Genomic DNA, 143776 nt, shown 5'->3' with positions numbered 1-143776 from the left:
CTACTTAAATAATTGATTAATTCTTTGTCTTCTGTCATTTTAAACTGAGTATTTGTTTTGTTTTGGACTGTTTTTTTCCCAGTTTTCTCATGTTACAGTAATAAATAACTGGCAGATTAATTAATATGTAAATCATTATTAGTTGCAGCCTCAAAATCACTTGTGCGAGCCAAACCCACAGGAGCAGCAACACAATGCAGCTTCACTCTGCTGATCTTGTCGATTCCAGACTTTAGTTTGGAGCCAGATGTTTGCGCCCACGAAAAAAACCTGATCTCCTCATGGAGCACGCCCAAATCTCCGGAAAATGATTCAGCTGGCAGCCGCCGTCTCCTTTTTTCCTCCTTACTGTTTGCTTTTCGGATGAAAGATGTACATCCTGTGTGACCTCACGGATTAAAATTCCTCCTCTCCCTTTCTGTCCATCAGGAGATTCATCACAGTGGAGACTGTCCAAACTGGCCTCCTCACCAGTCACTTCAATTACACTCTTTCATTTTGTTTCAGATAGAGACTATTGAAAGGATGTTACTGGAGTGACAGCTACGCTCGCTCCTCTCTTATCGCCCCAGTTTCACTTCATACACTTTTTTTTTTTTTTTTTACATTTCTGCTACTAAATAAGAGCCAGAAGCAGAACCTCCTCCTCAAATGCAGGTTCCTTGGATAAATCCAGTAAGTTTTTACAGCCCAAGGACATGAAGAAAAATCCAATCCCTGGCCAAAAATAGTGATGCTCTTCTTTTTTTTTTTTTTGCTTCCCATACAGCCTTGTAAAACAGCTCCTCTCTGTTTCTGCTGAAGTTGAATTTGATTTCTCCTGTGTTTGTTGCCCCAATTTACATTTCCTGTTCTATTTTTTGACTCAGATAGCTGAAACTTGTCTTTTAATAAAATGCAAATATATGTAAAACTAACATAGGTCTACACTGTGCAGGTTCGGTGCTCAGGGGGCATGGCACACAACAGGTAGGTTGCATATACTATTAATAGATTTAACTACACTTAGACACACTATATGCAGACTAATTTGCGCTTTTCTGCCCACAATTCAACACTCTGAGAAGATTCAGTGCAGAAAAACTCAGTGTAAAGCAGGTTTTGCTGAGATTCTCCTAAATCTAAGTACAGTTTAAATTTTCAACATGATCAGTCACTTAGTTCTTTCATGAAAAAAAATTATAAAAGCAGCTTCCTCTGGTAGTGTTGAAAAAGAAATGAAGAATGAAGGTGGTTAAAAATGATTTGGGCTTAAAGCTCCGTACCTGTCTGCGGGCTGATCCAATGTCTCAGAGCAGGAAAGTCGCCGTCCTCGGCTTCCTCATCACACTGATGCTGTTGCTGCTGATGCTGCTGCTGCTGCTGGTGATGATGATGCTGATGGTGATGGTGATGATGATGATGATGATGAAGATGCGGGCTGTTGTGGGCGACAGGCGGAGGGGCGCTCAAGGCTCTCCGGTGAACTTACTGCTTGCGTTTAAGTGTTCGGAGCCTGCGCAGTGGAGCAGGACTTGTGCTGCGTTCAAAGACTATCGTAGTGTTGTAGTTTAGTGGATATTTTGTCATTTTTGTGGATTGGGCCAGGGTCGCTCTCTGTTGTGGAGTATTTTAAGACCCCAGCAGTTCATACAAGTGAAGGAAGACCAGGAAGCTCCTACAGCAGGACATTAATGCTCCTGGTTTAAGACAGAATTTCAGCAAACACATATGAGTGCAACTGTTTATCCAGGGATCCACATACTTTTGGCTCATCCTTTATCTTACAATTTGCCAAATTTTTGTTTTTACTGTCAAGTAAAATAGTTTTATATATTAACAACTTAAAACACAAATTAAAACATTTTGAACTTCACAAACATTGTCCTATTTGATGCCTCAGGAGTGCCACCAGGTTATATAATTTGTTTTGAATTATGGTTTAACAACTCTTAGTTTACCTTTGGATCACAAATCGTGACTTTGCTGGAGAAGAAAATCTCTGTCCAGTTCTCACAAGTGACCTTGAAAACTAAACTGTGATGTAATTTTGGTGTTGTGTGGACACATTATGCTCAGCAAATGATTAATCACTGAATTTTATACCTGGCGAGCAGTGATCATGTTCCTTTCTCTATGTCGTTCCTTGGTGAAACACAGGTCACGAGAAAACATGCACCATTATCCATTTAAATTTGATATCGCAGATAAAGTTAGAAATTACGAGGCACACATGAAGGTAACACTTTAGCAGCAGTTCGTTGATGTTTTAAAATGACTAACGCTGGCATCATTTAGCAGGAGTTAGTAGGATTTTCCAAGGTAAATTACCATATTTTATACTGTAAAACCTGAACTTAAAGACTCGACTAGGTGTTCCCCCCTTAGATTTTGTGTTTCAGCGTTTTAGTAAAGTTTATCAAGTCTTCCAAATTGCAGCAAAACGACGTCAAAGCCTGTAGCGAGGGAATATGAGCGCAAAGAGGCATTACTGTCCTTTATACAAATATTTAACTTTTTCTAAGTGTTCATTTTATTCCAGGAACACGGTGTTGGTAAGAATATTCTTCTGAGCTGTGTCTCCCTCTAGTGTGCAAATTCATAGGCTCTGTATTAATGCTCCCTATGTTGTGTTGACAGCAATGATAATGTTACGTTTAATAACCCCTCTGCTTAAATTTTAAGACCACTGACCTGAAGTGCAGACCTGTCATCATCAGCCCCAGACACAGTTTTGCGTATAATAGTATTTATTTATTGTGTATAAGTTTGCAAACACGTTGAGATAAAGCCTATCAGAATACAAACAGGAGCAGTAATCAAGTAAAACTTCAAAGGTCATTAAAAGCTATGTACACAGCCAGTTCAATATTCCCCACTTTGTACAGAAATATTGAAAAGAAAAACATTTTCTTCATAGATTTATATCGTAGCAAATAAAGTAGCAAAGTATTATTAAAAATATAGTTGCAGCAGTACACTTGCTGTGTTTGATTGTGAGCATTATATTTCAGCTTTGCATTTGCTATTATCTCTTTACATTTTTAGCTACAGCGACAACAATATCTTGGTGATACATGTACATATTGAGTATTATCTCATATACTGCATTACTGTGATTTAGGTGTTCTTTACTGTCAGCGTTGCAGTGAAATGACTGTAAACATATTTTGGAATGTCAGTAACTCTGATTGATTTTTGAAACTCTCGGATTTTTCAATCGAAAGCACGGGTGATTATCATCTTCGAAAGAACACAGGTAGCTCGGGCCAATATTGTACATTTAAAAACTACAAAATGACAAAGAGATTTATATGTTTTTGTAAGCAAAAAAAAAAAAAAAATAAGCTCTGTACCACAAGCAAGGATATCACTTTTGGTCTCTTAAAACTTGATGACATCGTCAGTGTAAATTACATGAATCCATTTCTTTCCAGGTCAACAACATGCAGCCAGACATCGACATCATCATGTCAACACCTGCACTCTGACATGTTATTTCCTTACTTAATAGTAAGTTAAACCTAAAAAAATAACCTTTCTTACTTTCCTGTCAAAGTACTTTGACCAGTGAAATTCAGAGCCCACCAGCTACTATCTTTATACACAAATTAAGTCAATGCATTTCACTTCTTAGCTCCGTCAAAGAACCTCATTTTGTCAGAGTGCACAGAGTCTCTGAGTCGTTGTATGGATGACGCTGTCTCACCTGAGATGGGCTCAGAAGAGTCAAATACATGTGTAATTTGTTTAGTTATAACAACTGTTTCTTTGCTCTCGCGTCTTTCCGTCGATGCTTCCCTGACCAAGTGCCTCTCAAACATCGCTCTCATGCCGCTTTGTGAGTCTTCGACAGTCCACAACGCAGCTTCGTTAGCCTCTGATTTTAGAGGAAGGCCTTCGGCTGATTTTATTTGGAAGTCAGTTAGAAGCCTGGCATGCTGTGATTCTGGGGTTGCTTGTATATTTGATGTAATGACGTGTATTTTTCCAGATTCCAGTCTGAGCGTGTCCTCCGATGAAGATGAAACTCCAGATGACAGGATGGTGATTTTCTCAGGCAAGTTGGGTTCAACTGAAATTAGCTCAGTCCTTGTGGTGGAAGTAATGATGCTGCTGTGCATCTCTTCAAGCCCAGTAGCCGCATTCGGATCAGAGTATTTGACAGTTACCTTGGTTGGGGAGGATAAGGACAGGCCAACAGGCTCACTGGTGACCGTAGAGCTAATATCAGCAAAAGCGTCTGATGACTGGACAGAGGAGGTGGGGCTTATGTCCTCATCCCCAGTTTCACTAGCTGGGCTCTTTTCATCCTTCTGCTCGCCTTTTTCAGGAATCTTGGGTGGTTCGGATGGGGAGGACAGGCTGAACCTGGGAAATTTGAACCAACCTGTCCTTTCGGGACTTTTAATAGGTTCTTGCTTGGTGTTTGTTTCTTTTTCCTTTCCAGTGGGTTCATCTGCTTCATGAACTTCCTCTGAGGCTTCAACAGTTTCTTCATCTTTGTCTGTTTTTGGACCATCAAATTCAACATCAGTGCCTTTGAGGATCTCACCAAATGAAGTCAAAGTCAATTTTGGTGATTTACTGTCTCCTTTCAGCTCAACCCCCATTTCCAGTTGATCTTCTTCATATTCAGTGTCAACAGGTACATATTCGTCTACAGGTTTAGGATTTGAGAAACTTAACTTTGGCATTTTAAAGGATGGTAATTTGAATTTACTCGGAGATAAATGTCCCACACCAGCCGTCTCGTCCTTTGGTGTTTCAGATATTGTTGGTTTGGAAACACCTGTTTTGATATCAACACTTGGAACTTTAATGGTGACAGCGACATCCTCCTTAAGTTTAGTTCCCTCAGTTTCAACTACTTTTTTGGCATTTGGTGCTTCTATGGTAACATCATAACTACCACTGCCAAATTTCTGCATTTTCAGTGTTGGCATTTTAAATTTTGAAGGTGAGTCTCCAAAATCTTTTGACTTAGCTTCAGTCTCAGAAGTTTTCATTTCCACAGTAGCTGAAGATTCTTTGACTTCATCTTTAAAGAGTTTGACCTCAGCTTTTACTCCAGGCAGTTTGACATCTACATCTTTCTGTGATGCATTTAAATCAACTTCAGGTCCTTTTCCTTTTTGTTGTACAATGCCAAACTTAGGCAATTTAAATGGGCTGCCATGTCCATCGTGTCCAGCTTCAAGCTCAGGAGCTTTCATTTCCTTCTCAGGATGTTTACCTTTTACTTCTCCCTCAGGAACAGAAACGTCAGCATGTGGAGGCCCACGACCCATTTCAGGCTCTTTAACACTTGACTTTGAAAAAGAAAACCTGGGCATTGAAAATGTTGTCTTTTTCAAGTTTGGATCAAGTTCTGCAACAGGTGGCTCCTCCACTGAAATAGCCCCCGAGGGTCCCTTTACTTCAACATTTGGTAGACCAACTTCTGCTTTGGCCTCCAGTGATGTAACATCAACTTTGGGTGTCTCAAGGTTGACATCAACATCAGGGGCTTTACCACCTGTCCTTGAGAATGAAAATTTTGGAAATGTCCAGTTTGAACGTTTCAACTTGGCATCAACCTCAATTGTAGATGCATCTGATTCTAAAACAGCACCCTCAGCGCCTTTGACTTCAACATTGGGTAATTCGACTTCAGCTTTAGCTTCTGGTAATGTGACATCTATGTCTTTCTTTGAGATGCCAAAACTTGGCATTTTAAACTTGATTTCAGATCCCTTCAATTCACTTCCTTTAGCTTTCACAGCTACATATTCTGCATCAAGTTTAATGTCTTTCTCCACATCAGGTACTTCCACACTGACCTTTGGAGTTGCAGCTCCAAATTTGGGGAATGTGATGGTTGTCATTTTAAGTTTTGATGGTGAGACTTCAACATTTCCTGCTTGAGCTTCAATCTCAGAAGCCTTAATTTCCACTTTGGCAGAGGGTTGTTTTGTTTTAACATCCGGAAGTTTAACTTCAGCTTTGACCTCTGGGAGTGTTATATCTACATCTTTCTTTGATACATTCAAGTCTTTTGCTTTTGGCATTGTGATGCCAAACTTTGGAATTTTAAATTTACTCTCCTGACCATCTAATTCTATTTCTCCTTGCGGTGGCCTGAACTCAATTTCAGGTTGTTTGACCTCCACATTTCCTTCTGGAAAGGAGACATCAAGATTTGGGAGACTAGCATCAACTTCAGGCTCTTTTGTACTTTGCTTTGAAAATGAGAATTTTGGTAATGAAAACCTTGGCTTTTTCAGTTTAGCATCAAAATCTGCAGCAGTTCCTCCTTCTATTGAAATACCTGAGGATTTCTTGATGTCAATGTCTGGAAGATGTACATCTGTTTTGACTTCTGGTAGTGTAAGATCAACTTTAGGGACATCAAGGTTGATTTCAGCCTCAGGTGCCTTACTGCTTGTCTTTGAAAGTGAAAATTTCGGCATTGTCCAGCTTGTGTTTTTCAATTTGGCATCACCCTCTGTCATTGATGCCTGTGGTATTGAAATGGAACCCGCGGGCTCTTTGATTTTAACATCTGGAAGTTTGCCTTCAGCTTTTGTGTCTTTTAATTTTATATCTGCTCCATCCACTTTAATGCCTTTGTCCATGTCAGGTACTTCCACACTGACCTGTGGAGTAGCAGCTCCAAATTTGGGTAATTTGAACGTTGGCATTTTGAACTTTGATGGTGATCCTTCAACATTCCCAGTTTGAAGATCAATGTCAGGAGCTTTAATGTCCACTTCAGCAGAGGGTTTTTCCAGTTTAACGTCGGGGAGTTTGACTTCAGCTTTGGCCTCTGGTAGTGTCACATCTACATCCTTCTTTGATAAGCTGAAATCGATGTTAGGACCTTTGGCTTGAGGCACAGAAATTCCAAGACTTGGTAGTTTAAACTTGCTTTCTTTCCCTTCATGTTCAGTTCCTGTAATTTTCATATCTATTGATGGACGTTCAGTGTCAATGCTGGGTGCTGCAATGTTAACTGTAAGAATCTCCTCAGGAATCTTAATGTCAGCTCCATCTATTTTGACATCTTTGTCCATATCAGGCATGTCTACAGTAGCACTTGGACTACCAAGTCCAAATTTTGGTAATTTGAATGTTGGCATCTTAAATTTGGATGGTGATCCATCTGTGTCCTTTTTTACAACTTTCATCTTCGGGGCTTTTATTTCCATCTCAGCAGAAGATTTTTCCAGTTCAACATCGGGGAGTTTGACTTCAGCTTTGGCCTCCGGTAGTGTCACATCTACATCCTTCTTTGATAAGCTGAAATCAATTTCAGGCCCTTTGGCTTGAGGCACAGAAATTCCAAGACTTGGCAGTTTGAACTTGCTTCCTTTGCCTTCATGTTTAGTGCCTGTAATTGCAATATCTATTGATGGACCTTCAGTGTCAATGCTTGGAGCAACATCAACTTTAGGGACATCAAGGTTGATTTCAGCCTCGGGTGCCTTACTGCTTGTCTTTGAAAATGAAAATTTCGGCATTGTCCAGCTTGTGTTTTTCAATTTGGCATCACCCTCTGTCATTGATGCCTGTGGTATTGAAATGGAACCCGCGGGCTCTTTGATTTTAACATCTGGAAGTTTGACTTCAGCTTTTGCGTCCTTTAATTTTATATCTGCTCCATCCACTTTAATGCCTTTGTCCATGTCAGGTACTTCCACACTGACCTGTGGAGTAGCAGCTCCAAATTTGGGTAATTTGAACGTTGGCATTTTGAACTTTGATGGTGATCCTTCAACATTCCCAATTTGAAGATCAATGTCAGGAGCTTTAATGTCCACTTCCGCAGAGGGTTCTTCCAGTTTAACGTCGGGGAGTTTGACTTCAGCTTTGGCCTCTGGTAGTGTCACATCTACATCCTTCTTTGATAAGCTGAAATCAATGTTAGGACCTTTGGCTTGAGGCACAGAAATTCCAAGACTTGGTAGTTTAAACTTGCTTCCTTTCCCTTCATGTTCAGTTCCTGTAATTTTCATATCTATTGATGGACGTTCAGTGTCAATGCTGGGTGCTGCAATGTTAACTGTAAGAATCTCCTCAGGAATCTTAATGTCAGCTCCATCTATTTTGACATCTTTGTCCATATCAGGCACGTCTACAGTAGCACTTGGACTACCAAGTCCAAATTTTGGTAATTTGAATGTTGGCATCTTAAATTTGGATGGTGATCCATCTGTGTCCTTTTTTACAACTTTGATCTTCGGGGCTTTTATTTCCATCTCAGCAGAAGGTTTTTCCAGTTCAACATCGGGGAGTTTGACTTCAGCTTTGGCCTCTGGTAGCGTCACATCTCCATCCTTCTTTGATAAGCTGAAATCAATTTCAGGCCCTTTGGCTTGAGGCACAGAAATTCCAAGACTTGGTAGTTTAAACTTGCTTTCTTTTCCTTCATGTTCAATTCCTGTAATTTTCATATCTATTGATGGACGTTCAGTGTCAATGCTGGGTGCTGTAATGTTAACTGTAAGAATCTCCTCAGGAATCTTAATGTCAGCTCCATCTATTTTGACATCTTTGTCCATATCAGGCACGTCTACAGTAGCACTTGGACTACCAAGTCCAAATTTTGGTAATTTGAATGTTGGCATCTTAAATTTGGATGGTGATCCATCTGTGTCCTTTTTTACAACTTTGATCTTCGCGGCTTTTATTTCCATCTCAGCAGAAGGTTTTTCCAGTTCAACATCAGGGAGTTTGACTTCAGCTTTGGCCTCCGGTAGTGTCACATCTACATCCTTCTTTGATAAGCTGAAATCAATTTCAGGCCCTTTGGCTTGAGGCACAGAAATTCCTAGACTTGGCAGTTTGAACTTGCTTCCTTTGCCTTCATGTTTAGTGCCTGTAATTGCCATATCTATTGATGGACCTTCAGTGTCAATGCTTGGAGCAACATCAACTTTAGGGACATCAAGGTTGATTTCAGCCTCGGGTGCCTTACTGCTTGTCTTTGAAAATGAAAATTTCGGCATTGTCCAGCTTGTGTTTTTCAATTTGGCATCACCCTCTATCATTGACGCCTGTGGTATTGAAATGGAACCCGCGGGCTCTTTGATTTTAACATCTGGAAGTTTGACTTCAGCTTTTGCGTCCTTTAATTTTATGTCTGCTCCATCCACTTTAATGCCTTTGTCAATGTCAGGTACTTCCACACTGACCTGTGGAGTAGCAGCTCCAAATTTGGGTAATTTGAACGCTGGCATTTTGAACTTTGATGGTGATCCTTCAACATTCCCAGTTTGAAGATCAATGTCAGGAGCTTTAATGTCCACTTCAGCAGAGGGTTTTTCCAGTTTAACGTCGGGGAGTTTGACTTCAGCTTTGGCCTCTGGTAGTGTCACATCTCCATCCTTCTTTGATAAGCTGAAATCAATGTTAGGCCCTTTGGCTTGAGGCACAGAAATTCCAAGACTTGGTAGTTTAAACTTGCTTTCTTTTCCTTCATGTTCAATTCCTGTAATTTTCATATCTATTGATGGACGTTCAGTGTCAATGCTGGGTGCTGTAATGTTAACTGTAAGAATCTCCTCAGGAATCTTAATGTCAGCTCCATCTATTTTGACATCTTTGTCCATATCAGGCACGTCTACAGTAGCACTTGGACTACCAAGTCCAAATTTTGGTAATTTGAATGTTGGCATCTTAAATTTGGATGGTGAGCCATCTGTGTCCTTTTTTACAACTTTGATCTTCGCGGCTTTTATTTCCATCTCAGCAGAAGGTTTTTCCAGTTCAACATCAGGGAGTTTGACTTCAGCTTTGGCCTCTGGTAGTGTCACATCTACATTCTTCTTTGATAAGCTGAAATCAATTTCAGGCCCTTTGGCTTGAGGCACAGAAATTCCAAGACTTGGCAGTTTGAACTTGCTTCCTTTGCCTTCATGTTTAGTGCCTGTAATTGCCATATCTATTGATGGACCTTCAGTGTCAATGCTTGGAGCAACATCAACTTTAGGGACATCAAGGTTGATTTCAGCCTCGGGTGCCTTACTGCTTGTCTTTGAAAATGAAAATTTCGGCATTGTCCAGCTTGTGTTTTTCAATTTGGCATCACCCTCTATCATTGACGCCTGTGGTATTGAAATGGAACCCGCAGGCTCTTTGATTTTAACATCTGGAAGTTTGACTTCAGCTTTTGCGTCCTTTAATTTTATGTCTGCTCCATCCACTTTAATGCCTTTGTCAATGTCAGGTACTTCCACACTGACCTGTGGAGTAGCAGCTCCAAATTTGGGTAATTTGAACGTTGGCATTTTGAACTTTGATGGTGATCCTTCAACATTCCCAATTTGAAGATCAATGTCAGGAGCTTTAATGTCTACTTCAGCAGAGGGTTTTTCCAGTTTAACGTCGGGGAGTTTGACTTCAGCTTTGGCCTCTGGTAGTGTCACATCTCCATCCTTCTTTGATAAGCTGAAATCAATGTTAGGACCTTTGGCTTGAGGCACAGAAATTCCAAGACTTGGTAGTTTAAACTTGCTTCCTTTGCCTTCATGTTCAATTCCTGTAATTTTCATATCTATTGATGGACGTTCAGTGTCATTGCTGGGTGCTGCAATGTTAACTGTAAGAATCTCCTCAGGAATCTTAATGTCAGCTCCATCTATTTTGACATCTTTGTCCATATCAGGCACGTCTACAGTAGCGCTTGGACTACCAAGTCCAAATTTTGGTAATTTTAATGTTGGCATCTTAAATTTGGATGGTGATCCATCTGTGTCCTTTTTTACAACTTTCATCTTCGGGGCTTTTATTTCCATCTCAGCAGAAGGTTTTTCCAGTTCAACATCGGGGAGTTTGACTTCAGCTTTGGCCTCTGGTAGTGTCACATCTACATCCTTCTTTGATAAGCTGAAATCAATTTCAGGCCCTTTGGCTTGAGGCACAGAAATTCCAAGACTTGGCAGTTTGAACTTGCTTCCTTTGCCTTCATGTTTAGTGCCTGTAATTGCCATATCTATTGATGGACCTTCAGTGTCAATGCTTGGAGCAACATCAACTTTAGGGACATCAAGGTTGATTTCAGCCTCGGGGGCCTTACTGCTTGTCTTTGAAAATGAAAATTTCGGCATTGTCCAGCTTGTGTTTTTCAATTTGGCACCACCCTCTGTCATTGATGGCTGTGGTATTGAAATGGAACCTGCGGGCTCTTTGATTTTAACATCTGGAAGTTTGACTTCAGCTTTTGCGTCTTTTAATTTTATATCTGCTCCATCCACTTTAATGCCTTTGTCCATGTCAGGTACTTCCACACTGACCTGTGGAGTAGCAGCTCCAAATTTGGGTAATTTGAATGTTGGCATTTTGAACTTTGATGGTGATCCTTCAACATTCCCAGTTTGAGGATCAATGTCAGGAGCTTTAATGTCTACTTCAGCAGAGGGTTTTTCCAGTTTAACGTCGGGGAGTTTGACTTCAGCTTTGGCCTCCGGTAGTGTCACATCTCCATCCTTCTTTGATAAGCTGAAATCAATGTTAGGACCTTTGGCTTGAGGCACAGAAATTCCAAGACTTGGTAGTTTAAACTTGCTTCCTTTCCCTTCATGTTCAGTTCCTGTAATTTTCATATCTATTGATGGACGTTCAGTGTCAATGCTGGGTGCTGTAATGTTAACTGTAAGAATCTCCTCAGGAATCTTAATGTCAGCTCCATCTATTTTGACATCTTTTTCCATATCAGGCACGTCTATAGTAGCACTTGGACTACCAAGTCCAAATTTTGGTAATTTGAATGTTGGCATCTTAAATTTGGATGGTGATCCATCTGTGTCCTTTTTTACAACTTTCATCTTCGGGGCTTTTATTTCCATCTCAGCAGAAGATTTTTCCAGTTCAACATCGGGGAGTTTGACTTCAGCTTTGGCCTCTGGTAGTGTCACATCTACATCCTTCTTTGATAAGCTGAAATCAATGTTAGGACCTTTGGCTTGAGGCACAGAAATTCCAAGACTTGGTAGTTTAAACTTGCTTCCTTTCCCTTCATGTTCAGTTCCTGTAATTTTCATATCTATTGATGGACGTTCAGTGTCAATGCTGGGTGCTGCAATGTTTACTGTAAGAATCTCCTCAGGAATCTTAATGTCAGCTCCATCTATTTTGACATCCTTGTCCACATTAGGCATTTCTACAGTGCCACTCTGAGTGCTAATTCCAAATTTTGGTAATTTGAGTGGTTGCATCTTAAATTTGGATGGTGATCCATCTGTGTCCTTTGTCACAACTTTGATCTCAGGAGCTTTAATGTCCACTTCAGCAGAGGGTTTTTCCAGTTTAACATTGGGGAGTTTGACTTCAGCTTTGGCCTTTGGTAGTGTCACATCTCCATCCTTCTTTGATAAGCTGAAATCAATGTTAGGACCTTTGGCTTGAGGCACAGAAATTCCAAGACTTGGTAGTTTAAACTTGCTTCCTTTCCCTTCATGTTCAGTTCTTGTAATTTTCATATCTGTTGATGGACGGTCAGTGTCAATGCTGGGTGCTGCAACGTTAACTGTAAGAATCTCCTCAGGAATCTTAATGTCAGCTCCATCTATTTTGACATCTTTGTCCATATCAGGCACGTCTACAGTGCCACTTGGAGTTCCAAGTCCAAATTTTGGTAATTTGATTGTTGGCATGTTAAATTTGGATGGTGAGCCATCTGTGTCTTTTGTCGCAATTTTGATCTCAGGAGCTTTAATGTCCACTTCAGCAGAGGGTTTTTCCAGTTTAACATCGGGGAGTTTGACCTCAACTTTGGCTTCTGGTAATGTTACATCTCCAGCTTTCTTTGATAAACTTAAATCAATTTCAGGCCCTGTTACCTTTGGCATTGTGATTCCAAACTTTGGCATTTTAAATTTGCTTTCTTGCCCATCAACATCCTCTTCACATTCAGGTGGTTTCATTTCCACTTTCCCTCCTTTTACGTCCATCTTGCCCTCTGGAATTGCAACATTCACGTCCTGAAGACTGGCATCAACTTTTGGGGCCTTACCACTTGGTTTTGAAAAAGAAAATTTTGGCAAAGAAAACCTTATTTTTTTCGGTTTTGCATCATCCTCATCACCTGGCTGTTGCTCTATCACAGTACTACCAGAAGGCTCTTTGAGCTCAACCTCTGGCATGTGGACGTCTGCATTAACTTTTGGTATATCCATATCTGTGGGTGTCACAGATATGTGCATATCAGCTCCATCAATTTTTATGTCTTTGTCTGCATCAGGTACTTCAGAACTGATATTTGGTGTGGTGACACCAAATTTGGGAAATTTGAATGTTGGCAATTTAAATTTTGATGGTGATCCCTTCATACTGCCTAATAGAGGTTCAATCTCAGCAGCTTTGATTTCCACTTTAGCAGAAGGATCTTTAATGTCTGGACCAGCGAGACTGACTTCTGCTTTGGTTTCTGGTAGTTTGACATCTACATCTGTCTTTGAAGAACTGAAATCTATGTCAGGTCCTTTAACTTTTGGCATGGAAATTCCAAACTGTGGCATTTTGAACTTGCTTCCTTGTCCATCTTGTCCACCTTCAGATTGTGGGAGTTGAATTTCCAGTTCAGGTCTTTCATTCTCTATCTTTGTTTCTGGAATTGAAACATAGATTTTCCCAAGATTGACATCAATTTTAGGGGCTTCGGGGAGTTTAACATCAGCTTTAGCCTCTGGCAATTTCACATTTACATCTTTCTTTGAGAAGTTTAAATCAATTTCTGGCCCTTTTACTTTTGGCATTGTGATTCCAAACTTTGGCATTTTGAACTTGCCTCCTTGCCCATCGAGTTCAACATCAGTCTGCAAAGGTTTGATTTGCACTTTAGGTTTTTTAACTTCCACTTTTGCCTCTGGTATCAAAACTTCTGCTTTTCCAAGAGTGACATCAATTTTAGAGGCTTCTGGGAATTTTACCTCAGCTTCAGTCTCTGGCAGTGTGCTTTCTGTTTTATTCTTTGGTAAGCTTAAATGCATATCAGGTCCTTTGACCTTGGGCATAGAGAAACTCAAACTTGGCATTTTCAATGCTGAAGATGATCCTTCTCGTTCTCCATCTGCAACTTCAATCTCAGGAGCTTTAATTTTTATTTTTCCAGAAGGACCTTGTGGTTTAACATCAGGGAAGTTGATGTCTGCTTTGTTTTCTGATGTTGTGACATCTACATCTTTCTTTGGGAGCCCAAGATGAAATTCGGGTCCCTTTACTTGTGGCATTGACATTTCAAATTTTGGCAATTTGAATTTTCTATCTTGTTCTTCAAGTTCAACATCTGATTTTCCAAGGCTGAGATCAATCTTTGGAGCATCTAGAAGTTTTGTCTCGATTTCAGTCTGTGGTGCAACATCTACATCTTTCTTTGATAACCTCAAATCAATTTCTGGCCCCTTTACTTTTGGAGTTTTGATTCCAAGCTTTGGCATTTTGAAATTGTCTCCTTGTCCATCAAATTGACCTTCAGTCTGCAGGGCCTGCATTTCCAGTTTAGGTTTTTTAACATCCATTGCAACTTCTGGAATTGAAACATCAGTTTTTCCAAGATCAACCTTTGGAAGTTTGACCTCTACTTTCGCGTCAGGTATTGTAACATCTACGTCTTTCTTTGACAGGCTTAAATCAATTTTAGGTCCTTTCATGTTTGGCATAGAGAAACCTAGATTTGGCATTTTAAACTTGCCTCCTTTTCCCTCATGTTCAGGTCCTGTGTTTTTTATATCCATTGAAGGACTTACAACATCAGCGCTGGGTGCTGCAATGTCAACTGCTGACCCTTCTTCTGGTATATTAATACCAGCTCCCTCAATTTGGACATCTTTGTCCATATCAGGTTTTCCCACAGAAAGGTTTGGAGTACCAATTGCGAGTTTTGGTAGTTTAAATGTTGGCATTTGAAATTTTGATGATGATCCTTCAACATCTTGGTGAACTGCAGTCTCTGGAGCTTTGACCTCGACAGCAGCAAGTTTTCCTTTTGGTCCCGCTTCAGGCAATGTGACGTCTACATCTTTTTTTGATAAGCTTGAATCGATTTCAGGACCTTTTACTCTTGGCATTGATATTCCAAATCTTGGCATTTTGAACTTGCCTCCTTTTCCATCAAATTCACTTGCTAATGTTTTCACATCAGAAGATGAGTCCACAATACCAGCTTCGGGTGTTGTTATGTCAACTGCAATACCTTTTTCAGTGAATTTCAGCTGTGTTTCAGGAACTTGAATGTCTTTGATTTTGTTTGATACTTCAGCACTGATTTGTGGCACAGTAGCTGCAAATTGGGGTAGTTTAAAAGATGGCATTTTAAATTTTAATGCCGATCCTTCTGCATCTTTTTCTGCAATTTTTATTTCAGGAGATCTAACTTCCATTTTAGCGGAGGATTCTTTTAGTTCAACATCAGGGAGTTTGACTTTTCCCTTGGCCTCTGATAGTGTCACATCTTCATCTTTCTTTGATAAACTCAAATCAACTTCAGGGCCCTTTAGTTTTGGCATTGTGATTCCAAACTTTGGCATTTTGAACTTGCTTCCTTGTCCATCAAGTTCAACTTGAGTTTCCAGAGGTTTCATTTCCAGTTCAGGTTTTTCTGTGTCCATCTTTTGCTCTGGAATAAAGAAGTCTGCACTTCCAAGTGTAACATCAGTCTCAGCAGCTTCTGGGAGCGTGACCTCAAATTTACCCTCTGGTAGTTTGACATCTACATCTTTCTTTGACAAGTTTAAATCAAATTCAGGGCCTTTTATTTTTGGCATTTTGATTCCAAACTTTGGCATCTTCAACTTGCCTCCTTGTCCATCAAGTTCACTTTCAGTCTCCTGAGGTTTCTTTTCTCGTTGAGGTTTATCTTCCTCCATCTTTTGCTCTTGAATTGAAACATCTGCGCTGGCAAGTTTAATGCCAGTCTGCGGGGCTTGTGGGAGTTTGACCTCAGGCACATCTTTCTTTGATAGACTTAAATCAATTTTTGGTCCTTTCACCTTTGGCATGGATATGCCAAGATTTGGCATTTTAAACTTGCGACCCTTTCCCTCTTTATCAAGAGTTCCTATCTCAGCCCCGTCAATGTTTATGTCTTTATCTCCATCAGGCACATTTACACTGATGTCTGGGATTACCTCATGTCTGATCTCTGGAAAGGAAATGTCAACCATTGGTTTTGCATCAAGATTAAAATCAAAACCTGTAAGCTCAAAGCCAACATCCGTTTTGGCTGGTGAACCATCTACTGAATCAATGTATTCAATGCCATCGATTTGAGGTATTTTGACATCACAATCAATCTGCCCCTTGCCTTTCATTTCAGTTTTCTTTACTTCTTGGAGGGATGTTGTCTCCGAGATATTTTGCTGTGGCAAGTTAATTCCAATGTCAGGGATTCTCATGTCAGGTTTTGCAATCCCAAAGCTAGCCATTGATATCTTTGCTTTCTTGGATTTCTTATCTGACTCTTTTGTAGCTCCAGACTCACATTGCAATATGATCCTCTCTGTGCGTTGTGTTTTAGCAGTTTCTTGTGCCTGAAGAAGACTTTCTTTTCCAGGTATTGTAATATCTTCTCTTTTAAAGACCCCAGCCTTTATCTCCTTGTTGCTCGGTTTTGGCTCACTTTTGTGTTCCTTTTGAGTTTTTTTCATACCTGCTTTTGTCTCAATTAAAAGTTCCTCTGAAGTGAAATCAGCAGGTGTGATCTTTGGTTGTTTAATTGTAGTTTTAGAGATTTCTGGAGAGGCTGTTATGTCAAACCTCATGAAGTGTGCCTCATGTTTTGTTCTGGTATCTGCAACTTTAGTCGGCGTTTTCACGGATATTCTTTGTGCATTTGCATCTATCACAGTAATTTCTTCGGGGATAGGCACCCCAGATGTATCAACCTTTGGCAGCTTAAATCCAGGCAATTTTGAAACGGCCTCTTTCACACTGTCAACATCGATTGACAGTTGTACAGTTTCAGCTTGAATGTCTTCATATTCTCTGGTAAAAACAGCTTTAGGCTCTTTTCTTCCTTTGGCTGTGGTCCTCATAGACATGTCCTCCATACCTGGAATCTCAATGTCTTCACGTTTGGGAAGTTGTGCTCTGGAAACGCTGCTTTTTGACAGCCTCTCATAAAGATCTTCTTTGACTTCTGCACCCTCAGTGGTGAACTGCTCAATTTTAGTTGTGCGTTCTTCAACAGTAACATTCAGTTTTTGTATAGTTTCCTCAGTAGCAATGTCACCGAAGCCTATTTTAGGCAGTTTAAATGTTGGCTCTTGCTTTTGTTTCTCTTTCTGTTTAATGTTCTTTCCTTTCTTTGTTCTGTCTTCACCTTTCTGTGGAGATTTTTGTAAAAGTGAAACATCAGATATATTAAGTTCCACCTGTGGTACACCCATTTCCACGTGTGTTGTCGTTGATTTGGCTGAGGTTTGTCTTGAACTCTCAATGCTGACAATTTGGGTATTGGCATCAAGTGCAGGTTTTGTGTGTGACTCAAAGCTTGGGATGATGTCAGATTTTTCTGTTTCAGCTTGATCTGCTATTTCAACACTTGCCCCCAGTGTTTTCAACCTTTTTGGTGAAGATTTCGCTTTTCCATCTTTCTTGTGCGATTTATCCTTCCCCAAAATTTTGATTTTTAATTCAGACTTTTCTTTCTTCTTTTTCTTCCCATCAGGGGACTTGGTACCAGAGGGACTTCCCTGATCTGCCAGTGCCATGGTTAGATCTGTTGTTTTCAAAGTGCTAGCTATGCTGATGAGTTCCACTCCGTGTTGAACAGTTTGAGCTTCTGTCAGTGTTTGATTGTTTTGTTCGAGTCCTAAGTTACCCGATACTTTCAGAACCTCTGTCACATAGACTTGTGGTTTTGCTCCTGAAGGGCTTTCAAGGCACTCAGGTGAAAGCAAATCGAATTCTTGTGTCTGTTGAGTGTCACTGCTGATCTGGCCAGTCGGTGCGTCTGTGTCCTGCTCTTCTGATGAACTTATGCGGCCTCTTTTTTTCAGAACAGAGAGCTTTAGTTTATGCTTCTTCTTGCCTTTGAGAGCATCCTGAGATTTTATAGGTGACTCTGTGTCACTTGTTGTCGGGCTAAGCTCAAGCTTTCTCTGCTCATCAGCCTCTGAGGAACTGTGAGACCTTGTAAAACGGGATTTTCGTCCTTTTCCAAAAGAGGGAAACTTGGGCCACGAAATACGGGCATCGCCGCGTCTTTTGGTTTTTCCTTGCTCCCTCATCTGTGGAGTGTAGATCCCTTCCTCCTGTTGAGCAACAGAAATGTTAAAAAGTTAGTTTTAGCCCCCAAGACCGCCTATCTCAAAGAGTCTGAAAAGCTTTGACCACTTGAAAATAGTTACATGAATAACATCGGATTCGATGTTGTGTTCGGTTTCTTCGATGTCTGACTTGCGTTTCAAGCAAAGCTTCAATTTGTAAGCTTGAGCGTGCTCAAGAATCTGAACGGCATCCTCGTATGAGACGTTGTCAAAATACACTGTGGCACTCAGAATCTGATCACCTGCGTGAACGAGAGAAAAGTATTTTAGAAGTATTTAGATGAGATGACCTTCAGTCAATGGAACTGAATTTTATAAGTAATAAAGTAGAAAGAAAACAAACTGCCAGCTTACCTTCTTTCAGTTTCAAACTTTTTGAAGCAGGTGACTCTGGCACCACTTCTTTAATGAAGATCCCCTCTTTCCCTCCTCCACCATAAATGAGACCCTCCGCACATCCATCTTTGGCCGTTTTCACAATGACCTCAGACTCAGGGCTGTGAACTTCCTGCCGACACATCGAAATAGAAAACAAAGTCCGTTTACCTTTAGCACTACTATTCTCTGCTGCAGCACCGCCTGAAGGGATTCACGGACACAGTACAGAGTGGAGAAGGTGGGAATATCTCACCTTCAGTTTACTCATCTTTGAAGTCGAGCGCTTTTCAAACATGGACCCAAGCCCAGACTTTTTCGTTTTCTTTCCACTCCCACTTTTGTGGTGTGGGTCATGCTCTGCTTCACACTAAAAGAAAAATAGAAAATATTTGAAATCTGACTAAGTACGTTCATACAGGGGAGTAGCAGAGTAGCAACATTATGCATCCCAGACCACACTGTTGACAGGAGACAGCAACACAAGCCGGGATAAGCTTACAGCGGGAAATTGCTGATAAACTGTACAATCAAAATCCTAATTTGTGTACTTTTATATATTTATTTATTTTTCCTTGAAGGCGTTTTGTTTCTTTTTTGCTCATAAAAAGTGATTATGATTAAAATCCACTGCTCTGTCTTCAAAGCCAGGAACACACATTTGTCAAGGGATGTCAATATTTACAGCCAGAAACCTATCTCGGTCCAAAATCTAAATAAATTCGTATTGGATCAAGATTGGTTATAGAGAGAGTGTCAAGGGGGAAATAAATGGATGGAGGAGGATAATTTAATAAACTTGGCCTTAATATGAGTGCATCAAGTAAAATGAGGGAACAAATTCCAAAATTTATGGAGCAATTTGTCAAAACAATTCCCCCAAGTATTTAGCAGGCTTTGTACAACAACAACAACAAGCAATAAAATGTTTTATTTCTGTAGCTACTTTGAGGTTGTGAAGAAAGAAAAAGAGACAACAGAACCTCCTATCAAAAACTAATTTCTTTCAAAGTGGCAACCAAACAGAAACACACCCAGCTTTATGACATGTGTTTGTCAACCCCACTGTGTGCTGTGGGGCTGTTCAGTGTCAGCATTTACAACTTACAACAATAAGAGATGATGGTAATTGTCTCCAGTGGGAGAGGCCCATAATAAAGTCACTAATTAAACATCTAATAAAACTCAGCTTTGAGAATTTAAGAGTACATTTTCTCGTTTCAATTCAGTTTTATTTATATAGCGCCAAATCGTTTATATTCATAAACGTCTGTGATCACAGTCCAGTTATAGTCTTCCTCAGTTTCGCTATTTTGTTTCAGTCATTAAAGTGACTCTGCATACTTTCATGTTAGAACATGCACAGCTCTGTGTGGGTATAAATGAACCGAATACACCGGCTCACTTTTCTCGGGCCCACAAGCTTATTTTTTCTAACTTCATTTATCTACAGCCTGAACAAAATACGCTGCTGCATCACACACAGACCATTGAATGACTTGAATGACAGTGTGTACATGCAATGAAGTAACCAGGTTATAATTTGTTCTCCATGGTAACCTGATTTACAAAATGTCCCGTTTAAAAGGTTGAGGTGAGGGATTAAGAGAAAGCCAGTAATTTCTGCTGGAGAATCCTGATTTCTCGTTCATGTTTATATTGAAAGTTCACGTAATCAGGTTTTCTGATTTATTTCCCTAATCTCTCTCTTTTATTTATTTATTTTTTATCCCTGTGGCCTGGTTTGTTGTGTTAGTGTAACGTATTAGCGGTATGTTGGTACCTCTTTGTCACTGTCGGTGTATTTTTCACTTTCAGGATACTCCTCGACGGGGGACGATCCTTGTGGACGTGGTCTCTCTCCCTCCGTGAACTGAGGTGGCTCGTCACATGTCTGCGAGGACACAAGGTCAGTCAGTTCAAGGATATCAAATCAAAATTTCAGTCACTTTCAGTCAGGTAATTTTTCATGCCTGAACGGCATCTCCTCCTCTTCAACCACACAAAAAGAAATTGAAAACTCATGTCGCTGCGCCTGCAGTATGAACAACAAAGGTATGAAGAAAACTGGATCACAAATAGTGTGATAACACCTTGCTAAGCCAAAAGCAGCTCTCACCGGGTGTTTCATAATTGTCACATTAGTGGTGTGTTTCCAGGGATGGTAATGTTGGCGAGTCTGTCAGTCCAACACTTTGGTCGACAGAAAAATATCTAAAAAATAATTCCCTTAATATTCCCATAAACTTTTAACAGCCATTTTTCTGAGAGGATTAATTCCAATAACTCCAGTGATTCACTGAATTTCACTACAGCATGAACGTTTCAGTGCTATGGGGTTAAAACTAAAACAACATATTATACAAGGATATGATTGTATTATGTTAAACGTCAGCATTTTTCTGTAACATCTTTAATCTTGGCATTTTAATGATAACAGTGATAAAAGATAAATATCTATAGGGCATAAAATCCTAAAATTGTTACAAAACTTTGAGAAGCTGCTGCAGAAATCTTTGAAGTGAAACCTTTCAAATTTTAATTTAAAATCTATAATAACTCAAATGTACATTCATTGATCACAAAGGAAATGAAGCTTGTGTGTCAGCAAAGGTCATGAAAAAGGGTAATAAAACACAAACAGACAAACGGAATATAACATTTCTATAAATATTAATATAAACCATCTAATCAGATTCAAACAGTAGTGGAAAAACTACCGCTAACAATAACAACACATGCAGACAGGTGAAATTAAAGCTGAATATGAATACTTAAGATTGAAATAACTAATGCTGGTACACTGTTTTTCTGTCGGTTAAATTTAGACCTTTTAGTGACTGATGAAGAAGTCTAACTGAAAGACTTAAAACAAAACTTTTTGTTGCAGTAAAGTCACTCACTGAATCGTCCTGTGTAGCGGCCTCCGGTCCTCGCAGCCTTCGTCCAGCCCCTGTTCACAAAAAAAACCAAAGGATAACATAAAAACCAAAGTAACATCCGATAGGATGTCTGTGTTTTGAAGTAAAATGTAGAGCTTCTCTCTTCCACGCTCTGCTCCTAAAATGTTTGGCTGTTGACACGTAACTAAGCGGAAAATTTCATTTGGCAGCTGATCAAAGCTGCACATGTACAATTTAATGTTGTTAAAGCGTCTGCCAATTAATCACACTTATACATCCACAATCACAGCAAATAAGATGCATTCGACAAGATGATGTAATTAGTCTATATAATTGAAGCAAATTGCAGTGTAGAAACTACTCTATGTAAAGTTAGCTCAGACTTTTCTTGTCGTATGAACGAAATGAAGGCCGCAGAAACTGCCTGCGCAAAAACAGAAAGATGATGGTGTTTATCTGCGTTTGTATTCTCTCAGCAGTAAGCTGAGACTTCCACCCTGTCAGACTCCTGGCGGTTGTTTTGAGGCTCAGAGAGACACTGGAGCCAAGCGATGAGACTATTTAGAGTTCTTCCTGGCAATAATTCCCCCAGAGACCCGCTTGTCTCCTTCGTCTGTTAAGTGATCCACTGTATTGATCAGGAGATTAGACTTTATATTAGACTAACACGGTTGCCAAAAAGGGAAAATCTGACTCCAAATGAATGTGATGAATCAGATTATTATTATTATTATTATTACTATTATTATTATTATTATTATTATTATTATTATTATTACCTGCTCTGATTTGATTCTGTTTTAAACTACCCTTTTTTTTCAGTCCAATCTGAGACGTCCATTTCATCAGGATTCTTACTAAGGGATGTAGTTCCTTTTGTGTTCATACGTTTTGAATTAAAAAAGCAAACTTATAAATTGATAAATTAGTGTAAAATAAATTCTATAAAGAGGAGAAATAGGATTGCAAAATCCTGAATGATAAACGTTTCAACATTTTGTGTGCTTGAAGAGCCTCATTGGCTAATAAATTAATCTTCTCAGGAAGCCGTTGATCAAAAGATGTCAGTAGAAATTAGTGCTGAATAAATGTGGTCGCACGCTACATGGAGAATAAAATTATTTTCTTTGCAGATAAAATGTTTCTGGTCTTTGAGATAAGTCGTACAACTAAGATAGCAATCTTAGTGAAACTCAAATTAAGAAATTGAAGGGAAATAACACCCCCATTGTATGTTTGTATCACCGTTACATCACGGCCCTAAATTGGGGATGAAGAGGTTTGTTGAGTTCTTTCTCGCGAACAGCTGCCAAAGTATTTAGATTAATCACTGCGCAATTTTTACAACAAAAAAATAAAACACTATTGTGTGTTCTCGTCTTGTCCATAACGGGGAGCCAGTAAATAGCCAGATGTATTAGACAAAAACATGTGTTTGGGATTTAATAGGCATTTTGGGATATAGTAGCTACCTCATGTAGAGCTAAATTGTCTGTGAATTCATTTATAAACAAACTTTCTTCTGGCCATTCAGGCTTCATGCGGCAAAAAATAAAACTGCGGTTTCCTGTAAAACCTTGAAACATCGGTAAATTAGGAATTGGATTATTTAATAGTGCCGCAGTATGCACCATATAGTTTCTCAACTAACCGTCACACCTACACCCACCCACTGCCTTACAGTAATGTATGTCATGTGAAGAGCTCTTACAGCCTGCGTGAGTGCATTAGAGTTAAGGCAAAAGACCTGATGGTTTAAAAACCTCCCCACAGTGGCAGGGTGTGTTACAGCCTTCAAGACAGTTTAAGAACTATCAAATAACATTGCAACATTACAAATATAAAAGACAAAATGCGTCGTCATCATAGATTTACATTTCAAGGTCACAGAACATTTATCTGAAAAGATTTAACCTGTGAACTCAGTGAGAAAAAAACGCACCACAGTCTAGACGTGTTGTGAAACATAATGAACAGAAAAGTCGTCACAGCTACCTGCATTACCTCAACTTGTGAAGTGTAAGAACCCTTATCATGCAGTCATCAGCATCCCTCTCTTTCAGACCAAGTTTGACTCCCAAAAACATGTCAGAATATTAATTTTAATATTAATATTAATTCTGTGGAATCATAACAACCCACCTACCTGCTGCTGCTGCTGTTTGTTTTACTCCTAGAAGTAAACCGATGTGTTAGGAAGAAGTTGTCCAAACTGCCCTCAAGCACTCCTGGTGTGAATGTGTCTGCCAAAGTTGCTAAAGTGATTTATTCAGCCTCAGATGAACAAAGGAGGCGGGACACTTATGAGCTGCAGTCATACCTTTCCTTTCATTCCCAAAGTGAATTAAATGTTTTTCAAAGGTCCCCATGGTGACTTTGGTTTAGATAATTAACTCTTTACAACATACATCTTAAAATAACTTTACATTATACCTCTTATTAATTAATGCCACATCCCCTTCATTTTGGTTAATCCATATTATAAATTTGAGTTAGTACTTTTCGCAACTACTTTTTTTTAACAACAGCCATTAAAGCTATTTTATTCTCAGAACCCCTTAATTCACATGCTTTGGCTTTAAAACAAAACGGTATGTGAATACCTGTAATTTAATTATGTTAATTTACTTTTCAAAAATTAATTAGTAGCCTACTTTTGATTGCCACGTGGAATACAGTTTATAGTAATCAGTGAATTGTGATTTATTAGATTAACGAGGACCTTCCAATTAAAGAGCCATAAGCACGTAACACATTCAAAATCCCTTTAAAGTCCCATATTTTGACGATAAGCACATCTGTGTGCCACACAAATACTGTGAAAGGAAACGCAACAGTGTCATTTGGACATATTTTACCTAAGGAAAGCGTAGAATAGTTCACCTTTAATCACTAAAGCCTCTGTAGACAAATCTGAGTAGCTATGTCATTTTTGTGTCGGTCAGTTTATCTCCTACTTTGGTCAACAATGAAATGTAATTACTCAAATGGATGGATAGCATTGAAATTATTTATAGATACTCACTAATTATATTTTGACTAACAGATTAGATAATAGAAACGTGAAAACAGGAAGTAGTTCAACCTATCTAACCCCTAAAATCTTTTTCCCATATTCTATGCTTGTTTACGGCTGCACGTCTCCGTCTAATTGGAAATGACTGAAATAATTAGTTCTGATAAAGCTGGTATATATCAATATTCTGTTTGAGATGTGGAGTGAAAGTCTTCGGGAAGTCAAGCTGAACAGGAATTAGATAGATTGATTAAATTAGCCGGAGCGCCTGGGATCCCTGGAGGCTGACAAGTGTCACGTGCCATGTAATGGATCGTGGCGTCATTGTGTGCAGCGAGCCGTACGGGGGGTTGAAATGACTGTTTGATGTATTCCTCATGTTATTCATGCAGCCGGATGTCCAGTATTCCTGCCCCAACTACCGGCGCCGCACATGTAGAAAACTTCTTCCTCAAATATTAGTCCTGTGGGTGCTGTGGAGGCCTTGATAACAACTCTCACTTGTGACTAAAAATGTCAAAATAGAAATCACAGCGGAGGACCGTTTACTCGTTTGACTTGATACTGTAAATATTCATAAACCTGCAGCGGTATGTCCTAACGTGACTTTGATTTCTGTATTCGGCAGATATATAAGCACAAGAAGTAGATGCAGAATTTGTTTGCGGTGCAGATCCTGCAATGATTCATATTTCGGTGCAACTGCAGCTCTGGATTTGGGTGCGGCTCATCCCACAGGAAATGTGACAGGAAAGATGTTTCTTTAGAGGCTTATACCGTGTGGCGTGTTTCTGTTTTCAAACAACACTGATGTGGCCACGAAACCTCATTTGTACTAACACCTTGCAGTGACACTCAACATCTCATATGCCCACTTCTGTTGCCTCTACTTCCAATAATAAGATTTTAAAAACACAACTTAGAACAGTTAAAACACTTAGAAAACGAATTTGTACACTTGACTGAAAATCTAACTGTATTGTGTTAGTTACTTGTCCTCAGCTCCTCTCTTACATAATTACCTTCTGCTCAAGTTTGGGTTTTCTGTTTAAAAGCACCTGGAAGGCTCCCTGAAGCTCCCCCTCGTCACTAAACTAATATAAAGTAGTACAGTTCATTATTTGTGCTCTCGGATTCGGATTCTGCTAATTTTTTGCGCAACAGATAGACACGAGGCCCTTTCACTGGAAGGCTGTTTGCTTGGATCCAAATTATAATAGGATTTGAATGAAAGGTGGGAGGAGGGGCGGGGAGCGGGGGTGGGGGGGGAAGCAGAATTAGATTTTCTGCATGGGTTATATTAACATGGGACTGAGAAAAGCGCATGCTTTCAATCTACTCATCTGCTGCAAGCTTGCTGCAGATGTTTCATAATAGCTCTGGAATTTGCATCTTCATCTGCCCGTGTTCCCACAAACATACAATTATTAAAAAAAAAACTCAGACAAGGCACACGTTATATATAAAGTTGGCAACCCTCACCTATGAACTGTTTCCAAACACTTCTTAGTATTTGTTTGGACCCAGTGGCTCAGATTTGAACAGAATCATTTAAGTCGTTACGTGATTGAAGAGTTTATCAGGTCGAGTGCCGTCTTTTACTAAATGTAAGTTATGAAACCGATTAACGAAAGTTGTTTACTGAAAATAGCTTTTATCTCGAAAGCAGCCATATAAATAGATTCTGGGTAAACTGTGTTGTTGTTGTTGTTTTTTAAAACATAGTTCACGTTATGTTTGAGGATATATTTCAAGTAATTGTTATTATTCAAATAAAAATCTATATGCAAAATGATTAAATATGACAATGTAGAATTAATACACAAAACAGGAACCACCCCAGTTACATTTTTGTTGTTATTATCACATTTCTGGAACCAAAATTGGCCAAAACGATTGTCAAATATTGGTCAAACTATTGCCAGTTAATAAGAAACAAAGGAATGTCCCCCGGCTGATGCTCCAAACAACATACACGAATGCGCCTCCTTTCACTGAAGGAGTGACAGCAGCCGCACATACAAACTATTCAAGTGAGGTCAAATTGATTTCAGAGCAGGATTTGTTTCGACTGAGGCTGATGAGCCGTAATGGATCAGGATCCTTGGCTTTAAGGCTCCACAGTCAGATCAGCCTTCCCGTCTGGATCACTGCCCACTGTCTCTCTCGCTCTCTCTCTTTCTCTCTCTCGCTCTCTCTCTTTCTCTCTCTCTCTATCTATCTATCTCTCTCGGTCTCTCTCCCTCGCTTGCTCTCTCTCTGTCTCTCTATGTCTCACTGTCTCTCCCTCTATCTCTCTGTTCTCTGTCTCTCTCACTCTTTCTCTCGCTCTGTCTTTCTCTGTCTCTCTCTCTCTGTCTCTTGCTCTATCTTTCTCTGTCTCTCTCTGTCTCTCTGTGTCTCTCTCTGTGTCTCTCTGTCTCTCTCTGTCTCTCTCTGTCTCTCTCTCTCTCTCTCACACTTTCACATTCTCGTGCTCTCTCACTCTCTGTTTCTGACCTTGAGCATCGCCTGAAGCCTCTCAGAGCAACACAAACTCTCCACTTCTTGAGGCAGATTTAATTAAAAGTAGCAGCAGAGGTAAATGAGGAGATTTGTGGGAAATGTAAAGTGGCAACATAGAAACACTGGCAATCAACCTGAGCTCTCAACTCTTCATCAGCCAGCACAATATACATCAATATGTCTTTAATGTCCACTAATGACAAACAGTGTTATTGTCGAGATTCCTGAAAGATATTCAGCACAATTAAGCTGTTAAATTAGACACAAGCTGAATTCCGGTAATCATTTTCACTACTTTCTCTTGACCCTGAATCTATCATTTGTCATGCCAAGGTACATTATCTTTATTTATAGTGATAATCAATTTGTTGCTCGTGCACCAGGAAACATCCACTCAAAGCAAACAACAGAATGAATCATATATATAAATGTGTAAGATGAGTGAGATTTAAACTAACTACTTCCCACAAAATGATTTAAAACCAGTATTGTCTGAAAAAAAAAAACTTTTCACATGTTTTGCAGTTCGTGCTTTCATCATGAAGCATATCAACATCTCTTTTCTTTCACAGCAAGATAGCACGATTTGCAGCAATTTGCAATTATGTCTTCAATCTAATCAATAGCACACAAACTATATAACCATGAACTATGTACCCGCATACGTCATCAGACACAGATTATTTACATAGCAAGTAGATATGTTAAGGTAATGTAAGCAGATCATCAACATCCATTTTGATATATCCATAAAGAGAGAATTAATTTACCCCTGATAATCTTATTTATGTCTGATGCATTTCAAATTGTGAAAGAATCCGTGAGATGAAAGGGAGTGACCAGTGTGACCAGTTGGGTTGCATAAGTTTACGAGCTTTTCAGCATCTTAAACTGTCACAAATTTAGATCGTTTTTCGGTTGAAAAACTATCGAAAGGTTACAGGTAGTACCTCTTCTTTCTGTCACTTAAGGCCAGAAGCTTTAACGTTTAGATCTGTGTTTTGTTTTTGGGTTTTTTTGCCAGCATAGGTATTGCTAATTTTGGGAATAATTATGTTCCCACACTTCATTTGCATTTTTCATCTTTACCCCGAAGTTATAATGCTATATTTGCAATTCTGATTTCTGCTTTGCTGAATTGCCGCAGTAACCAGGTCTGTTTGCTTTTCAGCCTGCGCTTCAAACACACAGCTGGAAGGAAAGAGGAGCGGAGCGGAGCTGCCCTGACATCCTCCATGATGACGTCTTTAAACACCCCTCTGCAGACACACCCCAGCGCTCACTGCAGGTCAGCACCACAACTCAGCATCAGCACCACCCGCCTCACGCTCGCTCACCGCCTCCCCTCCGCATACCAGGTCTCATACACAACACACAGCCGTACTCTCTCCCACTGCACTACTGAACCCTGCTGCCGAGTTGGTGTATCGCTCAGAGGAAAAACAGCGCAGTCATAGAGAGGAGAAAAAAATAACAGAGCAGGGAGAGTAAAGAAAAGTGATGCCCACCCGTCCCTGAGGCAGCGTGCCAGTTGGGGAAGGCCAGGTGGAAGCAGTCGCACATGATGGCAGCGGTGGTGGAGGCGGCGACAGCAGAGACGAGGTCCCGGGCCGGGCAGGAAGAGGGGAAGGAGGGACGGACGGTGGTGGTGGAAGAGGAGGAGGAGGAGGAGGAGGAAGAGGGGGGTTAGGCAGGTGCTGCTGCTGCTGCTGCTTCTTCTTCCTCCTGCCTGGTCCTGGATCAGCCTGCGTGTGTCGGTCAGCCAGTCGCAGCACAGCGAGGGATGAGTTGCAGAAACAACCAGAGACAGGAGAGAGTCAGAGAGCGTCTCCGCTGCCGTCTCCGCACTAAGAGCTGTCCACCGAGTGAAGGAAACTCCCTCGCCTGCCCCGTAAACATGGACCTCCAGCGCTGCACACTAACTTAATTATGGGAGGAGCTGCCCCCCCTCCCCCCTCCCTCAACAAACGCCTGAGTTCTCGTTCTACTCCTCCTCCCCCTCCTCTTCCTCCTTCTTTCTCCCCTGGTCAGTCTCATTGATTGGCCTAATCTGACAAGGACGATCATGATGTCAGCTACTGGATGCAGCAGTGACCGAAGGGGGTAATAAAGTTTATTGACATGGAGCCATAACTTAATTTGATGCTGTGCACACTTTTTTTTTTTTTTAAAAACTCACTGAGGACAGTAAACTGTGGAAACTAATAACAACACGTTAGAGTGCAGCCGCAGCCCGTCGCGGTGGCCTGCCAGCATGTCGGGCTGATAAACTTTGATTTGGAGGTCAGATGAAGCAGACAGAGCAATCCGTTATTTAAGAGAATAATTTATCAAAGATAAATCCAATTTAGCGCATAAAGTCATATTTTGTTCCGGTAATATTCACTGTAGTCACACTTGAGTCATCTTACATACATTTACCGTGTCTGCAAAAAAAACTAGAAAGAAACTTTTACTTTGCATTCAAACAGCAAAGAACTGAAGTAACACTGGGTCAAAAGTTATAAAGTTGTAGAGGCAAATGCAGGACCACAGAACGAATCAACGCACAGGCAAAGCACCTGCTGAAGTTGTAAAATAAAATACAAAATACACTTGTTGTCTTATGGTTAAATATTGTATGGTTTTATTGTTTACTTTTGTACAGTGCATAGATTCAATTCATTCAGGGCTTGGCCGATTAATTGATTAACTAATCGGTTGATTCACAGAAAAATTATGGATAATAATGGATTAATTAATTAGAAGTCCACTAAACAAAACATTTTCTTATTCCAGCTTCTAAAACATTATTCTAAAATATTATATCAATGTAAATACAATGTATTATTTTGGATCCAGTGAAAGGAAACTTATTAGTGGCCATTTTCAACTTAATTAATACATAAATTAATAGATAAAATAACTGTTACTTGCAACCCAAAGCTTCCTACATTTCCCATATATTCTGTTGAGCCGCCACTAACCTATGTTAACATGGTATTTATGCCTTTTCTGTAATAATTTTTCTCTGTGTAATCTTTGAATTATGGTGGAAAGTATCAGGTCTAAAATAAACTCTGGGTTGTGGCTTCTGAGGGACTGGCGACACGATTTGCGTCGATCGCTGAGATATTTTCAGCTTTCAAACACTTTCAAGTGGACATGTGTGTTCATCTGAGAGGTTATCCAGTTTGGGATTTAACCAAAACCAGCTGCTTGAAAAAAAAAAATCACCTTCACATCTTACATCATTTCGTTTGAAAAAAAAAACATCTGCAGGTTTCTGAATAATAAAAACAATTCTTAGATTCATTTAGAACATATAATGGGGAGAAATCCAAGGTACATCAACACTAGTATTATTTATGGTCGTGTTGCACTGCTAATTATTCCCTTAACAGATTGGGACCAATTAGGAGCACGAGGTTGTTCCCTGAACATGTTAGTTCAAGTGAAAACAAGAATCTCTTCTGTCATTCAGCCATTACATATATATAGGACACAGGTTAAGAGCTTTTCAAAACTGGGCAATTAAGACACGGCGCAATCCGATAAAAAAAAAATTTACCCTTCGGAGGTGATTACTAATGTGACCGTCCTGGATAAATATACACAGGTTGACTTCCTTTAAAATGTTGCACACATCCCCTCCGTCAGCATCAGGTTTTTATTGGAAAATCTATTTACCTACCTGCTGGCCGATATCGCTCAAATATGGGGAAATGATCGCTGCACTCACCCCCTTCCCCTCGATGCTGTTGTGTTTTTGATCGTCAGCGCTAAGTGGCGTTAGGACCTGAGAGAGAAGCTCGCGGTGCATTACCCATATTGGAACAAGCACTCAGATCGATTTATAGCAGAAATGCAAGGCAGCGTTATTGTGTGATAGGCAGCGCAGGTATCAGGTAGATATTCCTGTAAGATGCTTATGAACTCAGCTTTACATGTGCAGGCACAAAGGAACAACTAGACAGGAAGGAAAAACAGGACTGCAGCAATTTTTCCAAATCATACTTTGCTCCTCATGGGTGTGTCTCCGCCAGCGGGGCACAAATAACATTATCAGGTATCAGGACAGATATTTTTAGGTCCATTTTCAAACTCAGCTCAGTTGGTATGCAGTTACTTTCCTCGTATGCAGCAATACAACCTGATGATAAAACAAAATGAGCAATTATTCTAATGTGAAGGAATGATAATGATAATTTATCACACTGTTGATCTAATCAGTGGTCTGTTAAACTAATTCAGCGATAAAGTTTCTTATCTTTCTCCCTTTTCTGCTTATAACAACTTTGCATTTTGTAATTGTACAAATACTGTTTTCTGTATCTGCATCCAAGTCCAGACAGATGAGATAATCTCTTTATATCTTTTCTTTTTCTCTTTTTGGCGATGAGCCGCCAAAGTGACACAGCATTTAGTTTTGGCTCAAGTTCAAAAACCATTTCCAAACCTAAATCAATTTCTTGCTGGAGAGAGGACAAAAAAAATATATTCACCACAAGCTGAACAGCTGCATTCTTTTTTGTCATCCATGTGGAAAAAAACAACCGGACGGCGTCCTGTCACGTTCAGGCTTTTTGTTCTTTATCTGATCATCCAAATTATATTTTGCAGTTTTTATCAACAAGAATGTGAAACTTCTGTAAGACTAAAAGACATGAGTCAGAACAATGTGGACATCAGAAACAATAGATCGTGCTGTTCTGCTTGTAACTGCACATGTCAGGTTGTCTCCTCTACAAATGCCTCCAATTCATATTTATTATGGATGTGAGAATATTATGTGCCATTAAGAATAAAACAAAAAAAAGAAGAGCCTTTTTAAGCACGATGTTTCAACTAAGCTGCATCTTCAACATGTATGAAAGTTGAAATGGCGAACAAACCAAAACAGAAAGATGCTGACACGTTTCATACAGAACTGTAAAATACAAAATATTGTTTGCAGCTGCTTTCAAATGTATGATGATAAAATACTGTAAAAAAGATTTTATAATATGCTAAAACAAATTGAATAAAGAAGTAACTATTTCCTAATTACGTTCCAAATTGAGAAGAGCTTTTCCTATTCATAACAAGGAAAAAGGGTTAATTGCCCATTGAAGTAGTGCTGATGGATTTGTTGCAATTAACATGCCGTGAAAAGTTGCACAACTTTTCACAACATTTGAGTGCATCTCAGTTCCCAGAGAACTGCGACATGATGAGCGTTCGGTTTCACGCAACGCAGTGTGAAATGCGAACCTGACGATGCCAGAGAGACGCGCCAGCATCACATGGCTCCGCGGCTTCACTCTAAATATTCACACACACACACACACACACACACACACACACACACACCGAGTCAAACACATGCAAAAACAAGCAGGAAGGCACATTCCACAAGCTTCATACCGTATGTTCCCAGATATTTCTGTAGAAATGTGCATGAATTAGACTGTAAGTGACCAATACGCCGCGCTGCAGTCACACCGAGCTTAATTCAGACTCTTATCAGCGGACAGTACAGACACACAGTTTAAGTAAAGTTGAGTACATTTCTGCACTTCAGTTGCACAAGTCACTCAGCAAGCAATCGGTCCAATCCGGTTTCCTCGTGTCAAGAAGCCTTTTCATTTCTGATTTTCTTGTTTCGTTTTTTGCCACGTCAGCGGGGTGGCTGCAAATTGTGTTTCTTTGGTTTCTTTGCTGATGACGACACTGTGTCCCACAACATACCACTAAATTTCCCCACCGTAGGATTAATAAAGTCAAATCTAATCTAATCTAACATGATTTCTTCTGAAAACACACACTTGCTGCAAAACAAAATCTTATATTCACTGCTGTCAATTTTGGAAAGTCAATACTAATTAACCTTATGTGTAATAAGTGCTGTTTTCATTCACAGCTTTACATTCAGTCAGACTTTGATTTGGTCGTCTCGGTCATACATTGTGATCATTTTTTTGATTTATTTTGGCGCCTTTTGCTTTTATTTTGCTGACCTGGATCGGTGACAGGAACCGGGGACGTGTACCAAAGGTCTTTAGTTCAGAAGTGGAGAATTCAGTGTGATGCACATCTGCTGCTAAAGGACCTAGTGGCTTTCCAAAGAAAATCACAGCAATACCAGCTAGCAATAGCAACGGTCTCATCAGTTTACGGTGGTGATGTACCCAGGGTATCGTAGTTCATGTGGGATAAGCTGATAGGGGTCATGTTATGTTCTCAGGCTTCCTGTTTTGATTTGTGAGGTTTTGTTTTTCGATTTTTTTTTTTTATCAGCTATGTAAAAATACAAACCGTGCTGAGTTGTGTACGAGGGATACAACTGCACAATACACATCTCAGCTGGTGAATCTGATTATGTTTTCCACTCGGCAGCGTTAGAAATGAATTATGTCGTCATGCACACAGCGTGGCTTCATTCTCCACGGGTATGAAAACTTACCAAAAGTGGACAGAGGCATGCTCACGCTTTAACTCCATATAATTTTAAGTGCATTTATTTGTATAAATAAATGGATTTATATGCCTTTAACTCACGTGTGCTGCATGAATGATGCCATGCCACGTTCAGTTTCATGTGAAGTAGAATATTAGAAAGTTGACAACATAAGGACACTCATAACTCATTCATGTTAAACATTGAATAAATCATATTATTAGTGAATATTAAGTGTGTGATTGATGTGTACCCTTAACCTGCAAGTAAAAATCAACAGTATACTGACTGTTTTTCTGTCATTTTTATTTTATTTTTTTGGCTCAGACAACGATTGCCAAGTTACAAAAGTGGACCTGAGGCTGGAAAGCAAGCTGCTCTGATTTCTGCACATACAGGTAAAGACATGATGAGTTTGTGTGTTGTTGATCAAGCAGCATGGATTGGTGTGATTGGGAAACACGGAGAGGACAAATGAAACGCCTCAAATACAAATATTATTACAGTTGAGGTCTGTTTGGTATTTAGATGTTAAGAGTTGATGCTCGTCTTGCATGTAGAGACCCACATGATCTGTTTCACAACCTGATAATGGGCGTTTAGTTGTTCCAGACTGAATGATTCCCTGAAATCAGTCACTTTTCTGTGTCTGTATGCAATACAAGCGCTGTGCAGAAGCTTTTTACACAGAGCAGTCGTTTCAGGGGAGGCTGGCACTTCATGTACCCACTGCGTTTGAAAAACTCTGAGGTCTTTTGAACTTCCTAATCTACTTACTATTCAATTTATCTTAAAAGATTATACTTTAATAATTCATCACAACGGTTCATTGCTTTCAGATTTGATAGAAATACGCATTTTATTTTCTGTCCAAGAAAATCTGCACAGAGTGTGCTGGAAATTCTCCAACTGATTGGGTCACTAACCTGATTTGTTCAATGACTGCATGTGTGACATTTTAATGTGCACAGTTTGAAAAATGAATATTATTTCAAATAACTGAGATTTTCTCAGTTACATTAAAAAAAAACATTTTACTCAAAAGCAAAGCCATTTTACATCATTTTCAAACAAAGTGCTGTATCTCATCAAATCCTCCAAATAAATTAAATACGAAGAAATTCATAACACTAACAAAATCACAATATCAGTATTTTCCTTGACATTTAACTAATTCTCAGATTCCCTGTGATTGAATTAAATTAATTCAAAGATTTAAGTGTCTGTTCACGCATCAGGCAGCAGTGAAAAGTCAGTGCTATAATTTTGCTCGGCAATTTACGAATTTTACCCATCCTACTAAACCAAGATATTTTTTACTCATTAAGTATTGATTATTGGAAGAGCGTCTACAAAGGCATAGTATCTAAAGTTACCACAACTCTGGGCATGCTGGGTCTTTTTGGCACTTTTTCAGGACAATATGTGGACAGGTATCGGTTGGATTGCTGTGAAAAACTAATACAGTAATTCATAGTTCATGTAATCTGCATCCTAATGACTCTGGTTTAATTTTTTCTGAAGCCATTTATGAAATGTTTCAAAGCCACCACCATAGCTGTGGTCTCTTGTCAGGTTTTTTTCACCTTTCGGTCAACACTCTTTGGTTATTGTGTTTATAAAAACGCTCGTAATGCAACATTTATGCTAAATACTGATGCGGCTGTTGAGTCATGATAAAGTATTTTTTTGACTGGTTTGTAAAAATTGACATTTTTGAAGAAGTCGTCGTCATCAGAGGCACACATTAGTGTTTCAAAACTAAACTGGTGTCCATATTATGAAAATAATCATCCTTATTTTTATGGCACTTTTCACAATCAAAGCAATAATCAAATAATCATAGATCGATAAAATCCAATGAATAAAGGTTAAAATGTGATTACAAAATAATGAAATGTTTTCTCGTGTTGCAAGCCTCAGTGAACTGAGAGGCTTGTACCTATTATCTGCAATCAATGTGATCACTAGTCAGAAATGTGCCTCTCTCGTGCTTTTCACATGACGGACCTCCACGTATGCAGCACATCTGCCACATGCGTGTGTCTCATTTACATGCCACCAGTGGCAGACATGACTAATAGCTTCTACTCTGCTGTTAATTACCCACATTTATAATTAATTTGTAGGAAATTAAATTGAACCATGCATGTAGTACAGTGTCAGTCCTGTTTGAGGACTTAAGTTGGCCTCCAGCCAAGACTTCCCATCATCAGCATCATCACCACCTTCGCCATTGCCATCATAATTGTCACCGCATTGTATTGCTATCATCAGCAACGTCATCATGTGAAAACCATATCATTTAATTTTTCTCATGTTTTAAGTTGGAGAAATCCTGCAATCATCCGGCTAATTAGATTTAAAATGTCATTGGATGAGCTGAAACAATTGATTAGTTGATTGGCAGAATATTAACTGTGAACTGCTTTTAAGTTACAATCTCGAAGATCTCCATTTTGTTCTCTTTGGCCGCAGCTATGGCTTCACTTCCCAGAGGAACAGTATCACCCATGTGACTTCTTCTTCTACTTCATGAAGTACTTGAGTTTCTTGTCACCTCTGGTACTTTTACTAATTTGATCCAAAACAGATCAGCCAGTGAAAAAAACAAAACCTTTGGGAATTTTCGGGGTAATTTTGAAAATCTAATTACTACCATCATGCCTTATTTCTCATCATCATGTTCAAAACAAATGTCAGCCGTACCGATACAGTAATTATTGAACCTAATCACCAAAATGTGATTACTTCCACAATTTGCCATTTTTGTCTGATCCAGTGTGAGGCTTTAAAAAAAAAAAAAAAAACGCACACCAAGTCAGATCCAGAGAAGTTTTGGCAGTGGATATTTGGAAATGACCAGGTCACTGACTTCCACTCATTTCCCCCTTCAATTAGCGAGTCCACGTGGTCCAGGATCTTAACCTTTCCGAGAAGGCCTTCTTTACAAATCACCGCGGCCCCGGCTGTGTCTCCGTCTCACAGTCCGTTGGTGGGGGCGGTGAGGAAAAACAACATACCAGCAACTAATTTGTTTCCCCGTGAAAAATGAATGGGAGCCTCTTTAGTGGGAAGATACCGGTTCAAATCCATTTCTACGTGAACGCGGGAATTGGGGTCACATCTCGGACCTGTACTTAAATCACCACGGTGTCTGGAGGACCTTGTAAATCACTTACGGATAATCAGACGAAAAGGAATTTGTTCCTCAGGGTCACGTAGTTTGTCAGCAACATTCCCACATGTGTGTCTACATCAGGAGAGAAGTTAAAAACTGAAGCTTTACTCAGAGTCACAAGATTTCTGTCATTTTTTTTTTTTTAGTCCTCTGTTGAATACAGATAATCGTTTCATCTCAGACTGATCACCTGATTGTTTTTTATGTTCCTGACTGTTTGACATTCATGGTCGTTAAATGAGTCCCTTTATTCATGTCATCTTTGAACCCTCTTGTACGGGTTTAAATGATTTAAACTTTAACTTTATTTCAATGTCTTTTAAAACATAAAGTACATTAAGCGTGAAATGCACCAAGAATTTTCAGAAAGAAATCAAAGAAAATGAAAAGAGTCCCTCGAAAACGACCTACTTGCTTGTCAAATTAAGTGATTTTCGAGGAAGTCTTTTTAGGAGAAGGAACCTTTTATGAACAAAAGGACTGACAAAGCAAACAAAACGTTTATGTGGCAACCAAACTATTCTTGACAGACTTTGAAAATGTGAACGTGCCCTTTAAGTTTTGATTCTTCCCAGCTTGAAAGCAGAGATTCAAACGATGTAAAAACAAATCTACCGTTTCAACTGCAGCTTTACAACTTGCACGTCACGTGCACGGCTGAAAAAGGTTTTTCTTTACATTAAAAAAAAAAAAAAAAAAAAAAAAAAAAACTGTTTGTTTAACATGAACAACCGGCCAAGTGCTGCCGGGTCTATCTCTCCGTCGGTCCTTCCCATTGTTTTGCAGCAGCAGAGGCTGTTTGTTCTGTGAGCGTGTGCTGAGTCAGCGTGCTAGACTGAGGCTTTCTGAGGCAAAGCCTGGTTTTACTCCACCGCAGCAGACCGATGTCTTCCTGCAGAGGAACATTAAACCCAGACTGATGCACCGCAGCACTCAGATATACCGTCACCAAACCCTGGAGTTTTACTGTTACTAATGTGCGGTGTCATCATAGGTAGGTAGGTGGGTGGGTCTGTGCGTGGCTTTGCAGTCCCACCCGCTCCCCTGACGTGTGTTAAAACGGTAGTATGTTAGCGGTGGTTGTGTGCAGTCGTGCACGTGTTGCTCCTCCTTGTGTGTGGCCACTCCCTGGATTGCAGCAGCAGCAGGCCTCTCGCCCGCAACGCCTACTGTAACTCTGCTTCTGTCTCCTTCTCTGGGGGTAAAATCAAACTCACAAAGTCCTGAGTGTGCTGAGAGATGAAGAAAGTGCAGTAACCTTCGTACATTTTAAACCCAACTCATGACTTGTTTTATCTGTTTGTATGCTGCGCTGTTTTATCTTTCAATTTAGACCCCAACCAGGGTTGTGGGCTACAGTTAAGCTACAGCTCACTGCTATATACTGGTTATATCTGTTCTTTTCCTATGCAAGTACACTTGAGTACGTCACTTATTACCGGGATGTAATCAAGTCCATTTTTGATGAATTGCTTCAATGAGGCTTTTCGGATTCAGTATTTCTATTTTTGCTCCACAGAATTTATCTTCCAGCACAATTGCTCAGTCTAAAGTTAAAGGAGCAGTGTGGAGGATTTGGTAGCATCTAGTGGTGACTTTGCAGATTGCAACCAACTGAACACACTTCACCTCACCTTTGTCGTCCAAGTGTGTAAGGAGGGACACTCGCTTTTCACTTTGGTTTGTTTCTTCTGGGCTGCTGTAGAAACATGGCGGCCTCTGTGGAAGAGGACCTGCTCCCCGTGTAGATTTCTTAGTTTCAGGTGATTTTACACTAATGAAAACAGCCGTGCTTTACGAGTTATGAATATGACATGATAGATCCCCCTTAATCCTACATAGTAGTACTTTTGAAGTGAGTCTGAATGAACTACTAGAGATTTAACTACAAAACAGTGCATAATGCCTCACTTAAACACAGTGTTTAACACGTCAATCATTTGATAATGACTATTGCTAATTCTCGAGTACATTTGATTTTCAATTGAATTTCATGTATATTTCCATCACAATATTGCTGCTTTTAAACATAAGTAGAAAAATTAAGATATTACTTGTATTAATAATGCTGCACATGAATCTGCAGCAGAGGTAAACATAAAACTTTCTTGAGAGCAGTGAGAGCCCAACGGTGCTTATTGTACTGACGAGTGCAGACTCTGGCTGTGAGAGGATCTGGTTGCCTGAAAATAACACCGACTTTTATTGATGAAGCTGCAGAAACAGCAGACTACAGCATCAACAAACACCACTGGACATGTTTTTTTTTTTTTTTTTTTTTTAAATGTGCATTGTCATTCTCACCATCAACAAACATCTGCTTTTCTGTTAAATGGCCACCAGAGGGCAGTGTTGGCTTCCATTTGACTCCCAAGCCCTGCTTGAGGGAAAATAAAGACAAAATGGGGAAATCTTGCCCTTAGCTTTGCCTCCCAGGCTACGATTGCCTTTAAAATACGCTACCATTTACACGCTGTAGGTCATACGTGTGTAAGATTCAGACTGAGGTTAAGTAGTGAGAGGCGGGCAGGAAATCAATGAAGTCTAACGGAGACATTTACCTGGGAGGCAACACTCAGGGCAGACAAATTGAGGGGGTGGCCAAAAAAAACCAGCATGTCCATAAACCGCATGCAGTCAGTCATGTATTGACTAATTCCTCCTTGTGTATGCATGGTTGGTGTGCAGTAAGGCACAATTTTCTTTTACAGAAATGCCTATGTGACTGTTTCATGATCAGGTTTTTGTACACTGGATGAGATGTTTGTGTCTCTGACCCAAAAACAACCCACAAACATGTCTGTGGGATGTTGCGTAATGAGGCCTGGTTTTACAATTAGTCGAAGGAATAAAGACTCACACAAAGCTTTAGGGTATTTTTTATTTTTTTTTTTTACTTTATTATTGGATAAAATCTATAAAATATTCCACCAAAAATACAATACATTACGAATTATCATCTTATTACCCGGCAAACGCACCCTTCAGTTACATTTAGATCATAATCAGCATCGACAACATACAGCTTGTGCTTTTTGCAAACCTCGCTGACACATACAATTATAAATAACACTGCAATTTCCTGCTTATTGTATTCAGTCCTGTCAGATTAAAGAACAACAGAAACGTGGTTGTATTTTTCTACAGGCTGAAATCCAACCGGGTTTGCTCTGTATGTCTGTGCAGAGCCATCAGGAGCAAAAACAAGTTGTTGTTGGAGCAGCAGTGTGCTACTCGTACATCTCATGTGATTGGTCGGTGGTCTGAGTCCGGGCAAAACAAGCTCCAAACCCCTCCTACTTAACAAGTGACGCAAACTGCTTCCTCCCACCCTCCTCATCCTCCTCCTCCATGTTCTCCTCCTCCTCCTCTTATTTTTCCCTTCTGGCCCTCGCTGCCACCTCCTCCCTCAGCTAGTTCACTGTCAGCCTGTCAGGATACATCAAGCTCACATGCCTGTAGTGTTCAGTGAGCACAGAAAAAAAAAAAAAAGGCCAAGAAGGGAGGAAGAAACAATGACAGTTCTGGCTTTTGAGGGCTTTACATAACACCTCAGCTGCAGTTCTTGGGTTGTTGTTTTTTTTTTTATCATTGAAGCTCAAGCTCAGACAGCCACAAGAACGAAGAATTAGATTCAGTAGTAAGGCACGTTGTCAGCATGAGACGAGAGATGGAGATGCGGACGGATTACTTTGGTCTGACGGGAAAGCGTTCCGATTTACTAATCCATGAAATAACCAATGAGAAAAAATGATTTCTATCAGTGATGGTGTAAAAACAGGAGTGTCCAGGTAAACCAGCGAAAGATAGACACCAGGAGGTAGAACAGGAGTAAACCGCGAATAGTGAAGGTCGGGGCATCTGATTCATCGCGACCTTTCACCCTTCGTATCTTCCCTACTGGACAGGAGTTCATAGAAACACATATAAAACTGTTTAAAAAAAAAAAAAAACTTAAATAAAAAGTCATACCATCAAGGCCATAAAAATACATAAGCTTCTGTTGTCATTTACAATTTTGTGGCATGGCAAAGTTGTCCTGATTGTTGACGCGAGGTGATCAGCTCCTCGGTCAGAACCAGACTGGGATTACATTGCTATTTAAAGTACATTGTTTTACGCTGCGTTCACGACATGTTGGATTTACCGTAAAATACGAGCTGCCAAAGGGAGAAAAACTGTCGTTCTTTTGTGCGGCCGCTGACGGCTCGTCCTATTTAGCGTAAAAAATAAAAATGGTACGAGGTCGTCAACGGCAGCCGATCCACCGACAGTCCGAGGTCATAAAGAATCGAAATTATAAATTACACACGAGCGAACAGGCTCTACGTATAAAGAACAAACAATATCCGCTGCAGTTTGTGGTTGATTTTTCATTCATAAATAAGAATACGAATAACAGATAAAGGCGTTCCAACGAGTTAAATATTTTCTCTACAAGAGCAACAAGATGTCGTCTTGCTTCCCCGCTTCTTGCTACGAACAAGGCAGCCTACGTTCTCCTTTCCAATAACCAAATCAATAAATATATAGACAGATAAGATATTCCACGCTCTGACTGAGGTGCGACCGCAGCAGCAAAAAGGCTTTTGGCTTGATGTCGCTTTCTAATTGAAAAGATCCTACGTGGTTCATTCAGTCCGAATACTGAAAGGAAACCCAGGCCTTTGCCCTCCCGGCTGGGCTTAAACACGCCCTCTTAAGTAATTGAAGGGAGTTCAATTAATAATCAACCCGGGTCTGATCCACCAGCCTGAGTGACGCACAAACCACAGCAGCTCAGGTTCCTTCTTCCTGAGTAGTGGATTTTACTCAGAGCTGCTGCTGCTGTTGTTGTTGTTGTTGTTGTTGTTACTAGAACTTACAAAACCAGGAGAGAAAAGTGACGTAAATACTTGAGATCGCAGATTTATGGCTCCATGTGCATTTTACAGTTTTACTGAATTAAGGAATATACACCTCAATCAGCCTGTCAAGTCCAATACGGTCCGTTACAGCACTTCCCTTGCAAGTGTTGCAATATAGTTTTGTACTGTTTTTTTATACTCAACATTTTGTAAAGCAGAGCAGCCACCTGATCTGCTTCCAGAATCAATAAGTACAAAAATTGGTCGTCCTGTGCCTTCGAAAATGTATTTCTGCTTTTGCTTTTGTAAATAATTGATAAGAAAAGTCATAAAAGTCTGCAGTCCATATTTTTGACAGTCCAAAACCCAGTTTAAAACAATGCAACAGAGAAAAGTTTGAGTATCAAGAATATGAATTGCTTAGAGAATTACTTCACTCATGAATCGTTTATCAAAAATTGTTGATTTTTTTTTTTCCAGCTAACTAAACAATTATGAAATTGTTTTTGGACTTGTGACTGTAAAAATAGTGTAAAAGTGTTTAAGATCGAATGTTTTCCAAAGAGCACAAGTTGTTTTAAACTGGATTCTTCACCTGCCATTATAAATATTTAATATAAAATGTTTTTGAGTCACAACCGTCGGTGCAAAACTCAGGATGTTGCCTGGACACCATTTTGTGTTTTATTCTGCGTTAAATGAGCTGAAGCTTCGAGCACGTTGTCAGCCGAACTACCAGATGGAGCCTTAAAAATCCAAGGTCAAGTTAAGAGTTCATGAGCCCTCGTTCGGCCGGAGCAGCTGCTGTAAATGTCCAGAGGTTCGTCCTGGTGATCAGGACTTTACCAGAATCTCCATGATGTGGTCCAGCTCATTCAGGTCCATTAGACACGACTGAAGACTCCCAGCCGACGAATGGCCGGAAGGGCGCAACTTGGCGTCCTCGTCCGGCCATAGCGACACACTGACGGGACACAAGGAGCCCGCCGCCCAGGCGGAAGGCAGATCTGAAGTCTCGTACATCGACGTGTCAATGTCCTCGAAGATATCGTCCAGGGCGAGGTCGCTGAGGTAGCCCATGGCGTTTACTGCATCGCTAAAAGTGTTGACGGTCGCAGCGGGCGAAGGTTTCTGCTGGTCGGGGGAGCTGTCCGCCTCCTGAGAGGGGAAATCTGGGGACGGCGGCGGAGACAGAGACAGGCCGTCCCCGTCCCCGTCCCCCTCCGCACACCCGGGGCACGTAACCGGCAAGTCCTCGCCGAAGTCATCCCTGAGAAGACGGGAGTCGGGGTGGACGCCGTTGAGGAGGACGTCTGACGCGCAGGCTCCCGCCCCGTCGCTGCGCATCTCCTCCTGGATCTGCCTGAGGGTGTTGATGAGCAGCACGGAGCGACGCAGGCTCAGCTCCATCCCGGCCTGGTAGCGCTGGAGCTTCTCCAAGCAGAGGCCGAGCACCAGCTGACGCTGCTGCAGGTGGCTCGCGTCCGATTTGGACGGGCCCACCAGAAGTCCGCCCTCGTCTTCCCTGTCCTCCTCCCCGTGCTGCTGCTTGTCCTGCGTCACAGCAGCGGCGTCGGGGAGCCCCTCGGCCTCCAGCTCCTCCAGGCAGCTCCACTTCCGCTTCACACCGCGACCCAACATTGACCTGGATTAATGGATGAAGAGATCACCACTTAAAATGCTTCGCTAATATGGAAGACGGATAACTGTACTGATGTGTCTGTCGTGGTGCAGCTTATATAACGGAGGAAATTAAGATATTTTAACACCTTTAACGAAGAAATCAACCAAATCAAACTTCACAAAATGAAAAACAAAACTTGCTCTGAGTTAGACAATCGACAAATGATATCTAATTACACATCTACACGTTATTTTCCTCATAATTCCTTTTTTTTTTTCTTTTTTTTTTTTACTTTGCATGTGGTTGTGTGTATTTATGTGCCTGTAAGTATCTGTGAACAGATATTTCTAATTACGTGCATAATATTTTTGACATTTTTACCACGGGATACTTGACGTTTGTTCAGAAAAGATACTGCATCAAAAAATGTTAAAATAACTGATAATCAAAAATTCAAAAAGACATTTCAATCAGATGTTTTAAGTAAATAGTCGAGACTTTTCTGACAATAAATAGATCAAATTTGACAACAGGGGCTGCGACCAGCTGATTATTTTGGGGGACAACACATCTGGCTGTACTGCCATGTAATAAACCTTGCATCCAGTTTATGTAAGAGCACCGACCAAACAACCTTTCACTTTCAACTCACCAGCCCCTGAAATCAGCCAAAAAAAAAGTGAGACAGCTGCAGACGAATACTGGAGTTTACAAGGTGGACGCTGTGAGTTGTCTCCATCTCAGACATTAGAAAAGTGAACATTTGAACTGCTATGACTCACTGGCAGACACCCCTGCAAGCTGACAGACTTTACTCATCATTACACGCCCGTGGATCACCTCCTCTCACGTGTTTCTTTTTCTTTCTTTTTTTTTTTTACGAATAAGAAATGAGTACAAATTAAGCCCCTTTTGGTGACAGTTTGACCCCCATCTGAAGATTCAGAAGCTCCTAAATGTCCTTTAATACGTACACGATAACCTGAGCAAAGTAAAATCTACAATTAAATAAACTTACTCCCAAAGGTTCCTCTTTTTAGACTGATAAATAAGACCATAATTGAACTCGATCCTACTTATTTTTGCCCAGGACCCCTGAGAGCCCCCCGAACCTCTTCCCACTTCATCCGGAAGCCATCAGCTCCGTTTAAAGCAAGTTTGAAAGAGGAACTTCAGGACATTTTAACTGAATCATAAAAAAAAAGAGGCGAATAACCAACCTTACGTGCCCTTGGAAAGCGTCATGAAGTGTGTGAATCCGTCGTGTCTTCGGCTTGTTTCTTTTCGTCGCCGCGATCCTCTGCTGTGGAGACCCGGGGTATGAGGAATGTACAGCAGCGGGGGGAGGAGGCGGAGCTCCGGAGCAGAGCAGGGGGAGGGGAGGAGAGGGGCGGGGGGGCGGGGGCTCACCGCCGCACGGGATTGGTCCGTTCACCCGCTGATCAAGCCTCCGCCTCCGCCACTCACGGGGCAGCGAATGTGCGGCCATTTGTTCCGACGGCAAGCTGCTGCCGGTGCGTTCAGGAGCGGCTCGTAACAAACTAGGAAAACTATTTCGGAGCACACGTGAGCGGCGAAAATGATCAATTTGAGCGGGGAAATTTGTAGTTTATCAAGACATGTACTCATTCTGTCGTACAGCGGGTAAAGTATGAATGGGAAAAAAAAAAGGGGAGCTTAATGTTTAATAGCATAAAAGTTTCGAGTGAAACTCTAAAAGGTGGTCTAAAGAGCCCACAGCTAGTACCAGAAACACTGTTGAGCTCGACAGCAGTGAATGAAGTATTTAGAAGTATTAATACCTCAGCCTAAAAACCTAAACACCGCAGCTGCAACTAAAAGTTCTGCATTTAAAATCGAATCTGAAAAAAAGTGTGCTATTATCTACAAAATGTTCTTGAAGTTTGCATTGTGCATTGTGTCTTCATGAATTAATAATTAGGCCCTTTTTTCTCGTTTTCACTTTTATATTTTTTATTATCTATTTTAGTAACCCCTCTGTTCATAGTAACATGGAAGTCATCTAAGACATGATTTGCACTTGTTAAAGTCAAGGAATGGCCAAACCGTGGTTAAAGTGTGAAGGAGCCAAGGGCTAATACTTCTTGTTTGTTGGATAGAAAGTCAGAGTATCACCAGACATCTCCAGTCTTCAAAAACACTCATTATCACTCAGACCAATGTTGTGCCAGAGAAGCAGATTCATGGAAATAACTAACACAGGGTTTTCTGGTTGTTTAAAAAAAAAAAAAGTTGTCATAAAATTTTTATTGTGATAGAAGAAATAGAGTAGAAATCAAAATGTATTTCAAAAGTCTAATCTATCTCTCTCTCTCTATTATCTGGGAAGCATAGAATGACGCAGTGAGCACCTGAACGCAGCAATTTAAAGGGACAGATGACTCAGAAGGGAAGGGGAAGACGTGACCGGAAAGACGGGGAAGGCAAACGCCATATAAGGAACTCTTGATTCACGTTTTTCCGCTTCTTCCTCATGAAGCGCTCACAGCTACACCACTGCTTCTTTCCTCGTCTTCTCCTTCTGAAGAGAAAGCAAACAAAACATTACGGGTTCTTTGTTATCTGATCTAGGCTGTGCTGTGTTTTTGTGACGAAATACTTAGTTAATATTTAAACCTGAAATGTTTATGAATCCAGTGAGCTCTTTAAATTTCACACTAGACATATTGTCAGTTATAACATTTGTGCATTCAAATTAGGAAAAGTAGCAATATAAACTGGAAAATAATGTTTTAGAGTTTGTTTTTCATTAGTCATCGGTTTTTAGTTGAAAAATAATATTTTGTTTGTCAGATGTTAAAAGATTAAAATCCGTTACGCAAATACTGACCTGACATTTTCCCAAATTTAAAACCAAATGTTTGATGATTTGTTATCAGGTTTACGAAAAGAACCTGAAGGCAGCGTGGGACCTGTTGGCACTTACTAACCTTGAACGCACACGTTTTGAAAGGAAGTACAGCAAACAACGCATGTATGATACATTAAAGGTCAGTCATTGCCTTCAGACATGCTTTCTTCACATCATTTCTCATACAATTTCTAATACACTGCATAGATTTTCTGCTTCAAGCTTCTTTTTTCTTTTGCTCCTTTTTAAGACACTCAAGTCTCTTTCTCCAATGACTCGGGGTTTTTTTCCTCAGGCTTTTTGCTGACTCACAGAGAGGCTATTAATCTTTAACTATAGTCTAACTGAGTGTAGGCAGCAGGCCAGCATGCAAAGTAAGCTCGAATTTTATGAACAAATACTTTTCGACAGTTTCAGACAAGACTTTCATAAAATGTCCTTCAACTACTGCGTGTCTTAAGAGTATGAAAAGTCTCACTTCAAGTGGACTAAGAAGTTAATGGGGTTTGACTGCGAGCAGGTTCGCAGCGAGTCGAGTCCAACAGATAACAGTCCGGTCATGTGAGATCCATTGTAACTGCATATCTAATGCAGAATCTCACGGTCCAACTTCATCATGTGAGAGCATGTGAGGACAAAGGTCCTGCTGGAGCCAAACTGAAACTGCGTCACAGCTAATTCAGTTTGAGCATTTTTGTTTTTTGAGGGAATATCTTATGCACAGTGTGTAAAAACCTGCAGCGGCGCCTTTGATCCAGGCACAGAAGACCTTCAGGATTTGTCTGGTTTAGGCAGATCCCGAACGGAAGTGCGTTCTGCGCTCAGTTTGTGGACACACCACGGATGCGGGTCCAGATGTCTCACCTCTAGATTAAACTATAAATTTCAAATGCTGTCAAGTAGTTAAAGCCTGAAATGAACGCTTGGTCTTCATATATTATTTTTTTGGCTACATATTTGAGTAACAATAACCCTGAACATTGATTCAGTTTGCATTTGGAGGTGGGATTGGCATGTTGCGGCCATCATTTTATTATCGATATTCACAGATTTGTTCTTGACAAACTATCAATACAGCCTAACTTAATGAAGGTTACAATGGCCACTTTTTATTGAGTGTTGATTTGTAGTGTTCCTATTATTTTGTCCATTCAGTTCATGCTGAGGGGAGGCTGAATTAACATCCGTCTGTGCAGCCTCCAAAATGATCACGAACTCTTAGATTCAACAAAAACGGAACATTATAACCTTCAGAGTTTGGAGATTTTGCCAGACTGCTGTATGAGACCGCATCATTTTTACCTGGCTGTACCGAATAAACTGTCCAACCGAGAGCAGTTTTTATGTGTAAAGAACCTGATGAGTTCTACTGGATTAAATATAGAAAACAACAAAGTGAGTAATCGCCGTGAACAAGAAGTATTCCTCACGTTTCCAGTTTTCATCCAGAAAGTATGTTTGAGAAAAAGTATACATAAAAAAAAAACTCACCCAGTACAAGCTGTAAAAAAAAAAAAAAAAGGTTTTAGGAAACAGCTAAAATAAGTGAAACAGCCACATCACCTAATCAATAGTTGCACCTTTTATTATAAAAAAATATTTACAAAGATGCTACAATGTTTTTTCTTAATATAAAAAAATGCATACATTTTACAACGATAATTAGTCTTTGAAGTTCTAGCTCCCATTCAGACCAGAGTGACATCCTTCAGGAGTGTTGTGGTAAGGTATTAAGCGCGTCGTAATACTGTATTTTAGTCAATACATTTTGTTTGCCTGAGTTAATCTCTTCATCACGATGATAAGGAACAATTTCGAAAAATGCATTTGATTTTCCACATATTTAGGAGAAAGGCAACTGTTTGCATAAAGGAATTAAAGGACATTTCAGTTGTGTACAGTCATTTTGAAACGTATGACAGAGCTGCATAGTAATTTGAAAAGGAGCCCGGTTGTTATTATTACTAATAATTAGAACAAAAATTAGGAATAAATAGGTACTGCATTCAAAACGGAGGGCAAAATTTAGAGAATTTCATCGGGCCTCATGGTTGAATTGATAAGTCAATATGGCATGTCTGTACCTAGATACAATAAATACAATAAATAAAACAACAATAAATTAGATGGGTTAACACACAGAATTCTTCATTTGTAAGAACAAATGAGAGAAAGAAATATGGCTTCTTGATGCAGTTATCACCCAGGGGTTTCTCCAAATGCTTCAGGAAAAAGCTGCTTATTACTGTTATTGGATCTGTATTGAAAGCAGAGCAGGAAAATTACTTCAGTTTGTCCACTGGCTAACGTATACTTACCAGAAATCGACAAATCTTAACCTACGTTTGGTTTGTGGCCGGCAGTAATTTCCCTGCCCTGCATAAAGCTTTTGAAAAAAAACTAAAAACTAAAAGAAACAGTGCCTATAAAATATGACAATGCCAGTCCTGACACCTGTTACAGTCGACTTGTTATACCAAACCATGGGAAGACACTGTCTTGAGTCCGGCTACATTAAAATCTTAAAAACCGCTTGGGAGGGAAAAAAAATAATATCAAATGATGCTTGCAAAATTCCCCAGCTGTATAATGCAAAAAATATATTTCTATATACACATACGTACATATACATATATTCCATTCATAATTGCTCAAATCTCTAGGAAAATATGCATTGATTCATAGATTTTGGATTTACAATTTGTTCTGGTTTCTGATGCATGTAGTGTGATGAATTGTTCCTCGGTCCATGTAACAATAAATAGAAATGGACAAAATGGCAGAGAATACGACCAGAAGGAGCTAGTATGACAGAATGTATGACAGACGTAAACATGGAAAGTACGTAAATAAGAATGCATCATGGTATAGGTAATTATCTTTGCCTTCTCACAGATATTGTCGAGTTTTGGATTTCATCAACAAAGTAGGAAACTAACTGCTTTGCCAACAGGCCGAGATGGCTCGTAAAACCCAAAATGCATTAATTTTTGCCATCACCGACATTAAGTGCCAATTCTATATTTTTAAGTAAAAGTTGAAGGTCCCAACTGCAGCTGCCAACTTGCCCACGAGGCTGTTAGAGGAGACTAACTACGTCTCTAACGGCGAGTCCCCAAAAAAATCTACTCGGCTTGCTGTTAATTTCCCATCTCGTTCCAAAACCGCCAACAATCTCTGTTTGTAACAATACCACATACAGAACATGCACATGTACTGTGCATAGTCTGGAAAGAGTCTGTGGGATCAATACAGGCCAGAGGAATGTTCGGAGTTTCAGGATCCCACTATGATCTCCATGATGTGGTCCAGTTCGTTCAGATCTGACCTGCAGCTCGAGCTGGAGCTCAGGGCCGTCGGCCCGTGAGAGGACAGACTCTCCAGCAGATCGTAAGGCCCCATTTTGGGGGTGCTCTGCATGCCTGTCAGCACCGTGTCGAGGTCATAGTAGGACGGGTCCACGTCTGAAAAGAGCTCCTCGAGTGCAGGGTCAGGGGGCGGCGCTGGGTGCTTGATCTCAAAAGTCCCAAAAACCTGCTCCCCTGTCCTGGATTCTGCACTTAGTTGGTCCCGGTCTCCTTCCTCTCCCTCCGACACACACTCCTCGCTGTCCTCCTCTTCATCCTCCTCGCAATCACCGTCTTCCTCTTCCTCCTCCCAGCAGGGCCCCATGCCAAAGGGGCCGGCCAGGTACGAAGCAGAGGACAGCTGCGGGGAGACTGGTGACAAAGTGGACATGGTGACCTCTGTCTCCACGTCGCCCTCCATCACCACCTCTTCCGAGTGGTAGCCTTCCTCCAGGCCGACCACGGAGAAGGGCTTCGGGCTCTGCCCGGCCTGCGCGGCCGCGTCAGTCTGCCTGCACAGCACCTCGGTGGCCACCAGGCGGTCGGCGGGACACTGGGCAGCCGCCAGGGCCTGGGTCATTATCTGCCAGGTGCCGTCCTGGGTCATCTCCTCCTGGATCTGCCGCACCGTGTTGGCGATGAGCACCGAACGGCACAGGTTCGGCTCCACCAGCATGTGGCAAAGCTGCAGCTTGATCAGCGACATGTCAAGCAGCGACTGCCGCTGCAGACTGTAAGAGGACGTCAGCGTCCGAGCCACCGCCGATGAAACTGCCGGGACCTGGTCACCACTGGAGGCCGGCTCCTCCCCGGAGTCTGAGAACTTGCGCTTGGTGCCCTTCGGGAACATGTTGTCTCTCTGTTGTGATGGCGGGGAGACAGAAACAGGGTAAGACACATGATGGCAACGGCATCGACAAATTTATCACACTGACAAACACAAAATGTCTACTGTTCTGAATTTCACTAGCTAGTATAGTGAAAATAAGTGCCATGTAATTAATTATGTAAATGTGATGTAATGAGGCTATGTGGTGTAATATTTGTGTGGACATGAGGGAGCTAGGGCTACAATCTGCCGAACAGCAGCTGTGACTTTATAAGTAAACTACAGGTTTATGAACTACAGAAAACAGTAAATTGTTTGTTGTAGTTGTTTTTTTCTTAAAGTTTGCTATACCTTTCCTGTTGAGAGGCACAGGCAATAGCAATGCAGCTTGGTCCCGGCTGCAACGCTTCAAGTACTTTTGTACGAGCGACAAGCAGCTTTTGTTCAGCACCATTTCTGCCCATTTTAGGCCAGTCTGAGGCAAGACTCCTGCTGGGCGGAACAACCACACTTTTAACAGACCACTGAGCCACCGAAAATAGCATGGTTACCAACTAAATGCGGACGCTGCATCAAAGTAAGCACAGACTACAGAGACCTTTGTCAGAAAACAGAAACAGCACTCAAGTTACATGATCAGTGCACTTATATTTTTCCCCACTGCCACCTGTGATCAAGAAAATCAAAAAGATATCCTCATCAATAAGGTGTTTTAGGGGGTAAAAGTGATCCAAAAAAAAATAAAAATGTATGAAAAAGTAATTGCATTTACAATTCACAGTACAATATACCACCATGAACCACTAAATATTTACAAGGGATGTCAGGTTTCTAGGTCTACACACGCAGCGCTTCAAAAACTAGTTGAACAAGATTTTCACTTTCTCTTCACTGAGGAGGGGAAGAAAAGTAGAGTCAACTTCCTTATTAAAACACCACTTCAACACACACATGTCTTACAGGAACAAAACAACACTCCTGCCAACATTAAAGGCCGTCCGACTCCCCAAAATAAACGGGATGCAAGTAAATAGGAGACTGAGCTCTGAACAGCAGCCTGTGGCATTTAATTTTCCATCAGACAGAAAAAAAAAAGCAGTGCGCAGCGTCCGGCTGTGTCTCCTCTGTGTACAACCTGTGGGCAGGGCATTTGGGTGAAGGATTCCACTTGCTTCAAATCTCTATTTGTGATACATTTTCTTTAAAAAAAGAATAATCACAAAAGTTAAATCAATGGCGATACAATGAAAATAATACTGGTACATGTTTTACTGCACAGCATTGGGGTTTACAGAACAGAAATCAAACAGCAATGACACCAAAATGACACTAAATGCAGTAAACACTGCTGTTATTGTCACAATTAATCTCCGCACCAACAAAGCTTGTTTTTTCGTTAAAAAAAATTCATTTTAGGACACCAGGCCAAGTTAAGGCCCTTTAATCTCTACAAATTACACACCATCTTACACTTATCACATGGTGCACTCAGGGGTGGAGGGGGTTGCGCAATATCATGCATTCAAAAACACCTCACACTTTAACATTTAATCAAACATGACATCAAAATTATGAATTGATTGTCAACTTTTACTTTACCACCATTTAACAGAGGGAGTAACTGTGGTTCTGTTCACACAAAAAAATCCCAACATAGTGAGAGTCAAAGTCTTCCCCTGATCGACCAGATGTAGTGAACTAAATCAGCACCACATTTTAATGAGTTACAATCCATACCAAAGAAAGAAGCAGCTCTAATGTACACTGAACGGCTCGGCAGCCTGGAGGTCTCTGAGTCCTCGCTTGCATAGTATAACATTTCCTGACAGTGGACAGAATAGGGGGGGGAAAAAAGTCATTTATGAAGGTGCCCGGAGATCTAAAATACAAAGGGTGAGAAAACAATTATGGACATGTGTAGTCTTCTCGTGTTGTGCATTTGTGCAGGCCCCTGTTAAACAAGAGACACTAGAGAGCACTATCTCCTTAAAGGAAAAACAACAGTGATGTGTAAAAACAAATACAACCAGGAAGTCCTACAAACCTGAGAGAAAGTACACTGCACACAGAAGAGAAAACAGTTTTGGACATGACAATTTTCTTTTACATGTATCTTGATACATGTTTTTGAACACCCTATAGTTTAGCATTTTGGGGCTAAATCTCAGATTCAACTAAAGTTAAGTCTGACTGTAAGAAATCTAAAGAGTATTGGTCAATATTTGTTTCATATACTTTGTTGTAGTGTATGAAAAAAAGAAACCGGGCTTAAATTTTGATCACTCCAACCAGGCACCTGTAGCAGACATATTCTGCATAAGTGATGCAACACACACCATGTTTTTCGCAAACTGTGGCACACAAATATTAAGAATATGGTAAAATATACATATATACATATATATATATATATATATATATATATATATATATATATATATATATATATATATAAATACTAAATGTGCTATGTTTATTCTATCTTAACCACTTAATCATTTAGACACAATTGCATGAACACCCTCCTGGACAAAAAAATATGTAAAACTTCCAAACAATAACATGAAATGCATCTACACCAAAAAAAACAAAAACAAAAACAAAACTACAACCCAAAGGTGATTAAACACCTGTCATTTTTAAGCATTGTAACTTTATCGTGCAGGATTATTGTGATATATTCTGCACCCATCATTGTCATTGCTGCCAGCATCATTTTTAATAATAATATTGATCTTAAAACCCATTTTGTCTGCTACAGATGCTAATTGTAGTGACTGACATCTAGATCGTTTCCAATAAAGTAAAATATCAAAGTCTTTCTTTATTCACACCTACGCATTAGAATATTTGTATTTTAGGGCTTTAATAGTGACGTTAATCGCAGTGTTATACTTATAACCGGATTTAACAAGAAAATGCTGACCTATGTGGTGTTCAAAAACTTCTGTCTAACAGATGCAAAAAAACCCACCTCGTTTAAATTAATGTAAAAAGCACTAGAGTCGGACACTAACATTACACAGTTGTAAAAAAAAATAATAATAATAAAAAATGCCTTATGTAGGTCAGCCAGTGCTGCTAAACACAGTATTAGACAGGTTGAAATGTAAATAGTAAACGGGAGTGCTCGTCTCGCTCGCTGCGAGGAACCAGAAGCCAAAGCGAAGGCAGCCTCCTCCGCCCGACCCATCCCCCACCGCACACCGACAACCCACCACTTCCACAGCCCGCCGGACGAACCGAAGAAATAAACTTACAACACGGCACCTTATATCTTTTCTTTTCTCTTTTTATTTTCTCCTCCTCCCCCCCCCCCCTACATCCACACCCTCAACCCTAAAACACCCCCACCACCACCACCACTGTTTTCCCCTATCTGCTACATAGTGAAACCGCTGCCAGCGGTTGAAATCAGAGCCGCCGGAGCCGCTGCGAGGAGCGGCTGCGAGCCGCCGGCCGTGACTGCCGCATGCTTTGTCTTTCCAGCATCACAGCCGCCGAGCGACAATGAGGCCATTTTGCGCTAGTAGCTAACAGCTAGCCGGCTAGCTATGCTACGGATCTGAATTCACGCTCGCGTGCTGCCGCTAGCTAGCTAGCTAGCTTCCCCCCCCCTCCCTCCCTCCCTCCATAAGATGATCGGTGAAATGGATGTTTTTTTTTCTTTAAAAAAAAAACAAAAAAAAAACCCGATGCCTCCGCGGAGCTACTTAAACGCTTTGGTATTCGTCTGGCCCCATTTGGCAACTTCCTCTTACAAAAGAAACGAATGCTAGCGAGCGTGAAGCTAATTAGCTTTACCAAAAAAAAAAAAAAAAAAAAAAAGAAAAAGCGCCCACCCACCCACCCATCCTCCCTCCGCGGTCCTTCCTCCTTTCTAAGCCCCAAAAAAAACAAGAGTTTTCGCCGCGGTCGGGCTGTTAAGTTCCCCCCCTCAAAAAAAAACAACAACAACCGGCCGCCCGGGCGCCCGCTCGAGGAGGCTATCGCCGGGCGGTTGGGGAGCCGCACTCACCTCGTGTTTGTGTTATTTTATTCCCGTCTCGGTCATAGGATCGACGGCGGAGAAAAGCGGAGATCAGGTTCAGATGAGATCATTCATGCCACGGCTTCAAAAACTGAACTACCTCTGTCCTGCTGCTGCTGCGGAGCGGACGGCAGGAGGGGAGGGAGGGAGGGAGGGGGGAGGGGAGCCGACAAAAGCCAGCCATATGCCTGGGATTCCTCTCTAATGATTTCTCCCTGCTTCTCTCTCTCTCTCTCTCTCTCCGACTAATGCTTTGACAAACAAGCGAAATCTCCGCGGTTGGCTTCAAAACAATAAATAAAATTATAATTAAAAAAAAAAAAAAAAAAATTAAAAAAAAAAAAAAAAAAAAAAAGATCCGAGGTTATTTTCGGGTGTCGTTTTGTGCGTTTAGCATTCACACTACATTTACAGCTACTTTACCGTTTGTCGAAGAAAAACAAAGAGTTTGAGGCTGAAAGTAACTAAATGGACTTAAACTAAGTGCTGTACTTAAGTACAAATGTGAAATAATTGCACTTTACGTGAGTATTTTTTGATTTATGTCACTTTATACTCCACAACATCTCACAATATTTTTTTTTTTACTTTTGACTCCCTACACTTATCTGAAGGCGATAGTTAAGCTGTTTCTTAACAACAACAAAAAAATGCTATGAAAGATTAAACCAGTGGTTGTAAACCATTTTGCTTTTGGCCTCTTGTCACATTTCAGGTGTCTGTGAGTTGTAAACTGTTTCACAAACACATTTCCTCCATTAACTTATCAGATGGTTTCATTCAAACAACTGTCTGATGCCCGAAGACATGAAGTTATCTCATATTCCATGAAAAAAACAAAGATTTAAAGCAAACGAAAACAAAAATAATTCAATTTTGTTTTGCAGAACTGTTTTTTTTCTTTATTTCTACATCATGAATAACCTCACGACCCTTTAGATATATCTTGCACCCCCTAGCAAAAGGCCTTCAGCCTCTAAAATTAGTCTAAACCACCTAACTGTAAACACCACAGCCACCGATAGTATTAATTCTGTGTATCAGTACACTCTACATAGTCACTGGGGACATTTTCTCCATAACAAGGACTGTTTCTTTCAATACATTTTGCTAATAATATTTTATATGCCTGTCAAAATATGTATATACAAAATAAAGCCAAAGATTTAAATGATAGTTACCTTTTAGCTTCCACGCTATTAAAGGGGGTGCTTTGCTCGTAATCATATTCACCTAAGACATTAATAAATCTTTTAAGTGCTTGATGATTTCAGGTAGTTTCAGTAATTGTTGGAGTTGCATTTAACAGATGGTAAAAAGCTCTCTAAGACAAATCTGTGTCTCCGAGGGGCGTTTAAACGTTTCTTTATTTTCACCTTATTCTACCTTGTTTATACTCCGAAATATCTCTGGTAATAATTTTCAGATATATGATCTGTGAATGCTCCCTTCATCTGATTCAAATCCACACAAATTGCAGAAAATTAGACCTCATAATTAACACCAAGTGCAAATGTGACATGGTGTTATTTTGCATTTTAATACAGATCACATTTTTAATGCCGGCTGTGATCAGGATCTTCAGGAAATTCAATGTTTTGCCTCCTGCAAGTCGGTTTAAAAAAGGATTTCAAACGGTTTATCTCATTCTGAATTTCCTCTTTAGAGACCAACTCGTGTCTGACATCAGTAGCAGCCACCTTCAGAGGTTTTCCAGTAACACCCTCTGAATGCGATTGGTGTAATTATCAGTAATTATCATTGCTAATGATGCTTATTACCACTGCCACTGGAGGTTTTTGTTTTAATTCTTTGTTAATTAGTCAAATTTGCCTTTCTTTTAACAATTTATCCCAGAAACCTGACAATTGACTTCTTTTTTTCTTCTTTTTTTTAGCTATTAAACAATTTCTCTCGTGATCTGAGAGCTCTTAGAAGCAGTAATTATACTTGACACAAATCCTGGGGAGGGTGTTGTTTAGTGTCAAACAGTAAATTTAACTTAAGTGGTAAGAATGATGTAAAACAAATCTTTCCTCAGTGACACACAGAATCAACAGCTATTTATTTTCCCCTCACAGCAAGTAGATTTAAAAAGAGCACGCAGAAAAAATGAAGTTCATGCTGTCGTTCATGCTGTCGTTTCCTCTCCCCCCCCCCCCCCCCCCCCCCCAAAAAAAAAAAAAAAAAAGATCCTACCACCTTTTATACACAGGAACTGTCAACAATAGGAGGAGTTTATGCAGTGACATGATCCAATACAGCAAAATGTTTTCTCCCATTTCAGCGTGGAGTAAACAATAGCTGCAGTCCGAGGGGAAGCGGTCATCTGAGTCTGGGCAGACTAAAACAGTGCAGTCCCTTCATTTTCCTGCTTACTGTCCAATATGTAAATTCTGCTCATTGTGAGAGTGTGTTCACAGGGAAGCATGTAAATGTTTAGGGCAGGTCATTAGAGGTGTAACTCAAGATTGTTGTGCTTTTCTGATCTCTTGTTTTGCCTGCTAACTGTTCAAAACTCAAATTTGTTCAATGACTCATGAAAACATTACAATTACAGTACAATTTAGAGGCACTTGTACTTTACTTGAGTTTTTCCATTTTCTGCTACTTTATATTTCATCTAATGTCAGCAAAAAATGTTGTACTTCGTACTCCGCTGCATTTATTCAACGATTGAAGTTACCTTTAAGGTCAAAATGTTATGCGTACAATAAGTTAATTGAATATGCATTTTTAGTACTGAAATAATGATGCATTAAAAACATAGTAAAATAGCAAAGCACACTACTGGACTATGCACACACTATAATGAACCGGAAACTGTTAAACATAGATTACAACAAGTGTGATGAACAAAGATGTGAATTAAATTCAAGTTCGCTTATATTGTCAATTATCCAAATACAAGTTCACAGCTGAATGAAAAGTCATTCCTCGCAGACCGAAGGTGACACCACACAAAAAGGGAAAGAAACAAAATAGAAAAAAAAACTAACATATAACACAACTGTAGGCATAAAAAAAAAACCAGATAACACTGCGTCTATGGCATGGTTTGACTGGTGGCTGAAAAGGTCAAATATAAATACTATAAAAATATGCCAGTTCAAATTGTACATAGTACAGATAGAAGGCAAAGTGGTGATGATGGCCTGAATGAAAATGTATGCAGTTCAATATAAATGGTACAAAAGTGATGCCTAACTATATTATTATTGTTGTTGCATATTTATGCTTTTTTGTTTGTTTTGTCTATTTATTCTGCACATGCTGGGATTGTGAGAAACAGTTTTTTGATCCATCTGTATGTCTGCATGTCATATGGTGGATTGACTTGAAAGAAGTTGAATTCACAGTGGTAATTGGATTGCAATTGTATAGTGTATAACATCTGTTCTGAAGAAGGGAAAAAAAACAAAACACAATATCACATTGGGGATGAATCTGCCTGGAAAGACATATTTAATGGGACACAGTGTTTATTAAGCTCGGGGAATAATTGGGAGAATTCAGGGGTTTTCTTTGGTTTTCTTTCCTGCCAGTCACACTCCAGCCCGCTAGGTGGCGGTAATGCGCCCTGGCCGCTGGTCTTCCGACAGCCATTAAGAAGAACCAGCAGCAGCCAGAGGCTTCTAGAAACAGCGTGTTAGCGCCACAGTCGCCGGCAGACGAACCCGCTCCCTGCATATAACGTTACACTTTAAAAGACTTTTATAATTACCCGGCAGCCCAGATGGCTAAATGGGGAGAAGGCGACCCTCGTTGGATTGTAGAGGAGAGAGCCGATGCGACTAATGTCAATAACTGGCACTGGTGAGAAACGGATGAACGGACACTGGAGGCTTTGCTCGCCTGCTAATGCTAACACCACACATTGAGCTCCTACAGTGTGAAAATGCTGCTTCTTCCTTTGGGATTTTATTCACCTGCGTGGGGTCGGATAATAATCTAATTTAGTCTGCAGAGGGACACGAGGGTCGCGTGTTTAGCAGTGTTGAAGTACAGTTAAATATTTGAAAGAAAGCCCGAGCTTCAGTTTTTGGTGATTTTTCCAGTTAGCATCGCGTGTAGCTACTAAATGCATGTGTTGAGGTGGTTAGCTGTCAGTAATGGTTCACAACACGGTGTCTTACACACGTGTTTCGGTGGAGCGACACGCTCCAGAGCCTGTAATAAAGTCAGTTATTTATGTTTTTTTAGGACGCTGCTGTGAATTTTAAAGTATGAAGGGAAGGATATGAATGAACCCGGGTTTGGTTCTCCTGGTCTTTTTTTTTTTTTTTTTCCTGCTAAAGTAGATGACCGGAAGTAGTTCTTGACAGGGGTTTCCAAGGGCGACTACGTTAGTCTCCATGGTAACGTCAATGTGTCTGCGGACTTCTAAAGGGTTGTTGTAAGACTCAAAGGGACTTTGTCATCAATAAAAATCAAATTAGGTGTATTTACTGAGTCTCGACTACTAAATAAAGGTTGTACTGACCTTAAGCAAATGTCAGCTTTCTTGGGATGTAAAGACTGAAAGATGAGGCCACCATGAAGTGTCTTTACTGCTGCTTTTAATTCCTGTGGTCAAGTAGGTTAATCTTGTAAAAATATATATATTCCTGTAGTCACAAGAACAAGTCTGAATCCAGTATGGAGATGAATTGTTTTACTGAGGTCTGAGTGAGAAAATAACAACAACTTTTATCACGTAAACATAAATGATTATGCCACGTGTCGTTTCCCTTGTCGGGATGTGCATCTTCTCATCGCCTGTGGTCTCCGCTCCGCTTTTCAGGACCGAACGAGATGCAACAAACTGGTCGTCGGAAAAATTAAAATCTTTGATCCTCGGTCTGAGCGTGGAGAACGACGAGGGGAGCTGCGAGGTGACGGAGGTCAGCAAGTTGGAAGGAGAGGCCTCGATAAACAACCGCAAAGGGAAACTTATTTTCTTTTATGAATGGGTCCTGAAAGCCACCTGGACTGGTAAGACTGAGGTTACTGCTTGTTTTGTTTGAGGTGGTAGTACGGTTAAAATTACAACCGTAAAACTGGTCATTTGTCTGCTGGCAGTGACGGTGAACCTCATCGTGTCACTGCCGACTGAACACAGACAAAACAGTGCTGCGGTGCTTGTGTTTTCACATTTCGACCCGAATCCTTCTTAAAAACTAAAAAAGAAAAAATGTTCAACACGACAGAGTAGCAGATCAAAAACACATCTTTGCCTCTTTGTTATTGTCAGTACTAAAAATAAGAAACGGGTTTGAAGAGGCTTTGGCTGTTTGCTGACACATTCATCCCTTTGTTCTTACCAGGACAGTCAAAAGCAGGAGTCAAATATACAGGAACGATTGACGTTCCAAACCTGTCGGATGAAAACGACATGGAGGATCTGGACGTAAGTTTCACCGAAGAATTTATATATTAATGCTTCCGACTGACCGCGTGGTGAAGGAGCGCCGTAGTGACGCCCGTCCTGCCGTCTGTGTCCAGATTTCTGTGTCGCTGAACAAAGATGAACCCGACACGCCTCTGACCGACCTGATGAAAACACAAGGAGCCGAGAAAATCCGGGAAGCGCTGGGAAGCTACGTGGGCTTCTTAAAAACAGGCAAGTTAAACTGGTTTCAAAGAGTTGACATGCTGCTAATATCCAAGTCTTTTTGGTTTAAATGGTCAGTAAAACGCGTCGGGTGTGGGAGCGTTATTTTTTACATTAGCAGTCAGAGTGTTTCTCACAAGTTAAAAGTGCTGTATAGTAAATAAAGCTACCTGATAAAAAAAAATTAAAAAAAATGCAGAATTGGCATTAAATATAAAACTCCTTATGAAAATGTTCATTTCTGTATAAAAGAAGATGCATTTTCCTGTAGAAACTGAATCCTTAACATTAAATTATGTGCATTATTGTTAAACTGTGTAACTGTAGAACTTTGTCGTCTCTTTGTATATAGTTCAATTTGTTTGTAAAATAATCCGGATAAACGTCTCCGGTAATTATCCAGCGCAGTTTGAGAACTACACTCTTTGCGTTTGTTTAAGTGGAACTCATTTGTATTTATATCAACACGTTTTGACTTCCGTGATGCTGAAGAAAGACCTCATGACGTTTTTTTGGTTCTTGTTTTTATTGCAGAGTTCACACAGGGGATGATCCTGCCCACAGCCAACGGCATGGCCAAGCTTCAGTCCACATCGCAGTCCAAAGCCAAGACGGATAAAACTCAGGTTCGTGCAGACGGCCACGGAGCAAAGAGCCACAGCCATCAGGCTTCTTTTTACATTTTCAGACAAACGCTCTCGTCCCTGAAATATTTACGGTAGCATACGCGGCAGTTTTTCTTGTGGCAGTGAAGCAGCTCTTTGCTCACCAGACTTTGGTTCCCGTGTGGAACAGATTTCCTCCTCAGGCAGCACAGCTGCTCCCATCAACACCGGCGTCAAGATCCCCACCTGTAAATTCGGCATGAGAGAAACGTTTCTCACCTCACCGGCCGAACTCTACAGGGTCTTCCTCAACCAGGAGGTGAGCTTCACCTGCTCTTGTTCCCCCCCCCCCCCCTCCAGTATTCTGGCTCCGCTCCCGCGCCGTTATCCACAAAATAAACTTCACTCTCTTCGACACTACACCCGAAAGAACGGCTCAACAGACGCTTGTTATAGGTTGTTTTGGTCAATGTCGGTGTTTGGTTTTCTGCCGTCTGATAGAAGCTCTTATCTCATCGACATGCAGATGGTCCAGGCGTTCACGCACGCTCCGGCCACGGTGGACGGAGAGAGGGGCGGAAAGTTTCGCCTACTAGAAGGAAATGTTTTCGGGGAATTCACTGAGCTGGTGAGACCGACGGTCAAAGTTTCAACTGTGAAGTAAAAAGAAATAGACTCGTGTGCACATTTGCAGGGTTTTGTATTTCACCTGTATGCTGATGTTCATTTTGTTCCGTGACCTTCAAATGAAATTGAATGAGATGGATTCTCTTTTCCACCAGGTACCTGATGAGAAAATAGTTATGAAGTGGAGGTACAACAACTGGCCCTGTGGTACGTACGTGTCCGTGTTTGGTTCAATATTTAACAGCAGTTCTTGTCCAGCTACCATAAAAAAGAATTTAGACCTTTTTGCACATAATTACATTTATGTACTTTAGTTTTCTTTCTTTTTTTACCACAGAAATGTGAGAATATTTAGGAATTATTGGTGAAACAAAATATTTTAGTTTTGGTAATTCAAGATGCAATTTTACCAAATCTTGACATTTTAAACATAAATATATATCAGAAAATAATCCGTAAATCGATCAACAACTCTTCCATAAAACAACATACTGTTTCTCCAGAAGATTATTATTATTACTATTATTATTATTATTATCATCATCATCACAATAAGTAAGAGATTGACTAATTGTCCTTGACTAAAGAGTCATAAACCGCCTCCTGGAGTTTATTTTCCATTTGCTGTATGTTGTTCTTTACTCAGGAAGTTTGATGTATAATTTTTGGTACGACTTCAGACGCTGATGCTAAACTGGGATTGTGTTGTTGTTTTTTTTTCTTCCGCAGAACATTACGCAACAATCACGATGACTTTCTTGGACCGGAGCAGCGAGACGGAGCTGAAGGTGGAGTGTCGAGGCGTCCCCGACAGCGAGGAGGAGCTGACGAAAGAGGGCTGGAAGAGATACTACTTTGAGGCCATCAAACAGACTTTTGGCTTCGGAGCGCGGCTCTTCTGAAAGTGGTCTGCCGTAGTGTTTGTTTTGGATTTTTCATTTCTGTCCTTCGATCTCTCTGGCACAAAAAAATGTCCCATTGTAAAGTCATAGCAGGAGTTACCGAAAGAGACTAAACAAGTGAGGCCGACTTGTCACCTGTCTGTGTATGTGTAAATTTCATTTTAATTTCTCAACATATTTAAATCTAGAGTTTTCTTTTGGTTTTTTTGGGGGGTTGTTTTTTTTTACACCCCTGTCAGTATGTGGATCAGTTGTTCAAAGGAGCATAAATGGACTTTGCCTTTGGGACTCTGGACTGAAACTGGATTGAATAAAGACAAGAAGGATATATTGAACCACTAATGCAATTTGGTCTCCACCACCAGGAGCTAAAACAGAAAATAAATGTTGGCTTTGTTTTAATTGAAAAAAAAACAAAAAACATTTTGTGCTTTGAAAATGAATGTTTATTTTTTACTTATTCTACTCATTTCCAGTGTAACTGTAGTGAAGATGCTTTCAGCAAAGATGCATGTTTCATTCCAAACTGCCAGATGGAGGAAAGACTGCTGGATTCACGCGTAGAGGTCTGTCAGAGCCGAACTCTCAGTTGTTCCGTTAAGACTTGATTTCATGCACATTTCCAACCTGCCAGAACGCGGATATTTGTCAGTCCTAGAACAGGAAAGGTTTCAATTCATTATGCAGGTAGCTAGCGTAGCAACTGAAGAGAGACCTTTTGCTACATTTGGCTTTGAAATGTAAATTTACAGTAAAAAAAAAATAGAAAAAGCTTTTCAAAACAAAAGACATCGACTTATTTCTCATTTCACCTCATCATGATGTAAAAAGATTAGTTTCTTGGAATAAACCAATCCCTGTATGCTCTTCATTTGTTTTTATTCAACTTCCTCACATCCAGGTTGAAATGAACGTATTTATTTACACGTTACTTATTTTCATTTTATAGGATTTCTGTCATTAAAACATTAATTTACAAGTGCTTAAAACAAATATATAGAAACCACACAGGCCACTATTCAGTAAAACAAGCACTTAGTTTGGGTGTAAACGCTGCAGGTCACATTTTCAGGCCATTCTTATTTCTTTTAATGGGAAAACAAAAACTAATAAAGTTGGAATAAAAACAACAAACAGAATAAATGGAAGTCATTTCCATCTCGCCTGTAGTCAAACTACAGAAAACAATATACAAAACACAAAAATGTGCTGTAAAAGTAAACCAAAACTTCCCGATTAACAAAAATGTTCCGCACAATTTAAATTCATTATTTTCTTCAGCGCAAACTTTCACTGAGCATTCAAGTAAAACACATTTACTTCAAACAAAAACAAAAACAAATTTTGCCAAAAAAAATGAACTACAAAAAACGATTTTAGCTGGCAAAGATCCAACAGCACAAAATATAAATGTTTTTTGTTGTTGTTGTTTTTTTTACCCCCAAAACTACTTTAACCCTGATTATACCTGCAATAGTACACTAAGATGGCGACCAAAGCAGCAGAGCTTAAAGAAACAAGTAAACCCAAATGACGCGCCGCTGTCGGTTCGCAGCAGTTTCCGCCGGTCGTAGGAACACGTGTCGTAAACAGATGTCGAGCTCCGACTCCTGCGAGAGGAAGTGAGTTACTGACTGAAACGAGCAGGAGCGTTTTCCCGAGGTTAAGAAACCCGTAACAACTTCTCCTTTTTCTGCCTCGCTGCTGCAACTCAAAAAAGTATTTTCTCTTTTCTTTTTTTTTTTGATGACGTGCGAAGAGGACGGATGTCGGCTTCTTTGACTGAAATCTCGTGCCGTTTGTTTCCGAGAAAGAAAGAACAGGTGACATCAATAATGCTGAGGAGAAGAAGCTTTTTAATATCAGTTTGTTTGTTTAAGAATGTAGGAACTGTTGACATTTACATTAAGGTGCACAATTTGTTTTAATATTCACAATTTAAACAATAAAAAGCCTTTCCAGGTGTTTTTTTTTTTAATTATTTTTTTATTTTTTTTATTTATTTACCTGAAACTGGACTAAAACCAACTGCTGCTCAGAGGAGACGTGAAAGTACGAAATGATCTTCATCATCTAAAATAATGTCCATTCCCTACCTGTATAACGGCCAGATGCTCATGCCTCTGTTGTCCTTCTGGGCTGCCGTAGATGTGACTTTCTCTGCCAGGTCTTTAAGGAAATGGGAAAAGCTTTTCAGACTCTATGCACGGCTTCCTACAAAAAAAAAAAAAAAAGAGTTTTGGGTATTTTACACTAACAGAAATGACAGATACTGTAATAATACAGGATACTAATAATTTAATCATGCGGCTTATTCTTATTTATTTATGGCAAATTCAATAGTAACGGAGAACAGTGTTGACTGTGTTTTACTTCGAGTTTGACCTACAGGCAGTGAATGCATCACTTGGTGAGCATTTAAGCGCAACGACACACGAAGGGACTACAACTCCCAGCATGCTGTGCGTGTCTCGGGGGGGGGAGATGGAATAAGATACTGTTATTGTGCTCACAACAACACATGTAGGATGCAGATGATCACAGGAACCGCCAACGCAATCCTTCCCACCTCCGAGTCCTTCTGCATGTTTTTGTTTTTGTTTTTTTGATGCGACTCTGGAAGCAAAAGCAAAGCTTTCACAACTGTTAACATGGTGGGTTCATGTACTCCTATTCTTGCAATGTGGTCCTGAATGCAACACATATTAGTTTTTTGTTTTTTTTATCATGTAACTGATTAAATACGGTGTTTTTACGGCTGCTACGTTATTAAAAGGAATAGAAATCAAGTCAGAACAACATGCTGCAAATTTCTGATTCAGAATCAAAATATCAGAGCCTGTTGTTTTATTACTGTATTTCTATTGTGTACATCATGGAACGAGTAAGCAATTTAAAACACAAGACTGGACGGTTTAGGACCAACATTAACAATGAATACTAATTAATAACCTAAAGATATTTTCACGGTGAAATTCAATAAATTTACAGAGCTGAAAATATGTCCGATTTCAAATAATTAACGACCAAAACAACGTCAGTTTTAACAAAATGTTAGCTGAGCTTCCGTTTTATAATCCAGTGACTCGTTTACTACACAAAGAATCACAAAAAAAAAAAAAAAAATGTAACAGTTCCGTATTATTGAATTGATTGTCAACACGATAATTAACCAGATTAATTCCGAGAGTCCGTGAACGCAGCAGTTGCTTGTAGCCGACACGCCATGATACGTGAGTTGGCTGTAGTTTTATCTGACTTTCTTTTTTTTCTTTTTCTTTTTTTTAATAGCTTTAACTGAGCAGAATAAAGTTTACACTCACCGGAGGAAACCGTACGCGGTATCTCCTCTTCTGTCCGGGCATTTTGCTCGCTTCAATCCGCGCGGCTCTATCACATTTTCCATGTTTTTACCGCAAACCGCTGCTGCGTCCATTTGTTTACCTTGAGCGGAAAGACGGACCCAAACAAAACAAAAAAGTAATTCACCTGAGATGTGAGTTTAATCCCCGTGACCCCGATAATGACGTCACGACACCCGCAGTTTGATAATTAACAAAACATATGTTTAACATGTCTGAAAGAATCTCAAAAGTAAGCAAGTTTTTGAATCATTATGTTTTCAATTTGACAATCCTAATAGTTGAGTTATTCTATTAGCAATTCAATTTATTTAGGGCCAAATAAAGTCATTTATTTGTGTTCAATAATTAGGGTTTTTTTTAGGTAGAAGTAGAAGAAAGATCAATAAATCCACACAAAGTTATACGTAAATCCAGACAACAGTTGAGTTCATCACAGGTCACAGATTCTATTTTTGCTTTTACGTTTACTCTTCTTTTACTTGCCAGCTGCTGTTTTTCCACATAATTTGACCACGTTCACGTTTTCATTTGGACCTGCTTGCAGTTGCAAACTGATTATCTGCAGAGTATTTCTCTGCTTGGAAAACTCCAGCTTCACTGATGACCACAAAGGTCAAAGATAAGGTTAATCAGTAATCAATGCAAAGGTTAGAGGACTAATAAAGCTTCAAACCAGCAGGAAAACTCTATTATTATTTTACATTTTTACTGTCTTCTCCTTGTACTCTGTATATTTAACCCCAAGCCATGTCAACAGTGAGAAATAAGTTGTTATATCAGCTTCATCTGCTGCATGATAGAGGTTCTGTACATGATGATGAGATTTTAGAGCGCAAAACAAGGAAAGAAGTACAATTTAAAGTCTTCATGTGATTGTGATGCTGGTCATTCCTGAAAATGGCACATTTTCAGTGTTGCTTGGTGCACTATGACCCAACACCTCTAAACTGTAATAAATATGGGCTTTAATCTTATCTAGCAGGAAACACTGCCACAGAAAAACAGATCATTTAAGGCACCGAGTCCCTGCAAGTACATCGGTGCAACCTTCAGCAGCCACTAACATCACATCCTCCTCTGTCTCCTCACTAAAGAGGCAGATGTTATATGAGAGTAGGTGGTGCAACACAGGTAATATAATAACTTCCACCTTTTTGTACCCTCAGTTTCCCTCAATGGTCAACAAATTCCTCAAAGTTCATCCGAGTTGAACTTTATGTGAAATCGCCGCCCTGATTTTATTAGTTTGAATGATGTCGGTCTGTATCAAACACCATTATCCTCAATTACAGAAGCCATCTAACGACATTTTAGACTCAACTCTCAGTTTGGTCAAACTTGACTCATCGCCACATCAGCTGGAAGTTATCATATCAACTGACCTCCAACATTTTTAGCAATATGTCAACCTGTGTTAATAATTATCGCAATTATGGTTCTGCTTTTTCCAATGTTTCTTGTGTATTCTTTGCGTTTTTATATAAGTTTGAATGAGACAAAAAGTTACTAAAAGAATGTATATTACGTGTCCCGTTAGAAACTTTTATTTTTTAAAGACTATACCGGAAGTGTAAGTGTGTTAGATTGTGGCAGCCTTTACTCTTGGCGTAATAGCACTACACTGCTCTCTGGTGGTCACAATTTGTAGCTACACCCACGTGTTTCAGCTGCATAGAAATCTGTATAAAAACTGCAGAAGCGTTCAGGGTTACGTCATCAAAGGAGTTCGCTTCTGTGCTAGCCAGGCTCGTAGCAGCTCTAAATGTTTTCGAGGAGTTGTACGATAAACGTTCAAAAGGAGAAACGAGTCCGTAACAAACTAATTTCAGACCTTCAATGGCGTCCATGTATTTTTAACAGTGGTCATATTCAGAGCGCGTGTGTTTCTGCCTCCTAGCGGCCGTAATGAGTAACTACAACGTCATCGGTGTGGCGCTAGACAAAGTTACACAGAGCAAGTATGTCCGGTTAAAACATCCAAAATAAAACTTGGAATTAATGACGTGTAATTTTAAGTTTTAACTGGCTTCTAATAATAAATAATAAATATAATCATACACATAAAAACACAATAAATAGGAAATGCAGAAAAGTTTTTTTTTTTAAAAAGCAGTTTGTTGAGTTTTGGCTGTAATTTTGTACTTTCGAGGAAAATCCAAAGAGAAATGGACATAAAAGGTGAGTATCTGATATGAGTATATAGTTGTGGCGAAAACCAAAATTAAAACACTCCAACAGCCATCAAAATGAAGTGAAATAAACTTCAACATGTAAAAAGGGATGGATGAAACAGCCAAACTAAATAATCAAACTTTATTTATATGGCACTTTTCATACAAGTCGAATGCTTTCATAATACAGTAAAAGAAGAATAAACTGTTAAAAAACAGTCCAATAATCAAAGAAAAAATGAACAATAAGAGACACAAGCCAAAAAAAAAAAAAAAATACAATATACTACACAAAGTAAATATATTATAGTAAAATGTGCATTTTAAAATACTTTTGTGATTTAACAGAAAAAAACAAAACAAACAAACCATTGTTTTATTCTGATATTTCCGTCTTTGGTGTTTTTAAAATCCCACCAACAAATAGTAAACATATATTTTTACTAGACGTGTTTAAATAAACTGTAATAAAAGTTGCGCTGCAGTACCGCCGCATGACCGCGAGGGGCAGCATCGTCACTGTTTACAGCTGCGGAGCAGCAGGCAGCACGAGCTCCTGGCTTGGTAGCGTGGAGTAGAAACCAGACACACAGAGAGGAGGTCGCTGGAGGAGCGTTGAACAAAAAAAAGTTACAGAAACTCGCAGGGGAGCCGATCCACCGTGTCTCGTTTACACGGTGACCGTCGACAGACCCGGGAGGTAACTATTTGTTGATATGAAACAGTCGCGCGGAGCGGAAAACAACGTTTAGCTCGCGGACTTGTGCATGGTCGCGAGCTAGCTAACGGTTAGCTGCGGGTGCTACTTAGCTCGCTGGCTAGCGAGGTCCAGCCCAAAAGTTGTTTACCTCGAGTTGTGGATTGCGGTCTTCCCCCTCCGGAGCTTCTCGCGACTTTTCTCCGGGGTAAGAAAGTAAGGACCAAAACTTCACACTGGATTTAACACCGTGCGCTGTTAGGAAACTAGCAGGATGTCCGCCGAGGTTGAGTGTAGTCAGGTCGACCCGGGTTTGACAGCGGCCAGCTCCAACGGAGCGGAGAAGAAGAACCACAACAACTCCGAGGGGGCTCTGCTGCAGAAAGAACCGGAGGAGCAGGGGCGGAGGGGCTCGGAGAAACAGCCGGGGGACGGCCCCGGCTCCGAGGCGGCCAGGAGCCCGACGGACACGCACAAGAAATGCAAAGAAAACGATAAAGAAAACGACCAAAGCGTCAGCGCCGACTCGGCTGCGGAGACGGTGAAGAGGAAAGTTGTTGAAGCTCCTCCGCCGAAAGTCAACCCGTGGACGAAGAGGACCACCGGCAGGGTGGCGGTCCACAGCATAAACTCCAGCTCCCAAGAAAAAGGTGAGACGGCTGTAAAAAAAAATACCTGCATGAGGGGCAGATTAAACTTTTACAGCACACAGCATACACCCCCCCTCCCCCCCCGCTCTTCCCTGCCTCTCCCCCACCCTCCCCCACCCTCCCCCTCTCCTCCATCCTGCACCAGCCTTGCACGTTGTTTCAGCACTTTTGACAGCTTCGCTGCAGGGAAATCCACATTGATCTCCGCCGCACGGCTCGGTCATACCTCATTAGGGCTTATTGAGAGCTGAATGAAGTGCACACGCTTAAATGTCAGGGCGGCCGAGAGGTGTTGATGGTGGCATACTTTGCCCCATCCCCCCCCCTCCGTGCTCGGATTGCTCCGGAGCACCACGTGTTGATTGCTGACAACCGCTACTTCTTTAGCTGCTCCCAGGCTAACTCTCCGGCGACAAGAGGGCCAGAGCTCGTGTCGGGAAACGGAGGCACGGGTGAAGCTCCCGCGTGAGCCTGAACCGGCCTCGAGCCGGTGCTGAAGGGTGAAGTCGGTGGGACAGTAAATGGAGCAAAGCTAAGGCAGCCACGCTAGCTGCTACTGTACAGGCACGTTTTTTTTTTTTTTTTTTTTTTTTTTTTAACATGTCCAATGGCCGGGCTGCCTGCAGTTCCTCCCACCAGCCAGCTCCTCACTCACCAGTGAAAGCGCAAGTATGCGAACAAGGTGGTTGAACATGTGGTGGAGATAAAGTGGGTATGGGTTTTAAACTGACTTGCTTTGCATGGCCGTTCATTCTTGGTAAGTAAGTAGTGTGCTATTCTAGTGCGCTAGGAAAATGATCATAGTGAAAGTCCCCCCATTAACCGAGACCAGATCGCCCACTCTGACACACATTGTAAAAATCCCTGTTTTTTTTTTTTCCATTCACAATGATCTGGAGAAAATCAAGCAGGGTTGGAACTGAAACTAATTAGTCACTTTGTCAGTGACAGAAAATTTATGTCCACGATTAAATAGTTTCATGTGGTGCAGTGAGTTTTTCTCATTTTGTCCGACCGACTCTTTAAAATACAAACATTTTCTCCAAAAACTGATGTGAAATCTCAACTTTGAGAAGCTGGAACCGACACGTTTTTGCTTGAGAGAAACAATTCATTGTATATCTTAATATTCGTGTGAATTAATACCCCGTCGTTGGACAATTAATCAAAGTTTTACTTTAATATATTTTTCTATATCTTATTTAAACTGAACATAAAATGTAGCAGCCAAAGCCAGAAAGCAGAACAAAACAGACGTTACAGGAGAGGTCAAGCTGAAGTTCATTTAACTTGTGTAGAAAGTCTTCTGTGACTCTGGAGGGAGCTTTTAAAATCCTGTCTGTATCAAAGTTTGGCCTTAAGGCTCCATATTTGTTGCCTGCATTGAAAAGTCAGGGTGCGGAGTTTCCAAGATGGGGATGTTTAAAAGGACAGCAAAGTTCAGTGAAAGAAGCTGTCGAGCATTATGGGAAATGTAGGATCCAGAGTTTTTGAGTAAAAGTCAAGAAATCCCTTAACGAGTGTTTTTTTTTGGAAAACCCCTTCAATAATCAGACATCAGAATTACATTAATATACTTTCTGTCTGATTGACCAGCAAACTTGTGAATCAGCTATCATTTCAGTTTCAACATGACTCCATATTGATAAGGCTCCTGATTGATTGTGATCACGTCCATGTCTTGTACATGTGACAGATGGCTTTGAAATCAAACCGCAGCTTCGTTGAATTCAGCCCGTTCAGCTAAATTTGAGTTATGAGTGTGTGTCGGGAGCGGAGAGCGACCGCGGGGGAGCTATATTTGAAGCGCACAACTCTGGCATCATTTTACAGTGTTACTGTACAACCAGGCTGTGTGGGCGGACGTCTGCAGGCTCGCTCAGGCATACACCCATTCATGTGGAAGCCCCGGCGTCTCTTATCAGGCCGACCATCCTCTGCCGAGCGATAGGGACCGTCAGGCCGCACCGGGCCACTCCCAGCCTGCAGCAGCCCTTGCGGAGCCGCGGCCACATACCGCCGCCGGCTGTACACAAAACACCCTCAACTAATTCAGTTGTTCAGTCCCGGCGGGGGGAGGGAGGGAGGGGAGAGAGGGAGGGGAGATAATCTTTATTCGTTCTGTACCGACAGAAATTCCCAATGCTGCCCAAACACAACACAGCAGAGCAGAGCAGAGCAGAGCGTGGACGATTACATGGCTTTTTAACCTCTGTGTTGAGCAACCCCTCAAGGCCAAACAACTTGCCCAAAGCTCCTGTTGCAGTCCGACTGTTGGAAAAGGATTAAAATCCTTTAAATGTAAGCCTGTCAAGCACGATTATGTCTGTTTCACTTATCGATTGTGTATCTGCAGATCAGCAAAATGCTCTGAAAGTCGTCCGCGCCAGCAAGCCCAGAACGAGAAAATCCAGCAAGGTAATGGTCTTTATTTATTTTTCTCTGGTTAAATCTTCTCTGTTAAACCTTTAAAATGTCACAAAAATGAGATAATTTAACACAGGATCGGCATCAATATACAAGTTTTGATAATTGATCCCTGAATAATCACCATTTTGGTCTGTTTATTAATGTCTCAGCTAAAGTAAAAACATTTTAATTGAGCTATCAATCCAGACTAATAAGAAGCTGTTACCGGTGGCTGTGTTGGAGCATGTGCTTGTCTCACTTGTAAATAAACCAACGTGTGGCTCTTTAACCACATGTTCACCTTCGCCATGTACCGAAATGCCGAATGGGAAAATCACATCTGCTGCAAGCCAAACTTTAGCTGGTTTAAAGCTGCTGTCCTGAAGTCTTGTTTACTTTTCCGACCAGTTCTTCCACCGCATTCGTTTAAAGTTAATATTTGTAGGGAATCACGTATTAAAAACAATAATTAAAAGATCGTAATGTGGCTGAACACAGATTACTGACTTTAAAAAGGTAGCGATGACTGTGAAAGTGTGGATTCGCTCGGTGGATCTTTGACTCTACGGGTTCTAGTCTTTGTGTCTGGATGTGGGCCGGTTTGGTGTGACACACTAACCTGACTGGTCTCCATCTCGCCACACAGTCAGCTTTTTCTGTGTTCCAACGACCCAGAATGCAATCTGCCATTTTCACGGTCAAAGCGGTATGTTAGAGGTGACAAGTTACACTGAAAGTGTAGCCCAAGCGATCTATTTATTATCACTGTCGCACTATTAACATGGATATTTTCGAATGATTAAAGAAAAATCACACAAAATAATCAGACTAGTGTCCAAAGCATTGAGCTGTTTTTCATTGTTCTGAGGATTTTGTACATCTGCAACAACAAAAAAAACTTTCTTGACTGTGGCTACTAACTATTATCATTCCTGATTAATGCGGTGATTATTAAAGTGGCACATGCCTTCATCTGTCTGACCAACAATCCAAAACCCAAAGATATTCAATTCATTGTTGTTAATGGCCAGAAAAAGCAGCAGTTCTGCACATTTGAGAAGTTAGAGCAGAAAATATGCACAAAATGAATTTTGGTGAGTTACACAATGTTAGAAAAATTACTCGGAGGCCAGATTCAAAATCAAACATATCGGACATTTATTCTTGCAAGACGGAGCAAATACATGTACATTCAAAGAAGGATGGCCAGCATTGCTCCCCCATCACTCCTCCACAGGGCAGCTTTTAAATGTGTGACAAACAATTGACAGTCACTCCCGTTCCCTTTGTATCTGCTTTCGTATGGTAATGCTGAGTTGTTTGCAGGTCACACGATAAGGACAAGGGATAAGGGAGTCGTAGATTAGATGCGGAAAATAAAACAAAAGGAATTCTCCAGGAGTCACTTGCATATAAGAGTAAAAAACAAAAGAAACCTTTCGGAGCCACTTGATGAGAAACTTTCCAGGAGTCACTTGCAAATAAGAGTGAAACAAAAGAAACCTTTCGGAGCCACTTGATGAGAAACTTTCCGGAGCCACATGCAGACAAGAAGAAACAATCTTTTTTCTTTCCATCACACAACTTGTATTTGTTTGCAAGAAAACTCCACTGCACTTTTAATTTCTCATCAACAAAACCAAGGGCACACCGGAAAATTTAAGCCCATTTTTTACTTCTGCTTATTTACACACAGGCCAACACAAAATTACTGGTAAATTCAGTTTTTCGTGTATTTTAAAGCTGTTTTATACATTAATAAGTATCGTAAACACAATGATTTTCAGTTATTAGTTGACAAACAATAAATTGTAGACAAACTCTTTAAATTATAAATCTGGATGAAGCTCTAGTTGGGATCTGATATTAAGAATTTGTACTTTAATGGTGATCAGAGGACGTCGCTGTACGATTTTCCATTTAAAGAAAGTGGATTTTTTTTTTTTTAATTTTTTTATCTGCTATTCAGGAGAAGTGGGACAAAAAACTTTTCGGTCAGCACACATGCATCAGTGAGCGTTGTTTAAAAGCCACATCCCCCTGAAGGATGTGACTTCCATCAGTTCCGTAAACCACAGCAAAGAACGGCCTCATGGGTAATACACCTGGAGCAGAGCAATTGTGATTAAAATATCAGCGTGCCAGTTTTTATTTGTTTAGTCTGCCCACCTGACTGCAGCCCCTCGTCCGTCTGACCTTGATCTCATATCAGTTTGTCCAAATTGACAGCAGTGACGGCGGTGGAAAGCCACTCTGCCCGTTTATCGTCATTGTTTGCAGTTCCCCCCGCGGACCGGAGCATTGACCTCCTTTCTCTGTTACCAGAAAGCCACTTCAGCTCCACCTGACCCGACCGCACAGCGTTGCATCTTACCTGATCCATGCGGATCGACTTGTGATGTGAAACGATGAGTTTGTTGTTGTTGATGTTGTCGTTTGTCTCCTTAACTTTCACAGTCAGGTGACTTCAGTGACATCACAAACTGGCCCACACCTGGAGAGCTGGCCAAAGAGGTATGACGTGTGTGTGTGTGTGTGTGTGTGTGTGTGTGTGAGAGAGAGAGAGAATCAGATGTATTTAAATAATTTATACAAAGAGTGCTTGTTTCCTGTTCACGGAACAGGCCGAGAAGCTTTTCTGAGATCTGCTCACTAGATCGAACACTAACAACATTCAGGATTTCACTCTGCAGAGCGCCTTAAATGCCGATTCGCTGTAAAATATTTTTTTTCCAGGGGCTCGGTCAAAATGGATTGACTCACAAAAAGTGCAGAAACAAAGTGCAAAATCTGCGTAACACCCAGTAAACACAGGAAACTTGAGTGTGTTCTTGAACTAGTAAAACCTCCTTCTTCCTCCAGTCTGAGGCAGAGGAGAGAATTAAAAGCCTTTATTTAGTCACGCGTATTAGCGGTTGTGTTTTTCTTGTTTAAACCCCGATGAAGACCTCATGAGGTAAAAACACCAAATAAAGGTTTTCAAACCAACTTAACTCCTAAAAATACAAAGTCACAACAGTGAAAATATAACTTTCGTTTTGAGGAACTTGAACATATTTAAGCTGCTTTAAAGTCAACTATAAATACAAAAGAAAATACGTCAAATAGATCCTTAAAATGAAGCAATATTTACTGAAAACTGATGAGGTTAAAAAAAAAAAAAAAAAAGAGAGAAAAGACAGTGAAAAACTAAACAGCACATTTTTTACCAACTTCATATTCAAGCAGACAATTGATCTGGGATTGATGTTGTTATTGGTACAGAAGCAGACTTAAATTTGAATCATCGTTTGACAAAGAAGATTGGGAGGCTGTAGCTCAGTTGGTAGAGGGGGTTGCACACTAATTGGAAGGTTGGTGGTTCAATCCCAGCTCCTCCTGTCCACATGCCTAAGTGTCCTTACACTGGACCCTAAAATTGCTCCACCATTGGTGTGTTGTAAGTCGCCTTGGATAAAAGCATCAGCTAAATGTAACGCAAAAGATTCAAAGCAGAAATGAGGCAATTGTAGGTCTACATTTGAGTTAGATTATGTTTGAATTGTCAAAAAAAAAAAAAAAAAATAAACATAATAAATTGTCTGTGAACGTGTTAAATATTTGAAAAAGGCATTCATGTAAGAATAAAAACGCCACGTGGGATTAAAACCCCGGTTTTCGGTCGTCTTTGCAGCAACAACAAAATGTCCTCAACAACAACGGAAAGAAGCCTCCCTCCTCGCGCAGAGAGAAAGAGAAGAGGAGAGAGCGACCGGAGAGGAAATCCGAGAGCAGCCACGACGGCGGCGAGAGCAAAGAGAACCAGGAGGCTCAGCTGGACCCGCTGGGAGAGCTGCCCAAAGACGGAGAGACGAAGGCGGGACAGGACGCCAAGAGCGCCAGCCTGAAGAAGAGGGGCGGTGAGGGTGAGTTTTCTCCCCCCCGTCGGTTGAAGCGCGTCAAACACTTCAAATCATCCGATAAGAGCGTCCCGATCGAGATTGATTCATGCACATTTCATCATTGTCTCGTGAAACTAATCTCCTGAATGTTTAAAAAAAAAAAAAAAAAAAAAAATTTTTAACTGACTTCAAACTATTTTCAGCCCTAAAATCCCCTTTAACCAAATTTGGAGATGGGTGGGTTTTTTTTCACTTGACTGTGACGATTTGTATTCTTCGTGGTAGAAGGAGCACGTTAATAACTGGACTGATCACTGTTGGTAATCCGCTGGTTGGTGCATGCTCTGCTGTGGTAATCTTACGTGTTGCTCTGTCTGTGATTCACTCCCATCTTCATTGATCTCTAAAGAGAAATAACAGGCGCCGATCGAGCGTGTCAACCAGAGATGAAGCGAAGAGTTTTGTTCCGAAATGAGACCAAAACATCTTTTAATAAACCTTTTTAGATGCGAGAAAAAGGCCCTAAAATGTTGCTGAAAATGGGTTTTTACTAAATAGTCTGATTGGAATCCAAAATGCTTTAAACAAAAAACAAAAAAAACCACAAGTAATACAAATAAAGTGGTGCAAATATGTCTTCCTTCACAATATTATGAGGACCTTCCCACAACTGTCTAGAAGTAATCAATAGTTGTTGACGGATCTAATGCAACCCAATGAAAGGTGCCTTTAGTAGGAATTCTGGAGCTTTCACTTATATCACCGTTTTCTTCAGCAGATGAAGTTTGCCGTCAAATTGCAAATGTGTCTTTGAGCACTTTGCTTCTCTGTCCAACAAAAATTCCCTTGAAATCCGTTAAAGGAATAGTGCAACATTTTGTGAGATGCGATTCAGCGCTTTATTTCTAACAGTTGAATGAAAGGATTGATTCCATTCTCGTGTCTTGAGTGATACGTGAGGAGCTTCAGCGAGTTTAACTTCAGAGTTCACCTACCAGCACCTCCATCTGTTATTCCAGCAAAAACAATACAAATATTGTAATTTCTTGTAAAAATGGAGGATATAATGTGTTCTAATTGGATGATGAGCTTTAGATTTGATAGAAGGCACATTTAATTGCCTTTGGTCAGAGTCATGCTCGCTGTTTTCACTCGTTTCCAGTCTTTATGCTAAGCTAACCATCTGCTAACTGTATTTACCAATATATTAGAATTCGTCATTACGTCCTACAAAGTAGAAAAAAAATCTCACAAACAGGACTGAAGCAGCCTCCGAGGAAGAGTTAGTAATATCACCACGATTTATACATTTTATATGATCATTTTAAAACCATTTAAATTCTCAACATAATGAGGTGTTCCTGGAGAAAATGTGTGCAGGACATTAGTCCCAAATCTCTTGAACGCACCCCAGAATAAAAAGTTGAGCAAAACTCTGAAATGATTTAGATAGAAATTCTTGAGTTTTATGTCAAAGTGAGCGTTTGAAACACGACCCAGTGAGAGTTTAGTCGTCCTCCATCTTCATCTTCGAGACACAGGTTGATGAAACTCGATTGATGGTTGAAATTTGTTCCAAACTGGATATTTTTTTGTTTTTTGGAGGGGGGCGGGGGACAAAACTCTTCAAGCTCTGTTTTCGGTGTGCAATCATCGCTAGGTAACAAACGTAAGTGGGTTTCTCTGCCACTGGAGGATGCGTCCCGGGACGACGGCGACAGGACGCCCGGCGGGGGCCCGGCACGCTCGGACGCAGAGCCCAACAGCGACTTGCCCGATCCCACGTCGCCCAATCAAACGCTGCATAATAACAGGGCGCATGATAGCAGCAGGAGTAAGTCGCTGTCCTCTCTTCACGCCTCTGTTTTGCTTCTGCACTCGCCGGCTTGCTGTTTGTTCTTTAACTCTCCCATATCACTTCGTGTTTGCTCAACACTTTTCGGCATCTGCCTTTCACAGCAGTTACGAGCTGATTTTTTTTTTCCCCCACAATGCACGGCAAAGTAAAAACACGGCTGCTGATGTTTTTATTCACGTTAACTCTGGTGATTCAAAGTTTATTCGACCTCTCAGCCGACGTCACTTATCTGAATTTAAAGAAGAACATTTTGTTTTATCCAAACTCCGGGATTTATTTTAAATTTGTTTTTTTTTCAAGCAATTTTACTGTTTAAAAAAAAAAAATTGGACACCAACTTTAGTTCTGAGATGTGGTGAAAGAGAAGAGTCCCAGCAGAGCGAAGAGAAATAAGAAATCGGATGATCACACAGATTTAAATAATCCCCAGTTTTATCACACTTATTTGGGAGAACAGGAGAAAATTTAAGAAGGTGGCTTCTGGGTTGAAATGCCTACGAGGAACCGCAGTGTCAGCGGTTTTTAGTCCATTTGATTCAGTGACATTTGTTTCTTATCATTACCATCTACTTCCACAAAATAAATACTTAATAATAAAAGTAATACCAAATTTACTCATCAGAGCTAAAACAAATAGTCATTTATTTTATTAATTGATCTACCTACAACTACTTTTAGGATTATAAGCTGATTGTTTTAATCATTTTTGGAGCATAGATGCCAAAGATTTAAGGTTTTAGCCTTGAAAGTAGAAGTCATAGCTGCTGGTTCATGTCATAAATACAATTAAATTGAATATATTTTGATGCTGGACTGTTGGTTGAATAAAACAAGACATATGAAGTAGTCAGCTTGGATTTCAGGTAATCTTGATGGTATTTTTTTTTTAATTATTGTTTCAACTTTCAGTTAATCAAACAATCAGTTGTGATTAAAAAAAATTAATCAGAATTATCAAATACAACAACATATCAAGTTATAACCTTCAATAAGTGTCTCAGAACATCTGACTACTGATGATATTTCTTACAACCTGTGTGATCATTTGATAGCCCCCCCCACACCCTCTTTCTCCTCCTCCCAGAGACCCAGTGCTACATGAAATACACACATAGTATCTGACTTGAGTGTTTTTTCATTCCCAGGTTGGAGAAGAGAGCCGCGGGACTTTGGGGACGACGCCGCCAGCGTCCGGAGTGACAGCAGCAGCGTTCGCGGAGGAATACGAGGCCGAGGGAAAGGTCGCGGACGCGGGAGAGGTCGCGGGCGAGGTGCGAATTTTAGTTTTACACCATTATCACCTAAGAAAATGCGTTGTAATCGACAGTCGATTCATGTTTTTTTTTTTTTTTTTTTTTTTTTTTTTTTTTTTTTTAACTTTGGCGGACGTCTTTCCTCGTCATCACTTCAGAGGATGTATATCATCATTCTCTTGTATTTGTCCCGCTCCTTCAGGTCGGTATGAATACTTCCGGGACTCTCAGTCATCCGACGGCTCTGGCCAGGGCCCCTCAGAGTTCGGCACCAACATGGTTTACTACTACGACGACGGCAGCAAGGTCCAGATGTACACGGTGGATGAAAAGCTTCTGAAGGAGTACATCAAACGGCAAATGTAAGTCGTGGAGGTTTTTTTGTGTGTGTGTGTGTGTTTTGTTTTTTTTTCCAATTCAGGAGGAAAATTCTGCCGAGAACCGACACGTGTACAACTGGCGGCTCTCATATAGGTTTCGATACCACCGGGAGAAATTAATAATATACTCACAACATGTTCACAGCCTGACCCACAAAACCCATGAAATACAAATTCTGTTATTTAATATATATTTTAATATATATTGTTCACGATTCCACACTTTTGATTAACACTTCAAACGTAACCGCATCGAGAACTTGTTTATAATCAGACATTTATACAGTTAATTTTCTACTTTATTCTCATGGCTGGCCAAGAAAAGATGAAATGATGAATCGGCAATATAAAGCCGTGTCATTTTCTTCTTCAAAACTGCTTTCTTAACTGTTTTCTTTATTTCAAATTCCACAGCTTACATATAAAATGCAATACAAATTCAATTTTCATCACATTTTCTTCACTCGGTTTTCAGCTTTCTACATATAAATAATAACTGCAACTCTTCTGATAATGGATTAATATTTTGAGTCCCTTTTACAAGTAAAATTCAGGGCTTATAACTTCTTAATTGACAAGATTTATTGCTTTTGTTGGTTTTATTTGATAGAAAATTGAGTATCTTCAAGTTCAGGATCACTTCAGCATTTTTCTCTGATTTCTGTTATTTTCTTTTTAGTCAAATGATTAATTGATCAATCTGAAAAATAACCAGCAGATTAATGAAAATAATGATTCGCCCTAAATGCAAGAAATATGCAAAAAAAATATAAGGTGAACTAATTCATTTCATTGCATTAAGTGCCATCATGGGACTTTCTTTTGCCTTAATATATAAAATATTTCATTTGTTTTGGATCCAAATATTGAAGCTACCACTTAAACAACTAGATTTTAAGCCTTTCCTCCATGTCTCCTGATGATATTTGATGAGGGAAAATTAATCCTTCGAAAAGTGACTCAGCTAAAGCTCTTTAATTAATCAGCTCTTCAGTGACTACGGTTGATGGAAAATAACAGCTGAGGTGGAAAATTTAAAATCAAAGATGAATTTGCACCACCAGCCCGTGTAGAGTTGAAACAGGTAACACGGGTGTGAGCTTGTCTGATTGATCCACTGTTGAGCAATAAACAGAGCCAGAGTGATGTCAGTAGACGTCCTCTGGGGTTCGGTGCGGCCTGCAGGGGGCAGCGTGCACTCTGTGTCGGTCCCGCCCGACAGCCCTGGCCTCATTACAGATCAGACTCCCGAATGGTGGAGAGTTGAGGGTGAGGTGAGCTCCTAAATATAGTCTGAGTGCTTTGGAGGGGGGGGGCAGGCCATGAATTATATGCAGGCCTGAGCAAGGATGTGAGGGGGAAAAAAAAAAACTGTTTGAGGGGGAGAGGGGGGAGGAAGGGGGAGGGAGGATACCGAGGGGGGACATGCTTGTCTTTTCCTCTCTCGTCTCTCAGCGTTATTCAGGCTGCTCACTCAGCCGACTCTACTCCTACATACCGCCTACAGGCTGAGCCTGACGTACCGACGTGTGTGTGTGTGTGTGTGTGTGTGTGTGTGTGTGTGTGTGTGTGTGTGTGTGTGTGTGTGTGTGTGTGTGTGTGTGTACGCAAAAGTATGTCATGGTGACTCTTAAGTGGTGCGACAAGCATAGACAGGGAGCTTTTCCCGTCGAGCTTTGGTGCTCCAGTCAGAATGTTTTAGGATTATAAAAGCACTTATTTCTTATCATTTAAATGATGACATCTCAAAAGAAACACATTTGTCTTCTGCCTGCGTCCGCCACGAGGTATTGAGGCGTTGGACCTCAGCGCTTGACCGAAATGTGTCAATCACGAGCTGTCAAGATGTTGTTGAACGTAAGGACAAATCTGACATCTTGTTTAGATTTATTTTGACGGATGAATCCCAGTTTAAATCAAATTCAGACCGTTTTCCAGATCATGAGCTGCTTCCTTGTTTAACTTTTGACTGCTTTGGCTCATGTTAAATACAAATTCAGGGATTTTGTAGAGAAAAATGTGCAAAGGAAGGCATAAGTAACTTCTTAATAACAGATGCTTTTTATGGTCCTCCTTTGGTGAAAAGATTGTTCTGATTGTGTGAAATCGTTTATAATGAAATGACTCGATGAGCACTAAATGCATTGTTTTGCACTCCTCCAGCGAGTACTACTTCAGCCTCCACAACCTGGAGCGTGACTTCTTCCTGAGGAGAAAAATGGACGTGCAGGGCTTCCTCCCCATCTCCCTCATCGCCAGCTTCCACAGAGTGCAGGCTCTCACCACCGACATCAGCCTCATCATGGAGGTAATGTCACGTCATCGCTTTACAACTTTACGCGCCACACAGACGACGTTGCTTTTAAAGAGCGTTGAATTGCCCCCGTTTGAATAAATCCTGCTCTCCAGGCTCTGAAGAGCAGCAAAGAAGTGGAGCTGGTGGACGACCGGGTTCGCTGTAAAACGGAGCCGGAGCGCTGGCCCATCCCCGCCCTTCCCGTCGTGGGTTCCCCTCACACCGACTTCTCCCAGCTCATCAACTGCCCCGAGTTTGTTCCTCGACAGACCCTCAGCTCCACAAACTCTGGTGAGTGTTCAACTCTTTGTAAACATCGAAATGCAGAATTAAAGCCGGTGATATTCTGTGTCGGGTTTATCCAAAGCCTGCTACGCATCTCGATCCTTTCTGCACACCTGCATACTCAAAAAGGCAATTTAATCCCTCGTCAGCTGTACCATCGTCCTCCATCATTTTCCAAAACCTAAACCAGAAACACACCAGTGTTCCCTCATCACCATGAATTCACGCTCTCTAGTTTATTTTGTCTGGACCGTCCCGCTGCCCCAAATAATCACTCGAGCAGCAAATGTGGATTAATCGGAGCTGTAAATGGTCCCCATCAAACACTATTTCCTCATGTTACTATGGCCCCGACATTACTGCCTCTTTTTGGTAAATAAAACGATATATTTGTGAGCAATTTTTTTTTGAGTTGGATCAGTTTATTATTCCAGCAGTTAACCTGGCCAGCATTTTAAATGATGTCTTATTTACCCCAAAAATGATCAAGACGTCTCAGCATTTGCTGTTATTTTCTCGGTACGTCACCAAACACGTAATATTTATCGGGCTGCAGTTGGTCGATTTGAAAACGTGCACATGCTTTATTTATTTATTTATTTATTTATTTTTTTACCATTCTTTAAATATGACTAGAAGTTGAAGTTCAAAGACACAGAATTTTATGATTTGCTGAGATTTGAGTCTTTAACACTTCTGTACCGACGTGAGTGATGTTAAAGCCGTGCTGAAGGTCATCTGTGTGACTTGTCGGCTTCTCAGCTTCATCGCCTGCGAAGGACGCTTCTCCCGAGTCGGAGCAGCCCGAGGTCTCGGCCGGACCCGGCTCCACGGACGACTCCAAAGACGCCTCCGCCCCGCCACCGGACCCCGACGCCTGGATCCAGGTGGAGAAACGCCACCGACAGCCCTCCGGAAAGGCAAAGGTAGCGAAGGTGAACGGGGAAAGACGCGTCTGAGCTCTTTTCTTGTTCATTTACTTTTTACACGCGTCCCTATTTCCGTCTTTCATCCCTTCCACCATCGCTCGTCTGTGTCTTATCCCCCGTTTCCTCTTTTTTTTTTTTCTCTGTCCTCCCTCCTCTGTCCACAAGTCTTCCCCTCCTGTCCCTCTTCCTCCATCTCTCGGCCGGCAGCATGTCAGTGATGACGTGTTTGCCGTCGCCTCTTCCCTCCCCTCAGCGCTCCCACCTGACCGCCTTCCCTCTGCAGTTGAGTACTTCCTCCTCTCACTCGCCCATCTCAAGCTTGTCCTCTGCCCCGTCTTCCCTCTGCTTCTCTTCTCTTTTATTTAATACCTCATGTTTGATCCTTTTTGCAGTCTAATGCAACAGTCGTGTAACACATCCTGTTTTTATGAAGGTTTCCATGTTCTGTTTACGTTAAAGTGGGTTTTGAGAGGTGTGGATTAACCTCATGGTCATTTCGGAGGCTGCAGTTCATGCAAAAATAATGGAAACACCTGTCAGCATAACTTTGGACCGTTTCCAGTGTTTCCAGTCTTCATGTTAAGCCGACTAACTGCGCAGTTAAAAATGTTCATCTTGTCTGTCCCTTTTGTTAATGTCTGTGTGTTCAATGATTCATCCAGGGGGACAGCAAGCCACCTCCACCCAGCAATCAGGCTCCCCCGAAGGCCGAGTCCGACCAGGAGGAGCTGGACTTCATGTTCGACGAGGAGATGGAGCAGATGGCGCCCAGAAAGAACAAGTTCACACACTGGTCAGACGAGGACGACTCGGACTACGAGATGGATGACCAGGACGTGAACAAGATCCTCATCGTCACCCAGACTCCCCCCTACCTACGAAAGCACCCCAGCGGCGACCGGACGGGCAGTCACGAGTCCCGAGCGAAGCTCACGACTGACCTGGCCAAAGCCATCAACGACGGGCTGTACTACTACGAGCAGGACCTGTGGCAGGGAGTGGAGCAGATCGAGTCCAGCAAGGTAAGATGAGCATGGAGAAGACTAACGGTGGATTAATGAGTCTTCCAGATGTGGATTTTTGTCCCTACTGTCTATTATGAATGCCAAAATCTCTATATTCGATATTTTTATTCAGAAACGGACTGGCAAACAACATACCAGGAAATGTAATTTTGCAACTTAAATCCTTAAAAATATCAAATAATTAATTATAAAATCCACCTTTTGCACCCGAAATATGTCAGTTCACGGCAATAATACGCTATATTTATCTTCTACACAGCTTTCCTATTAAAAAAAAAACTGCTTATCTAAAGGAAATCAAGCCAGCATTTACTGAATGTATCTTTCGTGAGTTGAAAGAAAAGCACCGACAGAAGCACTAAAATGCACACGCAACACGCATGTTACAAGTCCGGTCTGCACAAGTCGACCTTTATGTGACGCCGAAAGCAGCAGCGAGCGGGACTGGAGTTTTGTATTCATTTTGCATAGTTATATTTTTAGGTTCGCAACCATTCCCATGAAAACAATGATTTGTTTTAGATACACAGGCCGAAGTTCGACGTTTGTTCCTCCTTCCAGTCGGTGCGCAAAGTTGACACGAAATCGTTTTGACACGGTCGGTGAAAACGATCAAAGCATTTTCCCATAAAGACACAACCAAAAAGTCGCACTCAGGCTCAGCACTGTTAGCACTCGCGAGCACTTTGACACAAAGACTTTGCGACAGAGCTGCTAAACCTCACACTGTGCAAAGAAAAAAGGGGTGGGCCAAAATGCACGCACTATTTATCGCCTACTCTACGAGCCTCCAGACTACGTGTGTGCCACACAGCTGCTCCAACAACGGTGTGACCTGCTTTTTTTTTTTTTTTTTTTTTTTTTGTGGAAAAGCTGCCTCGTCTGCAGAAACGCTGCTTGTAAAAACGCCGAGTGTAGGTTACACAGCATTATGCAACATTACTTTATCGGCGATTTATGTTGTAATACTTCATGGCGCAGGAGCGGTACGCAGCGTTGAGATTATTTATGACCAGGAACAGAATCTTACGATTAAAAAAAAAACAAAAAAAAAACGGCTTAATAATTTAAAGCCAGGTTATGTTAAAAAAAAAATAAAAAAGTAGAACAATACATTACAGGTTCAATACTTCGAGTTGAATGGCTTTATTCGTCGTTTTAAATGTAATATCCTACGTTCATCAGTAAATATTGGCGTTTGCCTTCAAAAAAATTGTGATTTAGAAAATTCATATATACAATAATGTCCCATGAGGTGAACTGGCGTCAATATATCACATCTAAAAAAAAAATAAAAAAATAAAAATCGAAATATTCAAATAAAGTGTAAAAGCTAAAAGTGTTTGTTGGCTGAATGAAAGAAATTCCTCAAAAGGCCAAATGCTATCTGCTTGTTTTCAGTTTGGCCGGCTCATTCTGGGCTCAAAGGTTGTCAGTAAGGACGCCAAATGTGGGAAATGTTACGCCTGAACACACATGCGCACACACGCACGCACACACACACACACACACACACACACACACAGGCGCACGCCAAGGCCACCTGTGTCCTCTCTCCTCCGTCTGACGCCGACGTGTAAGACTCAAAGTCTGCTGCACATCTGCCGTCACACCAGCACATCAAGTAGTTTTACCACCTTGTTGTACTGATAACGGTTTAACCAGAGTGGAAATGCAGGAATAATAATAGTAAATGTTAATTTCATGACCCTAGAGTTTAGATTTCATCACAGTGCAACGGGGAGATAACCCAATAACGTATTCTGATAATAGTCGCACTTCTTTTAGAGCTTTGTTTCAGATTAAATCATTAATTAACAATATATTCAGACCTGTAGTGAATACCGGGAGAATTTAAACCCTTCAAGTTTCCAACGGTAAAATAAAGCAACATCACTTCTCTATTGCAACTAATAATGAGGGGTTGTGAGAAGACATCAAAAAATTCATAAGCTCAAAAAAATTTGTGATGCCTTCCTTCCTTTTTGTTATTTTATCATGAGGAACATTTCTTATCTCTTGTCATATCTCTTGTCAGGTTCAAATTACATCATGTCGTGCAAACATGTTACATGTTGACTACAGTGATTTTACGGAGTTTTTTTTAAATACCGGTAAATGATTTGCATGAATGATAAATAATTGTTTAAACTGAGAAATAAAAACTCAACTAATAAGATAATAGATTTGCGCTAGAAATAAAATCTCAGCCAAACGTACTCGAGGTTTCATATCGTTGCGCGTTTAGAAATGTAAACTTCACAGATTTTCCTTCTACTCAAATGTTTATTTTTCATTTGTCTTTGGATGCTTTAGATCAGACTTTACATTTTCCAACAGCTGGTTTCTTGTAATGTTGCTGACAAACAGAACGGCAGCTGAAGTTTTTGCTCTTGTCACGGCTCTTCAGACTTTTCTTGACGTTTCCGTTCCTCAGCAGGAAGTGGACAACTTCAAGAAGCTGAACGTCATCACTAAAGACGAGTTTGACACTCTCGCCCCCAAAGTGCCCGTTGAACCGATCCAGGAAATCCCTCCTCCTCCTCTGCCAGGTGTGTTGGTGAAGGCAGTTTCATGCAAGCCGAGCATAATACAAAATACAATCTGCCGCAGTAACGCTTCTGTTTCTGATGACATGTTATTTTGTATTAGTGGGTGTTTTTGACCGTGTTGCTACGTTTGCGTTCTTTTCTCTTTAGAGACACGTGACTCTTTTGTTTGTTTGTTTATTGATTTAAAAAAAAAAAAAAAAGATAATAAACATTAGGGTAAATGCGATAATTTCCCATTTATGTCAAATTGATTTCTTAAAACGGTTTTTATTTCATATTTCTTTCTGCTGCAAATGTGAAGTAACAAAGATTTTCGTGAATATTGACAATTCTGTAGTTTTTCAGAAAACCTTCAGGTTTTAGGAGGTTGTTTTTAAACAGTGCCAGCAGTTGTAGACTCCTTTTTTTTAAAAAAATTTTATCATGGGCTCATCAGGCTAGATAATAAAGTATTAATATTCATTTTTGTGTGTGCATGTGAACAACGTGTGTTCTCAGTGGACAGCGGACCAGAATTGCTGGCTCACTTTCTTCCTACGACGGTCCCCGAGTTCCCCAGCGCTCATCAGCCCAGAGCCCCCAGAACGCCTCGCACCCCCGGACGCCAGGACCACAACAAGGCGCCCCGCTTCTACCCCGTCATGAAGGAGAGCGGCGCCATCGACGGACTGGTGAGCTCTCACAAAACACTCTTTTACATCTGACTTATAACGGAGAAAGATCACCAGATGGAGAGTTTCAGTTGTTGCAGATAAATCTCTCTAAACAAATGGAAAACATACAAACTCATTTAAAGTTTGATATCTCGAGTACCTAAAAAGTTTCATATTTAAGTCATGTCCTACCCTGGTGTCCGTTCTAGATGTCGAGGAAGAAGAAGACTCGCCACAGCTCGAACCCTCCTCTGGAGGCGCACATCGGCTGGGTGATGGACTCCCGTGAACACCGGCCGCGCTCGGCATCCATCAGGTCCGACTGCACGTTCTCAGCAAAGCTTCAGGTTTTATTGTGACTGTAGTAACGAAAACTTTCAGTTGAACTTTCAGGCGAACTTTCAGTTACACATTGTAGCACGGGGGTTCCTTGGGGACAGATGACGCGCTCAGTCAGACGTTCGGGTGTAAAATGCCTTTATTTGCCCGGCCCACACAACAATGTCTCTGTGCAAACGCTTCTTCCCGCCTCCTTCTCCCTGCTCCCCTTTATAAGGGAGAGCTCATCAGTTCCCATCCAGCTCAGCTGTGCTCATTCGTTCATATTCGGCTCAGCTGTGCTCATCACACCTTCCCGGCACCGTTCCCTGAACCACTCCTCCCACTCTCTACCCCCTGCAGCTGAGCTAACCACACCCCGCCACCACACACATGAAACGAGCAAAAGCAGAACTCACAAATATCGCTTCCGTCTTTCATCCGTGTACCGGCCCATTGTTTGAGGTGTTCTGCTTGACATCTGGTCTTTATGAAAACAAGTTGGGGAAGTTGTTCACGTTGCACCGAATGCTATCGGTTGCACCTGTCTGATCTGTGGCGATCTGATGTGCACAGTTACATCTACGTTTTCCGTCAAATTGCAGCTGCACGGTGGCCACAAAGTTCCAGAAAGAAGTTCACTTCATGGGAGGAAATGTTCAGGAACTGAACAGCTTTAGATTTATTTCAGAGATTTTTTTTTATTTTTTTTTTTCTTACTACCGTTCCAAAACTAAAATGCACAGCCGTGATATACCTTATAACAAAATTTGACATGCACATGTTAGCAACGTTAAAAACTTGATTTTTCATTGGCCATCTTTCCTTCCATCCCTCCACAGCAGCTCCAACGCCTCTCCGTCAGAAGGAGCCCCGCTGTCGGGAAGTTACGGCTGCACCCCCCGGTCTCTGCCCAAATTCTGGCATCCATCCCACGAGATGCTGAGGGACAACGGCTTCACTCAGCAGGGCTACCACAAGTACCGCCGACGGTGCCTTAACGGTACGGAGACAAACGCTACTCAACCTCCCTCTGCTCTCTTACACCGTCACACACTCACAACATCCGCTGCCCTCGTTTTGTTTTTGTTTTTCCTCCAGAGAGGAAACGGTTGGGGATCGGACAGTCTCAGGAGATGAACACTCTGTTCAGGTTCTGGTCCTTCTTCACCAGGGACAACTTCAACAGGAAGATGTACGAGGAGTTCAAACAGTGTGCGCTGGAAGATGCCAAAGAAAATTACAGGTCAGGAGGACATTAGATGATGTTGAGCTCCATGCAAAATTGATGTCTGTGCATAAGATTTCCTGAGTAATTTATACAACCCAAGTTATGGTGGAGATAAGCCGTGTAGACGGCGAAGAAAAGGTGTTTCGTTTGTGCCACCTTGAGGCCCTCAAACCCAATTTTTAGAAGGAGTCCTTTAAGATCTGAAGTTCAATTGATATCAAAATTGTTCATTTACTCTCCCATCAAATCAACTGATCCTTTCACTCCTGATATTTGCGTAGAGCAAAGCTTTTGCTGCTAAAGAAAAGAAGAAAAATGTCCGTGTTATTACTTTGATCACCACCTATTTCTGCCAAAGACAACAGTATTTTTACAGAGACGAGTCAGGATGGAATTAGAAATAAAAGTAAATAGAAAACGGTCGAAAAGTGCAGATATATCAATAAAATCGTGCAAATACCGTGCCAAAGAGGAGCCAAAAACCAGGAGGAACTTCATGTTAAATCTCCAAATTCATAGTTTTACCCTCACATTGACAATAATTGAATTTGTGTTCAAGTGAGCCTGAATGCCGACTTGAGGGTGTAACAAACCCTACAGCTATTTATGCAGCAGCTCACGCCAACGCAATTCAGCCAGAAAACCGGTTTACTCGTCCGCCTGGTTCCTCGTGTCAGCTGCAGGAATAATCCGTGAGATAAATGTTCCCCTGTTGTGAAATGTCAGACACACATGTGGGATAATGGCTGATTAACGATCCAGAGCTTAAAGTGAAGCAGTTACATTACGTAACGTCCTGTCCGTGTAAACATACTGGTGTCTAAAGGCCAGATTGGAAGCCGAGTGTCGTTTGTTTATTTGTCTCTGGTCAGGCTGCGGGTAAATATTTGTTTTGCTGCCCCCCTCCGACCCCCTGCAGGTACGGACTGGAGTGTCTCTTCAGATACTACAGCTACGGTTTGGAGAAGAGATTCCGGTTAGATCTATTCAAGGACTTTCAAGAAGAGACCCTCAGAGACTTCGAGAGAGGTAATTAACAACACAAAGTGTCCCAAACTTCACCTGCAGCTTTCATTAGTTCAGCAAGATTTTTCAGATTAAAATCACATATTTGGTCTCTGATACAACGATGCAAACACAAACTGGGTTTTCCCCATAATGAGACAGTTTCAGACACCCGTGACTCACATAACTCCCTAACGGTTTGGCATCTATGTTTCATATTGTTTCAGGGTTACAGGAGTAAATACTACAAGACACACGGTGTAGGAAATACAAGATAAACACATTCAGACCGCAATAAAACGAGAAGACAACATCTGGGAGTCACAGGAAATTTATACTTAATACTTCAAATCTAAACAAGTGCTCCCTCGGTTCCTAAAAAAACGACCCAGGAGGAAGTTACATCTTCTGAACTATTTAGCTGGAGCTTCAGCTGTTTTCCAATGCCTCTAAATAAGTGGAGATTATGATGATACCCACCAATGTCACTGAAAATACACGTGATGTTTATATTTATATATATTTGGTATACAAGACCTGTCCACTAATGACCATAATACGGGAGTCAGAGGGTTTGCTAGCGACTCTGCACTTCCATAACCGTGACTTTAGTCTCACTAATGTACAGACGGATCCTCATATTCAGTGCTGGAAAGTTCCCACGTTCATTCTGCACTTCCAACACAAACCATCCTTCATCACTTCATCTGATAGTCAAGATATTCAACCACATGTTTAATGTCAACTTTTTCACACGAGTCATATATGAAATTGCGACGCACTCTTTATCCATACTCTTGTTTTTAAACATGAAAAAAATAATATCACAGCTCCTATTAATACGAATAGTTGGGCAACCCAGATTTAGTTTGAGAAGTTTGTAAACGAATAATAAACGATTTTGTAATAAAAGAGACGTTCTGCCGCTGTTGTAACACAAATGTCGCTCAGAACAACTTGCCCGGCTCATTGCCCAAGATTTTCTGAAACATTTTAAGGCTTCTCTGTTAAAAATTTCTAGACTTTGACCCAAAATCTTCATGGTGAAATCACAAATAGTAAAAAAAAAAACACATGTAATACAGGAACTGACGTTGATCATGTGACATGTGCTGCGCTCCATTTATGCACAACGGTCTCTTGAACTTTTTCACCGGCCCTCGTATGTGTTAACGAAGCCATTTGTCAACACAGCTGTCCTCAGATCTGTTTACTATGTAATATTGCATTATAAATTTTAAATAGTCTTGTAAACCTACTTAACCCGGCTTAAAAGTTCACTTTGCATTTCCCCCCCACCTTTAACCCGCATGTGTAACTGTGTGGGGAAAAAAACTAAGGGAAGGGAAACGAGGATTAAATTTGATTTCTCAATCTCTTTCAACACTGTGGGTGACTCGGTGAAGCAGAATGGAGGATTGCTCGTAAAAGGCTTCAGCCACTTATTTCCAGCCGAGTTATTTCTGTGTTCATTTAAACGTTTCCCACTCCGACTGCAGAGAGCGATCTGTCAGAGAGGTGTTACTACGAAGACTGACGACACAACACAAAATGCGCTGAATTATTTTACAGGCTGAGCTCCCTTCTTTGATAATAATCAACTTTATAAATTTACGGTTCATAAATAGAATATAGAGTTGCTTGAATTAGCCAGATCAGATGGAATTTTTATGAGAAAAACGTCTCTGAAAGGGGAAAACTAAAAACAGAGCAGGCAAAACACGTCTACCCACAGACCGAGACACACCATCATGCTCGTGTTATGGCAGCACGATATAAAAATAAAAGGGGTTTAAGGTGCTGACCATGAACCAGTGTCTCAGGTTGCAGTCCGACTGCTGGAGATGTTTATTGTTTCCTCTCCGCCTTCATTTTCTTTGTCTTCTCTACTGACAGCTGCGCAGTAAAAGCCCCAAAATTACTTACTTCAACCTCCAAAGTCTCAGTGTTCATCGTTTTTACCAGTGTTTGCCAAAAATACCCAGATTTATTTAACCTTTTTTGACCTATATGATCCTAGTTGAAGAAAGCTCCATCTATTTTCCAGTGTGTTTTTTTTTTTTTTATATTGTAAATCCAATCTGACACTGAATGAATTTCTGCTCTTTCCAGGTCAGCTGTACGGACTGGAGAAGTTCTGGGCCTTCTTGAAATATTCAAAGATGAAGAACCACCCCATCGACCCGAAGCTGCAGGAGCACCTCTCCCAGTTCAAGAACCTGGAGGACTTCAGGGTGGTGGTGAGTTTCTGTTGGACGTGGTTTTAAGTCATTTCTGTCAACATTTATATATCATCCCCTTTTAAGTGGTTTGCGAACTTATTTACACATTGAGCATTTAAGCAGCAACATCCAGAGTTGTGTTTTGTGTCCACCTGATAACTCCCAAGTTCAATATTCACTTCCTCTTAGCTCCGTTTTGGTCTCCACTACTTCCTCAGAAAGATATCTGGCTCTGAGCAGGTTGTTTACAGCTGGTTTTAGGGAGCTGCGTTTCTCGGAAGATGACGCAGCCGTTCCTTGTTATTTCATACCAGATTTGGGTGGCGATGTTGAGGCGCAGAAGCTGCCTAGAGGATGTAATCGTAGGTGTGTTTTCATGTGATGACTTGTGTGTCCGCAGCCCCCGATGGGAGAGGAGGGAGGCAGGAGGAGACGTCACTCGTCCTCGGCCGGGGACGAGGGGAGACGTCGTCGACATCCTTCCAACACTACCTCAAAACCGACACAGGCCTCCAAATCCTCCAACGCGGCCGCTCAGCCCACCGCCACCGCCGCCACACAGACCACGCCCAAAGATAACGCCCAGAAAACAGCAGCAGCAGCACCACCCGCCCAGGGGAAGAAGATCGATGGCAGAGCCGTGAAGAAGGAAAGCGTCGCACCAAATAAATGAAGCCCCCTCCTCCTGGTGTGGGGTTTGGATCGAGGAGATGCAGAGCGAGGCGGCCGCGGCCGCGGCAGCTCTCTGCTCAGTGTTCTCTCCTTCTTCAGCGGCAAACCAGTTGGGTATGAAAAGAGAGAGAGAGAGAGAGAGAGAGACCGAGCGTGGTTGACTTCATTTTATTGTTTTTATCAGTGCATTTCATTTTAAAAGGAAGCATAGGCAGTGAGCTTGAATCTGTTCGCCTGACAGCTCAATAACGTTTACACACACACACACACACAAAAAACCAAGAAAAAAAAAATGCATTCCCTGCATTTTGCCTTTTTATTCTCTCAGATGCCAAACTCTTCAACGAGTACGTCGAGCCGTACAGTAACGGAAACCGCTCGGGTCTGTAAAGAGCTGTTGAACTGTGATTCTAGTTTGCCAAGATAAAAAAAAAAAAAAAAAGATACCACAGATACTCTTGCGTGCCTTAATCTGATTCATCAGACGTCAGGAGACCGATCAGTGACAAAGTCTTCCTAATTGATTATTTGGGGTTTGAATGTGTTTAAAAGTTGACACCACCTGCAGGTTTTTTTTTTCTTTTTTTCTTTCGTTAACATTAAACATCTTCCGTTTTCATCATGACAATCAAGTTGACCGCTGCAGTCATATATTTGTAAAGAAGTGACCCCAGAAGCTGCTGCTCCATTCAGTCTGGCCGACAGACGTCGCAGCTCAACTGTTGTAATTAAAAACCTGCAGGAATGATGACAAATTTATCTGGGAAGCTTTACTTTCAAGTCCCATTTTACACCCACAGGTAGTAGTATAATTTATTGTTTTATTTTTGTTTTTATTTTTCCATTTACTTGATTGATGGAATAGTCTTAGGTAATCATTGCAGTTTTTAATGGCTTTTACAATTGAGTATAATTAAAAAGAAGAAAAATACATGTTTCTGCTGGAATAATGGGTGTGAGCTAGCATCATAAAACTACACTATATTTTAGCTTGAAGTTATCATCATATTGTGTTTGAGGCTTGGTGCTCTAGAGCACTTTAATTGTTAACTCTCCTTTACATCATATATGAACTTAAAAGAGTTTTTAGAGTTGAATTTAAAGAAAAAAAAATGTAAATACTATAAAAAATCATTTGCTATTCAGTTAATCATCTGATTTTAAGAAGTGATTTGTTTTATCGGTAGTGTGGTTTTTGAGTGTGTTTTAGAATAAAGCAATGCATGTTAATGAATTGTAAAATGCAAAAAAATATAAAATAACAGTTGATTGTACCAACTCGTGTTTGTGTGATCTGTCCCGCCTCTGCAGAGTTCTCTCTCTCTCTCTCTCTCTTTCTTCCTTTTGACGTTTTTTTCTGGAGTTGCTGAGGGTGATTCATCGAGCTTGATCAGCAGGTTTTTGTTCCCAACTGAAAGTCTTCGGCTGTCATCACTCAGCCTAAACACCCGAATGATCTCGGCTAAAGTCGCAGTTGTTCAGCTGCAAGCTTCAACAGTTATCTCAACAGTATAAACGAGCATTCGGGAGGTAAAGATGTTTGCATACAGTGTGCAGAAGGCGTGTAGATAAAGAAGAATAAAAATAACGCTGTGGTACTGAAATCCAAAAATAACCACTGATACAGGAGCAAATACAAAAACACAATGAAGCCAAAAAAGAGTATTATAGTTAATAAAATACAATTTATTGTCTCAGAAATGTACTTTACCATAATTTCACATTAAAATTAAAACCATGACAGACAGATGACACATGACTCTCAAAATAAATATCTGTATAGTTAAAGACAAAAAAAAACAGAATTCTGATATATTTGAGGTTTATTGCATTTAATGTGTTTGTTACGCTACGGGTCCCCATGGAGGGACAAAAAACCACCAACAGTCCATGCTCAATTTACAACAGTGGTAGGCGGGTCTTTTGCTGCATTCAGGTGAACCTCGTAAATGTCAGTACTAAACAAGAAGAGGTATTTTTTTTGAACGTGTAAATGTAAACGTGTGAATCTCAAAATGCAATATATCACAATAAAATTTCAAAAAGCCTTAAATTTTTGGTTTTATTAGTTTGTGCGTTATATTGTCATACCTGTCCCTTCTTCTTCTTCTACATGTCACTTTGCTCCATCATAATAAGTGTTCAATACAGACATACTTTCATTTAAAGGAAAGAAGGACGCACTTTATGATCACAAAATGGCAGGACAAAGGCGTTCAAACTTTATTTTTGACATATAGAAACAGGGCCTTGAAGTCCTGTGCAGTTTGCCGGGTCGATAATCCAGCAGTAACCACACTGGAACCGGAGAAGCGCAGCAACTGCAACAGCAACTAGTGGTTCCGCCGTTGCCAACAGGACTTGAACGCAGCATCCGGCCAGGGGCGGGTAGGCGCTAACCGTGCAGTATGGCGGACGATGGAGACAGTTCGAGCGGACCAGTTGACACAAGCGGCGGGCAGGGGGCAGCGGAGGAGTCGGACGGGCTCGGCCTCGGCGCGATGTTGCTGAATATCAGTATTTTGGCTCTGTTGGTGGCGGTATGCGTGGCGTTGTACCGGCGGTGGGGCAGGCGGCTCGGCGCCGACGCGGCCCAGGGCGACGAGGCCTCGGCGCTTCCCAAGATGAGGAGACGGGACTTCAGTCTGGAGCAGTTGCGGGAGTACGACGGGCTCCAGAACCCCCGGATCCTGATGGCTGTCAACATGAAAGTTTTCGACGTGACCAGCGGCAAAAAGTTTTACGGTAAAGGTGCGTGGTCAGTGGGAAGATGAGCCGCGGCAGCAGGGTGAGCGGCTGACATGCCGCCGCCTGCGGTGAGTTGTCCTGGACCCAAAAAAAGATTTGGGCGCTAACCGCTACGGTTAGCTTAGCTTAGCTTAGCTTAGCTCTCTCTGGCTCCATCTGTGTTTCTGAATGGGATGCTAACCGCTTGCTAACTAGCTCGGCTGTTTTTTTTTTTGTTGTTTTTTTTTTGGGGGGGGGGCTCGCGGAAGATGTTTGGGACACCTCTGAACTTTTTTTTTTTTTTTAATATATCCGTGTGCAGCCAAACCCCGCCACGCACTTGTTGGTCGGACTCCTCCAGCTGGGGATTGTTTGTTGGGTTGTTGTTTTGTTGTTTTTTTGAAACAAGCGAGCCTGCTAACGTTAGCCTGTTAGCTCGTTGACGTGCGCTCACACGGTGAGGCTGTCCGGTCCGGTCCGGTCCGGCCCGGGGACCCGACGCTTGTTCACGGTGACGGGACTTCTCCATCCGCGGTGGAAGTACATTTTACTCAAGTACTCCACTAAGTACAAAGAAAAAAAAAAAGTAGTGTCATTTTCCTCGTGTATTTCCATTTCGACGACATGTCGTCGGAGGTGTTGGACTGTTTACTTTTGACATGTGTCTGACAGCTCGAGTTGTTTTATTAAGAGGACAAATTATTCACACCGGTCCTGTTCAGTAACCGCGCACCGTAGTTTCCTCATGTTTACGATCAATTTAAGTTATAGACGGTGTTTTCCTTAAGCTTCTGGAAGACTTGGGTGCATGTTGTTGTTTGTTGTTTTTAATAAAAATTTAAACAAAAAAAAAAACATGCAACTCTACATATTTTCTGACCGTTATTATTCTAAAAATGTGGAAAAGATGGAGCAGATGAAAAACAAAACCGCAAGCCAAAAAGCCTGAAGACAAAAGTTTCCACAAAAAAAAAAAAAAAAGTCCACTGGGGGATCAAATACAAACATCTGGGGAAAGTATTTCAGTTGTTTTGGATGCGCTTCAACTTTATTTAGCTTCTGCGGTGCCCAACATGTCTTGGCTGCCTTATAATAGGAGGGGAAACCCTGAATTGTGATGCGTTGATGAAGATTAAACTAACCAACTGTATAAAGATGTTAAAATGAGCTCAACCTCCGACATATTCAGCTCAAACATGCAACATAAACATCAATGAAACTATAATACTGCACAACGAGAGCTTATACTTTTACTTATGTGAAGGATCTGAATACTTCTTCCTCCCCTGCTGACTGTGCATCAATATTGTAAACTTTGTATGAAGACTTGAACCTTAAAGGATTTTAATCTTGCTGTGTTTGCTAATTAAAGGGGGACAGTCATGAGGTGAAGATGCATCGAGCCCACCGAAGAAATTTATGTGCAAATATGAAAAGCTGATATTACATTTCTTTACTTGCACCATGCATGTTCGAGGCTGTCCTTTTTTTTTTATATTTCAGTAACAGCAAGGCCAACCTGCTACTCAGCATTTTCTCTCACTTGGTGGACTCGCCCGTCTTCTCTGTAATAAACTATAATTATTCAAACGCACTCCCGACGGTCTCGCGTGTCAGTCTGCCGTTCGACACCGGTGGGACCGAGCCAAGTAGGCCTGAATCCGTCCACCTCACCCAAATATGACACAGTTTCAGAGACACAGTGGAGCTGCTCGGGTCACGTCTTAAACCGTCCAGGTGGCGTTCAACACACTGGACTTAGTCCTGGGACAGACGGGTGATGAATCCTGACAGAAAAGTCATTGTCAGTTTAAGTTATCAACATCTTTCCCTCCCTGTTGCGGCCCTCCACTGCTGGTTCGAGGCAGCTGGAGCTGTCATTAACAGCTGTCAAGTATTTCTGACATTATTCAGGCACCAGATGCATCTCCATAATGGTTTTTTTTTTTTGTGTCTCGAGTCACGATTCATGACACTATGATTCTAATAATAGAAAGTAAACCGTAGTGTCACTCAGGCTTCATGTAAAGTGGGGTTTGCAGTTTTATCTGAGAAATGCTTGTCGTGAGTTGTGCAAAGTACACCTAATCTCCGTTGTGATATGGTGCTCTGCTTCATGGACTCTTAACCAGCGCTTTCATCGGGTGTTTTTCTGCCTTTGTTTGTTCAGTTAAAAGAAAACAACCCGAGGGCCTGCAGGGTTATTCACATGCTAGTCAGATGATGTTCTGCTCGGAAGATGACGAAAGATTTCAGAACATGGAGGAAACTTCGGGGCAGGCCTTCGACTTTACTTGACGAATTTATGACTGAATTTTATCGGTGCCTTTGAACGGATATTAAAGTGAGATATCAGTCGGGTAAACATAAATTCCTGAGTTCAACGCTCGTTGTTTAAACACGGAATCCTCTGCGACAAATAACACAATACTGAAATTGCAAAATTCATGAGGACGTTTTAACGTTAAAAAAAAAAAATCATCTCATTGGATGAAGTTACACAACAGGGAGGATCCAGAGCTGGGAAATATCAGACTTGGTATATCTTTTACTGAATTCCTCAACATTGATAACGTGATGATTTTAACCAGCTGTCCCATTTTCCTTCGACTTCATGATGTCATTAAATGCCTCCATTTGTTTGACCAACAGTCCCAACTCCAAACACCATCAAGTTACTCTCATGTCAGATAATTGGCACATTCAATTGAATTGATTCGTTGATCAACAGAAAATTAGCCATCTACTATTTTGATGAATGATCTTTATTACTAAAACACAGTAAGTAAAATGTTTCATTACATAGCAGAAATCTTTATTGAACATAACACTGCTACTAACTGCTATTTTTGTTGTTATTACATTTTTTTGGTTTTTCCTTGATTACCTGATTTACTCACTAAATGTTAGAAAATAGTGAAAACTGCTCATAAGTATTTCCCACATCCAAAACTGTTTATTATATTCAAACATTAGTCCAAAGATATGAAGTTTGAGCTTATATATGACAATAAAAAGCAGCAAATCATCACATTGGAGCAGCTCGATCCAGTGGATTTTTGGCATTTTGCCTCGAAAAGTGCCGATTATATGATTAATTATTCAGACATTTGAGTGATTTAATTATTAAACCTTTATGCAACCTTTAAACGCAGGCCTCTGATGACGAGAATTCCAGGCAATATTCAGGTTCAAATTACAGTATGGCCTTCATATTAAAATATCTCCCAGCATCATATCGAAGAAGACAATGTGAAAAGTAAACGGTGTGTTTTCAAGAGGAAGAAAAGCGTGTGATTTCTCTGCAGTCCGAGGTCTCTTTGTGAACTCATTCCCTGAAAGGCTTTTAATGTGAATCAGCAGCAGCAGCAGTCACAAGATGCAGGTCGGGGTTAATCACAGGGTTTACTTGCTGCTTTACTGCACACTTTTCACCGTGGTTTTTTTTGTTGTTGTTGTTGTTTTTTTTTTTCTTCTTCTTCTTCTTGGGTAAAGTAGCTTAAAACTACGTGAAACCTTTAATGTTACATCAGTTGATCAGCTCGTTAATGGACGGACTGACACGCTCGCTCATCCTCGCTGTTGTGCGTTTTACTCCTCAGATGGTCCTTACGGCATTTTCGCGGGCCGGGATGCTTCGAGGGGCCTGGCCACCTTCTGCCTGGAGAAAGACGCCCTGAGGGACGAGTACGACGACCTGTCGGACCTCAACGCTGTACAGATGGAGAGCGTGAGGGAGTGGGAGATGCAGTTCATGGGTAGGCTCGGCGAGAAAAGTTCCCACCAGAGAAAAGGCTGCTCGCGTATCGATTCGGCTCAGATTTCACAGCTCCGGCCGCCGTATTTCCCGAGCGTCTCTGCATCAGTCAAGTCAGACTGCGCTAGTTTTCATCTGCTGGTCTCCCGTGATGCATCACAGTTGCAGCTTTTGCCATTAAGTTTGTACAACGTTCTGGTCAGGGAGAAATCTGCAACTTCTTGCAGAGAAAATAAAAATGTAGCTGCATCAAACAATGAATCTGCTGATTAAGTGATTGTTAAACCTACGTGTCATCAAAAAACAGTTAAAAAAAAACAAAAAAAACATCCCTTCTATCGTCCCAGAGCCTTATAACTCATAAAGTGTCTTATCATCTCTGAACACAGTCCAAAACTCAAATTTATATTTCAATAAAACGTAGACACGAAGAAGAGCAGCAAATTCTTCCAACAATTAATCCACCAATTGTTGCAGCTCAACTCCATCATGTTACTCGCAACAAGAAGGAAAAGCATGTGAAGTCAAGTTTATTTACTGTATTTTTGGGGGTTTTGTTTGCTCAATAAACACATCAGAAGACAAAAAGGGGAGCTGCAACAATTTAATGATTAATGGCCATTTAAAAAAAAAAAAAAAAAATCTCAGATGTGAAGATTTGATGCTTTTCTTTTTGATTTTAAAGAGAAAATGTATTGGTTTTCGACTGTTCGGTCGGATAAAATGAGCATTTGAATAAGTCATCTTTGGCTCTGGGGAACTACAGTGTGCACCTTTAACTATTTTCTCTTTTTTTTTTTGGACATACAGAGCGATTGATTGAGAAAATAGACAAGCAAATTAATTGTTAGTTTCTGCGCTCGAAAGAATAAAGTAAAAACGTTCACGTTGATCCAAAAGAAGCCGTGAAGAGAAAACCCATTTTGCAATAACGCTGCAGAAGTAAACCCAAAATAAAAACCCAGGGAACAAACGTTGAAGCTCTGAGGAAAAGTTTTCACATTTATTGGAGGTTAAATTCCGGATTTAACGACCTCTTCAGGAACGTCTGAATTGGGCTGAACCGCAGGAGATTAATCGGCGACCGTTTATATAATCGGCGATCAGAAAAAGCTTTTCAGCTTGCCAGGATTTGCTGCAGTTCTCTTTGTCTCGTGTGACGTTAAACTGAAACCTTTCGCTTCAAGAACCTGACATTTTACAAACAAATGATCAGTTAATGAAGTCAATAATGAAGAAGTGAAACAGAAATAAAAGTTTGGTAGTTGTGGTGAATAAGTCGTAAAACATAATTTATGAATGAAAAAAGTAGATAATATTTCCATTTCTTCATCAATTAATCTGTATATTATTTTCTTTGATACTTTCAAGTCTTGAATGAAGTGTTTAAGCAAGAAGTCCAAAAGCTTCGCAAGATTTAAAGTTTAGAGCTGAAGAAGCCGAGTTTGATAAATGATTTAACATTTTTGTCTTAATTGATCCGACATTCTTCAGTTGCAGCTTTCCAGTTGCTTAATTTTCAGCCTTTCTGTCCTTAATGTGCGAGTTCTCTGAAAGTCTTCAAGTTATAAAACATTCGGCTCATACGAAACATTTAAAGATGTTACATCACGGTTTAGGATTTTTTTTTTTTTTTCTTCCAGCGTTTTATTGATGAAATTATCACTTGATTAACTGAGAAAAGACACTGAGGAGTAATCAGTAAAGAAAATCAAACTATTTACACTTTACACCCTGAAATCAGTGAATCTTTTGCCTTTAAACGGATTAATTGATTATCTGGAGACTCCTGTTACGAATCATTTCAAGAAACAAAACTTTGGAACAGACGCGCAGTGAAGCCAGAAATATCTCTTCTGCTGAATAACGGTTACGACAGGAAACTGGAAGGAAACAAAGGCCCTCAGTTTGTGACGCATGTCATAATCTGAGGATTATTCTGCACTCGGGCAGCATGAGACTCAGTTTCAGGTCCTTTTACAGTTTGTTCATGTTTAAATTGATCTCGGTGTATTAGTGTCTGATTGTGGACCGAAGGGCCCTCGGAGGAACATCGGGCTTACTTAAAAAAACAAAACAAGCAAGAGTTTAAAGCTGGACTGAGCAGCTTTGGAAGTTGGCAGCACCAAATTGCGACTGATTGAATCATGTAAGAAGATGTCAGGAAATCACTCCCAGCATGCCGTTTACCACGCTCAACTCCAGCCTTGTATCTGGATGTTCGGGGGCAAATTTACTCATTTATTACAGAAGAGTCGATTAATCCGTTAACTGACCGTTGATTAGCATTTTCTGGGTGCGGCTTTGAAAGCGAGATAATTTCCTTCCTTTCTTGAAATCTGTCCAGGAAATTGTTGAGAACTGCAACTATTGGTTCTTTCCATGATCAATTAATCCTCTGAACCAAAACCTGAAGATAATCAAGGAAAGCAGCAAATTCTCACGTTCAAGAAGCTGGAGCCATACTTTTTTTTTTTTTATTAGAAAATACAACTAGATTTATTTTTTTTGTTAATGGTTTTGCCTATAGTACACCAGAAAATAGTAAAAAAAAAAAAAAAAATGCCACTTTGTCAGAACAAATTTTGACCTATTAAAGTGACTGTTTTGTCTGACAAACAGTCCAAAACTTTAAAGATATTAAACTGAAAGTAGTTGTTGGTTAATCAGTAACTTATCAGCCACATTTTTGCAAAAGAATTAAAGGAAAAATAACTTTTTTTGCTGCATGTCTAGGATATTAAACAGATTTTGTTTGCTTGTTTTTGGACTGCTGGTCAAACCACAATTTCAAAATATCAATTCTTTGATTAGATTATATGAGACAAAGCAAAGCAGCAAATCTTTAACTTGGAGAAGCTGAAGCGACAAATGTTTGACATTTTCCTTCAAGAAGGATTTAAGAAATTCATTAATTGTCCAGTTGCAGGTAGATTATGTCATTTTGAGTTCTAAAATAATTTGTCTCGTTGCACTTCCTTCCAGAAAAATACGATTACGTTGGGAGGTTGCTGAAACCCGGAGACGAGCCGTCGGAGTACACGGACGAGGAGGACATCAAGGACCACCTGAAGCACGACTGAGCGGTTCCATCACACCGACCAAAGCCAGGAGCCCCAAACAGCTGCGACGGACCGCCCGCCCCCCCCCCCCCCCCCCACCCCCACCCCACCCCCAGACCTTCCTCTGCCCCCATCCACCCACCTGCCTCACTCCCCTCCTCCTGCCCCAACCCCCCTCCCAACCCCCAACCCCAACCCCCCCCAGCCTGTCCGGGGCCGCGGCTGTTCTGGAAGGGCAGGACTCAAGTCTCCACGCCCAGACCTCCCTCCTTCTTCATCCCGAGAAGATCACCACCAACTGAGAGCGATCGGAAACCTTTGACGAGGAGCGCTTTTAAACGACAGCAAACGTGTCCGGGGGGCAGAGAGGGCTCGTGCCATTCAATGTATCTGAATCAAAACCCTAAACAATATATTAGTCGTTCGTTCTGGGGGAGGGGGGGAGAAAGTGTGGTCGCCGCAGAGCGTTGGGTGGAGGTCGGTCGGAGGTAGTCGGAGAAACACATTGGTCTGAGATGATCAGTGGATCAGGATGGGGAAACAGATTTCTCTCTCTTTTTATCTTTGGTTAGTCACATCGCTACTGAAACTGCTTCAGCTTCGGACAGCCTATCAATCAATCACTTCTGTTTATTTGTTCAAATCATCTCCCCCCCCCCTTGTTGAGAGGGCAGTGCTGTGGCCTAACCAAAGGCAATTGGCGGGGCGTCGCATTTTCCTGTTGTGTTTGTAGTGTATGCACTACTAGTTTTCTTTGTTTGTCACCATGTGATTGTATTTGTTGAGTAGCGTAGAGGGCGGGCGGGCGGGGAAGTTTATTTTTCTTTATTTTGGATGGGGTTTGGGGGGGGGGGTCAGAGGTCCTTGCCATATGAAACCTGTTTTGACTCACATCAGACGGACTGAATCACTGATTGGGAATACAAAGGGAAGGTGATAAGGCAGTCCTAATCAATCGACTCAATTGTTTACATGCCTCACAAGCCAGCTGCAAGTCTGTAGATTCCCCTGAAAATGGTCCAAGTATTAATTGTGCCTTATTTTGTTTGTCGTGTCAGTCCTGACCGGTCTACAGGAGGAGGCGATGGAGGGATGGAGGTGTCGGCTTTTTTTCCTAGACTCGGTCCCCCACACTTTAAAGAAGAAGGCATACGTTCTGTCAGTCGTCCACGCACAGACTGTAATATTTCCCCACTTCACAAACTTTGTAAATAGACCGTATGAATTACTCAGTGTTACTGCCATATTTATGTAGTTGATGAACTCCATATACGTAAAATGCTATGTCGTATTGGCCAAAACCCCCATTGTTCGTGTTTTTTTTTTTTCTTTCAGTTCTGAACTTCTTTTTAAATGTGGGTGAATTTCCAAAAAAGAAAAAAACAACAAAAAGGAGCGTTGCAAAGTGCTGCAGGGCCGGACCGGGAGCTGTTCTTGCGAATTTTTTTTCGGAGACATTGCTTATCCTGTAAATATATCTATCATTTTATTAAAGCATGTGCAACAACGAAGTGAGCTATGCTGAATTCCCACCACATCATGTATTTAAATGTTGGGTGTGTGTGTGCGTGTTTGCGTGACCGAGGCAGGAAGGAATTTCTTCATGCATAATAAATCAATTTGGTTAATAATTGAAGATGTCTGGGATTTATTTACCTTCAGAGACGGCGTGATTGGATCACTACTAATTTGCAGGTGGTTAAATTGTTTTCCCACTAAGTGTCTTTCCATCGGGCCTGTTTACCTGCAAGGTGGATTGTCTTGTTTTAATGTCTGAGGGGACACAAGTGCATAAAACTGATCCAGCTGATTATTATTATTACAATAAATTCCATCCATCCATTATCTATACCCGCTTTATCCTGAACAGGGTCACAGGGGGCTGGAGCCTATCCCAGCTCACTTAGGGCAAAGGCAGGGTACACCCTGGACAGATTGCCAGTCCATCACAATAAATTCTGCTTATTACAATCCTTCAGTTTATTTTTACAAGTAAAAATGAACTCCACAGTTTGGCAGTTGGTAGTCATTTAAAAGTAAACGTCTAAAGTAGGTTTTGTTTGAAAATATTTGGGGAAAGAAATATTTAAACCATCATAAATAGAGCCGTAACAAATAAACAGGCCAAAATGAGCCGCAAACAAAGCATGAAGCATGACACAGGATAACTTCTAAATTCTAAATGAAAGGTATTTCAATGCTTACTTATTTTCCTCTTTCCATTTCTCTTTTTCATGTTTTTTTTTTTTTTTTTTTTTAAAAGCTGTAAAGGAGTAATAGCATTTCACATTATCTGGTAACTTGTTTCACATTGTAGTCCTAAAATATTGGAAAGATTTAAATTCAAAAGCACCATATTTTTAAATATAACATCCTGTATTTCATCCTGTATCATTGACATATGATAAGAATAGGTGTCCTGAGGTCGATCCCTGTGAAACGCGCATGTAACCGCAACTGGATTTAATTTGGTGTCATTAATATTGCTTAAAATTTAAGCAATATTAATTGCTAATTAATATTAAAGTAAGTAGATATCAACTAAAGATCATTTCTAAAGGTAACTAAAAACGGACTTCTTTTAAATCTGTATTTTATCCTTCACACGTCCGACTTTGCAGTAAAACACTTTAAATCACAGTCCTGTGTAGTAGTCATTGTTGTAAACATGGGAATCTTTCCCATCTTTAACTGCAAGCATAAACCCCTTTCCTCTATCAGTCTGGGCTCAATAAGATTAGCAATTCTTTTTTTGTGCATATTTATTTATTTTCCATGTCCTCTGCAAGCTACTAAAAAGAAAAAGTCAATTATTTTTTTGTGCATATTCTTTTATTTTCCTTGTCATTTGTGGCCAATTACCAATTATGTTGTGCCTATTTGTCGATTTAACTTGTCATTTGTGGGCCACAACAAAGGACATGGGAAATAAATGAATATGCACAAAAATGTATTTTCAATTTTAATTTATTTCCCATGTCCTTTGTTGGCCACCGTACTTCAAACAATTCCCTGGAATATTTTAGGATGTTGATGGTAATTAAATATATATTGGCGTGGATATAGCTATAAGTATGTACAGTTTATAAATCACTTGATGGCCATCACAGAAGTGTACATTCATGTTCATATGGGCGGATGAATGTTGAAGGACTAAAAATATCAACAATAGCTCAACAGCGCCCCTCTCCTCCTGCGGTGGATCTGGGTACTGCGCTGCCTGTGAGTGTGAGTGTGTTAGTGTGTGTTTAAAACTAGTCACTGTTGAACATCGTCCAACACCGTCGTCTGCAGCCAGAGCTCGTCTCCCCGGTCACTCGAAGCAGGACCCGGAGCAGAGAGGCTTCTTCTCCGCGGATGATCCGTCGACCGTTTCTCGGCTGCAGCTCCGTCTCTTATCAGCACCGACATCTTGGCTGTTTTGACAAAAACCAAAACTCCCCGAATTGAAGAATCATCCGTTTTCCTCCCCTCCCCGGCTCGGATCTTCTTGGCAGCTTTCCAGTCGACAATATAGGGTGAGCTATGACCCAGAGGACAGCATGCACGAACACACGAGTTCACCTCGGATTCCTCCGGTTGTATCTGGGCTTTGTGTTGATGTGTGTCTCCTGCAGGAGTGCAGGAATAATGGCAGAGCATCTTTCCCAGAGTGAGCTGGACTACCCATTCAAACTTCTGGAGTATTTCAACGGCTTCAGGGTGTCAAAGGTAACAAACATCTCAGGGTTCATTCAATCACAGGTAGTTGATGCGCAAGAGTCACTGCATGCAGGGCTGCTGCTCTCAAATATTTATAGTGTTTAATCTATTGTCAGGGGTTGCAGCCACGACACACAAGCAAGTGCTGCACTTTCTAAACCACTATATTTATTTTAAAGCTACAGTTACTTTGCAGATTCAGATTACTAAAACGAAACATAGTAAAAAAAAAACAACAACGATGTATTATAAACCACCCAGCACCTTACAAAGTAACCCTAACTTCACCCTTACAGAAAAAACAAAACAAAACCAAAAATGTGCCAAAAAAATGTGACCACTTAAGTGTGTGAATGTGCACATAGGAAACATGTGGTGTTGTAGATGTAGATTCCCATTTGAAAACTTTTACACATATTTTCCCCTGTGGAAAGTCAGAACATTTCATCATTTTTTTTGGTCCAAGTCATGGAATATAATGGAATTTTGTTTGTGGCATGGCTAAATTTGACTTGCCATTTATCAAACTGAATTATTTTCCTTGCAGTATTTTTCTAAATGGGGTTATTAAACCTGTTTCCCGAGTGGTTTTGTCTCCTTTCCCGCGCATCAACAATGACTTCGGGTCACGTTGTGCTTTTTCCCGTAGCTGCTAACGAAGGCAAACACGCAGGAAAATCAACATTTTCAAGAAGTTCGGCTGCAAAACGATAACTTGAAAGAAAAGACCGATGCAAAGTTTGTAAAACTGCTATCGAATGTTAAAATCCGGGTGAGGGAGCCCTTCACGCTGCCACCGTCACTGCTCTAGTGCAGGTGTTGACGTGGCTGCGCGTCCATCTCCGCAGGTGATATTTTCCGCCTGTGAACTGGGAGTGTTCGACCTCTTGCTGAAGTCCCAGGAGCCGCTGAGCGCTCGCCACGTGGCCCAGGAGCTGAGCACCAGCGTGGACGGGACGGAGAGGCTGCTGGACGCTCTGGTGGGCATCGAGATCCTGGAGGTGGAGAAGAAGAAGGACGGGACAGGTGAGGGAGAGGAGGAGGAGGAGGAGGAGGAGGATATAATCTCAGGTTCGTTGACAGATGTCAGAGGAAAAAGAAACGATTCACAATGAAAAGGGACATTTTTCTTTTTATTATTACAAAAAAAGGTATAATCCCGCTGAAATTACCAAAAAAAAAAATCCAAACTATGTTCCTGTGTAACTGCTGTCAGTTCAGTAAATCTTCATATTGGAGGCTAAAAACACTGATTTAAAGTTGCATCTAAAGCAATCTTGCATGAAGGTGCATTTAGTAGCTGTTGCACAGCTTTTGATTGCATCACATGGTCTTCATCAAAAGTTCAAATTTTTCCAGATCACTTTGTCCGTCTTCTTGTCCGTGTTGGTTTAAAACTGAGTCTCAAACTTTGTTCTGAACCTGCGGTGAAATCAATCTCACCGTTCAGGTCCATTTCGTTGCCGTTCCGGAGCCTTCAGTTTGATTCATCTCTCTTTTCTTTGGCTGTCAGCTTTGTACAGCAGCACTGACGTGGCCGGTCTCTACCTGGCCAGAGGCAGCGCCAAGTCTCTTCACGACATGATCGTCTACCAATCCCAAACCATATACCCGCTGTGGAACAACCTGGCGGACGCCGTCAGGTCAGTGGGTTCGCTCTGCGTTGCGTGAGGTTGAGATCGACTTTGTGGTCGCAGGAAAAACTCTTAAGACCGAGTTAACGAACATACAAATGACTTTATGTAAGTTGGCCAACAGCCTCTGGAGCTCCTCAGACGTAAAACAAACTCCCGAGAAGGACGAACACTGTTTCAATGAACATGCTTTTTATTTGCGCAAACGGTCGCTTCTTATTTCCCATCATGCAGGGAGGGCAAGAATCAGAACAAGAAGACCTTCGGCCTGCCAGTGGAGGACGTTTTTCAAGCTATTTATAGGTCGGTGAGGATCTCGTCGTCTCAAACAGCCTCGTTGTGTGACTCCACGGAGTCTGCAGTGGAGTTAAGATTCAGTGTGTGATCTTGAAATACTCCACGCAGATCGGAGGAGGAGATGCTGAAGTTCATGGGTCTGATGAACTCCTCCTGGGTTCTGGACGGACACGACATCGTGACGGCGTTCAACCTCTCCTGCTTTCAGAGGATCGTCGATCTCGGAGGTAAGACGCTGCGAGGTTTCCTACGGTGAGACTCATTTCCCAAAAGACTGATTGATGCCAACCTTTTCATTCGGTTGTCTTTCAGATTCTCGTCACAAACGTTTCCCCGTGTTGTTTCCTAATAAACGTGACTATAAACTGTTCTGTGTGGAAAACTCCCAGGTTGCACCGGGGCTCTGGGCCGTGAGATGTCGAAGGCGTATCCCTCGTCCTCCGTCACGGTGTTCGACCTCCCGCAGGTCGTAGAGACGGCTCAGAAACATTTCTGTCAAGAGGACGATGCTGTTGAATTTCAAACTGGTGAGCCTCATTCATATATATATATATATATATATATATATATATATATATATATACATAAATCATCAAATGATCCAATACATCAGCAAAAATCTAAGATGACAGAAAAGTCCAGAAATACAAAACAGATTTGTGGATCAGAACTTTCTTTTTTCTTCTTCCCTCTCTGACGACCTTTCACCTTTATCTTCTGTCCCTGGATATAAATAGACATAAAGTAGTTCAAACCAGCTCCACTTGCAGCAGCTAAAACACGAACATGCTGCTGACACACTGATTATTCAATATTAATAATCTAATGATGGCATATATGATAATATATCAGTCAGATGGACCAAACCAGGAATTTTGCTTTCACACTTTAACTACATTTTGCTTCTAATACTCTATAAATTTACTTAAGAGGGATTTTTCCTGCAGGATTTTTCCTTGTAATTGAATATTCTTACTTTTATATATTGGTACTTTTATTTAAGTAAAAGATCTGAATACTTCTTCCACCACTGCACATCAGATAAATAGAACATGACGGTTAAAAACAAACATATAAAAGCAGGATTAGTGAGATAACTGAGGGAGGAAAACCAGCAGAATGATGCCAACTAATGATATAAGACAGTTCATACAAGTGTTCCTAATAAACTGGTAACTGTGTGTGTGTATGTTTTTATACGTTTTATCTTCTGCACGCAGGAGATTTCTTCGGCGGTGAAATCCCGGCTGCTGACTTGTACGTTCTGGCCAGAATCATCCACGACTGGCCTGAAGAGAAGTGTCTGACGCTGCTGAAGAAGATCTACGACACCTGTCAACCAGGTGGGGGTTGGTTGCCGTGGAAATATCACACATGTGTCTCTGTGGCCCCGTTGTTGTATGATTCTTTATCCGCTTTGATTTTACACTTTGTCATCAGATTTGAACTCTTTTTGGAGGGATTTCATCTGATTTTTATCCTCATTTTGCAGGTTCATATTTTTATGTTATTTTTATCCGCAGAATATAAAAGACTAGATTTTTATCCAGTGCTGTATTTCAGATTTGAACTGGTCCGAACAGGAGTTCTTTTGAATTGTCTTATTCTGTGTTTTTACTTTCTTGTTTGAACCTGAGATAAATATTTGAACCCCAGCTCAGCTCGTCTGTCAGTGCTCAGTCTGTACGTTCGTCCCTCCTGTCAGGCGGCGGCGTCCTGCTGGTGGAGGCGATGCTGTTCGAGAACAGACGAGGACCCATCACGGCTCAGATCTTCTCTCTCAACATGCTGGTGCAGGCGGAGGGCCGGGAGCGCCCTCCGTCCGAGTACACCCTCATGCTCAACAAGACCGGCTTCCACAATGTTCAGGTCTGCCGCACCGGCAAATCCTACGACGCCATCTTGGCCATTAGATGAGCTCAGACAGAGAGTGAACTGAACTGGAATATTGCAAAGCCTTGAAAAGGTTTGGAGATGAGTATAAAACTAAAACTTAAAAAAAAGAAAAAAAAAAAGAAAGAAAACTGTCGTGCACATGGATCTACAGTTTATGTTGTGGTCAACCCTGGTGATGTTTTCAGATTTTATGTTTACAGCCCAACTTGTTTTTCACAGATACAAACACTCTCTGGATGGCAGCTGCTGCTGGGTATTTATAACATATTTCTTCATAAACACTGTGATTACTTCTCTGCAGGTATTAAAAAGTTCCCACATCTCTATTAGTTCTCGCTGTTTGAAGGAAAAATCACTGTGGTTCTGTTCGAAAAACTGATGTTTGAAGGATTTCTGCATCCATTTCGCAGTTTTATGTATTTTAAAAAAAAAATTTCATGCTGCGATATTTGTCTGTTGTTTACATCATCACAGCACCAATTAGCTGCTGACAGGTTGGCACAATGATTTCATAGTAAATAACAGTGTTTTTAATTTGCATGTCATTTGAATGCAAAATATGGTGTGATAAGTTTTGTCCTCCTCTCACCCCACTAATGATCCTTCAGATGAAGACATATCTTGGTAATTATTTGTTATTTATTTTTTTGGGTTTCATTCGTTGACTTTTCATGTCCTGCTCGTTCACCTTAAGTGTACACATTCATTTCTGTTGTGTCTTTAAAACAAATAGTGAAACAGGAGTTTAAAACAAAAAAGGTAAAACGTGATGATTTGTTTATCTCCGTTTGTATGAAGTAAATAGCAAAAATTACAGTAACGCAATAGTAGATGCAAAAAAAACAAAAACAAATGAATAATACAATTGGAGAGTTTGGGAAAAGAGCTTTTTTTTAACTTTATTTTGAAATATATGATTCTTGTGACTTTCTTTAAAAAAATATATATATTATTAATGTCCTATTTATTGTATAGCTCTGTTGTTGTGTTTGCGCATTGTGAATGTTTCTTGTAAGACCTTTATCTCAGTTCCTGATAAAGTAAAATTCCCTTTTTTTGTAATCCTAGCTGACTTTGTTTGTTTTTTTTTATTTTTTTTTGGCGGTCTGTCCCTTTAAAAGATAAAGCTGTGTGCACTGGCCAAAAAAGGAGTGACTGGTAAAAGTCATCGGGGGGGGGGGGGGGGGGGAGAGAAGCGGGGCCATGTTGTCATGCACACTAACGACAGCATTGTGTTTACATTATTATATTTGTTGACGCTCAAACTGGCACCAAGGAGACGCGGGTTTGGACCGCTGCCGCTGGAAACTCCGCAGTTTATTTTCCCCCCTGAATCCTCGGATCTGTCGGTGGTTCCCGGAGTCTTCGTCCAGGGGGGGTTTCTGCTGACCTCCAGTGGCACGCAGGTGCAGCTGCAAGTCCGGGCTGGGTAACCTCCTCCCCGCCGCCCGCCCGCCCCGCCGCCGCCGCCGCGCCGTGTTTGTGTATGTGGAATGCGGGTCAAGCGGAACTCTCGGAAAAACTGCGGCTTCACATCAAACTCCAAACACCGGCTCGCATCCGCCCGACGCGCTCCGTACGTACCGTGCACATTTTATTGTTTTGTTTTCAGCCGTACGCCGATTTATTCCACGTGCAATATGTACCAGAATGTTCTTTTATTTGTTTTTGGAGGGTTTTTATTTGAGGGGAGTTGAGTGTTTCTACTACGGTCTATGGTCTACGGTGGTCTATGGTGGTCTATAGTGGTCTATGGTGGTCTACGGTGGTCTATAGTGGTCTACGGTGGTCTATAGTGGTCTACGGTGGTCTATAGTGGTCTATGGTGGTCTATGGTGGTCTATAGTGGTCTACGGTGGTCTACGGTGGTCTATAGTGGTCTATGGTGGTCTACGGTGGTCTATGGTGGTCTACGGTGGTCTATAGTGGTCTATGGTGGTCTACGGTGGTCTACGGTCGCACGAGCAGCCGCCCGCTGGGAAGACGCGACATCGTCATTTAAAATGGCGCCAAAGATTACCCTCGGCCAGCGGACCGCTCCGCTCGCTGCTCCCCGAGCGAGCAGCCTGAGATCTGACCGCCAGCTTTTAACTCCCGTGCCCACGCTCGGATCAGTAGTCGTGCCCCGTCCCGCCCCGTGACGGACCGACCGGGGTTTTAATGAAGGAGGCGCCGCGGAACTCAGTGTTGTGTTAGCAGAAGGTGGCTAATGCTAAACACAAACGACCGTAACGTAGCTTCCGGCTAACAAAGCTAGTCCGCTAACGTCAGCGAGATTTAACGTCACCGCAACTCGAGAGGAAACATTTCTGGTGCGAACTGGTTTCTAAGTGTTTTGTTTGTTGTTTGTGTGACGGTGGTATTTTTTAGTTTCCATGGGTGTCACCGCGCAGTTTTGAAAGACGACGTCGCCGCTGCGGTAAACAACAGCTCCGCCCGAGGCGGGCCGCGCGTTGCGTAACGGCGGTTGGGAGATTAGCACTCGGGCTAACGGCTAGCCAGCTCGCGCTCGCTCCGATCGCAACATTTTAACTCCGCGTGTAACATTTAGAGTGTCGTGACGTCACGACGCCGCCTCGCGCCGCCCCTCTCGTGTGTTTTGTTACCGCGCGATGTAACAACGCGTTTAGAGCAGCGGTTAGCTGGAGTTAGCCGCCAGCTAGTTAGCCACGACTTTCTTGCTGCCTGTCGGCTGGAAGAAGGGGCGTCATACGAGCTGCTAGCTCAGCTAGCTCAGCACCCCCCCCCCCCCCCCCCCCCCCCCCCCCCCCCACCACACACACACACACACACCTTTCACCCCCCCCCCTCCCACTCTGCAGGCTGGCAGCAGAGATATTTCCACCTGTCGGGAGTTTAGGTGCTGATGTTTGCTTTACACGTCGGTGTTTTCGCTGTGTTGTCGTAGCATGTGCTAACTTGTTGTTGTTGTTGTTGTCGTGGCTGGAGTAGTGAGAGCAGTGCGTGCGCATCCCTGCAGGGGTTCGTGTGCTGTTTTCTGCAGTCTTGTTAGAAAACAACAACAACAACAACTCTTGTGTTTCGATGTCAAACTGCTGCAAGAACTGATATTTCATCAAGACCGGTTGATCTTGATGTTGGTTGTGAGACTTTGTAAATGCTGCAGGGATTTTAAGGTTTGACCTTAACCGGGTCGTTTTGTCTGGAAATTAGACTAATTCCAGATGTTAACGTCCTTTATAAAAGACCCGTAAAACATTTTTTTTTTTTAGAGAGGAACCCGTTCATTTAAACAAGTTAAAAACCTCCCAACCAAAGCAGGCGCAGAGGTGGGCGGGTATCTGCCTCCACCGGTTGGACAGGGGTGGGGGGAGCAGAGAGCCATAACTATAAACAATAAACAAAACTGTGGGAGAGAGAGAGAGAGGGCATAAAGTTAGCAAGATGCCATAGTGGCATATGGATGCTCGGGGAGTAAAAGAGAGGTGAGAGGATTTCAGTGCATCATGGGAGGTTCCCCGAGCACCCTGCAGGCTGATAAAAGCGTAACTAAGGGATGGTGCAAACTTTATTTTATGGATGACTGTAATTCTGCACCATTTGCGTGTTGAAAGTTTGTCTTTATCACACAGCTGTCTAACCTGCAGCCGAACTTCCTGTCTTGTTTGTGCAGTGTCCCCACGCCGGAGCTCCGCAGATAGACGACGATGAAGAGAAGCAGGCACCCCAGCAGCAGCGATGACTCGGACAACGGGAGTAAGCAAAAAATATAGTCTCTGCTGACTCATATCTTACCAGGTCCAAATATAGATGGATGGAAATGAGGCCAGCACAATCCTGCCACCTTCCTGCCTGTGGAAATGCCGAGCAGTAATCTAACTTTCAGCCTCTTTAAATCTTTTTTTTTAGGAAGTAAGAGTGACTGTTTTGATAGCCAAAGACTTTCTTCATATCCATTTGTCTTGAAAATATACCTTCCGTCTTGTGTGAGTGAGTCTGAACTTCATTTTCAGGAGGGAAACAGAGAGGCAGAAAGAGACAAAAGGGCAGGAAATGGACTAAGAGAAGGGAAAAGAGGTCCTACAATCTGAGAGGCAAGAAACAGAGTAGTGAAAGGAGGAGCATTTGGACATTTAAAGACACCCTGGCAGGTCAGGCAGACAGGTGGAAATCTTTCAACTTCAGAAACAGCTTGTGTTTGGTTTTCACTACATTGTTCAAAGCACCGGGGCAAGTTGTTACCCGGTGCATGAAGACATGCTTCACTGTGACCGTTTGATCTTCTTATCGTGATGACATCTGGCATAAAACCAAACCCAACGCACTCGGTCGAAATGACTTTTAGTTTGGCCTGTGTCGCGGTTTTGTAAAGCGATCGTTGTAAGGGGGTATTTCATAACGAAAGAGCGCGTTCATAAAATCATTCTCGGGGAAAATGATTTCAAATGGCATTTAAAAGCTACAACTGAGAGTAATTCCCCAAAGTGAAGTTGTAATAAGATGTATCCGAAAACATAAATATAATTTGCATCATTTTACTGTTACATTTCCCCATTTTTGACAACCGACGAAGAAGAAATGCTGACACCTCTCACACTCTGTGCTGTTTTTCTCCTTCAGGTAGTTCTACCTGCTGGTCCCAACATTCATCGCAACCCAGGAGAGGGACCGGGCAGAAACCCTCTGAGGTACGTGTGTGTCGTCTCCTCCACACGAAACATCACAATCTGTAGAGAAATTTAAAACGAATGCTTATGTCACAGTTAATAACCTGTCTTTTGTTGCCAGTTAATCTGCATCTTTGTTTTAAATATTTACAAATATTTGAATAAAAAAAAAAATAAAAAAAAACGCCTGCTAGTAAAAGGAGTCTTTATTTTATGCATTTGTTTATGTGTGCATGCAAAGCCCTGCTATCTAGGAACCACACCAGATACTGGGTCCTTGAAATGGGAACATTTCTGCTGTTATCTCCTCCACAGTCTGTGGACTTGGTCCCTGCAGGCCACTGTTCACTCCCTTCGACCAGGGAGCCAATCGAATTAAAGCAAAACATGACTCTGGCCAAGGCTGCGTTCTGATTGGCTGGCTCTTGACCGCCTGTACACAACGTGGTCTTTTTTTTCTTTTCTTTTTTTTTTATCTTTGCAAACAGAGACACAGTTTCATCATGAAAAAAAAACAAAAACATTTAAAATCGTTTCGCACATTTAATCTTCACTTTTTGCAATTTTTAGGCCGTTTGCATTTTATTCTGAGTGAAATACTTCTCTCTAACGTAGCAGCAATCAAGCGCTGAACGAAGGTGTCACTACATTTGCAGCTTTCTTTTTGTCCTCGTGGTGTTTTCACTGGTTTTATTTTGCGCTTGTTATTTACATGTTCATCGAAGATTCAGGAGAGTCTTGAGTCGAAAACATCTCTTCCTGTGACAGCTAATAACTGTCCAACAGCAGAGATTTTTCTGATGATAAATGCAGTAAAATGTGTGACCCGCTCTGGCGGTTCTGTTTTTCTGCAGGTTTTCAGAACAGACCTGATTACAGCCATGAAGGTGCACGACTCGTACCAGCTGAACCCGGAGGACTACTACGTCCTCGCCGACCCGTGGAGGCAGGATTGGGAGAAGGGCGTCCAGGTCCCCGTCAGCCCCCAGTCCATCCCGCAGCCCGTCGCCAGGTAGGACAGCGCAGAGATCGCTTTAAGACCTGCGAGCTGCAGGTGGGATCACCTCAAGGTTGGAGAGGCACCGTAAACGGACAGAAACTTACGGAGGCATCGCTTTGTTGCAGTTTTAATTTTACAGTCATTCAAGCATACAACATATAAAGACCAAACTGTACACGTGACTCGCGTGTGTCTCTTGTGCAGGATATTGGCAGAGAAGGGGAAGGAGATCATGTTCAACAAGCCAAAGAAGTTGATCCGGACGTCGGGCACCGAGGCGCTCGGCTACGTGGACATCCGGACGCTGGCGGAGGGGATGTGCCGCTACGACCTGAACGAGGAAGACGTGGCCTGGCTGCACATCGTCAACCAGGAGTTTGCAGGGATGGGTGAGTCACTTTTCACATTGTGCAAAAAGAAAATTGTGACTGCATCAATATAATTTGATACCTCTCAAAGCTTCTGGTATCAGATTCAGTCTGTTTAGTCATCACCTCCCGGTGTAGAAGCAGACATGCACAGCAGGTTCACAGTCACAGAGACGGATTTTCTGGAGAAGAAGCGTCGAGGTTAAAAGCCAACAAAAATCACATCCTGTTTATCCTTCATAAACTCTATACCGTCCTAACTTCACTCCTTCTTCTCCTTCAGCTGCAAACTCTGTTTATATACACACTGTTAAGTTTGTTCTCCAAGTAAAGACTCCTGTTGGTTTTCTCCCGATTTATTTTAGGGTGCCTTGACCACATCTTTGTTTAGATTTCTCGCTGCAGTTTTCGGCGCGACGGATCGCAAGAGTAAACTTCATGGTTGAACCTGTAATTAAGCATTTTGTGGCTGTTGGTAAAAGAGGACGTCTCCAAACTGTAGCTCTTATATTTATGAGCTGTTAAGGTTCTTTCACACCCACCTCGTTTTGGTCTGGACCTTTTTTAGTTTGGGAGCCTCGGACCAAAATCAGAGTTTTAACAGATTTAACCTCCTGTTTCGTCAGCCATGCCACCGCTGGACGAGATCACCATGGAGCGGGTGATGGAGGAGTTCGAGCGCTGCTGCCACGACAACATGACGCACGCCACGGAGACGGAGGAGGGGCTGGGCATCGAGTACGACGAGGACGTTGTGTGCGACGTCTGCCAGTCGCCCGACGGGGAGGACAACAACGAGATGGTCTTCTGCGACAAGTGCAACATCTGCGTTCACCAGGTCAGAGGTCAAACACACACACACACACACACGCTCACTTTAAATGAGAAAAAACACAACTTTAAAATCTAAAGTCAGACAGAATAGATTTATTCATCTCTTACTGTGTGACATGCAGTGTTAAACCTCCAGCCGCAGAGACTATTAATATCTTCCATGACACATTTTGCTCTCGTCTGGGTGACGTTGAACCTAAACTGTAACAACCGTGAAGCAAAAAGAGAAATGAAAACAGCTGGTTTTACATCTGACCCCCTTTCACTTTCTATTAGTGGCTTCATTTGTTCGTGATTTCTGCTCGCTGCGCGGATGCTGAGCCTCCCTCTGTTTCGGTTTCTCACCAGGCGTGTTACGGCATCCAGAAGGTCCCGAAGGGCAGCTGGCTGTGCCGGATCTGCGCCCTCGGCATTCTGCCAAAGTGCCAGTTGTGTCCCAAGAAGGGCGGAGCCATGAAGCCGACCCGAAGTGGAACCAAGTGGGTCCACGTCAGCTGTGCCTTGTGGATTCCAGAGGTGAAGATCGTCCTATTTTATTTTGTGTCTTGTGTTTTTGCACGACGCTCTTCCGGTTTTTGATGCTGCAGCTCGTGTACACAATCCAGTGCAGAGTGGAATTAAAGTTAAAGGGAAAAGAAGCCATCATTTTGGGTCTAAGTGACCGGTGGAGTTCGTACCATTAGAGCGTCTTAAAGCAGGTTCGAAGTTTAATTCCCATTTGATCATCGGTCAGCGAACTTCTGTGCACCTGCGGTGATTTAAGTCTGGAAACATCCACTACTCTGTCGCCGCCCTCGTGTTCCTCCCATTTCATCAACCTGCGAGCCGTCGTGTGTTTGAACTCTGCAGGTGAGCATCGGGAATCCGGAGAAGATGGAGCCGATCACCAACGTGTCGCACATTCCCAGCAACAGATGGGCTCTGATCTGCTGCCTGTGCAAAGAGAAGACCGGAGCATGTATACAGGTAAGAGACGCAGCTCACACTTCACACCTTCACACCTTCACACCTTCACACACACGGCGTGAGCCGGCGGGTGTCTTGACGCCTCAATGCGCGTCTGCTTCCTCTGCTGTTCACAACCAAACAAACGTGGGAAGTTAAATCAGAGTGAAAAGCTCCTCAGCCAGCGCTGAAATCCATTTGCGTATTATAATTTGGCTGTATTTTACGTTCAAGCAATATGTTTAATCGCGTGAACCCGAGGCTCCCTTCAGCTGCGCAGAGTTTCAGCTCGTTCACCCACAACTTCACTGTTTGTCTCGCTCTCTCTGTGTTGTCTTGAGCAGCATCGCTGACAAAAATGTTCAAAAAAAAAAAAAGCACTCGGCCTGTCGCTGTTATTACGTTATCACCGGACCGCACTGATTTGAGCCGACATGATCATTTCCATCCAGCTGTATAAAAACATCTGGATTTCCATCCGTGTTTCCGCGTCGTTCAGTATTCAGTGTCCAGGTTGTCTGTGCTTCGGTTCATATTTGTTCAAACTCTTGACATTGGCGGCGCTGGTCATTGTGACAGCAGGAGTTATAGATATAGATATAGATATATAAATATATAGATATATAGATATAGGAAGATGAGTAGCAGAATGTCACCACTGAGCAGGTCTGATGTTTGAGTCGTTCATGAGTTGAACATGTGACGGTGTTTGTGTGGAAACGGAAGGAAAAGAAATCCTGTTTTTGACGTTTGTAAAGCCTGACGCTTTGTTGCGTTTGCTTCTGCAGTGCTCAGCGAAAAACTGCCGGACAGCCTTCCACGTGACGTGCGGCCTCCACGCCAGCCTTGAAATGAACACCATCCTCACGGAGGACGACGAGGTCAAGTTCAAGTCCTACTGCCCCAAACACTCCGGGCTGGAGGGCGCCGAGTGCAGGGAGCGAGACTCGGGAGGCGAGGAGGAGAAGGAGAAGGAGTGCGTCAGAAACAAGAAGGGCCGGAGGAGAGGCAGGGTGAGAGTGGAGGAAGACGCCGCCTCCTCCTCCTCCTCGTCCCCGTACGTCGCCCCTCAGCTCGCGGAGAGAGCGAACAGGGACCCGGAGACGCTCATCAGCCGGCAGCAAGAGAAGAGAGTCAACCTCCGCAAGCTGAAGCTGCAGGAGATGGAGGAGGACTTCTACCAGTTCGTGGAGGTGGGGGAGGTGGCCGGTCGCCTGAAGCTGCCGCCGGAGGTGGTGGACTTCCTCTACCAGTACTGGAAGCTGAAACGCAAAGCCAACTTCAACCAGCCGCTCCTCACGCCCAAGGGGGACGAGGAGGAGAGCCTGGCGCGCCGCGAGCAGGAGGTGCTGCTGCGACGCCTGCAGCTCTTCACCCACCTGCGCCAGGACCTGGAGCGGGTAGGTTTCCGCTTCGCCTGCAGAGCCAGATAGCAGGCCGAGTGTCGGCGAGAGGAGGGCGGCGCGCGGGTGACGGTCAGAAACAAACAAGCCGGAATGAGTTTAAAATAAATGCTTGAGTGCAACATAAACGTGTGCTTGTTTCAAGGTGAGATTTAAAAGGAGAGGTTCTTTTTAAGAGCAGCTGAAGAGATTTCGAATCACGGGAATACAACAGGAACCCTTGAGTGTCGCCGAGCAGAGCGGTGTGTTTATTTCCACCTGCAGACGAGAACAGGCAGCAGCCGCATTAGCGTCTTCTAAAAAATAATGAACTCACCTCCTCTGTTGTAGCTCGTCTGTGGTCCAGTTCAGCCCTTCGGCCATCAGGGCGTTTCACAGCTTTTCTTTAAGGCACGTTTTAGCTCGGTTATGCTCTGGTGAATTATTTATTTATTTATTTTTTTGCACATATCTGATCATAATCGGACCCCGATTCATTGTCCACATCGTTGCAAATGACCAGATGTGATCTTGTGTGTCAGGGTGCCAATTCTCATATTGGCCTCGTGATATTTAGTATATTACAAACCAAAATACAGAGTAATGAATTAGGTTTGCTTATTTATTTATTTACCACAATGTGGAGCTGCAGAGCAGTTTTATTAAAATAATGAGACGGTGGAGGTTTGTCTGCGCCGCTTTACAGTGACAACTTCCCCGTCCAGTAAAGAGTCTGTTCCAGACTGACCGGCTGCAACCGACGTCTGCCTGTAAAAGGAATATAGTTTGTAGTGGTTGCGTAAAAATCTGATCTCAAGGGATTTTTTTTTTTTTTTTTTTTTTTGGGCTGTATGCTCATAAATTGGATTTTGACTCATCGCCAACATGAAGCGAGGAGCAGCTCGCTGAGAGCGCAAATGTGAAACAAAAAGCCAGTTTTTTATCTTCGGGGTTTGCAGCCTTGTTAGAAAAATTCAATAACTACTCCAAAATGAGTAAAAACTAAATTATGAAATTGTTTTTCAGCCTGAATTTGACCACCTGTGCGTTTAATTTGAGGTATTTGACGTTGAAATTGTGTCTGCATGCCTTGTTGAATAGTGACTTCAGACTGAAGGAGAACCATGTATGTACTGGAGATAATACAAATATAGGTGCAAATATGAATTATAACTACAGTAGGCACGGACATATATGATACTACAAACAATACGATACCGTATAATATGCGACGCGTGTGTCGACAGGTAGTCAGGCCGCAAACATGCGACCGTATTCTGGTTTATCTCGGAGCGCTCCGGCCAGAATATTCCATCTTTTCTGATATCGGTGATGTTTACATGTGTAAATTACAAAAAAAAAAATGGAACGCTTCAAAAACCCAACTCCTTTGCGAAGATAGTTTCACCATTTATTCGTTAAAACAATCAGAAAATAACCGGAGCTCAACGTTGATGCGTTTCAACGGCTCGTTTTTGTCCGAAGACGATTCGCAGCACGGCGACGTCAAACGGAGCGCCGCGTACGCCGCCGCTCCGGCGTTTGGACGGCGCCCGTAAACAGTCTTGTCTGCTGCCCCTCAGGTCCGCAACCTGACCTACATGGTGACCCGGAGGGAGAAGATGAAGCGCTCGCTGTGGAGAGTCCAGGAGCAGATCTTCCAGCACCAAGCCCGACTGCTCGACCACGAGCTGCTCAGCGGTGAGTCAGCGAGAGTTCACGCCGGACACGAGGCTCGCTCAGTCAGGACAAGCCTGCACACGTGAACCTCAAGAGTTTTGTTGGACCGTCGTAACTTTTTTTTTATCACTTTTAAGGTGACGAAAGTTTGTGTGCAGCGGGAAGCCCCTGAACTTTTCGCTCACGCCCGTAACAGAGCGCCGCGATTATAAATCGCCGATAATTCTAATAACGAAGCGACTTGACGTCGAAAACAAAGAAGCATGTTCTGCTGTTGGGACATCAACTTCAGACCTGTTTATGTAAAAAGTCCCTTTATATGGTTTGTTTTTAATTACTGCACCAAAGAAAAGACCATGTTTTTTTAAAAAATATTTTTCTGTGCCTCTAACTTTGCACTGAACCCTGCACATCGCTTGTGTTGCAGGAGATCCTCCAGCAAAAGATCTGGAGAAGCTCTTCTCTCTGGCCTGGTTGTCGTCTCAGGGTTCCCAGTCCGGCTCCTCCTGGAGCAACTCTGGACTGAAGACCAAACGAGGGCCTTCCAAGCAGGAAAAAAGGAAAAGCAGCGACAGAAGAAGTCTGTCCGACTCACCGCACGCTCACAGGAAGGACAATCTGGGCAGGACGCTGGAGACGAAGGACGGCAAGAGCTCCCAGTTCAAAGAGGCCGAGGCCGCAAGCGACGCCAAAATCCCAAACTCTGACATCAGCCAGGAGATGCCGTTTACAAAGCTTCACAAGCCAGAGGTCGCGGAGGAAACGACCGCCATCAAGCCGCACAAACCTGAGAGCAGGAAAGGCCCGAGGAGGGAGGCCCCGGGGTCCGAGCAAGAAGGGCTGGCGAGACGGAAACGAGACAACGACCACGAGCAGGAGGAGAGAAGGAGGAAGAAGAGGAGCGAGGTCACGGAGAGCGTCCCCAACCAGGCGAAGAACCGGTTCGGCTCCAAACACCTGGACAAAACGGTGTCCATCAGGCTGGTGGATATCAGAAACTCCGACTCCGACGACTACTTCATAGATGAAGGAATGACCAAGAGGATCCCCGTCTCCCTGGGCGTGACGACCAGCGCCAAGCTCCACAGAGCCGGCGTGGTTTCGGACGCCGCCGCGTCAACCAAAGCCAACGGCTGGCTGAGGAAGGCCCAGGCGAACGGCTCGCACACTCCCAACGGACCCGAGGTCGGACATCTGAAAAGCTGGGGGAAGTTCAGGATCCCCAAGAGGAGCGAGAAGCCTCCGAGCGCGACTGCGAAGGAGCAGGAGGAGGCCGAGCAGCGCAAGCCCCTGCTCAGGCCGCTGACCAACGCGGCCGAGCCGTCGTACCCGAGGACGCGGCTCCGCACGGGGACGGGGAGCGACGACTACGAGCCCAAAGCGGACGGTGAGCTGGAGCCCTGCTTGAAACGATGCCACTCCCACCAGCTGAGGGGCGACTCGTCCCTCGGCCGCCGCTACGGGTCCGACATCATCCGCCGAGGCGTGCTGGCCTCCTGATGGCGGAGTAAAACTTTCTAGATAAGCTGCACTGTGTCAGTCGGAAAAGAACGACGGTCGCTCTTTGTACCTTTTATTTTTCTTGATAAATCACAAAATGGCTAGAGAAAAACAGAGCTGATATTTATTTTTTATTTGTAACATATGTAAAACTGGGAAATATTTTACTTTCTACTTTATTTTGAGCTAGTTTTTCGTATTGTTTTCCCCTCAAAGTAGAAAGATGTCAAGTTGCCACTTAAACGCTCGCTCAGATATTTACAAGCAGAAGCATCAACTAGGGGAAAAGTTGTGATTGTTGCTTGGGACCATAAGCTTGCAATGTAATTTGTTTTTGATATAGTATTAAACTCGGCCATGAGTCAGTTGCACTTAGTTGAAGAAGCTAAAACAGACAATGCTCCTCCTGTCAGCGAACAGGACTGTAGGTTTTTCTGTTTATTTTTTTTTTTTTTTTTTTTTTTTTTTAATCAAGCTTCACTGGACGTTAACAGTCGAACTACCCTTTTAGAGCTATTTAAACCTTAAATCACTTCTTCAGTCTGTATCTCATGAGGCTGCAATTGTTTAAGATTTATGAACTGGGAAATTTGTAAAACAAAAGTGGAATTCAGAATGATGTTTTACTCGTCATCAGCACTTAAGTGTAATTGAACTGCGATCGTATCCATCATGTGCCTAACTTTTATTTGAAGCATTTGCACTACGAGAGGACGGCACAGGTGTGAGGTATGAGTAGAGTTATTTTTACACTGAAAAATGAATACGCGTTTTGTACCCTCGGCCGCTGCTGTACTACTGTTATGCAAAATGAATTTTTTTTGTTTTTTTTGTTGTTGTCTTAAAGAGGAATAAAAACTCTTAAAGACTTAAGTGTGTGTCTGATTAATCTTCAAGGTGGTTTTCAAGTTTACTTTTTACAGAGCTGCAACTGACTATCATTTCCGTTATCAGCAGAATAATTGATCAACTGGTGCACAGGCGGGATAAAATTTAATAATAATCGAAATGACCAAAAAAAAATTTCATGTACCATTTGGTCCAAAATGTGAGAAAAAAAAAATTCAGCATGTCGACAAAAAAAAAAAAAAGTCATAATATAGTATGTTGTCCAAAATACTTACTTTTTGGCAATAGTATGACTTTTTGATCATATTTAGGACGACATGCAATTGATTTATCAAAAATGTTGAAGTTCCTAGCCGGTGTTGTCATCTCACAAACAGGAGCTCCTGGGTTCGATAGGGGGTCTGGAACTTAGCGTGGAGGATTGCATGTTCTTGCTTGAATGTAATGTTTTACGTTATGGACAACATGCATAAGTTAGTCATCCTTATTATGGACAACAAACTTTACTTTCTGGTCATTGATTTTGCAGGAAAAAGGAATTCATGTTGAAAGTTATAGACGGGAATCGAACCCAGTACCTTCCAACTGAGAGACACAAACTCTGACAGCTGCACCACTGTGTTAGCTTCCATAAATTGAACGGAAGTCATACTTATAGCATGTCGTGAGAAATTTGAAGGAAGTATATCATGCTATAGTATGACTTTTTGATCATATTTTAGACGACATGCTATAGTATGACTTTTTGATCATATTTTAGACGACATGCTATAGTATGACTTTTTGATCATATTTAGTACGACATGCTATAGTATGACTTTTTGATCATATTTAGTACGACATGCTATAGTATGACTTTTTGATCATATTTTAGACGACATGCTATAGTATGACTTTTTGGTCATATTTTAGACGACATGCTATAGTATGACTTTTTGGTCATATTTAGGACGACATGCTATAGTATGACTTTTTGATCATATTTAGTACGACATGCTATAGTATGACTTTTTGATCATATTTTAGACGACATGCTATAGTATGACTTTTTGGTCATATTTAGGACGACATGCTATAGTATGACTTTTTGATCATATTTAGTACGACATGCTATAGTATGACTTTTTGGTCATATTTAGTACGACATGCTATAGTATGACTTTTTGGTCATATTTAGTACGACATGCTATAGTATGACTTTTTGGTCATATTTAGGACGACATGCTATAGTATGACTTTTTGGTCATATTTAGTACGACATGCTATAGTATGACTTTTTGGTCATATTTAGGACGACATGCTATAGTATGACTTTTTGATCATATTTAGTACGACATGCTATAGTATGACTTTTTGGTCATATTTAGTACGACATGCTATAGTATGACTTTTTGGTCATATTTAGGACGACATGCTATAGTATGACTTTTTGATCATATTTAGTACGACATGCTATAGTATGACTTTTTGGTCATATTTAGGACGACATGCTATAGTATGACTTTTTGATCATATTTAGTACGACATGCTATAGTATGACTTTTTGGTCATATTTAGTACGACATGCTATAGTATGACTTTTTGGTCATATTTAGGACGACATGCTATAGTATGACTTTTTGATCATATTTAGTACGACATGCTATAGTATGACTTTTTGGTCATATTTAGTACGACATGCTATAGTATGACTTTTTGGTCATATTTAGGACGACATGCTATAGTATGACTTTTTGATCATATTTAGTACGACATGCTATAGTATGACTTTTTGGTCATATTTTAGACGACATGCTATAGTATGACTTTTTGGTCATATTTAGGACGACATGCTATAGTATGACTTTTTGATCATATTTAGTACGACATGCTATAGTATGACTTTTTGATCATATTTTAGACGACATGCTATAGTATGACTTTTTGATCATATTTTAGACGACATGCTATAGTATGACTTTTTGATCATATTTCAGACGACATGCTATAGTATGACTTTTTGGTCATATTTAGTACGACATGCTATAGTATGACTTTTTGGTCATATTTTAGACGACATGCTATAGTATGACTTTTTGGTCATATTTTAGACGACATGCTATAGTATGACTTTTTGGTCATATTTTAGACGACATGCTATAGTATGACTTTTTGGTCATATTTAGTACGACATGCTATAGTATGACTTTTTGGTCATATTTAGGACGACATGCTATAGTATGACTTTTTGATCATATTTAGTACGACATGCTATAGTATGACTTTTTGGTCATATTTAGTACGACATGCTATAGTATGACTTTTTGGTCATATTTAGGACGACATGCTATAGTATGACTTTTTGATCATATTTAGTACGACATGCTATAGTATGACTTTTTGGTCATATTTAGGACGACATGCTATAGTATGACTTTTTGATCATATTTAGTACGACATGCTATAGTATGACTTTTTGGTCATATTTAGTACGACATGCTATAGTATGACTTTTTGGTCATATTTAGGACGACATGCTATAGTATGACTTTTTGATCATATTTAGTACGACATGCTATAGTATGACTTTTTGGTCATATTTAGTACGACATGCTATAGTATGACTTTTTGGTCATATTTAGGACGACATGCTATAGTATGACTTTTTGATCATATTTAGTACGACATGCTATAGTATGACTTTTTGGTCATATTTTAGACGACATGCTATAGTATGACTTTTTGGTCATATTTAGGACGACATGCTATAGTATGACTTTTTGATCATATTTAGTACGACATGCTATAGTATGACTTTTTGATCATATTTTAGACGACATGCTATAGTATGACTTTTTGATCATATTTTAGACGACATGCTATAGTATGACTTTTTGATCATATTTCAGACGACATGCTATAGTATGACTTTTTGGTCATATTTAGTACGACATGCTATAGTATGACTTTTTGGTCATATTTAGGACGACATGCTATAGTATGACTTTTTGATCATATTTAGTACGACATGCTATAGTATGACTTTTTGGTCATATTTTAGACGACATGCTATAGTATGACTTTTTGGTCATATTTAGGACGACATGCTATAGTATGACTTTTTGATCATATTTAGTACGACATGCTATAGTATGACTTTTTGATCATATTTCGGACGACACGCTATAGTATGACTTTTTGATCATATTTTAGACGACATGCTATAGTATGACTTTTTGATCATATTTTAGACGACATGCTATAGTATGACTTTTTGATCATATTTAGTACGACATGCTATAGTATGACTTTTTGATCATATTTCGGACGACATGCTATAGAATGACTTTTTGATCATATTTTAGACGACATGCTATAGTATGACTTTTTGATCATATTTTAGACGACATGCTATAGTATGACTTTTTGATCATATTTCAGACGACATGCTATAGTATGACTTTTTGGTCATATTTTAGACGACATGCTATAGTATGACTTTTTGATCATATTTTAGACGACATGCTATAGTATGACTTTTTGATCATATTTTGGACGACATGCTATAGTATGACTTTTTGATCATATTTCAGACGACATGCTATAGTATGACTTTTTGATCATATTTAGGACGACATGCTATAGTATGACTTTTTGATCATATTTAGGACGACATGCTATAGTATGACTTTTTGGTCATATTTTAGACGACATGCTATAGTATGACTTTTTGATCATATTTTAGACGACATGCTATAGTATGACTTTTTGATCATATTTTAGACGACATGCTATAGTATGACTTTTTGATCATATTTTAGACGACATGCTATAGTATGACTTTTTGGTCATATTTTAGACGACATGCTATAGTATGACTTTTTGATCATATTTTAGACGACATGCTATAGTATGACTTTTTGATCATATTTTAGACGACATGCTATAGTATGACTTTTTGATCATATTTTGGACGACATGCTATAGTATGACTTTTTGATCATATTTCAGACGACATGCTATAGTATGACTTTTTGGTGATATTTTGGACGACATGCTATAGTATGACTTTTTGATCATATTTAGGACGACATGCTATAGTATGACTTTTTGATCATATTTCGGACGACATGCTATAGAATGACTTTTTGATCATATTTTAGACGACATGCTATAGTATGACTTTTTGATCATATTTCGGACGACATGCTATAGAATGACTTTTTGATCATATTTTGGACGACATGCTATAGTATGACTTTTTGATCATATTTCAGACGACATGCTATAGTATGACTTTTTGATCATATTTAGGACGACATGCTATAGTATGACTTTTTGATCATATTTAGGACGACATGCTATAGTATGACTTTTTGGTCATATTTTAGACGACATGCTATAGTATGACTTTTTGATCATATTTTAGACGACATGCTATAGTATGACTTTTTGATCATATTTTAGACGACATGCTATAGTATGACTTTTTGATCATATTTTGGACGACATGCTATAGTATGACTTTTTGATCATATTTCAGACGACATGCTATAGTATGACTTTTTGGTGATATTTTGGACGACATGCTATAGAATTACTTTTTGATCATATTTCAGACGACATGCTATAGTATGACTTTTTGATCATATTTAGGACGACATGCTATAGTATGACTTTTTGATCATATTTTAGACGACATGCTATAGTATGACTTTTTGATCATATTTCGGACGACATGCTATAGAATGACTTTTTGATCATATTTTAGACGACATGCTATAGTATGACTTTTTGATCATATTTCGGACGACATGCTATAGAATGACTTTTTGATCATATTTTGGACGACATGCTATAGTATGACTTTTTGATCATATTTCAGACGACATGCTATAGTATGACTTTTTGATCATATTTAGGACGACATGCTATAGTATGACTTTTTGGTCATATTTTAGACGACATGCTATAGTATGACTTTTTGATCATATTTTAGACGACATGCTATAGTATGACTTTTTGATCATATTTTAGACGACATGCTATAGTATGACTTTTTGATCATATTTTGGACGACATGCTATAGTATGACTTTTTGATCATATTTCAGACGACATGCTATAGTATGACTTTTTGATCATATTTCAGACGACATGCTATAGTATGACTTTTTGGTCATATTTTGGACGACATGCTATAGAATTACTTTTTGATCATATTTTAGACAACACGCTATAGTATGACTTTTTGGTGATATTTTGGACGACATGCTATAGTATGACTTTTTGATCATATTTAGGACGACATGCTATAGTATGACTTTTTGATCATATTTTAGACGACATGCTATAGTATGACTTTTTGATCATATTTTAGACGACATGCTATAGTATGACTTTTTGATCATATTTCGGACGACATGCTATAGAATGACTTTTTGATCATATTTTAGACGACATGCTATAGAATGACTTTTTGATCATATTTTAGACGACATGCTATAGTATGACTTTTTGATCATATTTTAGACGACATGCTATAGTATGACTTTTTGATCATATTTCGGACGACATGCTATAGAATGACTTTTTGATCATATTTTAGACGACATGCTATAGTATGACTTTTTGATCATATTTCAGACGACATGCTATAGTATGACTTTTTGGTCATATTTTGGACGACATGCTATAGAATTACTTTTTGATCATATTTCAGACGACATGCTATAGTATGACTTTTTGATCATATTTAGGACGACATGCTATAGTATGACTTTTTGATCATATTTTAGACGACATGCTATAGTATGACTTTTTGATCATATTTCAGACGACATGCTATAGTATGACTTTTTGGTCATATTTTAGACGACATGCTATAGTATGACTTTTTGGTCATATTTTGGACAACATGCTATAGTATGACTTTTTGGTCATATTTTAGACGACATGCTATAGTATGACTTTTTGATCATATTTCGGACGACATGCTATAGAATGACTTTTTGATCATATTTCAGACGACATGCTATAGTATGACTTTTTGGTCATATTTTAGACGACATGCTATAGTATGACTTTTTGATCATATTTTAGACGACATGCTATAGTATGACTTTTTGGTGATATTTTGGACGACATGCTATAGTATGACTTTTTGATCATATTTCAGACGACATGCTATAGTATGACTTTTTGATCATATTTAGGACGACATGCTATAGTATGACTTTTTTATCATATTTAGGACGACATGCTATAGTATGACTTTTTGGTCATATTTTAGACGACATGCTATAGTATGACTTTTTGATCATATTTTAGACGACATGCTATAGTATGACTTTTTGATCATATTTTAGACGACATGCTATAGTATGACTTTTTGATCATATTTTAGACGACATGCTATAGTATGACTTTTTGATCATATTTCGGACGACATGCTATAGAATGACTTTTTGATCATATTTTGGACGACATGCTATAGTATGACTTTTTGATCATATTTCAGACGACATGCTATAGTATGACTTTTTGATCATATTTAGGACGACATGCTATAGTATGACTTTTTGATCATATTTAGGACGACATGCTATAGTATGACTTTTTGGTCATATTTTAGACGACATGCTATAGTATGACTTTTTGATCATATTTTAGACGACATGCTATAGTATGACTTTTTGATCATATTTTAGACGACATGCTATAGTATGACTTTTTGATCATATTTTGGACGACATGCTATAGTATGACTTTTTGATCATATTTCAGACGACATGCTATAGTATGACTTTTTGGTGATATTTTGGACGACATGCTATAGTATGACTTTTTGATCATATTTAGGACGACATGCTATAGTATGACTTTTTGATCATATTTTAGACGACATGCTATAGTATGACTTTTTGATCATATTTCGGACGACATGCTATAGAATGACTTTTTGATCATATTTTAGACGACATGCTATAGTATGACTTTTTGGTCATATTTCAGACGACATGCTATAGTATGACTTTTTGATCATATTTCGGACGACATGCTATAGAATGACTTTTTGATCATATTTTAGACGACATGCTATAGAATGACTTTTTGATCATATTTTAGACGACATGCTATAGTATGACTTTTTGATCATATTTTAGACGACATGCTATAGTATGACTTTTTGATCATATTTCGGACGACATGCTATAGAATGACTTTTTGATCATATTTCAGACGACATGCTATAGTATGACTTTTTGGTCATATTTTGGACGACATGCTATAGAATTACTTTTTGATCATATTTCAGACGACATGCTATAGTATGACTTTTTGATCATATTTCAGACGACATGCTATAGTATGACTTTTTGGTCATATTTTGGACGACATGCTATAGAATTACTTTTTGATCATATTTCAGACGACATGCTATAGTATGACTTTTTGATCATATTTAGGACGACATGCTATAGTATGACTTTTTGATCATATTTTAGACGACATGCTATAGTATGACTTTTTGATCATATTTCAGACGACATGCTATAGTATGACTTTTTGGTCATATTTTAGACGACATGCTATAGTATGACTTTTTGGTCATATTTTAGACGACATGCTATAGTATGACTTTTTGATCATATTTCGGACGACATGCTATAGAATGACTTTTTGATCATATTTCAGACGACATGCTATAGTATGACTTTTTGGTCATATTTTAGACGACATGCTATAGTATGACTTTTTGGTGATATTTTGGACGACATGCTATAGTATGACTTTTTGGTGATATTTTGGACGACATGCTATAGTATGACTTTTTGATCATATTTCAGACGACATGCTATAGTATGACTTTTTGGTGATATTTTGGACGACATGCTATAGTATGACTTTTTGGTGATATTTTGGACGACATGCTATAGTATGACTTTTTGGTGATATTTTGGACGACATGCTATAGTATGACTTTTTGGTCATATTTTAGACGACATGCTATAGTATGACTTTTTGGTGATATTTTGGACGACATGCTATAGTATGACTTTTTGGTGATATTTTGGACGACATGCTATAGTATGACTTTTTGATCATATTTTAGACGACATGCTATAGTATGACTTTTTGGTGATATTTTGGACGACATGCTATAGTATGACTTTTTGGTGATATTTTGGACGACATGCTATAGTATGACTTTTTGGTGATATTTTGGACGACATGCTATAGTATGACTTTTTGGTGATATTTTGGACGACATGCTATAGTATGACTTTTTGGTGATATTTTGGACGACATGCTATAGTATGACTTTTTGGTCATATTTTAGACGACATGCTATAGTATGACTTTTTGGTGATATTTTGGACGACATGCTATAGTATGACTTTTTGGTCATATTTAGGACGACATGCTATAGTATGACTTTTTGGTGATATTTTGGACGACATGCTATAGAATGACTTTTTGATCATATTTTAGACGACATGTTATAGTATGACTTTTTGGTGATATTTTGGACGACATGCTATAGTATGACTTTTTGGTCATATTTAGGACGACATGCTATAGTATGACTTTTTGGTGATATTTTGGACGACATGCTATAGTATGACTTTTTGGTGATATTTTGGACGACATGCTATAGTATGACTTTTTGGTGATATTTTGGACGACATGCTATAGTATGACTTTTTGGTGATATTTTGGACGACATGCTATAGTATGACTTTTTGGTCATATTTTAGACGACATGCTATAGTATGACTTTTTGGTCATATTTTAGACGACATGCTATAGTATGACTTTTTGGTCATATTTAGGACGACATGCTATAGTATGACTTTTTGGTGATATTTTGGACGACATGCTATAGTATGACTTTTTGGTGATATTTTGGACGACATGCTATAGTATGACTTTTTGGTCATATTTTAGACGACATGCTATAGTATGACTTTTTGGTGATATTTTGGACGACATGCTATAGTATGACTTTTTGGTCATATTTTAGACGACATGCTATAGTATGACTTTTTGGTCATATTTAGGACGACATGCTATAGTATGACTTTTTGGTGATATTTTGGACGACATGCTATAGTATGACTTTTTGGTGATATTTTGGACGACATGCTATAGTATGACTTTTTGGTCATATTTTAGACGACATGCTATAGTATGACTTTTTGGTCATATTTTAGACGACATGCTATAGTATGACTTTTTGGTGATATTTTGGACGACATGCTATAGTATGACTTTTTGGTCATATTTTAGACGACATGTTATAGTATGACTTTTTGGTGATATTTTGGACGACATGCTATAGTATGACTTTTTGGTCATATTTTAGACGACATGCTATAGTATGACTTTTTGGTCATATTTTAGACGACATGCTATAGTATGACTTTTTGGTGATATTTTGGACGACATGCTATAGTATGACTTTTTGGTCATATTTTAGACGACATGCTATAGTATGACTTTTTGGTCATATTTTAGACGACATGCTATAGTATGACTTTTTGGTGATATTTTGGACGACATGCTATAGTATGACTTTTTGGTCATATTTTAGACGACATGTTATAGTATGACTTTTTGGTGATATTTTGGACGACATGCTATAGTATGACTTTTTGGTCATATTTTAGACGACATGCTATAGTATGACTTTTTGGTGATATTTTGGACGACATGCTATAGAATGACTTTTTGATCATATTTTAGACGACATGCTATAGTATGACTTTTTGGTGATATTTTGGACGACATGCTATAGTATGACTTTTTGGTGATATTTTAGACGACATGCTATAGTATGACTTTTTGGTGATATTTTGGACGACATGCTATAGTATGACTTTTTGGTGATATTTTAGACGACATGCTATAGTATGACTTTTTGGTGATATTTTGGACGACATGCTATAGTATGACTTTTTGGTCATATTTTGGACGACATGCTATAGTATGACTTTTTGGTCATATTTTGGACGACATGCTATAGAATTACTTTTTGATCATATTTCAGACGACATGCTATAGTATGACTTTTTGATCATATTTAGGACGACATGCTATAGTATGACTTTTTGATCATATTTTAGACGACATGCTATAGTATGACTTTTTGATCATATTTCGGACGACATGCTATAGAATGACTTTTTGATCATATTTCAGACGACATGCTATAGTATGACTTTTTGGTCATATTTTAGACGACATGCTATAGTATGACTTTTTGGTGATATTTTGGACGACATGCTATAGTATGACTTTTTGGTCATATTTTAGACGACATGCTATAGTATGACTTTTTGGTCATATTTAGGACGACATGCTATAGTATGACTTTTTGGTGATATTTTGGACGACATGCTATAGTATGACTTTTTGGTCATATTTTAGACGACATGCTATAGTATGACTTTTTGGTGATATTTTGGACGACATGCTATAGAATGACTTTTTGATCATATTTTAGACGACATGCTATAGTATGACTTTTTGGTGATATTTTGGACGACATGCTATAGTATGACTTTTTGGTCATATTTTAGACGACATGCTATAGTATGACTTTTTGGTGATATTTTGGACGACATGCTATAGTATGACTTTTTGGTCATATTTTAGACGACATGCTATAGTATGACTTTTTGGTGATATTTTGGACGACATGCTATAGTATGACTTTTTGGCCATATTTAGGACGACATGCTATAGTATGACTTTTTGATCATATTTCAGACGACATGCTATAGTATGACTTTTTGGTCATATTTTAGACGACATGCTATAGTATGACTTTTTGGTGATATTTTGGACGACATGCTATAGTATGACATTTTGGTCATATTTAGGACGACATGCTATAGTATGACTTTTTGATCATATTTAGGACGACATGCTATAGTATGACTTTTTGATCATATTTCAGACGACATGCTATAGTATGACTTTTTGGTCATATTTTAGACGACATGCTATAGTATGACTTTTTGGTCATATTTAGGACGACATGCTATAGTATGACTTTTTGGTGATATTTTGGACGACATGCTATAGTATGACTTTTTGGTCATATTTTAGACGACATGCTATAGTATGACTTTTTGGTCATATTTAGGACGACATGCTATAGTATGACTTTTTGGTGATATTTTGGACGACATGCTATAGTATGACTTTTTGGTCATATTTTAGACGACATGCTATAGTATGACTTTTTGGTGATATTTTGGACGACATGCTATAGAATGACTTTTTGATCATATTTTAGACGACATGCTATAGTATGACTTTTTGGTGATATTTTGGACGACATGCTATAGTATGACTTTTTGGTCATATTTTAGACGACATGCTATAGTATGACTTTTTGGTGATATTTTGGACGACATGCTATAGTATGACTTTTTGGTCATATTTTAGACGACATGCTATAGTATGACTTTTTGGTGATATTTTGGACGACATGCTATAGTATGACTTTTTGGCCATATTTAGGACGACATGCTATAGTATGACTTTTTGATCATATTTCAGACGACATGCTATAGTATGACTTTTTGGTCATATTTTAGACGACATGCTATAGTATGACTTTTTGGTGATATTTTGGACGACATGCTATAGTATGACTTTTTGGTCATATTTAGGACGACATGCTATAGTATGACTTTTTGATCATATTTAGGACGACATGCTATAGTATGACTTTTTGATCATATTTCAGACGACATGCTATAGTATGACTTTTTGGTCATATTTTAGACGACATGCTATAGTATGACTTTTTGGTGATATTTTGGACGACATGCTATAGTATGACTTTTTGGTCATATTTAGGACGACATGCTATAGTATGACTTTTTGATCATATTTTAGACGACATGCTATAGTATGACTTTTTGATCATATTTATGACGACACGCTATAGTATGACTTTTTGATCATATTTAGGACGACATGTTATAGTATGACTTTTTGATCATATTTAGGACGACACGCTATAGTATGACTTTTTGATCATATTTAGGACGACATGTTATAGTATGACTTTTTGATCATATTTAGGACGACACGCTATAGTGTGACTTTTTGGTAATATTTTAGACGACATGTTATAGTATGACTTTTTGATCATATTTAGGACGACACGCTATAGTATGACTTTTTGATCATATTTAGGACGACACGCTATAGTATGACTTTTTGATCATATTTAGGACGACACGCTATAGTATGACTTTTTGATCATATTTAGGACGACACGCTATAGTATGACTTTTTGATCATATTTTAGACGACATGCTATAGTATGACTTTTTGATCATATTTAGGACGACACGCTATAGTATGACTTTTTGATCATATTTAGGACGACACGCTATAGTATGACTTTTTGATCATATTTAGGACGACACGCTATAGTATGACTTTTTGATCATATTTAGGACGACATGCTATAGTATGACTTTTTGGTCATATTTTAGACGACATGCTATAGTATGACTTTTTGGTGATATTTTGGACGACATGCTATAGAATGACTTTTTGATCATATTTTAGACGACATGCTATAGTATGACTTTTTGGTGATATTTTGGACGACATGCTATAGTATGACTTTTTGGACATATTTTAGACGACATGCTATAGTATGACTTTTTGGTGATATTTTGGACGACATGCTATAGTATGACTTTTTGGTCATATTTTAGACGACATGCTATAGTATGACTTTTTGGTGATATTTTGGACGACATGCTATAGTATGACTTTTTGGCCATATTTAGGACGACATGCTATAGTATGACTTTTTGATCATATTTCAGACGACATGCTATAGTATGACTTTTTGGTCATATTTTAGACGACATGCTATAGTATGACTTTTTGGTGATATTTTGGACGACATGCTATAGTATGACTTTTTGGTCATATTTAGGACGACATGCTATAGTATGACTTTTTGATCATATTTAGGACGACATGCTATAGTATGACTTTTTGATCATATTTCAGACGACATGCTATAGTATGACTTTTTGGTCATATTTTAGACGACATGCTATAGTATGACTTTTTGGTGATATTTTGGACGACATGCTATAGTATGACTTTTTGGTCATATTTAGGACGACATGCTATAGTATGACTTTTTGATCATATTTTAGACGACATGCTATAGTATGACTTTTTGATCATATTTATGACGACACGCTATAGTATGACTTTTTGATCATATTTAGGACGACATGTTATAGTATGACTTTTTGATCATATTTAGGACGACACGCTATAGTATGACTTTTTGATCATATTTAGGACGACATGCTATAGTATGACTTTTTGATCATATTTAGGACGACAAGCTATAGTATGACTTTTTGGTCATATTTAGGACGACATGTTATAGTATGACTTTTTGATCATATTTAGGACGACATGCTATAGTATGACTTTTTGATCATATTTAGGACGACATGCTATAGTATGACTTTTTGATCATATTTAGGACGACACGCTATAGTATGACTTTTTGGTCATATTTTAGACGACACGCTATAGTATGACTTTTTGATCATATTTCGGACGACATGCTATAGTATGACTTTTTGATCATATTTAGGACGACACGCTATAGTATGACTTTTTGGTCATATTTTAGACGACATGCTATAGTATGACTTTTTGGTCATATTTTAGACGACATGCTATAGTATGACTTTTTTATCATATTTTAGACGACATGCTATAGTATGACTTTTTGGTGATATTTTGGACGACATGCTATAGTATGACTTTTTGATCATATTTTAGACGACATGTTATAGTATGACTTTTGGTGATATTTTGGACGACATGCTATAGTATGACTTTTTGGTCATATTTAGGACGACATGCTATAGTATGACTTTTTGGTGATATTTTGGACGACATGCTATAGTATGACTTTTTGGTGATATTTTGGACGACATGCTATAGTATGACTTTTTGGTGATATTTTGGACGACATGCTATAGTATGACTTTTTGGTCATATTTTAGACGACATGCTATAGTATGACTTTTTGGTGATATTTTGGACGACATGCTATAGTATGACTTTTTGGTCATATTTAGGACGACATGCTATAGTATGACTTTTTGGTGATATTTTGGACGACATGCTATAGAATGACTTTTTGATCATATTTTAGACGACATGTTATAGTATGACTTTTTGGTGATATTTTGGACGACATGCTATAGTATGACTTTTTGGTCATATTTAGGACGACATGCTATAGTATGACTTTTTGGTGATATTTTGGACGACATGCTATAGTATGACTTTTTGGTGATATTTTGGACGACATGCTATAGTATGACTTTTTGGTCATATTTTAGACGACATGCTATAGTATGACTTTTTGGTCATATTTAGGACGACATGCTATAGTATGACTTTTTGGTGATATTTTGGACGACATGCTATAGTATGACTTTTTGGTGATATTTTGGACGACATGCTATAGTATGACTTTTTGGTCATATTTTAGACGACATGCTATAGTAAGACTTTTTGGTGATATTTTGGACGACATGCTATAGTATGACTTTTTGGTCATATTTTAGACGACATGCTATAGTATGACTTTTTGGTCATATTTAGGACGACATGCTATAGTATGACTTTTTGGTGATATTTTGGACGACATGCTATAGTATGACTTTTTGGTGATATTTTGGACGACATGCTATAGTATGACTTTTTGGTCATATTTTAGACGACATGCTATAGTATGACTTTTTGGTGATATTTTGGACGACATGCTATAGTATGACTTTTTGGTCATATTTTAGACGACATGTTATAGTATGACTTTTTGGTGATATTTTGGACGACATGCTATAGTATGACTTTTTGGTCATATTTTAGACGACATGCTATAGTATGACTTTTTGGTGATATTTTGGACGACATGCTATAGAATGACTTTTTGATCATATTTTAGACGACATGCTATAGTATGACTTTTTGGTGATATTTTGGACGACATGCTATAGTATGACTTTTTGGTGATATTTTAGACGACATGCTATAGTATGACTTTTTGGTGATATTTTGGACGACATGCTATAGTATGACTTTTTGGTCATATTTTAGACGACATGCTATAGTATGACTTTTTGGTCATATTTTGGACGACATGCTATAGTATGACTTTTTGGTCATATTTTGGACGACATGCTATAGAATTACTTTTTGATCATATTTCAGACGACATGCTATAGTATGACTTTTTGATCATATTTAGGACGACATGCTATAGTATGACTTTTTGATCATATTTTAGACGACATGCTATAGTATGACTTTTTGATCATATTTCGGACGACATGCTATAGAATGACTTTTTGATCATATTTCAGACGACATGCTATAGTATGACTTTTTGGTCATATTTTAGACGACATGCTATAGTATGACTTTTTGGTGATATTTTGGACGACATGCTATAGTATGACTTTTTGGTCATATTTTAGACGACATGCTATAGTATGACTTTTTGGTCATATTTAGGACGACATGCTATAGTATGACTTTTTGGTGATATTTTGGACGACATGCTATAGTATGACTTTTTGGTCATATTTTAGACGACATGCTATAGTATGACTTTTTGGTGATATTTTGGACGACATGCTATAGAATGACTTTTTGGTCATATTTTAGACGACATGCTATAGTATGACTTTTTGGTGATATTTTGGACGACATGCTATAGTATGACTTTTTGGTCATATTTTAGACGACATGCTATAGTATGACTTTTTGGTGATATTTTGGACGACATGCTATAGTATGACTTTTTGGTCATATTTTAGACGACATGCTATAGTATGACTTTTTGGTGATATTTTGGACGACATGCTATAGTATGACTTTTTGGCCATATTTAGGACGACATGCTATAGTATGACTTTTTGATCATATTTCAGACGACATGCTATAGTATGACTTTTTGGTCATATTTTAGACGACATGCTATAGTATGACTTTTTGGTGATATTTTGGACGACATGCTATAGTATGACTTTTTGGTCATATTTAGGACGACATGCTATAGTATGACTTTTTGATCATATTTAGGACGACATGCTATAGTATGACTTTTTGATCATATTTCAGACGACATGCTATAGTATGACTTTTTGGTCATATTTTAGACGACATGTTATAGTATGACTTTTTGATCATATTTAGGACGACATGCTATAGTATGACTTTTTGATCATATTTAGGACGACATGCTATAGTATGACTTTTTGGTCATATTTTAGACGACACGCTATAGTATGACTTTTTGATCATATTTAGGACGACACGCTATAGTATGACTTTTTGGTCATATTTTAGACGACATGCTATAGTATGACTTTTTGGTCATATTTTAGACGACATGCTATAGTATGACTTTTTGGTCATATTTTAGACGACATGCTATAGTATGACTTTTTGATCATATTTCGGACGACATGCTATAGTATGACTTTTTGATCATATTTAGGACGACACGCTATAGTATGACTTTTTGGTCATATTTTAGACGACATGCTATAGTATGACTTTTTGGTCATATTTTAGACGACATGCTATAGTATGACTTTTTGATCATATTTTAGACGACATGCTATAGTATGACTTTTTGATCATATTTTAGACGACAAGCTATAGTATGACTTTTTGGTCATATTTAGGACGACATGCTATAGTATGACTTTTTGATCATATTTAGGACGACATGCTATAGTATGACTTTTTGATCATATTTCAGACGACATGCTATAGTATGACTTTTTGGTCATATTTAGGACGACATGCTATAGTATGACTTTTTGATCATATTTAGGACGACATGCTATAGTATGACTTTTTGATCATATTTCAGACGACATGCTATAGTATGACTTTTTGGTCATATTTTAGACGACATGCTATAGTATGACTTTTTGGTGATATTTTGGACGACATGCTATAGTATGACTTTTTGGTCATATTTAGGACGACATGCTATAGTATGACTTTTTGATCATATTTTAGACGACATGCTATAGTATGACTTTTTGGTGATATTTTGGACGACATGCTATAGTATGACTTTTTGGTCATATTTAGGACGACATGCTATAGTATGACTTTTTGATCATATTTATGACGACACGCTATAGTATGACTTTTTGATCATATTTAGGACGACATGTTATAGTATGACTTTTTGATCATATTTAGGACGACACGCTATAGTATGACTTTTTGATCATATTTAGGACGACATGTTATAGTATGACTTTTTGATCATATTTAGGACGACACGCTATAGTGTGACTTTTTGGTAATATTTTAGACGACATGTTATAGTATGACTTTTTGATCATATTTAGGACGACACGCTATAGTATGACTTTTTGATCATATTTAGGACGACACGCTATAGTATGACTTTTTGATCATATTTAGGACGACACGCTATAGTATGACTTTTTGATCATATTTAGGACGACACGCTATAGTATGACTTTTTGATCATATTTTAGACGACATGCTATAGTATGACTTTTTGATCATATTTATGACGACACGCTATAGTATGACTTTTTGATCATATTTAGGACGACATGTTATAGTATGACTTTTTGATCATATTTAGGACGACACGCTATAGTATGACTTTTTGATCATATTTAGGACGACATGTTATAGTATGACTTTTTGATCATATTTAGGACGACACGCTATAGTGTGACTTTTTGGTAATATTTTAGACGACATGTTATAGTATGACTTTTTGATCATATTTAGGACGACACGCTATAGTATGACTTTTGGATCATATTTAGGACGACACGCTATAGTATGACTTTTTGATCATATTTAGGACGACACGCTATAGTATGACTTTTTGATCATATTTTAGACGACATGCTATAGTATGACTTTTTGATCATATTTAGGACGACATGCTATAGTATGACTTTTTGATCATATTTAGGACGACAAGCTATAGTATGACTTTTTGGTCATATTTAGGACGACATGTTATAGTATGACTTTTTGATCATATTTAGGACGACATGCTGTAGTATGACTTTTTGATCATATTTAGGACGACATGCTATAGTATGACTTTTTGATCATATTTAGGACGACACGCTATAGTATGACTTTTTGGTCATATTTTAGACGACACGCTATAGTATGACTTTTTGATCATATTTCGGACGACATGCTATAGTATGACTTTTTGATCATATTTAGGACGACACGCTATAGTATGACTTTTTGGTCATATTTTAGACGACATGCTATAGTATGACTTTTTGGTCATATTTTAGACGACATGCTATAGTATGACTTTTTGATCATATTTTAGACGACATGCTATAGTATGACTTTTTGATCATATTTTAGACGACATGCTATAGTATGACTTTTTGGTCATATTTTAGACGACATGCTATAGTATGACTTTTTGATCATATTTAGGACGACATGCTATAGTATGACTTTTTGATCATATTTAGGACGACAAGCTATAGTATGACTTTTTGGTCATATTTAGGACGACATGTTATAGTATGACTTTTTGATCATATTTAGGACGACATGCTATAGTATGACTTTTTGGTCATATTTAGGACGACATGTTATAGTATGACTTTTTGATCATATTTAGGACGACATTCTATTGTATGACTTTTTGATCATATTTAGGACGACACGCTATAGTATGACTTTTTGGTCATATTTTAGACGACACGCTATAGTATGACTTTTTGATCATATTTCGGACGACATGCTATAGTATGACTTTTTGATCATATTTAGGACGACACGCTATAGTATGACTTTTTGGTCATATTTTAGACGACATGCTATAGTATGACTTTTTGGTCATATTTTAGACGACATGCTATAGTATGACTTTTTGATCATATTTAGGACGACATGCTATAGTATGACTTTTTGATCATATTTAGGACGACACGCTATAGTATGACTTTTTGATCATATTTAGGACGACACGTTATAGTATGACTTTTTGATCATATTTAGGACGACACGCTATAGTATGACTTTTTGGTCATATTTAGGACGACACGCTATAGTATGACTTTTTGATCATATTTAGGACGACACGCTATAGTATGACTTTTTGATCATATTTAGGACGACATGTTATAGTATGACTTTTTGGTCATATTTAGGACGACATGCTATAGTATGACTTTTTGATCATATTTAGGACGACATGCTATAGTATGACTTTTTGATCATATTTAGGACGACATGTTATAGTATGACTTTTTGTTCATATTTAGGACGACATGCTATAGTATGACTTTTTGATCATATTTAGGACGACATGCTATAGTATGACTTTTTGATCATATTTAGGACGACATGCTATAGTATGACTTTTTGATCATATTTAGGACGACATGTTATAGTATGACTTTTTGGTCATATTTAGGACGACATGCTATAGTATGACTATTTGGTCATATTTAGGACGACATGCTATAGTATGACTTTTTGATCATATTTAGGACGACATGCTATAGTATGACTTTTTGATCATATTTAGGACGACATGCTATAGTATGACTTTTTGATCATATTTAGGACGACATGTTATAGTATGACTTTTTGATCATATTTAGGACGACACACTATAAATATGACTTCCGTTTAAATTATTTCAGGCAACACAACAGTGCAGTTGTCAGCGTTGTCGTCTTACAGTCTAAAGGTCTGTGGTTCGATCCCCGCCTGGGACTTTCTATGTGGAATTTGCATGTTCCTGCATAGGTAATAAGTAAATTAAAATACGTCATCCATAATATGGATGACTATCTTATGCATGTTATCATGCATATAGTCCATGATGTAAAACAAACATCATGTAGTCGTAATTGTGACAAAGTCACACTCCAAGCAAGAACATGCAATCCTCCACAGACAGAGTTCCAAGCCCCTGATCGAACCGAGTACTTCCTGACTGTGAGATGACAACGCTAGCAACTGCAAAGTTGTGCTCCCTCTATTGCATGTTTGTCTGACTTATATTACTTATATGACTTTTAAACATTTTTTTGAAGAAAGCACAGTGGTGAAGTGGTTAGTGTTGTTACCTCCAGTCAGAAGGCTCCAGGTTCAATTCTTGCCCTTGATATGGATTTTCATCCAGGATGTTAATATCATCCTTTCCCAGCGAGTCTTGAACCTGGAACCTTCTGAATGGGAGGCAACATGACCAACCACTGCACCGCAGATGACTCTTCCTTAACATGTTTAAAAGTTATATAAGTCATATAAGTCAGACACGCATGCAATTGATTTATCAAAAATGTTGAAGTTCCTAGCCGGTGTTGTCATCTCACAAACAGGAGCTCCTGGGTTCGATAGGGGGTCTGGAACTTAGCGTGGAGGATTGCATGTTCTTGCTTGAATGTAATGTTTTACATTATGGACAACATGCATAAGTTAGTCATCCTTATTATGGACAACAAACTTTACTTTCTGGTCATTGGTTTTGCAGGAAAAAGGAATTCATGTTGAAAGTTATAGACGGGAATCGAACCCAGTACCTTCCAACTGAGAGACACAAACTCTGACAGCTGCACCACTGTGTTAGCTTCCATAAATTGAACGGAAGTCATACTTATAGCATGTCGTGAGAAATTTGAAGGAAGTGTATCATGCTATAGTATGACTTTTTGATCATATTTTAGACGACATGCTATAGTATGACTTTTTGATCATATTTTGGACGACATGCTATAGTATGACTTTTTGGTCATATTTTAGACGACATGCTATAGTATGACTTTTTGGTCATATTTTAGACGACATGCTATAGTATGACTTTTTGATCATATTTTGGATGACATGCTATAGTATGACTTTTTGATCATATTTTAGACGACATGCTATAGTATGACTTTTTGGTCATATTTTAGACGACATGCTATAGTATGACTTTTTGATCATATTTTAGACGACATGCTATAGTATGACTTTTTGGTCATATTTTAGACGACATGCTATAGTATGACTTTTTGGTCATATTTTAGACGACATGCTATAGTATGACTTTTTGGTCATATTTTAGACGACATGCTATAGTATGACTTTTTGATCATATTTTAGACGACATGCTATAGTATGACTTTTTGGTCATATTTTAGACGACATGCTATAGTATGACTTTTTGATCATATTTTGGACGACATGCTATAGTATGACTTTTTGATCATATTTAGGACGACAGGCTATAGTGTGACTTTTTGATCATATTTAGGACGACATGCTATAGTGTGACTTTTTGATCATATTTAGGACGACATGCTATAGTGTGACTTTTTGGTCATATTTAGGACGACAGGCTATAGTGTGACTTTTTGATCATATTTAGGACGACATGCTATAGTGTGACTTTTTGATCATATTTAGGACGACATGCTATAGTATGACTTTTTGATCATATTTAGGACGACATGTTATAGTATGACTTTTTGGTCATATTTAGGACGACATGCTATAGTATGACTTTTTGGTCATATTTAGGACGACATGCTATAGTATGACTTTTTGATCATATTTAGGACGACATGTTATAGTATGACTTTTTGGTCATATTTAGGACGACATCCTATAGTATGACTTTTTGGTCATATTTAGGACGACATGCTATAGTATGACT

The 143776-nt window shown here is 40.3% G+C and overlaps 9 protein-coding genes and 1 pseudogene across 19 annotated transcripts in view; 5 read left to right on the top strand and 5 right to left on the bottom strand.

The window, feature by feature from the left end:
- LOC138205114 (LBH domain-containing protein 2-like) overlaps positions 1-1484 on the bottom strand; it is an 8432-nt gene extending 6948 nt beyond the window's left edge. Inside the window, exon 1 of the mRNA XM_069160803.1 lies at positions 1266-1484. The gene's annotated coding sequence lies outside the window, so the exon portion shown is untranslated. The remainder of the gene's footprint in view (positions 1-1265) is intronic.
- A 17217-nt stretch (positions 1485-18701) lies between these two features.
- On the bottom strand, positions 18702-28882 carry LOC138204910 (protein AHNAK2-like). The gene is made up of 5 exons (XM_069160453.1): positions 28535-28882; positions 21506-21555; positions 20386-20496; positions 18859-18972; positions 18702-18731 (listed from the first exon to the last, which is right to left on the bottom strand). Exons 1-5 carry the CDS (start codon positions 28587-28589, stop codon positions 18702-18704), a joined length of 360 nt encoding a protein of 119 aa, XP_069016554.1. The 5' UTR covers positions 28590-28882.
- Positions 28883-39498: 10616 nt separating this feature from the next.
- LOC138205145 (cell division cycle-associated protein 4-like) lies at positions 39499-44408 on the bottom strand. Its single transcript, XM_069160878.1, has 2 exons — positions 44317-44408; positions 39499-43117 (listed from the first exon to the last, which is right to left on the bottom strand). Exon 2 carries the CDS (start codon positions 43111-43113, stop codon positions 42307-42309), a length of 807 nt encoding a protein of 268 aa, XP_069016979.1. The 5' UTR covers positions 43114-43117; positions 44317-44408; the 3' UTR covers positions 39499-42306.
- Positions 44409-47534: 3126 nt separating this feature from the next.
- On the bottom strand, positions 47535-54378 carry cdca4 (cell division cycle associated 4). Of its 2 annotated transcripts, XM_069160801.1 has the most exons (3): positions 54163-54378; positions 50496-50633; positions 47535-50174 (listed from the first exon to the last, which is right to left on the bottom strand). In XM_069160801.1, exon 3 carries the CDS (start codon positions 50163-50165, stop codon positions 49245-49247), a length of 921 nt encoding a protein of 306 aa, XP_069016902.1. In that variant the 5' UTR covers positions 50166-50174; positions 50496-50633; positions 54163-54378; the 3' UTR covers positions 47535-49244. The 2 variants fall into 2 exon arrangements, with proteins under 2 accessions (XP_069016902.1, XP_069016903.1); XM_069160802.1 differs by lacking the exon at positions 50496-50633.
- Positions 54379-57771: 3393 nt separating this feature from the next.
- Positions 57772-62768, top strand: ahsa1b (AHA1, activator of heat shock protein ATPase homolog 1b). Of its 2 annotated transcripts, XM_069160832.1 has the most exons (9): positions 57775-57990; positions 58958-59148; positions 59481-59563; positions 59659-59776; positions 60302-60393; positions 60563-60691; positions 60899-61000; positions 61155-61206; positions 61729-62768. In XM_069160832.1, the coding sequence occupies exons 1-9, from the start codon at positions 57911-57913 to the stop codon at positions 61899-61901; spliced, it is 1020 nt and encodes a 339-aa protein (XP_069016933.1). In that variant the 5' UTR covers positions 57775-57910; the 3' UTR covers positions 61902-62768. The 2 variants fall into 2 exon arrangements, with proteins under 2 accessions (XP_069016934.1, XP_069016933.1); XM_069160833.1 differs by lacking the exon at positions 60563-60691 and having other exon boundaries at positions 57772-57990.
- Positions 62367-65339, bottom strand: LOC138204909 (dr1-associated corepressor-like; annotated as a pseudogene).
- Positions 65340-67987: 2648 nt separating this feature from the next.
- On the top strand, positions 67988-93027 carry larp1b (La ribonucleoprotein 1B). Of its 5 annotated transcripts, none has more exons than XM_069160797.1 (20): positions 67988-68784; positions 71141-71202; positions 73651-73707; positions 74867-75098; positions 76735-76908; positions 78078-78203; positions 78388-78547; positions 80729-80873; positions 80975-81152; positions 81909-82072; positions 82241-82357; positions 82738-83097; positions 85538-85652; positions 86151-86323; positions 86515-86621; positions 87469-87626; positions 87725-87869; positions 88774-88883; positions 90972-91099; positions 91482-93027. In XM_069160797.1, the coding sequence occupies exons 1-20, from the start codon at positions 68409-68411 to the stop codon at positions 91752-91754; spliced, it is 3360 nt and encodes a 1119-aa protein (XP_069016898.1). In that variant the 5' UTR covers positions 67988-68408; the 3' UTR covers positions 91755-93027. The 5 variants fall into 5 exon arrangements, with proteins under 5 accessions (XP_069016898.1, XP_069016897.1, XP_069016895.1 ...); XM_069160796.1 differs by having other exon boundaries at positions 67989-68784; positions 85541-85652; positions 87466-87626; XM_069160794.1 differs by having other exon boundaries at positions 67989-68784; positions 87466-87626.
- Positions 93028-94125: 1098 nt separating this feature from the next.
- On the top strand, positions 94126-102095 carry pgrmc2 (progesterone receptor membrane component 2). The gene is made up of 3 exons (XM_069160800.1): positions 94126-94504; positions 98083-98238; positions 101223-102095. The coding sequence occupies exons 1-3, from the start codon at positions 94162-94164 to the stop codon at positions 101318-101320; spliced, it is 597 nt and encodes a 198-aa protein (XP_069016901.1). The 5' UTR covers positions 94126-94161; the 3' UTR covers positions 101321-102095.
- A 2414-nt stretch (positions 102096-104509) lies between these two features.
- asmt2 (acetylserotonin O-methyltransferase 2) lies at positions 104510-109895 on the top strand. The gene is made up of 9 exons (XM_069160951.1): positions 104510-104817; positions 104917-105010; positions 105850-106027; positions 106515-106644; positions 106870-106938; positions 107041-107159; positions 107322-107459; positions 108153-108275; positions 108638-109895. The coding sequence occupies exons 2-9, from the start codon at positions 104930-104932 to the stop codon at positions 108847-108849; spliced, it is 1050 nt and encodes a 349-aa protein (XP_069017052.1). The 5' UTR covers positions 104510-104817; positions 104917-104929; the 3' UTR covers positions 108850-109895.
- Positions 109896-110093: 198 nt separating this feature from the next.
- On the top strand, positions 110094-122038 carry jade1 (jade family PHD finger 1). Of its 5 annotated transcripts, none has more exons than XM_069160792.1 (11): positions 110094-110257; positions 112463-112545; positions 113410-113477; positions 114311-114468; positions 114661-114845; positions 115451-115662; positions 116007-116174; positions 116508-116624; positions 117392-118003; positions 119569-119686; positions 120093-122038. In XM_069160792.1, the coding sequence occupies exons 2-11, from the start codon at positions 112497-112499 to the stop codon at positions 121163-121165; spliced, it is 2760 nt and encodes a 919-aa protein (XP_069016893.1). In that variant the 5' UTR covers positions 110094-110257; positions 112463-112496; the 3' UTR covers positions 121166-122038. The 5 variants fall into 5 exon arrangements, with proteins under 5 accessions (XP_069016893.1, XP_069016890.1, XP_069016892.1 ...); XM_069160789.1 differs by lacking the exon at positions 110094-110257 and adding an exon at positions 110270-110404; XM_069160791.1 differs by lacking the exon at positions 110094-110257 and adding an exon at positions 110673-111030.
- The last annotated feature ends 21738 nt before the right edge of the window (positions 122039-143776 follow it).

The sequence above is a fragment of the Embiotoca jacksoni genome, unplaced genomic scaffold (genome assembly GCF_022577435.1).
Source record: "Embiotoca jacksoni isolate LCO1_2020_lvr unplaced genomic scaffold, fEmbJac1.0.p SCAF_27, whole genome shotgun sequence".
Taxonomy (NCBI): domain Eukaryota; kingdom Metazoa; phylum Chordata; class Actinopteri; family Embiotocidae; genus Embiotoca; species Embiotoca jacksoni.
Note: the sequence above shows the minus strand (reverse complement) of the source record. Positions and strands in the feature narration are given on the sequence as shown.

Coding starts and splice junctions, on each gene's coding strand:
- cdca4 (XM_069160801.1), bottom strand. CDS start 50,165: ATGTTCCCGAAGGGCACCAAGCGCAAGTTCTCAGACTCCGGGGAGGAG.
- LOC138205145 (XM_069160878.1), bottom strand. CDS start 43,113: ATGTTGGGTCGCGGTGTGAAGCGGAAGTGGAGCTGCCTGGAGGAGCTG.
- asmt2 (XM_069160951.1), top strand. CDS start 104,930: ATGGCAGAGCATCTTTCCCAGAGTGAGCTGGACTACCCATTCAAACTT. Junction 106,028..106,514: donor GAAGAAGAAGGACGGGACAG/GTGAGGGAGAGG, acceptor TTTGGCTGTCAG/CTTTGTACAGCAGCACTGAC. Junction 107,460..108,152: donor TGCTGTTGAATTTCAAACTG/GTGAGCCTCATT, acceptor TTCTGCACGCAG/GAGATTTCTTCGGCGGTGAA.
- ahsa1b (XM_069160832.1), top strand. CDS start 57,911: ATGGCTAAATGGGGAGAAGGCGACCCTCGTTGGATTGTAGAGGAGAGA. Junction 59,149..59,480: donor CCTGAAAGCCACCTGGACTG/GTAAGACTGAGG, acceptor TGTTCTTACCAG/GACAGTCAAAAGCAGGAGTC. Junction 61,207..61,728: donor GTACAACAACTGGCCCTGTG/GTACGTACGTGT, acceptor TTTCTTCCGCAG/AACATTACGCAACAATCACG.
- larp1b (XM_069160794.1), top strand. CDS start 68,409: ATGTCCGCCGAGGTTGAGTGTAGTCAGGTCGACCCGGGTTTGACAGCG. Junction 76,909..78,077: donor GGCGCATGATAGCAGCAGGA/GTAAGTCGCTGT, acceptor TTTCATTCCCAG/GTTGGAGAAGAGAGCCGCGG. Junction 91,100..91,481: donor TGGAGGACTTCAGGGTGGTG/GTGAGTTTCTGT, acceptor GTGTGTCCGCAG/CCCCCGATGGGAGAGGAGGG.
- pgrmc2 (XM_069160800.1), top strand. CDS start 94,162: ATGGCGGACGATGGAGACAGTTCGAGCGGACCAGTTGACACAAGCGGC. Junction 94,505..98,082: donor CAAAAAGTTTTACGGTAAAG/GTGCGTGGTCAG, acceptor TTTACTCCTCAG/ATGGTCCTTACGGCATTTTC. Junction 98,239..101,222: donor GTGGGAGATGCAGTTCATGG/GTAGGCTCGGCG, acceptor ACTTCCTTCCAG/AAAAATACGATTACGTTGGG.
- jade1 (XM_069160792.1), top strand. CDS start 112,497: ATGAAGAGAAGCAGGCACCCCAGCAGCAGCGATGACTCGGACAACGGG. Junction 116,175..116,507: donor GTGCCTTGTGGATTCCAGAG/GTGAAGATCGTC, acceptor TGAACTCTGCAG/GTGAGCATCGGGAATCCGGA. Junction 119,687..120,092: donor CGACCACGAGCTGCTCAGCG/GTGAGTCAGCGA, acceptor CTTGTGTTGCAG/GAGATCCTCCAGCAAAAGAT.
- LOC138204910 (XM_069160453.1), bottom strand. CDS start 28,589: ATGTGCGACTGCTTCCACCTGGCCTTCCCCAACTGGCACGCTGCCTCA. Junction 18,973..20,385: donor ACACCGACAGTGACAAAGAG/GTACCAACATAC, acceptor TTTTTCTTTTAG/TGTGAAGCAGAGCATGACCC. Junction 18,732..18,858: donor CAAAGATGAGTAAACTGAAG/GTGAGATATTCC, acceptor GTCGGCAGGAAG/TTCACAGCCCTGAGTCTGAG.